Below are 144,179 nucleotides of genomic sequence, written 5' to 3' on the forward strand. Positions count from 1 at the left end.
TCGCCAACCATCTCTCGGATACCAGTGGCACTGCGCAAATCCAAGGCGATAGCGACAATGCTCCGCCCGTGTACTACAGCCACGTCATCACGAAAATACATGCAGATGAGGGCGCCACACTTCCGGTTTCGCCTCAAAATGACAAGGACGGCGACAGCGGGTGGGTTGACAATGAAGTGTACGGATGCCAATCGTTTCCGATAGAGATTGAGGCGAGAAACAAAGATAGAGACGGACAGACAAACGGCCAACCGCCGATTACCATGGAAGGAAAGTCGGAATGGGTGGAAAATATCATCTATGAATAGTATGATTCTAAAGAATAACATCAATCAAAGGCACTAGAATCATTTGCATTCATCCCAAAAGTAGCCTACCAAACATTATCAAAAAGCTTACTTGAATTGAAGATCGTTCTGGTATTAAACACCCCTTGAAATTATTCCGTCTGGCTTGCTGTCATTTAGAAGAAATCAAAGAAAACTAATGTAGGTGATTTCCAACGATCAGTCAATATTTACTGATTATTGAAGATAGAGAGTGCTATAAACGAAATAGTGTTTCGTGATCATGAAGCTTATGCATGCTTTTCGCTGTTTTTTGAAATGTCTAACAGCAGTTGAGCTGAAAGTTCAACAGGTTAGGTTTTGAACATTCTTCTTTGGCGAGTGCATGGTGCTATTATTGGAAGCAAACAAAACGCATGTAAAGTAAAGAGCCCTATGGGAAGGTACACCATTGGCTTTTGCTGTCATTTTCAGAAATGAACTATTTGAGGGGTTAGTATAATAGATTAAATATTGTTTAACTGACATGTTTGCAGTTTTGTGTTCGAAAATGCTTGAAAAACCAAAAACATGTTTAAGTAGTCTGGTTCCCTGACTAGTCCACTAAAGATAAAATGGATCAATTTATAGTTGTCGGAAAATTGTAAGGTAAGGGAACCAGTCTAGCTGGCCTGTACCCGTTCACGAACATGTAACCAACAGCAAACAAAATTTGGACTAAACATTTTTTTGTAAATTTAGAGCAGTATTTGAAAAATGGTTAGGTTTTTCCAACGGTGGTCGACCACCGTTGGAAATGTATACAAAAATACAATTTTCTTGGAAATGACTTGACACCAGATGCTATAATTTTACAGAATGCTTTAGACTGTCATTTACCAACATCCTAGTAAGGTATTTCGTAAAAGCTTGGAAGCTTTATTTTTCGATGTTGCTAATGTTGTATATTCCCTTTAAGCGACTCATTACTTCCACTGAAATTAGTGTTCAAAAGATCCAGGCCTCCGCCCTTAACTAAAAGTTACACCTCGTCAACATGGAAAAATAATTTTCACACCAAAATGTGGGGAATCACTATAGGCCTATTGAATTAGCCGCTTATTGACCTCATGCGCTGCAGGATTCCGATATGGTGTTGCTATTTTAATGTACATTGTATATACAATGAATGCACAAATGGTTTATTTATGCCTATCCCGGCGATGCAAAACCATTGCCCACTGACTTCGCCTTAACGCATTAAGTCTATTTAGTATCGGCGATTGATTTAACTGAATAGCCTGCACTAGTACACTGGTGTATATCCACGCCTGCATGTTTCTAAGAGGACTAACTTTCAGTCAGGACGATTACAACTGTGTATGCAATAGTTGAAGAAAATATAATTTTTCCGATGATTGTGAGTTATGGAAGAGAATGCATGCATATTGTCATCACATTTTTTTCTATATGGCTAGGCCTATGTATCGTGTACAATATTTAGTACAAACATGTACATGTATATAATCATAAAGACATGACATTTTTTCAATGGCCTTGTAGTTTCCGATATCAAACAACCATGAGACTGGAAAGAATAACTTTACATATCTTCCTTTAAAAACAATCGTTTGTTCCGTTACATCAGGATGCACTATATTCTGCAAACTAACGTACACAGTGTCAGATCCCCCTCATGCATACGGCCGTTTCAATGTATTTATTTCCTCGACCTTTATTGTAACCAAATTCAAGAAGGGCTTTTACAGCAGGTTTTACCATTGAAGTGTATATAGTATTTGTGATAACAAAAATTGGCTTTTTCTAAAATACAGTTCATATTTACACAGGCATTTTATGTTGCGAAATGTAAACACTATCTTGTGCCATATACAAACACACACATTCTAGTACATGTACTTGAAAGTGTATGTCAATATTTGCATCCAAATCTTTGTTCCACCGTCCACGGCTTATAGCTTAAGTTCACGGAAGCTAAAAAAAAATGATGTCAAAGCCGAATAAGGGTTTGAAATAGTCGGTGTCTAACGGGGGCTCAGGGACTGAGATTGCGCTAGGCCCTGGCCCCAAGGAAAGAGTGAGGACTGAACACAAACGCATGGCTGTCGGATTGCTGATGTCAATGACATGAGTTAGGCCTATGCAATCGCTCTTTAGTCAATTGAAACGCCATTCACTAAATGATATTTAAACATGTATAATTACTTCGGTTCAGTTGGTAGTGGTATTAGATTGTAGTTACTGCTGTTTCACTGTAGGGTGTAGTTTTGTACAGTGGCGTAGCCAGGGGGGGGGGCCGTGGGGGCGACAGCCCCCCCCCCCCTATGAAACCTTGTCGCCCCCCCCCCAACTGAGATTTTGAGTTTCTAAAAAAATTATCATTGATCTAAATGACGCCCCCCCCCATGAGATGTTCCAGCCCCCCCCCAGCGCCCCCCCCCCCCCCCCCCCCCCCCCCCACTGAAAAAAATCCTGGCTACGCCACTGGTTTTGTATATAGGTATTTTGTGGGAGGTCCCATAAAATGGGAACCAATTATATAGACTGATATCCGAGGTGCCCACTTTTTGTGATTTAATACTTGTACCTAAGGCCAAAAAAAAAAGTCTCCGGTTTCTGGTATGGAGCTTGCCCCAAAAGTGGTGCGGCGACGCGCCTTTTTTTTTTTTTTACCTGTTTTTTTTTTTTGGCTTCAAATGTCGGCTGATGACTGCAAATGGTGCCCGACTAAACTTAGTGCAAATATATGGGAGTCCAGAGAGGCCACATAAAGCTTATTCTCGATTATAACCCCTTCTAAAAACACTTTAAAATTGTGCAGCAGCAGGATTCCAGTCAAACCAGTGAGTTTGGCGGTTTTGAGACATCATCTTGTATCCGGTTCGTTAGTGTGACGTCACCTCCAGCACTTTCTGCACGATTGGAACCGGAAGCTAACGCAGCTCGAGCGTTTGCAGCCAAGGGGCGCTAGTAATCAGGGGTGTGCGCGCGTGTATGACGTTTTTACTAACGAACCGGATTGAAAAAAAAACTTTTTCATTTTGCCGACGCACATGACCGGCTACGGCGACGCGCGCGCATACCAGAAACCGGAGACTTTTTTTTTGGCCTAATGTACTCAGGCATGCAACTGGGAAATCACAAAAAAAGAGGAAATTCAAATTTTTCCCAGACTTTGTACAGTGTTTTTCTATTTTCAATGGCACACATGGGAAGTAAAAAAAGAGGAAATCAGCTGATCCGAGGAAAAGTTGTATGCCTGTGTACTGGGCTTGGCTTTCGACTATAGGCCTACTGGGAAGCGCCAAAGTTCGCTGCGGCGTTTCTCACAGAGCATTCCCTTTTTATTAGTGACGCATTTAGAGCTATACACTATACGTTCGTGTTATATGAGCGTTTAGGCTTGGAAGTGCCCCAGTAATGGCTATACCAGAACCGTCACCGTAATTTCATAATCGAATTGGTGTACATAGAATTATAGTTCCCGGTTGTCATTATTATTTTATGTTATCAAGTATATAGTCAATGACCACAATGCGCATGCGTCAGTTGATATCGGAATGGTTCACGGACTGAACTTCCATTTAAAAAAAATCCTCCATGCTAAGCCATGAATGAGACGAAAAGGCTAAATTTCATTGTATCGATCATCGGGAGTTGATGAAACACAATTTAGGGAACAAAATTCACTTTTGGGTGGAAAAAAGAAAATGTAAACTTCCCTCCAGGAATTGACCCCCAGCATTCAGATCAGCGATGTTCGACACAGACCACGCTGACCGTAGTGGAATATGCTATAAAGGTTGCAGGCCAGTAAATCGGTCCGAAATCGCCTACGCCGGCCAAATCACGATTTGCATGCCCTCAAATTCTTCGCTATTTGAGCATATTGTGGGCCGTGAACTTGACGGTCTGTAAAAAATTTGGGTTTGAAGCCGTGCACAGGACTGTGAACTTGTAGTTCTGTGCAATTTGGATGAAATTGGAGCCCTACAAGCGCTCTATTTTGCAATGGAGTGAGGCGTCGTTTTTCAAAATAGCGATGGGCTTCAGGACCATTTTAAGGGGTGATCATCTTCGGATGGAAATTTCTCCTAAAAGTCATCAGTTAACCCCCGAAAATTGAAAAGAAAATTAAAGATGATGAAATTAGCTTTAATTTGATGCATGTGTGTCTGGAATACCTTGGAGAGTAGCGAGTATTTTTCCTGAATTTTTGAAGTGGGGGCATTCATCATTGGGGTCTATGGCAGTTTATTTACTGGTCTGCAACCTTTAGAACTTATTCGGAATCAGGTGACATATTTAGTTGTTCACGTGATATGTTTTACGCATGCGCATTATGGTTATTGACTGTGCGTACACAGTAACTGCTTCCGGTTGGCACGTGCGTTAATTAATCGGCTACTGTTCATAATGATACATGTACAGGTTTCAATTTCATTTCGTATTGTAAACATCATTAGCAGTATACATGTAATTCCTATGTCATTCATATATATTTTCTAAAAGCTATGATGAATACTAATAATTTCCAAGTACAATGTGCTTTTTTTATACCCGAGTTGAAATAAATTAAAGTAACACACATTTACTCAAAGCATGCACACAGATCTACAAGTAGAACTCGTAGATTGTACTTAGAGCTGATATGGCTGCTATTTCAACGAGGCATTCTTATGACATTGTATTAGTACATGTAAATAAACTAAACATTATTTTCTTTTATTCACAGATTGATAGGACATTCATAGACACAGAGTTGGAATAATAAACGTGCTACCGACCGTGCCACAAAATGAGTGAAACCTGAAGTCCCTCAAAATTTAACACGAGGATGAAATTTTAAAAGGATTCTTGCAAAATTACATTTTTCGTACACAAGTTGCGATGACAAACTCGTATACAATCTCCACAGTCTTTATATCCGCAACGCCCCTAAACCTGTATGCTCATCGCTCAAGGCGCCACACCCACGCCCCGCATTTTCAAAACCCTGATGCGTGCACATGGGGTCTAGCAATTAAACAGACAAGTACAAAATGCACCGGACTGACTTACCCAAAACTTCGTCAGCCCCCCTGCTTGGGTCTCCATTTCAGCGTGTGTTGCACAGACGACTCGTGTTAATGTAGCTGAAACTCATCAAGATCCAAGTTTGCAGGCAAAATGAGATTGGGAATTGAAAATTGCCCATCCGGCGTCCATGAAGCCCAACTGTAGAATCTTTGACTAACTCGCATACATGTACAATGTAGGATTTGAGTTTGTAAAGACGTACATACATTGTAAACGTGTACTGCAAACACACGTAATCAACTGCCTCCGAACACAACTTGCATTAGCTAAGGAAAGTTATGCGATGTACAATGTACACATTTCTATTGTTTGTAAACATTGAGCGCCATTTTGTATGGGTGGGCGCAAGTGCATTTAATTGAATCCGTGGTTGGCAACATATTTTCCCAAAAAAAGAGAAGTCCTCATAATACCCTTTATATTACATAAGAAAATAAAGCATGTTTCAGGAACTATTTTGTAGCGTTTGTTGATAATTTGGTATTTTCAACATTCAAATAATATTTTTGTAATTATTAATAACAATTCTTCATTGTTGCAGTGTTGGCGTTCCATAGTTTGGCAACCCGCGGTTGCCAAAATGAGTGCCAACCACGTGTCGGCAATAGAAATGTCTACACGTATACTCCAATGGCATTTTGTCAGAGTGTCCATCCCCCCCCCCCGACATCAGTTGTGTTGCGTAATACGGACAAATAGCGACTTCATATTAAGTAAATAATAAAAAAAAAATTGTAACGCTTGTATAGCGCTTTCGGCCACGAGGTAGCCGAAATCAGCGCACATTCAGTCCTCTACCCTAGGTATACCCATTCATACTGGGTGGAGAGAGGCAATTGTAGTTAAGTGTCTTGCCCAAAGGCACAGACACCATGTTCCTGGTAGGGTTATAACCCACGCACCATTGTACATTGTACATGTACGTGGGCAGTGGCGTAGCAAGGTCATTTTTATTGGGGGGGGGGGGGTTAACAATTTTTTGAAAAGGGCACTTGCACAGTGGTGAAATGTAGACGTTATTTTCTCGCAAGACTTGGCCCCCGTACAATCCAAAAAGCGGAAGGGGGGAGGGGCTGTTACTATCTGTCGATGGGGGCGCTGTTCGTAACCGACGATTATGTATACACTAAACGGACAATATGCCATGTGGTACGTGCTTTTAATTTCAGGGCGAGACATGCGTGAAATACAAAAAAGGCACCCGGAACTGCTGCTGATGGAACAAAAAAGGGCACAACTTGTTTTTAAAAAGGGCACTTAATTGTTCAGAAAAAGGCACGTCTTAACAAAAAGGGTACTCTGTACAAAATATGGGGGGGGGGGGGGGGGGGGGTAAGCACTGGTGAAAAAGGGCATTTGAATGGGAAAGGGCACTTTAAAAAAAATAAATACATGTACATGTAGCCCCCCTCCCGTCTTCGCCTATGAGCTAATTAGAATTACGTCAAACAATTAAGATAAAGTATGCTTGAAATCTTGTATGGATCCTTTGAAAACGTAATGACTAAACTCTGGATGACGTGAATGCAATGCACTTTGTACACCTTATACAGTCATGTACAGGTATACTAATGTATGATACGGGTACAGAATGAAATGCCTTTTCTCTATTCTTGACCTAACACAGTTTTCAACATATTACAAGTCAGTGCAGGCTTCATTCAACTTTATTCCATATCAATTTGAATTACAAACACTCTTAGTTAAGATATCCTGAAAAACATAAATCCCCAATAAAATACGCAAACAATCCCATAAATCGATTAAATCACACTCTTATTGTTTAAAACCTGTACAGAAAAGAATATCAAGAATTATTTCTTATATGATATTGGTTTAACAACACCATTAACCACAAATTCTAATTTCAGTTTGTGAGAACCCCAATGATTATCAACAATGCGAAATTGCTTGGGTTTGAAAAACAGATACAGTATGTAGGTTTGAAATTATTTTGCATATTGCTCCAAAAAACAATTCACCTTTTCATAAATCTCCAAAATCAAGTTCCCTGCATAAAATCTCAAGTATTGCGGATAAAATCATCACCAGATACATTGTAAATATTGCATGTACATTTGTACATGTACAAACTGTATCTATACTGTAGAAAAAAGTACAATTTACACAGATGTACAATTTCTTCAGTTCTCATGGGATTTCATCATAATTTTCAGTTGAATCATCAAACATTTACAATCAAATTAATGTTACATGTGTACATTTTTGTACATTTAGATGTACATGTACTTGTGTCATCCCGAATATTACTTCAATTTCTATGGAGGCCATGATGCATTGTGGGAATACTTTCCACCCGTGTCAAACCGTGTCCCCCCTCCCCCCCCCCCAAAAAAAAACCCCACCAAATTAAACATGTACTAAATTTAAAAATGGGAAAGAAATAACACAAATTATCTGGACTCAAAGACAACATCTCTCATTGCACGGTCTCGGACCGTAGAAGTCCGGCTGTTGGTGGAGGTTGTCTTGGGTGCTCTCATGACCGGTTTGTTCAGCATCTTCTTCAGTTTGGCCTCAGACTCAATATTCACATCTTCCTCAGCTCTGTCAAAGAAAAGCAAGAAACAACTGTTGGATTTGGTAACTACACTAAGAATTGCATAATCAAATTAAGATTTTGTGTGCAAGGCATTGAATAGTCGGAAACTCCCGGAATTTGGCAACTTCAGTTTTGTCTCCAGTCTCCAGCTAAGCACGGAAAATATTTACTCAGCAAAATTAGGTAACCGGCCAAAATTTCATGTGTTGTGCAATTGCGTGTGGCTGGTACTCAGCTGATTTGTGCTTAGGACTCAAATTTGCTGGCCAGCATTTTCTGCATGGCAGCTCCATAAATTTGGTTCAGCTCAATATAGCTTCTTTTCCTGTTAACTTTGAGAAAATCCAATACCATGTAGCCAAAGCCTAGATTGTTTTATTTGCTCTTGGTTGTAAAAGATTGAGCTAGAGATTTAGCTGAAGCTGGAGTAAAGCCAAGGTTTTTGTAAACCTCAACGAACTAAGTCCTCCCAAACTTGTGCAGTTTGATGTAATACACCTGCCCCTTCAGAGATAAATTTGTTAAGTAATTAATTAGATTGATGTATCTATTCAACGAGCTGCAGAGTTTTAGTTTCCCTTTGTGTGAAGCCCTCGAAACCACCACCTCCCATGAATATTCACCAGTGTGTCCCCTGAAAATTAGAAATGTGAAAGTTGCAGGAATTGATTGATGTAGGCCTACACTGAAAATTAAAAATCAAATATGAACAGAAAAAAACATTAAAGGTGTGTTTCAGTTAGTGACCCAACCCTCATAATTACTATACCATTCACCAATTTAGTTTATGAGACAAAAATGCACTTTATGGTGTTGAGACAATAAGAATATGCACCAAGTTTTTAATGCAATCTTCTCTTCAGCAGAAATGGGTGTCAGTGATTTTATCCCAAATGATCTTTGACCTTGACTACTTTGTCATGATACAGAACTGGCTTAACTTCTTTGCAGTTCCGAGTACATTGTACCCTGCTGTTCCATTCAGTAAAGTCAAAAGTGTCAAAGCAGGTTGAAAACTTGTGTTCCATCCAAAATGCATTGATGTCTCACAAATATCCCTTCTGAAATTTAAAACTGTTTAAATTTCAAGGAATGCTGTAAAAAGAAAGAAAAAATCACTTACTCTTGCGGTTAGGGAGGCGTTAATACAGACCAAACCAACTTTGTGCAGCCACTGCAAACATCAAAATCTCTTTAGAAGTTAAGGTGCGTGAAGTGCAAATTATTGCTTCCATAGGAGTGAAGAAGAAAAGGGTGCATACCAGCATTGAAAGTTTAATGAAAGATGTAATTTTATAAACGAGAGGCAAACTTGGAGAAAGACTTCTTAATTTCATTTAATATTTCTTATGAATTAAAGATTCAATCCAATTTAAGGTAAAGCTACATACAATGACATGTACATGTATATATGTTTGTACATGTTCATGACTTCATTACTTTCAGTAATGAATTAATAATCAATACAATACGCACAAACGGTAAATAAAAAATACAAGTATTGTTAAAAACTATGCTACGTGTACTCTAACTTTTAGGTACAATTACGTTTATCTTTTATATGTAAGAAATATAAATTGTCTTTAATTAATGTTATCTTAGGTATGCAAGAAATAAAAATGTCTGTACTGTTATCTTACGTATGTAAAAAATAAAATTCCTTGCGGTTAAGCAGAGGACAGAAGTGCACAAAATAAAAGATTAAATCAGGTTTTGGCTGTGCTGTAGTTCCTTTGAAAAGATTCTAAATACATTGTGTAGCATTTCCAAACAGTTGATGGAAATGTTAACAGCTGGATATGTTTTACTTTTGTGATATGATAAAAAAAAATTGAGTTTAATGTATTTATAAATTGGTTAGGGAAAAAATAATCAAAGAGTTTGGATGTTTTTTTTTATTGAGTTTTTATGCCCTATCACTGTTTAATCTCCTGTCATTGCCTAATGCATTGCTCGAATATCTGATGTTTCTTTTGATCCGTGTAAATCGGAGGCTTGAAATTGTTTTGATTCATTGAAAGATCGCATTTACTAAAAACAAGTAGTCTACTGTATTAAACAAAGTTATTTACAAAAAACTATTTCAACTATGGCAATCATGCACAATATTATAAATACATGTAATTTGAATACTTTTTTTCATATATTGATAGGCCTATATCATACAATTGTTAAAAATATGCAGCAACTATGATGTTTCACTGTCATACAGGGATTAACATAATATCAAGAAATACAATAAGCAGTTTTATGCAACGCTTGAATAAATTGCAATTATCTGATTAGTATGTCACTGAAGTATTCGTCCCAACGCACAGCGCGGCCACACTGCAAAAATAGAAGCTCCATTCCACAGTAAATAGAACTCCCATTCAGCTCTGATGGCTCTGTTGCTAAACATTTATATTACCGGTTTACAAGTTAACAAATAGATGACAAGGTTTTGTTCAGGTGTTGTATAAAACAAATAATGAGTGTTTCATATTCGTGCAATGGAATGAACACTTTCATTCAGCGACAGATGGAGTGTTCCATTCCACATTCAATCTTTAACCTCATGAAATTATTCTTACCATTGCACTCATAAACAGTCATTATTTGTATAATATTCTGACAAGATTCATATCTTCTCTGCAGATACACACAGGTGCAAACTTTGTACAAATGTACTGTACAAGCGTACATGTGTCTTCTCCTGTCGATGCATCCCACTCAGTCATAAACTTTCCTGAACATCGGCAATTTGGAAATCAAACCATGCAATTCCAAGCCATTTTACTCTCGCAAGGAAAACTGTGCGAAAACACCAGCACCCACAGCAATCTTTCCAAACATTGTAGCAGCTCTGTTTTTATCACAGGCAGTTTGTTGCCGACCGAAGCTGTTAATAAGGTAATTAAATCACACCACCGGCTGCTGGATTTGAAAGGTAGTGCTACCCAACACGACGCTTTGTGTCTTTGGTTAGAATCCAACTGAGGTCCACAGAGCCCAAACCAATCAAGGGAACGCAATTGTTAGGCAGTGCTAGTCCATACCACGCTTTGTGTCTTGGGTTAGAAACCAACTGAGGTCCACAGAGCCCAAACCAATCAAGAGAACGCAATCGTTAGGCAGTGCTACTCCACACCACGCTTTGTGTCTTAGGTTAGAATCCAAGCAAGATCCACAGAAGTCAAACCAACCAAGAGAACACAACCAAGCAGATTTCCAGGATGCAATCGGTAGTTTACTTACGATTTGACATCTTGTCTGTACATGTCCTCTGCACTCTTTGGGATCAAGAACTCGTTGACGCGTTGCACCGTGCCCGTCCTGTCTTTGTAATGCTGGCGGTGCTCCTGGGCAAGCTAGATTGAGAAACAACAAGGTCATTTTATAAGCACACAATTAAGTGTACATGTATGTACATGCACAGTAGGTATATATTAACTGCCAATGCTTTTTTTTTTAAATGAAGCTGGCAACAGCTGAATGAAAGAAGTTACTAAAGAAAAATTAGTTGTAAAGTTGCATCTTCTATCAACGAAAAGCAACATTATTAACCCTAACCTCCCCAACTCCATCAAAATCCATCCCCCCATTTAGGTGGATTTTGGGGGACTTGGTCCTACAGACCTGGTTTGACTAAACATTGATGGAAAATGATGGACTTGGTCCTGGAGGCCTATAAAAGTAAAGCATGCATTAGAAGCAGTGTGACTGATGGATTTTGGCGGACTTGGTCCAGTACCGGGTACTTGGTAAAAAGACAGTAGGGAGTTAGGGTTAGTTATATGTTGAATAAAGTCATACGCATACTTTGTACGTTATATTTTTTCGACATGCATTTTTTGCCAAATCATTAGTAGTAGTCAAGTACATCACAAGTCAATCACAAATATTGGTGAAAACTATTATTTTGATTTTTGATTTCTGGTACTGAAACCAAGGATTCCCCAAGTGCACCATAGGCACTTTACCTCGCAAGCCTGAAGAAACCTGTAGAGAGAAGACAGACAATGAGAAGAACATTCTGGGGAAAACCCACGGAATAAGGAAGGGACTGTAAACCCAATCCTCATATTGGCCCAGGCGGGATTCGAACCCGGGTCACAGCGGTTGAGGGTGAGGAAAGTACCACTATGACAGGAGGGGATGGACCTTTTCAATGGAATGCCTTGTTAGAGGTCTTATGCACAGAATAGCAAGCGACTTGACTTGAGACTGAAGGACTTGTGATGGACTCGCAAGTACGTGACATTTCTGCAGCATGTATTATTATTTTGACCCGTAAACGTGGCTATATACACATTGTGGATACAGTAATTGCCATGCTCCGTTCATATATATGGACTTTCAAAATTTCTTTAGAATGACAGATCCTATGCCACTAGAAGTTCTTGGATAAACTCTTCTGCAAGTACTGAACATATAATGCTCGTCAAATTTCGGGACCGTAAGTGGAAAGTCTCCAATCAGGATTTCGAAAACGTCAAAAGTCCAGAGATTATGAATGGTGCGTGGCTATGTATACAGCCAGGTCTAATATTTATCAGGCTTTACTTTGTCAAATTTGTTGATCTCTTCTTTGCGGTCGTAATTGACATTGGTCAATTCATATTTCGGTGCTGTCCGCCACTGTTCACGTGTCCGGTCCCTAGCATGGATGACTAGGTCGGGATTGTGGGTGTAGACTGTCGGGAATTGGCCGCCTTTGGCGTAGTTACTCTTGCTCTGGTTCAGTGTTTCCGAGCGGTAGTCCTGGAAATACTTGGCGGTAGCATTGCCGTACGTTTCGCCGTAGTCAAACTTTGTGGTTGGACAATGCCCTTTGTACCTGTCATAAAATAAAAACAAAATAAAAAAATGACAATCAATAAATAAAATGAAAATGTTATTTGGGCTTACATGCTGTTAGAAAAATGATCATATCATATGAAAACGACTCAGCCTCATATTCATAAAGAAACGACTAACTTAAATTTAGGCCTAAATTATTTGGAAAAACACGGTGCCAAGTCAGTAAGTGTGAGGGGAAGTCTTAAAATTTTAAAACTGAATTGCGACCTGGTACAGTGGTAGTAAAACTTTGCTGTGAGAAATTAATAAGGACCCCTTTTAAATGGAAATTTATTTTAAGGAGAAATTTGTTGGCCACAGACTACAGTCAAATCGCCACACTTTGTTTTGCAATATTTTGACCAAATTTTTCTGCACTATACAGGGATTTTTTACTTGAAATTTTTACTTACCCTGGCATCATTCGAGGCGGAACATACGTCGCCTGGTGCGTAGTCTGAAGTGTGCCTGCACTTCTCGACATTTTCAGACAGAAATATTGCAGTAATATTTGACAAAAGTGATTTTAAGTGAGTAAAGCGAAGACGTGCTGTCTGTCCGTTCTCTCGCAACCGAATGCGGAAGTGAAGTGTTTATCCATCCTGTGCACATGGTGTTGTTTTCACCGCATCACAAGACAACCCACTATTTATATCAGTCCGCTCTTCGGTGGAGTTTGCATAAAGGCATTAAGATTATAGCTAATTATATTTAAAAAGACTTTCTGATATTATTTTTAAACAGAATATGGTTCTTTAATGACGAAAAACTGACTCAGTTTTGTTTGTTTGGAATTATTTTAATTGCGTATGATTCTGGGTGTAATTAGTCATAGCAACGGCAAGTTGCTAATGAAAACGTTCAACTGCTGACGTTGCGGGCGCTGTTTGATCTATGGCCGATCGTCTGCACTGGGACGAAAATGGCTTCCAAAGGGAAAGGCAAAGCGAAAAATACTAAAAAGGACAAAATTGTTGAAGAATTACCACCAGCACCAGAGGAGAAGAAAGAAGACGAATCAGAGGAGAAGCAAGACGAGGTCGGAACGGAGGAAGGGACAGCAGAGGAGCAAGAACCGCCTAAAGAACCGACACCTCCACCCGAATATGACGAACCAACTCTGGCGGAATTGATCGTTGAAAGGTGTGTGCACGAGACTCTTGGATTCGACTCTACCTCTTGACGTAGGCCCTATACTAGTACTCAGCAGTTGGCAGTATAGCCCGACTGCGTCTGGCCGTACAGTACTATCGCAAGCTCTGTAGTACGGCCAGACGCTGAATGCTTCCAAAAAGACTGAATTTTTGTGGCCGCCGATGTAGCGATTTTGCTACATCTTTCGATCGCAATTATCTTTTCATCCAGGGCACAAATTTCCAAAGTTAAGGTTCGTAGTCGTAGAGCAACTCATACCTTTTTGAAAAAACGTTGTTTGGTCTCAATATTTTCATCCATCTGGCCACAAGACGAATTTCAGTCATCAGATTCCACAAATATCGTCCCCCATGCGATCCCCCATGCGATCCCCCATGCGATTTCAAAATGGCGGCCGCGCTGTAATGTATGCAATATGCAGGCGCGCCCGCGCAAACTCATGAATATGCATAAACAATCTGTGACGTACGACCTTGTGTTTTTGGACGTGCGTGCGGCGGGGCCGTACGTCCAAAAACACGAGGTCATACGTCACAGACTGTTTATGCATATTCATGAGTTTGCGCGGGCGCGCAGGCATATTGCATACATTACAGCGCGGCCGCCATTTTGAAATCGCACGGGGATCGCATGGGGGACGATATTTGTGGAATCTGATGACTGAAATTCGTCTTGTGGCCAGATAGATGAAAATATTGAGACCAAACAACGTTTTTTTCGAAAAGGTATGAGTTGCTCTACGACTACAAACCTTAACTTTGGAAATTTGTGTCCTGGATGAAAAGATAATTGCGATCGAAAGATGTAGCAAAATCGCTACATCGGCGGCCAAAAAAATTCAGTCTTTTTGGAAGCATTCAGCGTCTGGCCGTACTACAGAGCTTGCGATAGTACTGTACGGCCAGACGCAGTCGGGCTATTGGCAGTAGTGATCGTGGGGCATTTATACCGAGCAACCTTTGCTTTTAATTGTAGAAAGGGCTTTTTTTTTTAGTGCGTGTTAGTATGTAAACACCGTCAATCGTGGACCTAGGACAAACGTACTCCTAGAACTATGAGGCTCCGCGTGAGCGGAGCCTCATAGATGTAGAAGCCCGCAAAATTGTCTGCAGCACAAAACACTAATAAAGTACAAAAAACGTCCATCAAAATGCAGACATTTCACATAGAACCGCTGCACAGTTTGCCCCTATTCTCCGTATTTTACCTCTTGACATACTCACGTATCTTGGGCACAACTAACATAGGTGGATTTTGTCGGTTTTTAGGCCAAAATGATGAAAAATATGCCCTTTCCGCACTGAGCCAACCGAACACTTGAAACGTGCACGCATATGATCGAGCGATGATTTTCGGTTCGCTCGGAGCGCGCCGCGGGGGGTACGGTACAAGGCGAAATGATAGTATGTGCATGCGTACAAGTGCATGTACCGTACCCCCCGCGGCGCGCTCCGAGCGAACCGAAAATCATCGCTCGATCATAATGCGTGCACGTTTCAAGTATTCGGTTGGCTCAGTGCGGAAAGGGCATATTTTTCATCATTTTGGCCTAAAAACCGACAGAATCCACCTATGTTAGTTGTGCCCAAGATACGTGAGTATGTCAAGAGGTAAAATACGGAGAATAGGGGCAAACTGTGCAGCGGTTCTGTGTGAAATGTCTGCATTTTGATGGACATTTTTGTACTTTATTAGTGTTTTGTGCTGCAGACAATTTTGCGGGCTTCTACATCTATGAGGCTCCGCTCACGCGGAGCCTCATAGTTCTAGGAGTAGGACAAACGGGTTGGGGCACAAACACCTAGTCCTATCCTAGCTAGGCCTTAAATCAATTAACATCAGAAGGCTTACGTCCACGATCATGACGATTGACCGAACGTCCAGTATTGAAAATTTGTGTACAAAACCAACAAATGAGAGCTGTTGCTAAACAGTCAAGGAATGAGGATTAGGGACAATGGGGGGGGGGGGGGGTCCATGATTGCCGGTGTTTACAAAGATGCTTAAAATTGTTTATGGTGTAAATCGAGGACAAACACGTGCAACATCTTCGATGAATTGAGGACAGGAACCAAATTGAGGACTCGGTTAGAAAACGTGTACAGAACCAATGTCATGAGCTGTTGCAAAGAGTGAGAGTATAAACAAACGAAAAGGGAAGAGGAACAATTGAAAATCCTTGTGTATTAGTTTGTTTCTGCATTCAATAGAGGACGTTGAACAATAGAGGACAATAGGGTCCCCAATTCCCGAAGGTCCCCAATTCCCGATCGTGTACAAATTATGGGAGATCTTCCTATAAAGTTAAAGTACAAACAAAAAAGGGACAATAGGGGCAACTGCAGGCAAATTGGTAGCCCCACTAGTGTGGCTCGGGTATTACAGCGCAGCAATATCCTAGCTAGCCCAGGTTGGACAACGTATTCGTTGCATAACGACTAATGTAGTGCAGTATAAAGGAAGTCCACCTGGGTTGTATTAATTATTTTATTATCATGAACACGGAATGGGTAGCCTACACTAGGCTACAATACAGACAATTACATGATTTTTTTAACTGTCTGTCAAGCCTAGTAATAAAAACAATTTTAACAAAGAAGAGAAAAACCTAGATATTTCACTACATTAGTAAACAAGTTTTGTTTCTTTGTCATAGTTTTGAAGGTGAAAAGGTCCGAGGTTTGTTTGATGGCGAAGGAACAGCTTACTTCAGTGGCGGCCATGTATATCAGGTAGGCCTGCATCCAATCTTAATAATTGTTACCAGGTAAAAAAAAGGTGTACAATTAGGACCCCTTCATCATAAGTTTCTTTTATCACTCCAAACTGACTTCTGCAACCCCAAGCAATCTTCCTTTTCCTTATTTTTCAAGATTTGCATTTTTCAAGTAGATACTTCGTGAATCAAAATAGTTTAATTTGGTGCATTCACTATGCTCGTGCCTTAGCTGGCACTTGCATCATCTTTTTGTGTTGTCATCAGTTGTCATTTTAACCCGTAATTTCCCTCCGAATTGAAAACACTGCCCTCTATCCACGAAATTTCTGTTGCTTTTTAATATCACCAGCTAATTTTTGTGAGCTGTTCTCAGCGCAGTTAACAAAGATTAAAAAACCAATTTTTAAGCAATAACTTGATTGCATTTTTGAAATTTCAGGGGCAGTTTTCGCAGGGTTTGATGCATGGCAAAGGAGTGTACACATGGAGCGATGGCGTTAGATACGAGGTGAGATATGATAGAAAAACACATTAAGAACTCGATAACACAGTGTGAAACTGAGAATTTCTTCCTCATCTTTGTGGTAAAAACTAGAGAAATGTACCTTATGACGTTCATTCTGAGTTTATGTTAATATGGCACTGATGGTGTAAACCAATTACAGTTCCCCACTTTTTGTGACTGTACTACTACTAGTACATTTCATGACCACTTGAACATTTGCATACATTTGCATATAACATTTGCATATAACATTTGTTGTTTATTCATATGCATTCTTCATAGCTCTGAACACGCCCCTTAAAGCGAGTGCATTTTGTGAAAAATGCACTCGCCTTAAGGGGCGTGTTCAGAGCTTTGAAGAATGCATATGCAATGACTGCTCAAGAATGGAAGCCTCCTAGTATTAATGGCTACCAATGATTTCACTGTACTACTACTAGTACATTACATGACCACTTGAACATTTGCATACATTTGCATATAACATTTGCATATAACATTTGCATATAACATCTGCATTTGTTGTTTATTCATAGGGTGATTTCAATATGAATGAAATCACAGGCAAAGGGCTGTACACCTGGCCAGACAAGAGCACTTATGAAGGAGAAGTCTTGAAAGGCCGACGACACGGACAAGGAATGTTTAGGTGCACGTCAACACCGTCGTCGTACACCGGCCAGTGGAACAACGGCAAAAGACATGGAACTGTACGTTTGTTATTGAGGAGGGTTTAGTGTTCGTGTTCATGGGAAATCTTTACCCTAACCCTTCTTAATTTTTTTTCCAAATGGGACATTCTATAAATTTTGTTCTGTTACATCTGACATCTATGATTTGATAATTCTCATGCACTCCTTAATGTAGTCGTCCTACAAGTTTGATTATAAATAGCAAACTACCTACGCAAACAAATAAAAAAAATCCTTTGAATGGCAAATTATAAAGTACCAAGGTAACAGGGACAGGAAAAATGTCACACTTTGGAAGCTGAATTCATAGAATGACTCACAGTCAGTTGGTTTGGAAGGAATTTGCAGAAGTAGGGAAGTTAGGGTCCACTTTAGTTTGCATTCGCTTGGGTTAATATAATCCTATGGGCTCCGTGCATGAACAAGAGAGTCCCGTGGATTGGACACACCGCATGCACACGACTTATTTTATTCCCAATGTGCACTTGAATGTCTCTCTTACTTGAAACTCTCCCTTTCTTACCGTTGAGGGGGTATTTTTGCGCTGAGCCCTTTCAAAATCGTTCAGAATCTACAAAGAGTTTTTTTTTTAGGATTTTGCAGGATTGAGGAAGGTAAATATATACCCACCTTCACTGAACGTAGGGCTTGGTCACCCTGAAAGTATTATGTATTTGACTGGGTTAGGGTTAGAACCAATGGCTTCTTGTTTTTAATGCAGAGGTCTCAAAAACATACTTGAGTCACCTGGCCAATTCAAATCAGTAGGAATGCAATTAATGACTTTTATTGGAAACTTTCATTCCTGAAGCCGAAATTCAATCCAAAGTCTTCAATTTTTTTCAAAATTTTCTGCAGGGTATTATCCGCTACGACCTAGACGGCTTGTCATTCTACGAAGGCGACTGGGTGACCGACATGCGGCAGGGGTACGGCGTCCGGCGGTATCGCAGCGGTAATGTGTACGAGGGCGAATGGATGGCCAATAACCGCCACGGCCAGGGCATCATGAGATGGGTAGACTTGGACCAGTCCTTCAACGGGCAGTGGGTCAACGGTGTGCAGGTAAAAAAGCAGTGTTGTAGTCTAGTTAATCACAAGTCTAGTTTTTGAAAATGCACTGATCAAGTTAAACATGCGCTAGCCTAAAGTGGCTTCCGTGGCTAAAGTGGCTAAAGTGGCGATCGGTATTTGCGTGCACCTGCACTTGTAGAAAATTGATAAATGGGCTTATTAAATTAATATAAAGAACAAGTAGCGGTGGCTGATATTTAAAGGTATAGTCCATCATTTGTAATTTCTGCATTTTGTCTGTTTGAAACAACAAAAGTGCTCAAAATCTAAAGAAGGGTGCTGAAGAACGAACCTGATGAAGTTTCAGCTCAGCCTCAGCTGTATATTCCGAGAGAAACAGCATTCTAGGATCTCGATTTCAAATCAAAAGTTGCTGAATCATGTTTCGAATTGGGCCTGAATTCAGCGTCCGAAACACGTTCTCACTGAGCCGATTGCGATGTCGCGCACCTATCCGACGAATTATAGCAACCGTGCGCGCACGTGTGCGTCGTGCCAAAGCTGCGCCCGCTTTGCGGAATAAGAAAACGAACTACTGACGGAAATTTCCAATGGTGCGTCTTAAGATGCACCGTTGAAAAGGCCTTCTTTCGTTGATTTCTTCAAATTGACAGCTTGCCAGAAAGAATAATTTCACAGGGAGTTACGTCCCCTTACTATCTTTCAACCAAGTATGTTTTTCAACAATAATTGCATCAGTTACTCTTTGGATAGCTGCAAATGATGGACTGTAGCTTTAAAGAAGAAATTTGACTTACTAGTTATCATGCAAGCTCTCAAATCTGTGCAATAATGACTTTCAACAAAAGTGTGGCATTTGACAAACAATAGAACCACACAACATATACAATTTCATCATCTCCTAGAGACTGCTCCCATTTTTAGAATATTTGAATCAAAAATAAAAATGCAATTTGGATATTTGGTTGACGATCGAATATCCAAATATTGAGCATATTCGGCACAGCCCTACTGTTCACATTATTTAGCCACGTCAAAATGATTCTTGGTTACAGAACGGCCACGGAGAGCACACCTGGTACCTGCGCAGGTTGCCCGGTTCCCAGTACCCGCTACGCAACCAGTACATCGGTGACTTCCATCAGGGCTTGAGGCATGGCTACGGGGTCTTCCTGTATGCAAACGGTGCCAAGTTTGAAGGGGAGTGGGTGGAGAACAAGAAATGCGGACGGGTACGTAATGCACAGCCTATACTACTAACAGAACTTGCGGTGGATTACAAGTACATCCCAAGTCTGATCACAAGGATAGGGATGATCAATAACAAAGGAAAGGAAATTAGTTCATGAGTTGAAATTGGCGTCAAAGTCTTACAAAATAATAGTTTCATTGAAGTACCCGCTGCTATATCCGATTCGAACCAGCCAGCTGACCCCAGCAAGCTCGGTGGTCGAGTGGTAAGACGTCTGCACTAGTAAGCAGGAGGTTGTGGGTTTGAGTCCCACCCGATTGATTTTTTTTCCCATCACAATCACTCGGGGGCAACACTGAGTATACATTGTATATAAAAATACGTCGGTGAAGGGCAAAACCAAAATTTTAATTTACTTCACCCCGACGCAAATTCCATCTTATGATGAAGAGTTTGCTTAATACAGAAAATGTTTAATTGGTTTAATAAGGTTACCAGCCAAGCAGTCCATGCAATTGATATAGCTTTTGACTGGTTCTCAACTAATTAATTTTGTTCTGAGCACGTACATTTGCTAAGCACCATTTTGTAGTTTTTTTGAAATTGAGCCAAGAGTGTCGGCCAAAGCTAACCCAGTCAGGTTCATTTCAAATTCGAGATTAGCCTGTCGTTTAAGTCCTTGATTTGTTTTCTTGTTGTCTAGGGGTTGTTTACGTTCAAGAACGGTCGTATTTTCGAGGGAGTTTTCGTGGACGACAGAATGGCAGAGTACCCAGCCTTTAGCATGGACGGCAACAACACGCCTGACATCAGCAACATCAGAACAAGGACACCGGATCCGTCTGGCCCAGGTCATTGAATTATTCAAATTAATCATAATAAATAATAATACCAGAGTCTTATATAGCGCACGTATCTACCAACAATTAGGTACTCAAGGCGCTGGTAATTATGTCTATTTTTAAAAACGGGTAAATGAAGTTTATGAGAAATATGAGACCCATTATGTAGCACCATTATAAGGGTTTACAAGGTACTGCGGCGCATATTGCAGCCACTGCCAGAAACACTGGGGCAAACCCTTTAGCGATAAGTGTTAATGGGTTCTTTAACGTGCATTACACAACGCACGGGATTTACGGCTTTATGTCCCATCCGAAGGACAAAGCAATAATGGTAAAGTGCCTTGCTCTAGAGCACAAGCACCATGTTCCCCGTCAGGATTTGAACCCACGTACCACGGTACACGAGTCGAACACCGTAACAATTGGACCTCAGCAACCCACAAGAGGGTGTTTTCAAAGTCGTGACTTTGTCTTGGCCTCAGCTTTAGAACGGAGGTCATCAGTGCATTATGGCAAAGCGATAGAATTGTACCCTGATCTGATTTCTAGCAACATCTCCTAATGTGACCTACTGGTAGGCCTACACATTATAGACTGTGCGTAATAGACTGCAAACCACATGCACAATCGTACGGTGGGTTGACGTTGGTCGTACCGGGCACAGTGACTCTGCAATAACATTGCACCACATGAATTTTTGAAGTGTTTTATTTTTTCTAGTTTATTTTGGGGTTTTTACAAGATGGCTTAACTGACTCAACCCAAGAATCACAAATGAAAACCAAGACCGACCCGTCTCGACTGAAATGTTGGAAAAATCAACCCGAGCGGGTCGGGTCGGTTGGGGTGGCACAACATTACCCTACGTCAATGGCCTAATATCTGAACCCAAATCCAGAAACAGAGTAAAGCATTCATAAAACCCTACGGTTATGTGATCCCTGGCTACATGGCATATACAGGTTTATGGCCTAGGAATAACGTCACTTCAACAAGGATATTGACAAAATGGGGATCCACCAACATAGGGCTGGACAGCTCAGTTGGTAAAGCCATGAAACAGCGATCCGTTGTGGCAGGTTCAAACCCCACTCCAGTGAATAACACTTTCTTATGTGCTGAAATGCAGGGTTGGGGGATATAACATCCCGCAGTGATGCCAGTCGCAACACTTTAGGCCCTAGCCTAACCCTGGAGTTGGACCACCTACTGAACGACTTCAGTGAGAACGACAGAGAGGAAGAAATCAGACAGGTAATTGGCTAATCAGATCATGTGACCTTATGATCCAAGTGAGACATGACCACTACAGATAAGAACGAGACAAACACAGCTGTTTCGGCTGTTTTTAAATGGCTTTGTGGGAATTGTTTGAGTCGTATCTTTATTACCGTCTTCCCTGCAATGGCCGAATTTCCAGGCAGTCTATGTACATACAAAATTTCAAGTTTTTACATATAAACAAAGTTTCAATTCAATTGGACCTGTAGTTCTGGCGATATAATGCTTGGAATTATGCACCATGATAATGTGACTTCATGTGACGTGCGATGACGTCATCGTGACGTCAGTACATTTTCTCCTATAACACATCCCTATCTATGTGCGTACAAAGTTTTGACTCAATGGGAGGTACAGTTTTGGCGATATAAGGCTTCGAAAAGTGCATGTTTAATGTGAAGTCACATGACACAATGATGTTGGACTTAAATATAGCTCTATACAAATGTCTCAATGCGATTTACAGTTAAATCCGTGTTCACCCAAGCCACAGGATCATTTTTATCCCACTTTTATACCCACTAAATACCCATCGAAAGCTTATTATTGCAGTAAAGTGTCTTGCCTAAGAACACACAGCGCCTTGCTGGTCACTATTGAATTTCAAACTAAAATATATTTTTATGTTGCAGTTTGAGATCAGTGCAGTCTGGTCTCTACCCTCACTAATATATCTGTGTGCAGAGATGCAATTGTAGTAAAGTGTCTTGCCTAAGAACACAAGCATCGTGATGGTCCCTGTTGGATTTCAAGCCAAAATATACTTTTATGCAGCAGTTTATGTTCAGTGCAATCTGTTCACTACCTTCACTATATCTGGATGCAGGGATGCAATTGTAGTAAAACGTCCTGCCTAAGAACACGATGGCCATGATTCCGTATTTTCATGTCATAGGTAATGTTTGTGGTTTTGCGTCACATCACGACCTTCAAGAAAGTCTACAATTTTTACGGCAGTCTTGGTCACGACGCATCTCCTGATAACACATTCATCATGACCAGGCTGCAGTTTTGGCGATTCTTGAAAGACTGTCAGTTCCACTATAACGATCTAACGCTGACAGAGATGGATAGAATTTTAGGTGAGTAAAGCTTCTAAGCTAAATTGGTAACCAAAGTTTCTTGCTTATAAAAACCTTGGCTGATTACATTGCACTGCTATGAGTAAGCATAAAAGCTGTGCTTACTATAGCATAAAATTGTGCTATTACCTTAACCAGTTCACGTCAGATGACGTGTATACACGCAAAGGTTTTGCGATATTGTGGTATTCGGAACAGATAACGGATAAACACGCAACGAGCGAGGCCAGAAATATCTGTCAGCGTCCCGCTTGCACCAAGCGAGGCTGGAAATATCAGGGTGTGCTACCCGCAGATAATGGCCTAACCCGTCTGGCATCGAGGTTCGTGAAAAACAATCCCTCGTCTGAGTCCGGTCAATGTCAAAATAACCCCAGCACGAACTGGTTAAGCACTATTTCGTGGCATGGATGTGCTAACGATTGCGCGCACATGGAGATTTGATTGTTACCTCACTGATTTAAGCACATTTTCTTAGAGGTTAGCATGCCTTTCATTGTGCTTACTGCATACAGTCTCCGTAAAATGGGTGGCGGCTTTGTTAGCAGAAAAAAACATGCTTAGCGGCGCCATGAAATTGAATGTATAGTATCCACTGAGCTGAAAACCTCAACAGGTTTAGTTGTTATGCACCCTACATAAGATTTGGAGCAATTTTGTTGCTTTAACCCTAACCGAACTCAACTCATCAAAGCCCAACAGCAGGTTTTGTTGAAATCTGTTAGGATGGGTACAGTACGCCTAAACTGATGGTCTTTTACATTGGGTTTGGCATACCTCCAGAAACTAAGTCCAACAGTGTGTGTGTACGATTTCCCATGTGGGTGTTGGAATTTGCCAGGATTGGTACAGTTCCTAGTAAAATATGCCAGGGAGTTAGGGTTAAACACTAAAACAAAACAAAATGCACAGAAAGCAAATGATCCTACATACCTTTAAGATGGCCTTGTGTTCTTTTTATTCGTGTAGCTCCCAATAAGACTGCCACAGACATCCACAATCCTCTGGACAAGCTGCTCATGAGAGAGTTCCTGAACAATCTGATCACACTGTCCTACCAGATCTACCAGGAGGAATGCACGTAAGTCAATAAGAAAAAACATAAATATTTTGATTTCACATTTTATTGGATCAGTGTTTTGTAAACAATGTCTAAACAGGGTGAACCAAAAAAATGCAATTCTAACACATTTGCCTTTAAAAAAAGGGATCGGTGGAATTTTTAATGTTTTTGGTATCGGATTTAAGCTGAGAGCTTTTTCTTTCAAATACTGAAAAAAATCAAGAAAATAGCACTTTGGGTCGCGGAGAAAATGCCAATTATGTAAAAGTAGTCATTTTTCATCCTGTTCACAAGTACTTCGAACAGTGAAACATTTTAATGCAAGCCTACTGTGCAATTATCCTTCATTTGTGCAATTTATTTGGTATTTTGACATATTTATGATGCTGAAAGGGTTTCAAATAGGACTTAAAAGGATGAGATACCTGTTCAGGTGGAAAACAAAAGGTATTTCCATCAAATTCATTTGCACTCTGTCATATTATGTGCCGTGTTGTTTGTAAGGATTAGGACATGCACTAATAGGTACAGTGCAAAATCCCTTACTGTGGTAATTCTTCTGTGTACAGGATGAAAAATTACTACTTTTACATAATTGGTATTTCTCAGCAACCCAGAGTGCTATTTCATAATTTTTTTGAATATATGAAAGAAAAAGCTCTCAGCTTTAATCTGATACCAAAACCATGAAAATCCACTGATCCTTTTTTTTTTAAAGGCACATGTTTTAGGGTTGCATTTTTCGGGGGTCACCCTGTACATCTTCAGTTTCAGCTCAGATTTTGTCTCAGTACTGACGGCTCCGTGCTTGAACAGCAGATTTTTTTATCACCTTCAGAAGCTCCAGTGGGGGGAACACACTGTGTGCGCGCACTAGTTCACGTGCGTACAGCGTGAAGGAGGCATAGCTTGTTATATTCTGAGTGTGCACAAAAACGTAGCATCTTTGCACGTGAGTGTCAGACGCCAGCACGGGCGTTAGAATATCTCTCCCAGTGGTCTCCCCCAACTCTCCATTTCTAATACCGTTGAGGGGGGTACTTGTGCAGGTAGCCAATAATTATCTTCTTATTGTCTTTCTAGGAGTGAGAGCGGCACGGTGCTTTCATGGTGTCTGTCCAAAGCCATGACGGACAACATCGTGCCGGCAGCCTGCGACGTGCAGGGGACGTTCCTATACGAACCACGGAGAGCCGTCAATGCGCTGGGATACATGGACAAATGCTGGGAGATCTACTGTTCAGTCTCTTCTCCAAACAAGGTAAAAGTGAGGACATTGAAAAAGAAAGAAACAGATTTTGTAGTCCAAGTCCTCACAAGTCAATCACAACTCTTTGGATTTCAAGTCACAAAACTATTTATTCCAATGAAATGTGAAAAAGATATTACTTTGTCAATTAATAGAGAGTTTCGACAGGTTTAAAATGTGCACCCTTATCATGTATTCGTATCAATTTCGCGTTTGGCCACATCACTGTGTGCATTCTCATACGTGATTCGGAACAGTTCTATGGAAACTACATGTGTAAGCCGCCTGATATGGGAGCAGTACGTATAAATTCTCACTATTTTACACCAAATTTGCGCCAAAATATACGTCTAATAGACCCCTCTCAGTCATAGACAGCCATCTTCATAGGAAAATTGCAACTCTGAATTCAACGCCATCAGGTACGTGTGTGCGCATGTACGCACAGTGTGCAAAATGTTCTTAAAATGCGTGCATGTTGCTCGAAATTTCCTCGAAATATGGCACATCCGATGCGCGTCACGCAAATTTGACTCCCAAAATGCCAATGCACGTGACAATCTGTAGGCAGTGGCATTATTTGAGAATCATCTTTAACTTCCCGTTCTTTGAAGGGTGAATTTTGTGGGATTGTAGCGATTTTTAAAGCATTTTGTGTACTTTGCTGCAAGATGACGAAACTGAATTGTGAATGCCCTATCACGTATATGTATACGTGTGATGCCACAGGATACATGTACGGATACTTAACATCTTTCCCAGATGCCGGAACTCTCTAATATTCATCCCCTTTTGCTTGTGGTTGGACTTGGAATGGACTAACTCTCAGACACAAAGTCGGACAGAATTAATTGAAAATGTAACAGGGGCCTGATTTCTCGTCATTTTGCAAATCATTCTTTCTAAGCACATACCTTACGAGCCAACCCTGAAGATGCGACAGTTCCTGTACATGCTGAAGGACTACCGACTCATCAACGACATCTTGACTCCCAAGAGAATCCTGGAAGTTTTGGCAGCCGACGATCCGGGGGCCTACGATGCTCACGAATGCAACCTGGAGCTGGAGGTAGTAGGGTTTCCTACAGTCATGGAAAAATCACAGATAAACATAGCGCTGCTTTAGCACAAAATTTGCTTAAGCACAAAAAACCTTGCTTAAATTTTGCTCAAGCACAAAAAACTTTGCTTAATATTATCAGGTTACCGGCCAAAACGCCATGCGATGTACATTGCTTGTGACTCGTATTTAGCTGTTGTTTACTTAGCATAACAATCGCATGGAGCTTTGGTCGATAACCTTATATTAAGCAAAGTTTTTGTGTTTAAGCAAATTTTGTGCTTAAGCAGCTATATGAAATTGGAATTCAATGCTGTCATTGAAAGTCATGGAAAATCTTGGAATTTTGATAGTGTACAAGGAGTCATTGATAGTTGATATTCGGGTGGTTTTGGGCAGTACAGGGGGTAACACGCATGGAGGTTTCAGACGCTACAGTGACTAAACGGCTTATATGAGTACTAAATGCTTGGGGTAATTCTGAGAGCTCATGAGAAAAAAATACTCGATTGAAACTCAAACCCAAAACCTCATACTCACTTGTCTCTACCACTCGACTTGGTAGGTTCAGGTATAGTCCGAAAATTTGGGACTCTCAATACTGTGTATGAGAGTCCCAAAACTTAAGGTATTGAAAACATGCTAAACAAGAAAATAGACTGGCACCTTAAACAACCAGTCCAACACAGCTTCAGTACTGCATCAATCAACCATGCCAACAGAATTTAAGAAACATGTGGCATGAAGCGGGAACTAGTCTCAATTTACTATGTACACATTTCTCCATAGTCAAGCCACCAGACTATTGACACTGAATGAAGAGGTCAGTCTTTTCAAATAGTTGGACCATGGTTGGACATGTACCAGTCTAGTATTTAGCCCCATTTTGATATCACTTGACTTCCCTCTCATGTGCAAAATATTGAAGAAAAGTCTCCTTCAAAAATTGAATTGAGTCTGCAAACTTGGTTAGTGAAATACTGAGGACATTTTCTTTGCCCCAGTGGAATATTTGGAGAAATTTGCTGGCTAAACTGTGAGTAAAGTGGGCCTGATTTAGTTTTGCACGTTTCAGAGCACTCCAGAGCCCTGTCTGGTTCAGGTATAACACTGGGTACTTCAATCACTGTCTTGTTTATGTGCATATTAGATGACTTTCTTGGAGTTCTTCGAGGCACTGATAGGCTGTGCCATGATCTACGTGACAGAAGACATTGTGAAGGACCCTTCCACTCCGAGACCTAGTACCGTCATATCCCATACTCATAGTAGCTTCAGTGCGACCACTGCTGCATCAGCTTCAAGGGCTAGCCAGGTAAGGCCAAAAAAAAAAAGTCTCCGGTTTCTGGTATGCGCGCGCGTCGCCGTAGCCATGCGCGTCGGCAAAATGAAAAAGTTTTTTTTTCAATGAAAGATGATGTCTCAAAACCGCCAAACTAACTGGTTTGACTGGAATTCTGCTGCTGCGCAATTTCAACGTGTTTTTAGATGGGGTTATGCTCGAGAATAAGCTTTATGTGGCCTCTCTGGACTCCCATATATTTGCACTAAGTTTAGTCGGGCACCATTTGCAGTCATCAGCCGACATTTGAAGCAAAAAAGTTGGGTAAAAAAAAAAAAAAGCTGCGTCGCCGCACCACTTTTTAGACAAGCTCCATACCAGAAACCGGAGACTTTTTTGGGGGGCCTAAACAGATAGATATTAGTGCACTTCCTGCATATTCATGAGCTACCCATGTAAACATCAGACGTTTTACATAATGCGAAAAGAATGTTGGGAAAGAATGTTGCAACCTGACGCCATTTTTTTTCTTCATATATCATGCATGTCAATTAAGGTCAGTCATTGCAAAAATGATGACAGGACATAAATATGGGATTGAAAAACATTTCCAATTTTGTTAGATTTTCTTCACTCTCCATAGACTTTGTACACAATCGCGGAAGTGGCGTCAGGTTGCAACATTTTCTCCGAATGTTGCAACCTGACGCCACTTCAGTGGTTGTGTACAAAGTTTATGGAGAGTCAAGACAATTTCCTAAGTATTTCCTAACAAAGTTGGAAATGTTTTTCAGTCCCATATTTATGTCTTTTCATCATTTTTGCAATGACTGACCTTCATTGACATGATATATGAAGAAAAAAGTGGCGTCAGGTTGCAACATTCTTTCCCAAAATGCATATTCATGAGCGAGATTTAATATACCCTTGAAGGCTAGCCGTGTAAACAGCAGAAATTGTACTTTATTTTCATGAGCTAGATTTGTACCGTTGAGTGCTAGCTAGGCATGTTAACAGACATTAAAAAGTGTTTGAAATCGGATGACCACAAGTGGATATTTCACTTTTTTGAAGACAATTAATGTTGATAGGCTTCAAGTAAATTAGTTTATTAAGAAAAATTGGATCCTTTATTACTTATCCATGTTACTAATTAATTACTTCTGAATTTTGGTGCAACTATTAGGGCTACGATTTCAGTTAATTAATTAAAGTAATTAATAAAGGAATTTGTTGTAGAAAGCAAATGCAAGGCAAGCAAGCAAGTCATTATGAGAAATGGTCACAGTGAGTGGGTTAGCTTATGGTAAAAGCACCATAATACCGTTCATACTCTGCGCGAAAGTGAAAGCGAACGCGAATTTGTGACGTCGTGGCAAGTATTTGTGCTGCGAATTCGTAAAAGTTGACACATTTCAACTCGGGCGAGTTTCGCAGCGAATGCTTCGTGACGTCAAATTCGCTTCGCATTCGCTTAACTCTACTCCCAACCCAGGGGGATTTGACTGAGTTGTCCTGTAATAACAACTTACTTGCTCATTACATCAAGGCTTTTCCTTGCCACGCCCAGGCAAAACCTGCACAGCCCTCCACAGACAACCTATCCCCAGCACAGCACCCAGCAGACTGAAGCACACATGGCTATTTCAAATTCCAGGCACATGGGGCTAACAATAGCAATTATGCAAATGCAAGCCTGGCCAGACTGATACACACTCAGCTCTGGGGGTGTGAAGGATGAGAGGGGCAGGGCTAAACCAAACATTCAAGGCGGGGAGGAAGGTATTGATGAGGGGCTATTTTCATTACAATATTCTTTTATCTGACAGCCACTTGATGACAGTGAGGAGCAGGGTACCACCGGTCCCGGTTCCCCGCATCACACGGGAGTGACGTCAGAATCCATGTCGCCCGGGCCTAGGGTTGCCTCATCCACCGATGCAACCAATAAGGGATCAGGGTTGGAGCTATCTGCTGCAAAAGTTGAGGTTAATGAAAATACATGAATTATTCATGAATACCTCAGCCAGTTGGACGTTTCTGATTGGTTGGTAGCCTTGCGAGAGTTGTTAAAACTAGTCAGTAATAAGCGTGGCCCCTGAACCAGTACAAATTTCTGCTCTCATCATTAGATAACTTTTCATGAAAGAAATACACCAATGTGGATGGGTTTTTAAACTCAGTAAAACTTGTCATTAATAAACATGGCCCCTGAACCTGGACAACAAAGTTCTATTTTTTTCGTCTTTAATTTATCTTTCATGAAAAAATCGTCAATGTACATGGGTTTTGAAACTCGGGAAATGCAGATTATGATGAATTAATTTATGTCAGATGATTTCAGATATATTTTTAGACTTTACGTCAGTGCTAAAGGACCTTGCCTTTGGTTCTGTCCTCTACTGCCAGCCGGGCCCCTGTTTTTAAACCTCAAATTTATGACTTTAACATCATACTTTTATTGCCCAATTTGACTATTAATTACTAAAATTTTGATGTTCGGAAACAAATCAATTATCAAATCATATCAAAAGTTTTCGCTACTTGTCCTCATGACAGGTTCAAGGTTCTGTAGCGACAGGAAGTCAGCATACAGACGTTGGCCTAGACCCCAGTAACACCAACGTGGACCCGAAGGCATTAAAATCAGGTCAGACATCTCATCCCCTCAAAATGAACTCGAACTGGAGGTTAAAGCTATAGTCCATCATTTGCAGCTATCCGAAAAGTAACTGGCGTAATTATTGTTGAAAAACATACTTGGTTGAAAGATAGTAAGTGGACTAAACTCCCTGTGAAATTATTCTTTCTGACAAGCTGTCATTTTGAAGTAATCAACGACGCACCGTAGGAAAATTTAAATTAGTAGTTCATTTTGTTATTCGGCGAAGCGCGCGCAAGCATTGGCACGACGCACACGCACCCCGGTTGCTATAATTCGGATCAGTGCGCGATATCGCGTCGCGTAGCTGCAATCGGCTCAGCGAGAACGTGTCTCGGACGCTGAATTCAGGCGCAATTCAAAACATGATTCAGCAACTTTTGATTTGAAATTAAGATCCTAGAATGCTGTTTTTCTTGGAATATACAGCTGAAGCTGAGCTGAAACTTCATCAGGTTAGTTGTTCAGTACCCTTCTTCAGATTTTGAGCACTTTTGTTGCTTCAAACGAACAAAATGCACAAATTACAAATGATGGACTATAACTTTAAGATCCAAGTTTGGGAACTCACTCAGAATCTTGTGCGAGTTCGCGTTCGTTCCATTGAGTTGGGGTGATTATGAATTTCACCAATGTATTTTGCAGAATATTTTGGTCCAACTCTCTAGAATTCTTCAGACAGTTTGTGGACTTTTTACTGAAGCTTGCCTTCTGTCATACCTCTCGCAGACAAAGCCCAATAGACCATTATCATGTTGCGGCCATCTTGATTTGTTCCCCATTCAACTCAACGTAACCAAAGCGAGACTGGAAGGAAAAATAGTCTGGTTCCTTTTTTGCACAAAAAACATTATTATTCAGTAATGTTATTGGATGCAGGGAACATGACTGTAATGGTGGCAGCATGACAAAGGTATATGTGATAGATCGAGGTACATACCTCAGATTTGTAGAATTTTTTATAATGTTTCTCTCAATCCTCAGATGCCTTGGGTCTGGCTGCATCGTCCCACAGTGGTCCCGGAGCCCCCTCCATTGGAGGAGAGGAAACACAACAACCACACCTGCTCCAGTCCATGCTGTCCATGGGGGCTGAACAGAACGAAATGCCCGAAGGTAAGTTAGCTTGTATCAGTCAAAAAGTTAGACTTGCTACAATATTGTGTAATGACACACTTTTACAGACTTGTGATTACTTTGTGATTGACTTGTAATGAAGTTTGTGATTGACTTGTGATGACTTGTGATTAATTTGTGATGAACTCTTATGGACACGGATGAACATGTGGTGAATGTCATTCTCTTGTGATGAACTTGTGATGGACATCATGTGGGGTGCTGTGGTCCAATGGTTACGGTGTTCGACTCGATCGTGTGCCGTAGTATTAGGGTTCGAATCCTGTCGGGGATCATGGTCCTTGTGCTCTTGAGCAAGGCAGGTTACAATTATTGCTTGGTCCTTCGGATGGGACGTAAAGCCGTAGGTCCCGTGTGTTGTGTAATGCACGTTAAAGAACCCAGTAACATTTATCGCTAAGAGAAGGGGTTTGCCCCGGTGTTTCTGGCAGTGGCTGCAATATGCGCCGCAGAACCTTGTATACCCTTTATAAAGGTGCTACATAATGGGTCTCACATTTCTCATAAACTTCATTTACCTGTCTTTAAAAATATACACAATTACCAGTGCCTAGAGTGCCTCATTGTTGGTAGATACGTGCGCTATATAAGACTCCGGTGTTATTTTTATTATTATTATGGACATGAGGTGACTTGTTTTGAACTTGTGATGACTTGTGATTGACTTTTGATGACTTTTGTTGACTTGTGATGAACGTGATTACGACGCTGCCCCTAATTAACCAGAGAACTGCCCATTACCTGAAGATGTTGAATACTCTCTCTCGCAGAGGAGCCAGAAGAAGACATGGATGAGGAGACGAGGCAGTTCAACTTCTGGACCCATCAGATTCACATCTTCTTCATTCGCAAACTCTTCCGAGCTCACGAGCACATGAACAAACTCGAGGAGACCAAGAAAATCCTGCAGACGGAGAAAGAGGTAACAAGCAATTCATTCATTCATTCGTAATTATATTTTGTTTGCAAATGGGAAATCGATCAAAGGGAAACCGACCAAGTGCATTGTAATCATTTTTTAAAAAGTTGAACAAAGAAATTGACTGGAGCAGGGTTTGAACCTGCAACCTCCGGATTGCCTTTCCAGTGCTCTACCAACTGAACTACCCCGCCCTATGTTGGCGGTTCCCTATTGTTGCTAGTATCATGACTTTGGGCGTGATCCCTGGCTACATGGCATATATACAGGTTTATGGCTTCTGACTAGCACCCCTTGAACAAAGACATTGACAAAATGGGGAACCGCCAACATAGGGCTGGATAGCTCAGTTGGGAGAACACCGGAATGGCAATCCAGTGGTCGCAGGTTCAAACTCTGCTCGTCTTTTGTATTAGGTAGATATAGTATATTGACTTTTTTAAATTCAAAATTTGTTCTAAAAATGCTATACGTTCTGCTCTTGTTCCCGATGTGCCGCATGCTATTTGAATACCCCACAGAATCTGTTTCATCCCAGAATTGCCTGATCTTTGAATTTGCGACAGAATCGGCTCCTAGAAATTTCTCAGAAACTTAAATCGGCTCATCCAAAGATTTGATTCCTCAAAACAGTGGACTCACGATTCCGATTTTACATTTGGAATCAATACTATGGTTTCTGTGCACAAACATTAGATGGTGCTTTCTTACCCTTTTCGAAAAAGCCTCCGTGGGCAGGACACACTGCGTGCCCGGTTCGCGCGTGTATGGTGCAAAGCTCGCAAATGCACAAACCCGTAGTAGGGTCTTTGCACGAGCTTCAGGTGCCGACGGTGGAGCGTTTGTATGTCCCTTTCAGTGGTTTTCCCCAACTCTCCCTTAATAAACGTTGAAGGGTACTTGTGCACGGAGTCAAATTTCATGGAGCACAGAAATCTGCTAAGCAATATTTTCTGCCCGACTTATCATTTCACCGTCTTTGCGCTTTTCAGGCGGCCACTATAGAAGCCCAGCACCAGCGCGAGAAGAGGATCGCAGCCTATGAAGCTGCTCGTGAGGCCGAACGGCTAGCTGAGGCTAAGGCTAAGGAGCTCGCCGCAGCAGCAGCAGCAGCTGCAGCTGAGTCTAAAGACGTGGATTTGGACAGTGGCAGCTCACAGGAAACCATACCATCACCTACTAAGGGGAGATAAACCTCTACAGGTGCCCAGCGTATAGGTGTCCTTTTTAGAAGGTAGCCATTTCAAAGGTGCCATTTCAAAGGTGTCAATTTAAAGGTGACCATTTCAAAGGTGATTATATATTAAGGTGACCATATAAAAAGGTGCCCATTTTAAAGGTGTCCATTTTTAAAGGTGACCATTTCATAGTTGCCCATTTTAAGGTGACCATTTAAAGGTGACCATTTTAAAGGTGATAATTTTAATGTTGACCAAATTTGTAGTGCCTTGGCCCATGTTATAGTTTTGTCCAGCATTCAACCATAGCAGCAATGCTCTGACAAATTTCGAAGGCACCTTTTAGCAATAAATTAGGCCTGATAAGCACATTTTCAAACTGAAAGTCTTTTTAATCGATGCTAGGTTTAACAAGAAACATACTGGAGTGGGTTATGAACCTACAAACTCCAGAATACCATACCGATGCGCTACCAACTGAGCTCTCCAGCCAGATATATACATGTACATGTATATGATAATGTCTTTGTTAGCTTGTAAGACCCTATTGTAAATATTTAAACAAAACTTATTTTGTTCAGCGAAATAAAAATACAAAGCAGCCGCCTTTTTAAAATATATTTATGTTAAGATAAATGCCTCCATGATAAAAGCCATTTGTCACTATTACACCACATGTTTTGGTGGCATGGTCGCCTCTCACCAAGGTGACCACGGTTCGAATCCTGGCCGCGGATCACATGTGAGTAGAGTTGTGCGTTGGTTCTCTCCTGTGCCACGAGGGTTTTTATCCGGGCCCTCTGGTTTTCCTTCCTCCTGAAAAATCAAACACTTTCGATCTCAGGCTGTGCTCCGTGGTCATATATGGGTCGATGTGGCCGGCAGCCGTAGGCGCCTTTACGTGCCAGCGGCCCGACCACGTTGTAGCCGCGTCCTTCGCAATTCAGCATACCAGCTGCGAGTAAGGATGATTAGCCTCCCAAACTTAAGATCCGTTCTTACACACATTTGTTGACGTCATAGCAAGTATCCCTCTTGTCAATTTGCAAAAGTTGAATACATGTTCATGTTCATCTCAACTGTGATGTAACTTGCTGAACTGGCCTTTTAGGTTGATATGAGTCTTTAAGTTTTTTTATCAAAAATTGTCATGGCTTTGGAGAAAACCACAAACGACAGTGTGGGTCCTGTTAAGAAATATATGTGTATATAAAAATTTGTATTCATAAAAATTTAAGTCACAAAACGTAGTTATGCACTAGATGCAATCCGTCCATTCTTAAAGAACCTTGGTAATTGTACATAGAGATTTCAGTGTTATAAGTAACACATTTTATAAGAGGAAAATAATATAAATACATGTACAAATTTTGGAAATAAAATCCGGTATGCTGTCCATGCTTTGTACTCCCTGCAAAATTGACTTTCAGTATTTGAGAGCATTTGAGAGCATTATCAACATGTTGTGAAGCAATAAAGTTGACAACAAAATACCACAATAATTTGTTTTGTCAATGTTTTTGTTGGTACTGTTTACAACAAAGAATGATTCCAATGTGTTAAAAATGATGCCCTTTCTTTAAAAATTCAGACTTGTGTTTCGAATTTTATACTTTCTGGACCCTAATCAACTAACTTTGGATGATTCAGGGAAAAGTTAAACAGAATTGTCATCACAATTTTTTTTACAATATCTAGTTGAAACTGCGTTTTTTTGTAGATGTCAACCTGTTCCGCATATGTGATGCGATCAAGCTAAATGAGTCGTTTGTCGGGAACTTTCATTTGGAGATTCAGGCCAAAATAGGGCCACTTGATCACATCACATCTCTTGGTGTTTGGACGTCCATAATTTTTGAACTAAAGATGGTATCAGCATGTGGTTTTCATGCCAGTAATGCTGAGATTGTGCTCTTTTCAAATCTGTAAAAAAAGAAGAAGAAGATTTACCAGGGTCAACAAACGACTCATTTAGCTGGATCGCATCCCATACGTTTTGACAAAAAGACTCAAAAGGAAAACTCAAATAAGGAAAAAAGTAGGACTCGGGTTTTATCAGTTCTCTTTCTTCTTTCGCTGATAATTTATTCTTATAAAAGGTTTTATAACTCTTCTACAACCCAGCCAGTGGTGAGATGGCCTCGGTATTCGGTGGGTCCATTCTGGCTTCAAAGACAGAAAACAAAACAAAAATATTAAATAGCTCAAAACTGTACAACCATTCATTCAAAAAACTAAATAATTAAATAATAAAGTCAACAAGCTGCGGCCTAATGCAATACGAGTACAGATGAAAAGCTGGATATGGGAAAACGAACTCAATACAGAAAGGAATGGATTCTGTTATTTAATTGTGTCAAGTCACGATTTACAAGTGAAATGAGGCATTTCTGGGTTTCTATACTCGACTAAACCATTTTGTATGTTCAATTTATTATTATTTTTTTTACAGAATTTACTTAAGAATGTTTATAGCCATTGCAAGAAAGCAGTGTTATAATGGACATGTGAAAATATCAACAGAAACCCCTTTTTCTAGAATAAGTAAAGCATTCTGTAGTCCAGTCCATACAAGTTATTGCTAATCGTCCCAACGGAAGTCACATGACAGGCTATTGGAATGAACCATCACAAAGGCATACTTCAAATTGTTAATGTTTATCCCCCTTGTGACTTATGACGACTTGTGACTGACTTGCAATTGACTTGTGACCTGACCAATAATTACCTCGTGATTGACTTGACTTGCGATTGACTTGCGATTGACTTGTGAATGACTTGTGATTGACTTGTGATTGACTTGCGAATGACTTGTGACTGACTTGCGACTGACTTGCGATAGACTTGTGACCTGACTAGTAATTACCTTGCGATTGACTTGCGACTGACTTGTGATTGACTTGTGATTGATTTGTGATTGACTTGTGATTGACTTGTAACTGACTTGTGACTGACTTGAGACTGATTTGCAACTGACTTGCGATTGACTTGTGACCTGACCAGTAATTACCTTGCGATTGACTTGCAACTGACTTGTGATTGACTTGTGATTGACTTGTGATTGATTTGTGATTGACTTGTGATTGACCTGTAACTGACTTGTGACTGACTTGAGACTGACTTGCCATTGACTTGTGACCTGACCAGTAATTACCTTGTGATTGACTTACGACTGACTTACAATTGACTTGTGACTGACTTGCAACTGACTTGTGATAGACTTGACCACAACTCTGCAGTTATCTTGATGTCTGCTGAAACAAATTCTTATTCTCTACATAATCGTACACCCCAAAAAACTTGTATACTGACGGGATCTCGTTAGATTAGACCAACGAAAGACAGATAATTTGGGAGATAAATTTCTTCATCCAGTGTTACATCTGTACTCATTTTGCGGCAGAAACTTGTTCCAGAAAAAAGGAATAATAATATAACTCAGAGTCTGTGTAACATTAAAACTCTAGTTCTCCAAAAGTTTTAACACAAGTGCACTCCATTACTCACAGAAATTTATTTTAAATAAAACCTCTTTCAGTGAGTTTCATAACTATGTCACGTGCCCGAGCACACGTACTATATAAAGATACAAGTTTCGGAGATTTCAACAATCTCCTTTCTTTTTTTACAATATCACAATTTTTCACACAATCCGAGACAAAGATCCAATGAAAGTTCCTCTGTTGATAACATATATATGAACACAATCCACAACAGGGTTTTTTATCAATTTTTTTTCTCCTTAAAAAAAACAAAACCTTTTACCAAAAAAGAAGATCAAACGTTTCACTGCACAAAAACAACACGTACACCATGTCCGACTACAGAAAAAAATTGCCGAGTTGGTTTCGACAATCAAAAAAACGGAATGGTTGAAAAAAAAAAGGTTCTTTGTACAACTACACAACATATTGGCAAGAACAGAAATCTTCTTAAACATGCGTCAGTACTATTTATACAGTTTTAAGCACAGTTTGGGGTCGTAGGTCAAGCAAACTCTGCGTAACCAAGGTTAAAATACTAAGCATGTTCCATCTTTGTAGCAACATAAAGTCGTTGCAATTGTACACAATCTGGCCCAATGTTTCAATTTCGTGACCCCCAAAAAAAACGGATGGAGAAAGATTTAAGCACTTGTCGTAACCAATTCCTCACAAGTCAATCCGTACGTCGATGACGTCTCAAGTCACAACACCAACTATTCAAATGACATTAACAAAGCTATAGACCGTTCTTTCGTTTGTAAAAATTAAACACCATTTTGTATGGGTTGCAACAAGGGCGTTCATTCAAGCCATAGTTGGCAACAGATTTTGCCTAAAATTGCATATTAACCAGTTCACGCCGGGATTATTTCGACAAGAACGGAACGAGGTGCAGGATTACTTTTCACTCGACCTCAAGCCAGGTGGGTTGAAGCCATCACCCTCGGGCAGCACACTCATATTTCCGGCCTCGCTCGCTGTGAGCGGGTCGCCGACAGATATTTCCGGCCTCGCTACCTGCGTGTTTATCTGTCATCCGTTCCGAATACCGCAAAACTGTTGTGTGTATACACGGCCTCCGGCGCGAACTGGTTAAGACCCTCATCATCTAAGACAGATGCATTTTTGTTAAGGTTTCAGTAGCGTTTGTTGGTTATTTTGTATTTTCAACAATCCAATGATATGTCTGGAAACATCAGTGAGTATTTTTTTGTTTTTGCGACGTTGACCTTCCATAGTGTGCCAACTGCAGGTTGGCAAAGAGTCCCAACCACGGGTGGGCAAAGACAACTCTATTCCTTGTTCGTCCCGTTTTAACCAGAGACAGGTCTTGTAATTTGACTTGTGATGGTCTCGACTACAACACTGCTAACCAGATAAAGGGATACATTTAAAAACTTCCTCTAACTAGCTAAACTAATCCAGATACTATTTAAACCAGGTTGTAAATAATCCAGGAAATAATCTCAATTATTCAGTCCATTATCTTAACTCATGAAATCAGCTTACTGTGCTTCGGAGGGTCTAAAAAAATTAACATGCATTACTTTCTCTTTCACCAAATTGCCAAAAGACAAAAAACAACATGCTCCTTTACAAGCACAGATTTATATATTTTTTTTTTCCTTAGAGATTTGCCACTTAAACAAATTGGAAATGAAACCACCACAGACCAAAATAAATAACGAAATCATTAAAACATGCACTAATGAAATAAACAATCTCTATTATCAGCCATTTTTAAAAATGGTTTTCAGGATTTGGAAATTGGTCACCAGATCTTTCGAACAGAAACCTTCCATTATTTTATGAAACAACAAACTTGCACTTTATTTGTTTTCATTAATTTTGGTTATGCCAGCAGTATGCACGCAATGAGAAAATTTGTGCTTCTGAAAATTTTGGCAAAAGTTATCAAAGCATTCAACATTTGGCAAAAGTTCTAAAAGCATTCAAACATTGCAAATGACATTTCAACATGTCTGTGTTGTTCAAAACTTGTTTTTCAATGGCACAGGTTCGTTATAAAAAAAATGGGGCAGTTGAACACGTGGGATTAATTAACCAATCGCTTGCAGGCTTTTATGATCACGATGATGTGTGCAAATCACAGCACTGCTCTTATGATCATCATTTACATATTTCACAGAGTCAACCAATCAGAACAGTGTTTTTGTGAGGTAGCCGGTGATGTCCACCAATCGTGTGTCTAAGTGAGGACCAGCCTCTTTTTAATTAAAAAACAAAACAAACCCCCCCCCCCCAAAAAAGAAAAAAAAAAGAAAAAAGAAAAGATTAACACCAGTGACTCCAAAACATGGCTTGGTTAAACTTTAACTCTACAATAAATGTAAAATGATGTTGAAATTGGGGGAAAATGACACCTTGATCAATAAATGACAACATATCCCCAAACTTCTTTCCAATTTCCTTTACAGATAATGCAGGGTAAACTACAGATTCCTACATTCTGCCTCACAAACTGACAATATTAAAAAAAAAAAAATATCATTTTCAAGTCTTTTGGTATAACAACTAGTGGGGCCAGATAGGGGAAATATGTGGGGGAATTTGGCACACAGTCAGAGTATGTCTTATAGGAAAGATATTTGGCTATAGGGCCATCGCAGATTTGTCTTTTGAAAAAACATAGGTAGAACAACAAGCCATTTTCAAAATTTTCAAAATGGCTGCCATTGCTGGCCATTCTACCTATATTTTTGCAAAGGACAAATCTGCGATGGCCCTATAGTCAAATATCTTTCTTAAGACATACTCTGACAGTGTGCCAAATGCCATGCTTGTATCATCGTAGGCACACCTATCTGTCGTACTAAAAGCACAAAATGTGAGCTAACGTTTCGTTTTGCATTCGTCCAAAAGAGACACTGTGAAGAGAAATACGGTGAAAATCCCCCAAAATCAAAACGGGATAAATAAAGAGAGTGTCTACAACTGTGCAGTTATGTACAAAGTGGTGTGGGTGAATATGCTGCAAAAAAAAACAAAACAATACATTATATATTATATCTCATATAACTTAAAATCTTTTCAACTAGAACGTAATGATCGAAACAAAATGGACCCCCACAAAATTCTATTATAGAAATCAACAGCTAAAGTGACGGATACGACCTGATCGTGTATAATAACACAAACTAAAAGATTTTAGTGGTGTTTTTCTTAAAATAAATACATGTACTTCATATACTAAGGAGTGAAAGTAGAATAGATCATATGGATATACACAGAAGAACAAAAAATGCAAAATTGTCTTTGGTTTTTGACGCAGTTATAGCAGTAATTAACAAAACATTACCAAGATTTTGATCATTATTAGGTTTTGCCCTTCACCGACATATAAACACTGTATACTCAGTGCGTTACCTCCTGCAGCTCCACAAAATTTGCCCTTGGAAATTGAAAGGTTTCATTTCTAGGGAAGGATAAGAGTTTGATGTTAAACTTCACAATGATATTCAATATAGCATACAGAATTATCAGGAAAAACAAATTACTTTCACTGAAAGTATGATTATGACTTCCCAAAATGCACTCTTGTCTCATATTTAACATTTTTTTTTAGAAGAGAGTAAGATGAGATCTTGGGAAGGCAACTGTTTTGATAGTCGATATTCGAACATGCTTAGATATTTATGTAGATCGTTGAAGATGATGGGTTCAAATCCTGGCTGATGCATTTGGTTGGTGTATGGGTTCGAGCCTGCCTTATGCACTTTGCTGGTGTGTTGGTTCGAATCCTGGCTGATGCATTTGGCTGGTGTGTGGGTTCGAATCCTGGCTGATGCATTTGGCTGGTGTGTAGGATTGAATCTTGGTTGATGCATTTGCCTGGTGTGTGGGTTCGAATCCTGGTCGTTGCATTTGGCTGGTGTGTGGATTCAAATTCTGGCCGATGCATTTGATTGGTGTGTGGGTTCAAATCCCGGCTGATGCATTTGGCTGGTGGGTGGGTTCAACTACTGGCTGATGCATTTGGCTGGTGTGCGGGTTCCAATCCTGGTTGATGCATGTGGCTGGTGTGTGGGTTCAAACCCTGTTTGATGCATTAGGCTGGTATGTGGGTTTGAATCTCGGCTGATGCATTTGACCGGTGTGTAGGTTCCAATCCCGGTTGATGTATTTGGCTGGTGTGTGGGTTCGAATCTGGGCTGATGCATTTGGCTGGTGTGGGTTTGAATCCTGGCTGTTGCATTTGGCTGATCTGCCGATACATGACAATGTTTTTTTTAATGTTTATGAAATCAATTGCCAGGGGTTTAACTCCCTGCATGGCACTGAAATTTGAGCCAATCCAAGATTCATCTGAACTCTTTTGTGAATTGGCACTCAAACCTTAGCGATGGGTGCAGCAACTTGTAGATTATATGATGTTGGTGGTTCGATTCGAACATGGCACTGATTTGAGATCTTTCAGCTTGCACGACAGCACAGTTGAAAATTTTCTTTATAAACTCATTTTGGCAAAATTAACTGATAAGTGGGGTTTTGGACTGACGTTTCTCCTCGCTTCTTGGCGGTGTTGCATTAAAGCTTGGCGATTTCTCCAGATGAGGCATAAATCTCGTCCAAAAAAGACTAGGTTGAAACAGACAAAAACATTTATCCTAGAGCACAGTTTGACACAATGGACATACTCAAAAAGAGACGAAACTCAACAAAAACTCAGCGACTCGGTGAGAAGTCGGTGAACGTCAAATCCTGTACATGAAATCTCACACTTAGAATGACTTAAAAAGAGTAACAGTCCACCAGTTCTGGAACCACAAGAAATTTCGAAAGTTGCACTGGATGATCTACGAAAAAGCGCTGTCACAGTTCACAGCACTTCGGCTTCCAAAGACCAGTGCTTTTTAACAGTTCCACAGGGTTTTAACTCTCCGTTAAGGGAGTCCCACAGTTGCAGTGATTTTTTTTTTCTCATGAGAATCATCAGTGCGTGGATACATCACACGTTTATGTTTTTCCTTAGGAGTCACAGTGTTCTTGTAATGGGCGAGCGGTCATGTTTCTAGCACCATGTACGTTGTCCAGTTTTTGGTTTGTTTTCACGACGGATGGCATTTTGAGGTGTGATATAAAGTCTTCGGATGAAGTCTTTCAGAGGTAGCCAAGATCGAGCGCGTGGTGTAACGCCGCCAGGTCCGAGTGACTGGAAACTCGCCAGAATGGGAAATCCATCTGAAGTAAGGGAAAGAAAAACAGAAAAATTAACATCATTAAATTCAACAAAACATCTAAAAAAAAATTTAAAAATTTTTCTTCATAAATACCCAGTGGGACAGTAAACCTGTTTCTACTGGTCAAGAGCATGTCCCATGTGTGGTCCTAAACTGCCGTTTAAACCCTGCATAGTGTTCAAATGGCAGCATTTAAAACTGGTTACAACCTTCAGCTTGGGCTTTTTTCGGCGACCAGGCCCCTAACCACATGTTTCCAACTGCTCGGTCATATTTTATCGCCTTATTTTGTAACACTGCAATTTATGGTCAAGTCAAATATAAACAATAAAAGGTACTGATGAGTACCATGTAAAGAACGCAGGTCATAAAAAGAAAACTTCAGCCAAAAAAAAGAAAATATTATTTTGAAAAGGAAATGAAAACTTACAGTCAGCAAATGCTTACAAGTGGTCAGAATTTGAAACTTGTTTTGCAAGTAAAATATCCTGGCAAAGAAATCTTGTTTTTATTTTTTAGCTCCCCTGAAAATCCAGATTAATTTTAAGATGTTAACTCACAGATGCTTCAATACATGTGATGCGTTTTGGCAAAATGAGACAGAACTGGACACAGGACATAGTGAAGAAAAATGCAAAGAGCAAATGATAAAGTTTTTTTTTTTTTTGATTTTCAGATTTATTGATATTTGTAATCTTATATGTCTACTACAAATATTGTAAAGAAGAAGTATAAACAATTGTGGAATAAAAGGTTTTTTAAGGGAAAAGCAATTGGCATCTTTCATTTTCACGAATACAAAACTTGAAACTTTAAAGGCCTTTTACTCAGTATTTTACTTTTTTGACATGTCGATAAATGTGAACCTTAAACAGCCATAACTTGTCAATGGAATGTTCGATTGAATTGCAACAAACAGTATTGTAAGGAGAACTTTATTCTCTTTCCTAATACCCGCAAACCCTCATTTCGACCTCTGCCCAGTTCTGTCTCATTTTGCCAGAACGCCTCACATATGTGACAAGCAGGGCATGGGTCACTACAATGTGATGTCATTGGAGTGAATTTTCAAACTTTTTTTTTTTTTTTCAGAATATTTTTTTTTTTTTTTTTTTTAATCAGAATGTGTATTGTGCTTTCACCAACACCGGCCAAAAATAGGAACTTAGTATACAGTTAATCTTCTTTCTCAAGAATGAATACAATTCAGCTGATATCTGAGTATGATGCAGCGTTAAAACTCAAAAATTAAATAACATATTCCTTATCCCCTCATTTTTTAACAACAAAATGTAACATTTTAGGGACAACGTAGCTTTAGGCAGTCACAATGCAATTCCACATTTTGAGCAAAAGGTGTTTTTTCTAAATCAAGTTTGGAATTTTGAAATAAGTTTTAAGACAAAACAGACAGCCGATAGTTCAACCCGATTCGTTCATTTTGAATTGAAATACTATCAAACAAAGACCAGAAATTAAGCAGACAAAGAGTTCAGAAACAGAACAGTCCTTGAAAGCCGCTCCTTCGGTCGTGAAATTGCTCCCATCATTAAGAAAGCTTGGCCGAATTTTAAGTCCCAACACCCCCGTGGCACACCAGACCCTGTGTTTGATGCGAACGTGCCTGTTTCCACCTCCTGGGACCTCCGCGGTGTTCCCTTCCCCTGCCTTGTGGGCCAAGCGGTAGATTGTCTTCAACTTACCCCCAGGTTACTCCACATAACACAACTAGGGACCCCATTCCCGCGAGATTCGCCTTATCTGGGCTGCAGCCCCGCAATTGACTTGGTTTTGTTTTTTTCCAAATTTTCTTTTTAATAACACCAATTTAGTAGGGTTTAAAGTGATAACATTGAGAGAAAAAAGTGACAGACCAGTGCTCAAACGAGGTATTACACTGAATTTCTGACTAAAACAATGGAGTTTTGAGATCCACTGTTTGAAAAATACAATATTGGTGAGATTGCATGTTTATCCAAAATCTACGTTCGTAAATTGTTTCACTACAAAAGTGAATGAGTTCTTTGCCAAGTAGTTTTCTCTTCAAGAGATGGTTTATGTTGAAAATCCGACATCGAAGTTTATCACCAAAGAACAAACTTCTGCTGTGTTTCATAAGTTTATCATAACTTTATATCCAAAGAACAAACTTGTGCCGTGTTTCATCATTCCAGCTATGTCAACTGTACGCAGTTGTACATCACCATTTTACGGCCAACAGTAAAACTAGGTTGTACAAAACTTCTGTAACTTAATGAAGCTAAGCAGTTTCCCCGCGATACTTTATATCACATCCATCATGCATTAGCACTTTAGGAGGAACTTGCCACCGTTCTAAAGTTCCGACAATGTTTTCGTCTCAGCAAATGGATTGCTTCCTATAGTGGCTATAAGTCATTCCCCAGGAATCCAAATCGTTTATTCGGACCATTTCCTTTGCCAACGACTCTTTTGCCTACAGCCAGTCAAAACCCTATCCCTCTGACTTTATTGGTTGGCCAACCCTGTGGTCAAACCTAAATGATTTTTCCCCGCGGCGGCCGAAAAGCAACACCTCCAAGTTTGCTGCCGATTTTTGTCCCCTCTTTTTTTTCTCTTTTTTATCTGGGCATGATACTAATGAGTTGTCGTTCTGTTATAACTGGGCAGTTTGTCACTTGCTTTTGGTTTCTGATGCTGAGCTATTTGTTGCCTAGAGGTTTTTTCAGGAAATCAAGTGATCAATAGGCTAATTCTGACCAGGTAATCGCAACTCTCAAATCCACAGGGAAAAAAGTGTTCAGGACAGAGAGAACTAACACAACAGACTAAAACTTCCAACCAGTGCAAAAGTTCACATCCAAATGGGGTAAAGTGAAGAACTCTTTTAACAACAGATTTGACTGCCTCAATCAAATGGAATTCCATCAAAGTAGTATTATTGTTGAGCCAATGGACCATTATCATTTTGCGGCCATCTTGATTTTGATTTTTTCCCATTCAAATCAATGTAACCAAAGCGAGGCTGGAAGGAAAAATAGTCTGGTTCCTTTTTGCACAAACAAACATTATCATTCAGTACTGTTATTGGATACAGGGAACATGACTGAAATGGTGGCAGCATGATAAAGCTCTATATGCAGCTCACAATAGCGTTCAAGCCAACTTTTAATGAATTGTTCCACAGTGAGGCATTTGTTTGCCAAATTTGTTTTTGAAACGTACATGTAACGTCTCTTTCCTTAAGTTTACTTCGGAATATCTACAAGTGGCAATTTCTAAAACTAGTCTTCAAATTTACAACTTGACAGTGGCCTTCATGGGTGTATCACGATAGAATCATTATGAACAACCTTTTAATCATTTCTTAATATATTAAAGGGAATATACAACATTTGCTGTTGCTGTAATTTTCAGAAATGGAAGGATTTATAGCAAATATTGTTACACTGACTTGTTTGAAGTTTTGTGTTCGTAGATGCTAGTAAAACCAAGAAAAACAATCATTCTGTAGTCTGGTTCTGTGACCCCACTTAAGATGACACAGAGCAATTTATAGGCGTCGGGGAATTGTACAGTCAGGGAACCAGTCTTTCTGGCTTGTACCCATTCACATGTGTGTAATCCATTGCAAACACAATGTGGACTAACTAAATACGATACACTTGGGGCAGTATTTTCCAACGCTGGTCGGCCGACCAGCATTGGAAATTGATACAGAAATACCACTTTTCTTGAAAATGACAGCACACTAGGTGCCTCGACTTTACAGGATGCTTTAGACTGTCATTCACTAACAGTCCAGTAAGGTATTTCATAATAATTTGGTAGTTTTGTTTTTCGACGTTTGCAAATGTATATTCCCTTTAACAAAAAATGTTATCAAGCTCAAAAGCATGCCGCAGACAAAATGGTTCGCCTTGAAACGTAGTGTGGCAATTGTGCATTTTCTAAAATATCAGGCCTGCATTACATATGTTGAAAGTGCGAAAATTGATGTCAACGTTAGTGTCATTGATTCTAAAGAAGAACTTTTTCCTGCTTTCACTCCAGCGAAGAAAAACAAAATTTCCTGCAAACACAAAAACCCTTTGAACGATGTGAGAGACCTCATCACCGGACTAAATTGGAGAAAATTAGCTGTAATAAAAAGTCTATATTCGCACTTTTGGGGCACTTTATCGCCGGCGCGCCCCGGGGCCTGAAAGCCGGGACTTGGTAAATAAAGTTTCGTCAAAAAAGCGGGGCCGGGACCTAACGGAGGGGGAAGATTTAATTAGCAACCTATTGACCCCTGAGTGATGGCAATTACGGTGTGTGACAATCACGTTAACGGCCGCTGCCTGCGCCGTAGCCTTGGGCAACGCCGTAGCCGGGGACAAGATGAAATTTCCTGCCCATAAATATTCCGATTTGGCCAGCCGCTACCGCTTCGGGACGGACAAGCGAAGGGTGTCTCATTAAGCACTGCTAATTGCATTTCATTGGTAACCCTAACATTGGGCTGACGTCGCTGCTTTGAACTGCTTCGGCAATGCTGCTTGATTTGGCGCATTCTGACTGACCTTTTGAATTCAAATATCAGTGCTTGTTTGGTTATACACTGAATTTTCCAGCAACTGAATTTTCCAGCAGTTTCTGCATAACAAGCTTTCTAATGTGATATTAAATGACTAAAAAGGGTTCATGATAATAAAGTAACAAGTAAAGTTCCAAATTTTCAATTATGAGCATCACAGTCCAAGTTTTACACCAATCACTGGAAGTAGCATAAAATAAAAATAAAAGGTTTTTTTGGCAAGACAAAAATAACAAAAACAGAACGTAGTAGTTGCTTTTTCATTCGAACATCTTTGCTTTTTGTAACAATGACAGTTCCTTACAATTCTCAGTATGAGCAATTCCAGCATCATGTAATGTCCATGACAGAGCTTTTAAGAGTTCAGCAAATAAACCTGAAAACGTATCTTTCAAATCTTATACATCCATCATCGAGTAATGGTCAAGGAGATGACAGACTAGGAGTTTTGGATCATTTTTTTAAAATCGTTAATTAGACATCACGGTCAATTGGCTCTGTCAGACACACTACACTTCCTTTTATAATGCTTGAATTGCCCCTATGCAAGATTTGTTCAAACTTTAGGACTCAAAAATAGTTCTGGTGACTTCAGACACATTTTCTTAGGTAGGGACAAAAATTTGAAGAGAGTCGAAATAAAAACTGCAACCGTTACCCACCTGTTTAGCAGCTTGCTCCTCATCTTTGGCATCTCCGATTGCAACGTAAGTGATTTTCCGACCGAAGCGCGCCACGATGCGTTCAAAGCAACTCTCCTTCCCTACCCGTGTGGCACTGTAGACATTCTCAATGTTGAAGACCCCGCCTAGACCGTACAAGAGCACCTTAGCCACGGCCGGTACTAGCTGGGTGGTTGTGACTAACACATTCACACAATTTGATCTGTGAAAAGTAACAATAATGAACATATTAAATGTGGTTTTTATACAGGGTGGTGTAAAAAGAAGGAAACCCACTTTTGACAGGAATTTTAACCTACTTACTTAACTTATTTGATCTGTTTTTTTTTATAATGTAGTGAAGTATAGCTCTTCAACCATCCGTGGTGAACAAATCTTTTAAGAAAAATTGCAAGAATAGTGTCATTATGTTAATTTGAATACAAGTCACCAAAATCACTGTTGTCCACGTGTAAGTCTAGTGAAGTGTTTTTTGTCTTCAAATCAAACTCCGGAGCTCAGTCAAGCGGATGGAATAAAGCCGTCCGTGGAAAAACAGGTTTGGCACATGAAATTTTTAGAGTACCATATCTCAGAGACAAAATATGCATTTGCAATCATTTTTTCGTCACTTATGTTTAAAGATCAATATTTTAATACCATTCAATTAAATTTTTGAAATATGCTCAACAAGTAGGTGAAAATTGTTGATCACAAATATACCCCTGTTTATCGGGCCATGAGACCATTTTTTTCTGCAGCAGCTCGAGATCAGTGCAACCTGGTCTTGAACTTCACAGACACCCGTTTATACTGATGGATGGAGAGAGACAATTGAAGTAAAGTGTCTTGCCCAAGGACACAAACACCATGTTCCCCTTCCATAGGCAATTTCATGTAGCTTTTCAAATATAGAAATTTGCAATGCACAGAAAATACTTGCTAAGAAAATAAAACAGATTAATTGCTAAATGTAATGGGAACTGGCTGTAACTGGTTTGCAGCTAATTCTTACTGAACATTTTCTAAGCAACTTTACAAAGTGGTCCCAAGATGCACCGTAAAACTATCTCCTGGCAATACAAATTCCTCAAATCAGATTGCTTTTTACTCCTAGAATTGAATAATATGTTGAAGTACAGGAACAAGTACATGTACATGTCCACAACGAACAATGCTACGTCTATTAGGAGTGGGTAAGCTCTTTTGTACTTCAATACTTAAATTTACCCACTTCAAATGGTGTCCTCCTATTGTCTGCCATACTTCAAAAAGGCTAATTGATTCTGTACATAAATGTACATGTCAACAACGATCCCAACAAAAGTTTGCAAACCACAAGGACTATCTAAGCACAACTACAGTGAAAGACTGAGATACTTGAAGTGTGAAGATGACCGACAATGATGCGTCGCCATGGTTACCTGGAGTTAATGATGGAGAGAGACTTGAGCGCGATGGTCAGCCACGAGTCCGTCATGGCCTCAATCTCGGCTCGCAGCTGCAACCACTGCTCCCGCTTCTGTGGGCCCAGCAAACCTGCTGGCAAAATGGAGACCAAATCTATAGGTCAAGATAACAGAAAAAAAAGAAAAAGGGCAAGGTCGTGAGCCGTGATGAAAATGTGTCGTGGTGATTGAAACGGTGGGGAGACGAGCATAGAGAGGGTTGGGAGACAGGCGTAGAAAAGGGTGGGGATGGCCACAGAAAAGGGTGGGGGATGGGCACAGAAAAGGGTGGGGATGGGCACAGAAAAGGGTGGGGATGGGCACAGAACAGGGTGGGGATGGGCACAGAACAGGGTGGGGATGGGCACAGAACAGGGTGGGGATGGGCACAGAAAAGGGTGGGGATGGGCACAGAAAAGGGTGGGGGATGGGCACAGAAAAGGGGGGATGGGCACAGAAAAGGGTTGCGATGGGCACGGAAACGGGTGGGGATGGGCACAGAAAAGAGTGGGGATGGGCACAGAAAAGGGTGGGGGATGGGCACAGAACAGGGTGGGGATGGGCACAAAAAAAGTGGGGGATGGGCACAGAAAAGGGTGGGGGATGGGCATAGAAAAGGGTGGGGAGACGGTCATGGATAGGGATGGAGAGGTGGGTACAAAAAGGGTAGGGAAGACTGGCACAGAAAGAGTGGGGGAGGGCAGTATTAAGTCCAGATGGGATGGTGGAAATGGGAACAGTGAGTGTGGGGGAGATGGGCACAGAAAGGGTGGGGGAGATGGGCATAGAAAGGGTGGGGGAGATTGACACAGAAAGGGTGGGGGTGATGGGCACAGAGAGGGACGGTACACCCTTGGGGTAGTGGAGGTAGGAGGGGAAATACGCGTACATACTTTTTTGGAATCATGTGTTTTGTCAGTTAATAACAGGCATATTCAGTCTCATTCTACTCTAAAAGAATATTATTTAACAGGATTGTCTCTTAGACGGCAACTCCAACAATGAATGTAGAACAAATAAAATAATGTATAGTGGTTTGTAGGCCTGTGAGAAATCAAAGTTGATGAATATTTATTCTATGTAAATGAAGTTATGACAAGTCACATATTTGGATAGAAAATCAGCATTTTTTAACGTTGATACAGAACGTCACCTATGGTGATTAAATTTAGTCAAACACTGAAAGTCCAATGTTTTTTTTTGTTTAATCCTTACCGCCAACGTTGTTCTTGTAAGCGCTGTAAATCTCCTTTATTCTGCGATACCGGTAGGCGAGTTTTCGCATCCAGTCGACCCCGCCCCGCACCCCCGTGGCTAGACAGAGATTGGCACTTGTCGCTGCCGCGTGGAACCCGTCTGTCTGAAAGTTGTAATTACTGTCAAAGACACAAAAGAATGGAATATATTAGTTAAGGACATAAGGCTGTTCAAAATCAATAAGGGGGGGGGGGGAGAGCAGTTGACCCCAAAACTTGTGGATATGTTTTCTCTGTTTTCTCAAAATGCGTAGCATCCACTGAGCTGAAACTTCAACAGGTTATTTGTTATGCACCCTACTTAAGAATTTGGGCAATTTTGTTGCTGCAAACATAAAATAATGTAAAAAAAAACAAACCAATGATCCTTCGTGCCTCTCAGTTGCTTAACATATGTAGTTTCATGACTAACACATCAAATATGCAATCTTATTTATCAATACTTTTTTAAAACCAAACCTGAGATAGCTTTCACAAAGTCATAGCCATTTGGGAACACCGTTATTAAACGTGATGGTACATTACTGGCCCCCTTTTACAGCGTTTTGGGTCATAATCTTCAGACCAAACACCCCCCCCCCTAAAAAAAAACTAATAAGAACAGGTGAAAACCCATTTTTATTCAAATTAGGTCGACAATGGTTCGGCTACAGAAACAGGTGGACAAATCCCACCGTATCCTGTCAAAACAAAGCCGGCCGAGTTTGTCTTGTCAATCCACGGAGCAACACGAGACGCTGCGTATTTTTTTTCCTTGGAGGCACCCCCCAAGCAGGTATGAATAATGCATACTTGTAACACGCTGTATCTTGTAACAATCTTTGGGCGGATTGTTGTTTTCAAGACTGTTTTCAAGACAGGGTGGTGCAAAAAGAAGGAAACCACAATTGACAGCAATTTTCACCTACTTGTTGAGCATATTTCAAAAAATTCAATTTAATGCTATTAACATGTTGATCTGTAAATAGAAGTGACAAAAAAACGACTGCAAATGCATATTTTGTCTCTAAGATATATGGTAGTTTAAAAATGTATGTGCCAAATTTCATGTTCCATCCGCTTGACTGAGCTCCGGAGCTTGATTTGAAGACAAAAAAATACTACACCAGACTTACACATGGACAACACTGATTTTGGTGACTATTAGCATAATAACACTATTCTTGTGATTTTTTTAAAGATTTATTTCACCACGTATTGTTGAAGAGCTATACTTCACTACATTAAGAAAGCACATTTAAAGTTAAGTAAGTAGGTTAAAATTCCTGTCAAAAGTGTGTTTCCTTCTTTTTGCACAGCCCTGTATAAAATGCATTTCAGTTCAAGGAAACTACGTTGACAACTACAGTACACTATCTCTACAGCAGTGGCACAAGTTTGCATGGGATATTTCAGTTTTCTAGTTTATAAAAACCAGGCATGCAACTGGTAACTTACAAAAAAAGAGGAAATTCAAATCTGTCCAAGACTTTGTACAGTTTATTTCTATTTTCAATGGCACACATGGGAAGTCAAAAAAGAGGAAATCAGCTGATCCGAGGAAAAGTTGCATGCCTGAAAAACCCTGCACCGGGCACGGTAAAAACAGAGCAGGATTGCTTGTTACACTGTTTGATGGATACAGGTTAATGATTTGCACAAATCTGACAGGATTCTGCCCCGAGGAATCTTGAAGCCAGGTCGGGGAGAAAAACTGAGAGACACATGTCACGGAAAAAGAAAGAAAGAAAGAAAAAAAAGAACTCTTGGCTATTATTGGCTGCCACGAATATGACACAAATATGAAACAGGTTTTGTAGCCCGGAGCGATGGACTGTCAGTGTAGGCGGACTGGTCAATATGCAATGAAAGAAGAAGGAAAATATAAAGAAAGAGGAAAAAAAAAACATTCTCCATGGCACTTCACAAACATTTCTGCTTGGCACAAGATTTGGAGATTGAAATTCAATAGTTATAATAAATATTACAACAGGCATGCAACTGGTAAGTAACAAAAAAGAGGAAATTAAAATCTTTCCAAGACTTTGTACAGTGTTTTTCTATTTTCAATGACACACATGGAAGGTCAAAAAAGAGGAAATCAGCTGATCCAAAGAAAAGTTTCATGCCTGTTACAAGCTGCATATTATCCAGCTGTTTTCTTTTATTTGTTGCTTGGTTCAATTAACAAAAACAGGTTATTCTAATTGTTTGTGTTTTTGGTGGGCACATATATCTATACCTGTGAATGATATAAGTAAGGGTGTGTAGATTTGGAAAGAAACGTAGAAACTGTAAGTTGATTATGTTCATTCAGAAACACACGAGGATACATTTTCAGTTCTCTAATACACAAACTAGAACAAAACTTGGCATTGGTTCAAAAGAAATATCCACCAGATATCCAAAGAAAATAAATGTTATGGACAGTGCACACTGATACTGAAATTTGTATCCTTGTGGAGACATTTCTTTGTTCTCGTGTAGTAAAGTTTTCGAGTTTGAAAGTGTAGTTTCAAAATGCTCTTAATTTTAACCAGAATTCATTTCCTTGGCTGAAAATCGGACTTAATATCCCTTTTCTAAAACTCTTCCATTTGCGACGGATCAACCCACCTTGGAAATTCCTAGTTTTGAGTAAAATCCATATATCATATATCTGTTTTGTGATAACCTTGTGGAGACGTATTCATCTATAGAAATTGCCCTGTGGATACGTATACAATATTTTGTTCCCTGTTGTGTGCATGTCTCCAGAGGGCATGGTGTATCAGATCACTAAGCTTTATCTTTTAAACATTCAGTTTGTATTCTGTTGCGTGAATGAGGGTGCAAATGCTGACTTTTCCTAATAAATTCCATACTGCGAGATTTGAAGAGAAAATCCTGTTAGTTACCCAAAAGCATAGCTCTGAAATCTTGTGATTAATTGTGCTGGGTTGTGTCAAAAGTAAACGTATAGATTCCTTTGTGAATCTTGAATGCAGAGGCTGGATGTACGATAAATGAAAAAACAAAAATCTCGGAGCTCTTAAATCTTTTTTCTTTTTCTTGAAGGTTTCGCAAAGTGTGCAAAGGTGCTAAAGACGAGAAACGTTCCAATGTTTGAGGTCTTCGATAGTGCCAAAAGCTATGGCAGGAGGGTGTTGTAAACTGTTACTGTATGCATAAACTAATCCAGGCCTAACCCTCAGGCAACTTTGGTTGTGTGTCACTCACTGTTCACACACACAAAAAACCAGTACAACTTTTGACATTAATATTGCAACAAGGGGTCTCCGATGTGGATTACCTTTCCTAGCTGTATGGAAAATTTGTTTTCGTAGCCAACAGAGCAGAAAATGGGATCAATTTCTTGGGGAAAAAAATAAACGAGGGGAAGCCATGAAGCGAGAGATGGCTCAGGGGGGTTTGAGGGAAAAGAGGGTCCACGGAGGAGCTTGTAGGAAATGAAACTGATTGGTTTACTGCCAGAGGGTACTGGGAGGTGATTGGTTAATCCTAGGCTGGGGATGACTGGAACTTGACGGCCGGCAGCACAGTTAGGCAGATTTGCTTCTCACTGTTGCCTGCTCATAACAGTTAGGCAGATTTTTTAGGTCCTGTTATTTGTATTAAAAGTTAGGCAGACCATGTTATGCCTTAGGAGCCAACAGTTTTAAGCTCTGACAGGAGCTTCTACAAGTCACTTGGTGGTCGGTCGGTCTGTCTGTCTGTCTGCCTGTCCCCGAAAATTGACCAAAAATATTTGACCAAAAATTGATCAAGTGCCATGCCATGGTCATATAATTACTACGAATGTACTCTTGCTGAAAGTTTTTAGAAGACCGGCTTTGTTTTGATCTATGCGCATACGCATCTTTTTTTGCATATGAAGTGAGAAATTCCCAAACCGGGCCAGAGCTTATTGTGCACTCACGCTTGTTTAACCATAGAACAAGGAGTTTACTTTTTAATCTCAAAGAAAATTTCAAGATCAGTTTTGTTTTTACTTTTGTCAGATATATGATAGAACATAAATTGAAGAAAACAATGCAAGACCTTTTGAGGGAGCTTGAAACCAGATTTTTTTTTTTTGAAGGGGGGAAATTTATCTTCATCTTGTTTTACAGCTTGTTGCCATGGTGATTTCTCATGATGCTTACCTGAGGTCTTGGCCGTTGTCGTCCGATGCCACATCGTCTATGTGAACTTGATCACACTCCTCAAGGAGCAATAACAAGTAAAAACAAAGAGAAAGAAAAATATTGCATTAATTATAAACGAATCATGCGTTTACGGACGCAACAAAGGTGCTAGCAAGGAAAGGCGTAGTTTCGTAAGTAGGCCTTTCAGCCTTCCAAGATTTTCAGTCAGAATCTTTCCATCATAAGTCCACTACAATCAGGTTTCCTACCAGGTTTGAAACTTTCGCCGGATGAATCTTAACCTAAACAGATATTTAAAAAATGCAATCCCTGTCAGAACTACTCTGCGTGAATGGGCTGTTAAAAAATTAAGACCTGTATGTTTTTTGTTTTTTGTTTTTGTATTTTTTTTATGTGGCACCCCCTCTCTAAAAAATACCACAGAGACAATTTTACCTATGATCAGTGATAGACACTAATAAGTTTGAAATTTCGAAAACTTGATCAGTATTGATAAAAATAAGTTTGAAATGTTGAATCTAGGGTGTTTAGCTCCCAATTCAAACATCGACAATATGTATTGATGATTTCTGGAAAGCAAATAGTGTGTTTAGGGTAGAAGTATTTTTTGGGTCCAAAATACTAGTTTTGTCCCTAATTTCTACATGAGAAAATGGAGGTTTTTCTTTTAAGCAGAGCCAGGATATAATGGTTTTCAGGGTCCACTCAGAAATTTGGGTTGCAATAACATCTATCTTTTCTTGTAAGAAAGGTTTAACTGCATGCCCACTTAAAACATAACCTTGGATCACTAAACCTCAAGCAAGCAAACTGGGTAGATTTTTTTCTTATTCAGCAAGAGACTGGGACATGGTCTGTGCCCTGACCCTGAGGCCACCAAATCATTTGTTTTCACAGTAAACAGGTTTAGTCTGGTTGGTTTTCTAAAGAAGCATGTGGTGTGGTCAGTATAGGGGTGAGGGGGTGGTTAGGGGAGTGCACGAGACAGTCTGACTATTGAGGTTGTATTGATAGGCCTACACACAAGGTTGATTGTCTGTCCCTAAGGTAGGCCTACAAAAAGGGGAACATTCTTGGGCCATTTGTAAAAGGTGACAAATTCTTGTGAAGTCAGAGACTGCGAAGTAAGAAACAGGTTGAATCGTTCAAATAAAAAAATGTAAAAAAAATGCACCTGGGAGATATTAAGTTCAAAACCTTAGCACTTCACAGAAAGGAAGTCCCATCAATAGCATTATCACCTCTAAACAAAATTTTCTCTGTTGTTGAGATACAAGAATTAATGTTCAAATTCTGAATCATAGCGATAATTTCAAAATCAAAATTCGAAACAAATTATAGCATCTGCCTAGAAACAAAATATATTCCAGTTTATAATCATAAAAATTACCTGAACGAAAATAAACTGTGAAGCTTTTTGGGTGGAATATATATAAAAAAAAAAAGGTGATCACAGAACACTTCCCAAATAAATTTAAAGATGGCTGCCAACTTTCTATTTTTCTCTGCTGTGCAGCCCCGAATTCCACAAAATTTTGATTTTAACTCTTCCATTCCAACTGCAACGCCGGCGACCAAGATTTTTATCAGTACAGTTTTGCTTGCGAATCAAATTGGCATTGGCTGTGATAACAGAAACACATGACAAGGAAAAGCAACACTAAAGTAGGCAGGTTTTCGTAATGGACTGTATATCCCAAACCAGACATTCTAACAATAGGGGAGGGGGAGGAGGGGGGCAAAGATGCGAAAGAAATGATGGCACACTGGTAATTATCGCCTGCAGGATCAAATACTAATCAATCTATGGACATGCCCGCATTTGCTGGCAAAGGGGCACACTAAGAACATTCCTCTAGTTTCTTTTTTTTCCTTTTTTTGTTGGGGGGGGGGGGTTTAAGAACAGAGCTCAGGAAAATGGCAAGCGAGCATTTTTCTATTAGTGAGCAACCACTACAGCTGCTCCCCTCTGGCAACTCATTTTCAAGATCTCCATAAAATATGATGGCAGACTTGAGGACAGGAAAGGAAAAAAAAAATGGTGAAGGAGAGAGCGAGAGATGGATGGATGGAAAATACTATGAACCAACGCCAGACAAAATATAAAATAATAAGGGCCGTTTGGCGAGTGGGGCCCCAGGCTGTTTTTCTTTCATCTAGAAAATGACACGGAGGGACTAGGAACGGGGAAAAATAGGCTTGGCTTTCTGGCAATGTTGCATGGGGTTTGGGCCGGGGAAAGGATCGGGGCTCGGGCCCCGGACCGAGCGGCAGCACTGGAATATGCTCAAGGGGTTCAACCAAATATAGACAGATTGGGAAAGCCCTGCGGCAAACCGAGCCTCGGACAAAAAATTACTTGGGAAGAGAAGACGAAGCTTGGCTCCTCGACAAAAAAAAGGAAAATAAGAGAGAAGCGAGAATGGGAAAGGAAGGGCTTCTTTTGATGAGTTGGCGTAAACAGCCGGCTCCAAATCTCCAAATTATGAGATGCTTTGCGAAGGGGGAAGAGATGGGGATACAACACCGTAAGGATTCTCCCAGGGATGGAAATTTCATTTCGCTGACAGGGCCTAGACAAGAAAAAAAAGTCGCCTCTGTACCGCGGGGAGCTGGCAGCAATTGCCCTAATTCCTGGCTTGCAGCTATCTAGAAAGGGGGCTGGCGGAAAAGAGGTAAGGAAGAGAGACGAAGAATTCTTCTGACAAATGGATGGGATGGCTGTCCGTCCCCCGAACCCGGGGAGAACGCAGACAGACAATCGTGCGCACGTTACACCGAGGAAAACACATTAAGAAAATGAGATCCACCAACAAACGGGGGCAGATCCTCTCCAGTTGCCCCAGCGTAATGAAATGAGGCTAAAGAGACATTCACCTGACTACGACAGTTGCATGGAGAAACACCATTTCAATTATTCCCCATTGTTATCATCAATATTAAAATCTTTTCACTCATTAACCAACCAAATAATAGGAAATACCAAACTAAGGATTATAACAATTTTTTTTTCAAATCATTATCCACCAATTTTTTTTAATCATGAGCAAAATATCAATTTTTATTTTAATCTTTAAACAAATATTTAAAAAACATATTTTGGCTCAATGAGACATGGCCGGACATGAACATTGTATACAATTGCTACTCACACAAGTTGGGTTTTAAAATATTTCGGTTTTTAAGCTTTCAAATCACTCTGTAAAGATTATGTTTGGAATTTTTGGGGGTAAATCTGAAATCAGAAGTTCAGCCTTATATATGCAAGGAGGGACGGTGACCAAATTCCAATGCAACATAAACAGAAACTAAACAAGACCCTGATAACTCGCTTTCCTCTCTCCTCCCGAAAAACAAAACACTGCTTCTTGTCCCGAGCCCGGGCCTCCGAAAAATAAACCATTTTCCAACACAATGAAATTATCCCGGGGCTAAATAATTCCTTGCCTCTTGCTCTAAACACATTAGGTCTTTGCTAACTAGCCGTAATTCATTCCTGGCCAAAAACTGATTTGACTATGGGATGCCCCCAGGCAGGGACAGATCAATCAAGTATGGGTCTCCCCCAAGTCTAAGACATTTTTTTTCTCTGTCTCCTAGCTCCCGTCCTTGCTAGAAATTAGGAAGAGCGAGCCAGGAATTTCCACAAAAATACCCCTTTTTTCTTGCAAGGGTGTTCATTTCTGGTTCTCTTTTTTTCTTGAGGGTGGCTCTGCCAGTACTGCTATTGGCCGGAGCCTAGCAGTACATGCCTGAGGCACGTAGCTGCACTGTGTGGTACCTGCGCCGAGCCAGAGACACCACGTTTTACTTCTTTTTTTCGCTTCTATCCCAGGCTGTTTCCTCTGCGTGATTTGCGATCAATTCTCGACGCGGCCTGTGGGTTAGGTGAACAATTGATTTTTGGCTTCCGTAAAGATATCTTAGATAGTTGTCCATGCGTGGGGTGGCATACTCTCGCTAAAGCGGCCGCCGTAATTTTTTTTTTCCCCCAGCAACAGGGCATTGACCAACAGTTGGAACCGTTTCCAAATTATGAAATTCACTTCACAAGGAGTTAATAAATAATAAATAAATGTGGTGCTTTTTTATAGCACTTTTTACTAACGTTCTCAAAGTGCTTTACAATAATTTCCCCTGTTCATCAGGCCATGAGACCATTTTTCTAAAGCAGCTCGAGATCAGCTCAATCTGGTCTCTACCCTCGCTCGCACAAGCTCACAGGCACCTATTTAAACTCTTGGGTGGAGATTGGCAATTATAGTAAAGTGTCTTGCCTAAGAACACAAGCACAAAGTGTCAAGACTGTTTTTCTCGACCACGTTTCTTAATAGCATATTCATCTGACTTGACTAAAACCATTGCAATTTTTTTTTATTTATTAGAATGATTGATGGTACATTCGCACTTTCCTCTTTTGCATATTTTGTGGTCTTTCTTGATCCTTCTTGTAAATTTTTTTTGACATGTTGCAAATTTATTTCTCAAGAGTGTGATAGAAAAATCATCAAAACATTTCACAAAATATTATAATGGAATGCTTTTGGAATGAGGGATGCCCAAAGGGTGATCAAATTATTGTCTGAAATAATAAATCAACCAATCTTTTCAATTCGAACACCGAGACAACAGGTCTGCAAACAACCAGGTATCGGTTACGCCGGTCCATATATTTTGATTCCCTGAAGATGCTGAACAAAAAAAGTTTTTTCTGTCCGGCACTAAACAAGAAAATGGCCCGTTTCTTGTATAAGCATTGTGCATCACCTATTTTAGTTTTTTTTTCTCTTTTCCTTTCCTATCTCAAGGGAAGATGGCAATTTGCAATCCCCCGTAACTGAGCGTGGCGGTAGCCCCAACGTGCCAGGGTATCTGCCAAAATGCCGTGGGACAAGCGCCCATCTTACTTTACACACGGCCAAATTGATTTTCTGATTCCGCTTTCGTGAGATTCCCGTCTATCTCTCTGGCTGAAAATGCAGCACTTGTCCCGCACGCGGCTTTTCCGTTCGACTCAATTTTTTGTCCCTTCAAATTTCTCACTGTCCTCTCTCCGCTTGGCAATTCTATTAATTTCATATTCCCCAACTGCGATTGACGGATCTGATGCGATTTTTGGCAGATTATAAATTGATCCTAATTTCTATGTAAATATCGCGCGTATCGCATATCGTTCTTTATGACACCGGCCTATAGGACACAACGTTCTTTTCTTGATAGATGGGTTGCATCTTAACCACCTTAATTTTCAAACGGTTTTCTTTCCGGGATGGATTTCACTCTGTTAAACTGACATCCAGCTTTTGTTTCAGAACGATGGTAGATGCTCTTCTGATACAGACGAAGCCGTGTAAACTCGCAATTTTCTCCATGGATACCATAGCACACACAAAAAAAGGCAAGTCAATTTGACCAGCGTTGTATGTACACTACTTATGGAGGTTGAAATCACATTCAGAAGTCAGACATTTTTGGACCATTTAACATATCTGGCCAAACAAAAACAGATGCGTTCAGTCCAATCTTGAACTCAATTTTCACAAAATTTGACACTTTCAAGAATTGGATGTGCTACTTGTTTATTTTGTCTGAGCACTTTTTGTGTCTCATTGAACCATTACCTCTTACTGCATTCTTCAAAGCTACCGGTAAATTTACAAATTCTCGCTGCTTACCTCTAAATCGTTGAAGAAGAGATGCGTATCGGCAAGGTTGAAGATCATTTCTTCCATCCGAAGACCTAACGATACTGACGCTGGAGCGTCCTGCCAAAACAAAAGGCACAAGAGAAGAAAAAAAACCTGTCAAATTTCATTCAACTTGGAAGTTGAACATACTTGCCACCCCTTGGGACAACTCAATAGGCCTTGTTCTTGAGCAGTGAGGGCGCTTTAACGACTGCATTTTGGGCTATAAATAAATGTGAATCTAAGGTTAGGCGCAAAACTTTACACATTGCCAAAGCTCAAAAATTACATTTTTACTTTTTTTCCCCGTTTTTAATTTAAGTAAATTGATTTATCTGCTGGGATAAATGGGATTTTTCTAGTGTTTGTACCCAGAAAATGGCGTCATTAAAGCACCCTCTCTTGTTTGAAATTATGGTCAATTATCATGGAACGTAGACTTATTGCCGAAACTGTAGATGGCGTTGTGTGGTCTACTCCAAGAAGACAAATGATGCTTCATGTTCAGGTACATGTTCTTGCTGCGGTTCACTCATTCCCTACATTTTTTTTTTGAAAATTCCGTCTTTAACCCCACAGTTGGCTCACCTGCTATGAAGATTAATTTTCTGTGACCCTACCACTTTCAGGAGTGTTCTGATAACACTGATAGTAAATACATGTAATAATAGTAGTCTGTAAGTGGTAGGCAGGTGTGTTTAGTCAGGCAAAAACACCTGGAAAAGCAAGGTAGCACTTAAATTACTAGCAAGAACAAAAGTTTGCATAAACTTTCATAGCTACGGTACAAACTACTTCATCAACTTCTTCACTGCATCTAATGAAGAGTTGTAGCGACGAAAGCTTATGCAAACTTTTTTATTCTTGTTAGTAATTTAGGTGCTACCATACTTTTTTTAACACATTACCACCTGTGCTTCATTGTCTTACATTGCATTTATTTACTGAAAAATCAAGTGAGTGCTCGGGCGGTTTTGGGCGCTACAATGAGTAATACTAGGCAGGGCGGTTTTGGGCGCTACAGTAACTAAAAGGTTAATATTAGTCTAGTGATTACAAGTTTGTATGTCCCTGTGATAAGTACATTTACATGTAAAGTTAAGCATTTCAGGGTCTGGCACTATATCACAGGGTCTGTTTTACGGACCAGTTAGTTTCACAGTTTTGAAAATTATTGAAAGTCTTGGTATTGAAAAGGAGTAAACACAAATGGCATTGAGAGTCAAGTGCTGCCTCTATCTATGAAGTCATAGATTTATCCCCCCCCCCCCCCCCACTTCACACACCACTCAACAGGGACATAAAATCTAACTGTGCTTTTTGGGACTTCATCAGAACATTAGGGCCACAGAAGCTGAACGCTCTCCACTCTTAAAGGGGCTACCGCCGGGCCGGATATTTCATCACTTTGGGTCATTTGGTGCTTTATGGCCAGGCCACAAACCACAAATACACCAATCCACAGCAATACCGATGACAGTTTTACACTCGTCCCTTTCCCAATGACATAATATTGCACTGCAGTGCTGGCTGAAGCACTGAGTTGAAGCATAGAGCGCAGACCTTTTGAAGCATAGAGCTACTGTGTTGCTGGTACTAGGACCACAGAACAGGCCTAATTTCATTACATGCTCATTTGGTTGACATGAAAATATATTCACTGAGCAAAAGCAGTTTTCCAACCAAAATGTCACGCAATATTATACAAATATAGCAAGGTTGGGGGGGGGGGGGGAGGGTTTGATAGTCAATATTAGCTCCCCCGCGGTATTGGAATTTTCTGAGGCAAAGGCCAGGGATCTTCATGTAGTTTGTCAACTTCTTATAAAATACCTCATAGGCCTTATCTCAAAATTTTGAGGAGTAGCACATCAGTTATCTCAGCAAAATGTTGCTATATGCATGCCGCCATCTTTTTATGTAGCTAGGCGGTGTTCGCACGTGTGCACTATCCCTGTGCAATAGTTTCACGATCACAATAGTTCCACGAAAGTGCATTGCCGCATGGGTTACCTGTGCGATAGTCAACTATGGCATGCGTATTTACCCTGCGCGTGAATCTTTGATGCGTGCCTAGCAAACTTTTTTGTGCTTAGCCTGCGTCAGCCGAGAACCAGTCAAAGAGCTGTATGCATTGAATGGCATTTTGGCTGGTAACCAACGTCACATAAAGCAGAAAATACTGCTACAGTTTAGCATTTTGCTTGTCCTTAACAGCTCCACGATGTTTGCTGAGGTCAGACAGAACAGGCAAAAAGTTGATAAAAATCGAGAGAAATGTATGCACATAACCAAAAAGTGATTGAATTAAGTCGTATTTACCTCCGTGAAAGAGTGTGAACCTTTTTTTTAAAACTTGCACAAAAAGAAAAGACATAATAATGAATGAGATAATTATATAATTCTCCTGAAATTGAAGTTTGAGTCGCAAAATAAATCAGAAGCTGTTTTGTTAAATTACACCAAATTGAAACTGATTCACCGTAAAAACAAAGGTTCAGTATGAATCTTTTAAAAAAGGAAAACAAACAGGCTTAAAATTTCTGACTGTAAAAATCATCACAAACAATTCTCAACACAACTCAATTAACCTCAATATTCGGTCCCTGTCATTTTATTTTTCCCCTGACAGTTTCCATCCACTCAAATGTTCAGATTGTTTTTTTTCTCCCAAACTAAGAAACTTGTTAAGAAGGGCTTGCACTCTGCTGTCGCAGCATTTGTAAGTTCCAAGCGCTGAGAATCCTGTTCCAATAACTGGATTACGCACCTCAGACTGCTTTTAACACTTTGCCTAATCCATTTAGGGTTCCAGGCCGGAGCGACTCTGATTCAATTTTGCCCCCTTGTCAGAAATGATGTGAAGTTGGCACAATAACATGCAGATGCGAGTCCTGATGTTTCTTGGCCACGCAATTTTTTTTCTTTCTTGAGTCAGTCGGACTTGATCTGGTTTTCAAGCTTGCACGAAGAGCAGTTAAGAAAAAAAAATGTAAGAAACACATTTGATAGTTTGAACTGATTAGGTTGACACATATTTGAAATGTCAAAACACACGCGGTAGACAGCACCGAATGTAGAAAACGTCATTATTTTGTGAAGGGATATCTTCATGCCAAATACCTGAAATCAGTCTTGCCAAAAAGTTGGATTTGCAGGAAAGGTTGATGACACAGTCTTTTAAAGGGGGCGTAGGCATGTGAAGTTTGCATTTGGAAAAATTTACAAAAATTTTAAACAAACAGCACACAAAATGTGCAAATTTATTTTTTGTTTAATGGGTAGGCTCCAAAGGGTGTTCAAATCATAATAAATTTTGATTTTTGAAGATGTCTGCACTAGTATGCAGGAAGTCGTGGGTTCAAGTCCCACCTAAGTACAGTATTTCTCACAATCGCTCGGGACAACACTGAGTTTACAGTGTTCACAAAAATATGTTGGTGAAGGGCAAAACCCAATATTAAATTTACATCATCCGACGCAAATTCCATTTTATGAATAATGTATTTTGATGTAGACTTGCTTGAAATGGCTAGTACTAAGTAGGAGCCTAAACAATTTCTTCTTTATGAAGGGATTGAAGAACTTTAACCACAAAACTAAAACAAAGACACTAAAAAACATGATTTTATAAGAGCTTTAAGGGTTCCAAAATAATATCCGTTAAAAAAGGGCTATTCTTCTTTAAATCAATACAAGTTACGTAAGGTGGGTTAAGAACTTCGGGAAATTGGAGTTAAAAAAGACAGACTGAAAATGTGGCACCAAAAGGCCTGCACTAAAAAGTAAAAACTAATTTCAGAATTTTACCTAAAGGTTGCAGTTTTGTGTTTCTGACTTCACACAATTTCTCAGTCCATTCAGGATAATAAGGGGGATCAAAGTAACAAAGCCCTAACCACATCAACATTTGTGGAATTTAGGGCCCCAGGGCTGGGTGTCAAGTCAGAAAGCTGTCAGAAGCAAAACTGGGAACAGGCCATGTGATTTCAATTTGGCCCAGCCATACACAGCTTGTCTGGGGAGGGTTTATTCACTAGTAAAGTTTGATGTTGGTGTTTTGAGATCAGTGAGTGAGATCACTAGTGCAAAGTGCTACCCAATCATCCAAAACGAAGGCCACATTTTGCTTGCAGAACATGTTGGCTGGATTAGGCAATTTACGCTTAATTCCTTGCAGGCACTGTTTCTTCTTCTTTTTTCCACCCACTTATTGACAGTTCTACAATCTAATCTCTTAATATAGTGAGGACAACTGTTCCGAAGTTTTTGCTCTCCCATACACATTTCTATAACTGCAGGCCTTTTACAAATGAATATCTGAATCTTAAATTGCTTGAAATAGCTTGGTTGTATCAACAATTGCTTGAGAATATTTGTTCACGGCGGAAAGTTATGAATATATTAAAGCGCATATACAATAAGTCTAGTAGATACTTTTTTTTCAGCAGAATCCTGAAAACTACAAAAGATATTTACATACATCATTTCCCATAGGCTTTAGGAAATGAGAATGTGTTAAGGAAATAGTTTCAACAAATGGAATGATTGTAATTACTGACAAATATTTTCTCAGCTTTGTCAATGATCAGACTCAAAGATAATCACTGACCAGGGAAAGAAATGTGATTGTAATTGGGGTGACTTGGGGCCTCAGATGGGTGTTTTGAGGACCCTGGGGTAACTTCTGGCCCAGCTAGGTACAAGTATGGTACTTATGGGGTTTGTGGTTAGACCCCGTACTGACCTAGGGAGGGCCCCATACTGACCCCTAGCATCTGTCAATCATATTGAACCTGTCAAATGGAACCTGGGTTGATATTTTAAAGATACGCTGCACACACTGAAGTTCTACATGTAGGCAATTCCAGCGTTATGAAAGTAAGTGTAATGTCCAGGACACTGAGAGACAATTAACCATGAACTCTAATGATTGATTCAGAGAAATGATCCAAAAACTCCTAGTCTGTAATCTCCTTTGCCATTACCAGATGATGAATGTATAAGATTTGAAAAATACAATAATAATATTCAGGCTTATTCACAGAGCTTTTAAAACTCTGTCACAGACATTACATAACACTGCAATTGCCTGTGTATAAATATTAAAGGCAAAGGATTATTTGCATTTATCCCTAAACAAACGTACCAAATTATTATCAAAAAGCTTACTTGGATTTAGGATACTGGTACAGGTACTAAACACCCTGTGAAATCATTCCGTCTGGCTTGCAGTCATTTAGAAGAAATCAAGAAATGTAGGTGATTTCCAACGATCAGTCAATTGACCAATTTTTGGAATAAAGAATGATATTGACAAAATCGTGTTTCCTGATCAAAAGGTTGTGCATGGTTTTAACTGTTTCCTTGGAAAGTGTAATGTTCTGAAACCGGTTAGGTTTTGAACATTCTTCTTTGGATTTTGAGTGCTGTTATTATTGGAAATGATTGAAATACATGAACATCAAATGATTCTACATGTCTTAGAATGTTCAAACCAATTGAAAATACTCTTAACTTTATCAAGATGTTGAGCAGGTAAAACATCGACCCATATTGACCTGAAGTCCCCCAATCCTAAAAAAAAATCCCCTGAAGATAAAGATTAATTGGAAAATATCATCTAGACATTTAAAGACAAATCTGTAAAGAAAAAGACATCCTAAATACCACTGTCCCTTTAATAAAAGCGAAATTCACCCACATGATCAACCCTTGAAATGGCCTATTAAAATGTGTCACTTGTCAATTTTTTAATAGGTAAATCTATCAAGGTGGATAGTGTGGCCTAATTAAAACATTTATTTTGGGCCAAAGATAATAATAGTTTTCACACTTCAAACATTTTGACAGCTGCGGGGTGATAGGGAACAGGGAAGGGTTTTGAACTTTTGACTTTCATCAAAACGTTGGTTGGCCTAGATCTGCGAAGGAACATATCTAGTTTCTTTTATTCCCCCTTTTTTTCTGCTTCTTGTCTTTTTTCCCATCTCAGAAACAGGGATTTAAAACTCCTGGATAAGGAATTTATATCATTGAACACCCTAGTTTATTTTGCAATTTTTTTTGTATGAAATAACTTTGGCTACCAAGAGTTTGATTGTGACTGTGTAAAAGTCAGGATTTTTGTCCATTGATTGGAAAACCAAATTTGACCACTGCCAGCATTAGGCCTATATTTTGATATTATTTTTCCCAATTGTAAGGAATGCAACATAGTGGAATTTGTCTGATATCACAGACAAAGTAATGTTCTGATTGGTAAAATATTGTATTCAGAACTAATGGAAAAAAAAAACTGATGTTAACATTTCATAGTCAACTTTTCCATTATAATGAATGTAAAATAATAGAATTTTTGTCTGATTTCATAGTTCAGCGTCTCCCAAAAAGTTGTGCAAGCAGATATCCTTTATTTCTCAAAAAGTACTTCACATGAGTATTTAATCTTATATACCTTGTGTATAATCAGCGAAAATGCCACGGAAATCCCTTCATGCAAACCAGCTAGGTCTAACAGATTGTAAAAGGCTATGGATTTTTCACCCATTCCAATGGGACGTACACAGTGATATCAGTGCATCAGATTGTCATGGGCCTTTTCACTCTGATGTAAATTAAGTTAACTATGTAAATCCCATCCCATTGGAATGAGTGAAACCCATAGCCTTTTTTAATCTGTTAGATCTCTGGTTTGCATTAACGGATTTCCATGACATTTTTACTGAATATACACAAAAGTATAATTAACATGCTCCATCAAGATGAAATACTCATGTTAAGTAGTTTTTGAGAAATTAAAGGATATCTGCCTGGCACAACTTTTTTGGGGACACCCTGTATATGTAGTATTACAATCAGAACTAACACAAAAAGATCGATGATAACATTTCACCTCTGAGCTTTCTAATTAAAATATTGGAATTTCTCATCACCAAACAAGCTGAGGTAAACGCATATGCATCTGGCTTAATTAATCCTTACACAATTTAAAAGCCTAAAATGCCCTTTTGTATCAAACAGCCTTTCACTAATGTGCTCTCCTGGACCCAGAAATGCAGCACAATCGCTGCAAATGGCAACTGTCCTGCGACAAATTTGCCTCCTTGCTGGCTCTAGGTCTCGGAGTAACTCATGCAGAGGCATGAGTTGGCGGTGCGTAGGAATGTTTCAATCAGACAAGCTACGTGCTTGGTCAACCTAATGGCATTCTTGTAGAACTCCTTGTGATGGGAGACTTAAAGGCACACAGGACCATTTGCTTTTTGTGCTTTTGTTTCGTTTGAAGCAACAACATTTCTAAAAATCTTAAGAAGGGCGCATAACAAACAACTATAGTTGAAGTTTCGGCTCAGTGGATACTATATACATTTGAGAAATCAGAGACAACGTACTAGGGATGTGCACGGGAACCGGATACCTGGGTACCTGACCACCTGACAATTGAATTAATTGTCAGGTGGTCAGGTACCCGGGTATTCAACTTTTCTACAAATAATGATTGAAATGAAATGACATTTTGTGAAAAAATCGTTACAAAATCAAATTTTGTGGGACACATTGTAAGAAAATTGGAAATTTTGTTGGAAAATTCAAAAAGTCGGATTTCTGATTAAAATCGGAAAAGTTTCATCTCTGAATTAATGTCAGGAACCGGTTCCTGATCATGAAATCGGGTACCCGTAACCAACTTTGCAAATAACTTAGTAACTTCTCAGTCAATGAAAAAAAAATGTTCTGAATGTCAGTGGGAAAATTTTAAAATGAAAAACAGGATACCTGGGAAACCAAAACCAATTTCACATTTTATGATGCTTGCGAAAGTTGCAGTTTTCACCACATAGCTAAAGAGCTCACTGTATACACCGTATCTAGCCATATTGCCGCATCGATGTGGTAGTATTATGCGGACCTTTATGAACAATCTGAACAGTAACTGCTCATGGCTTAGGTTTCTTTAATGGGTACCCGTATTTTTTCAATAGGGTACCCGGTTCCTGTACTACCCGTAAATGTAGGGGTCTTACAACGAACATGTATGCATAATTTCTTGAGGTTTCGTAACTTGATTCCGTTGTTAACACACATAAAAGCTGTGCGGTGACCGCGAGCACATTTCCTTAAACCACCTTCAATGATTGTTTGCTTCTAAATGATACCATTTCAGGTGGAATAATTTGACAGGGTATTTTGGTCCTACCTTCACTTTGAGCAAGGATTTTCTTGTTAAATCAGTTTCCGGGTAATTGCAAATGTTCCTAAATGTGCCTTTAATGATAGGGGGCCCATGCGTGCAAGCCACACCAAATGTTCCAAACAATTTTTGTTTGTGAAGGAATAACATTTGTGAGGGATTTGGTTTTTGTCAACCACAAAAGAAAGGAAGTTTGCTCTGTCAATACAGATAATTCATTCAGTCATGTTCATACATGTACATGTATATGCTCGCACAAATACAGGTATCTTTGAAACAGATACATGCAACCCTTGCCAAACAAAAAGCTTTTCTTTTGAATAGCAATTAGGTGATTAAGTAATTATTGTGTGTAGCAGCTACTGTTCAACTGCGGCATCGTAAAAATAGAGCTGTTTGAACTTAGAGTTACACAATTGAAAAGTTTAGTAACAACCGACTGCTTTCGGAATTAAACAAAATTAAATTGTTCAGTGAAATATTTGTTCAGTCCTTGGTTCAGTTTTTAAAAACTATAAAAACATCCAACAATTGAAAAGTTAAGTCATACGAAAAAATATTTCACTCTTTTTTGGGGGGCTGTTCGAACTGTTTCCATGTTATATTATGACCCCCTTCAAATGCAGGCAAAGACGGACAATGTTCAAAATGTTCCAAAGATATCAACAACATCGTTAGAGGATATTTAGTTTGGATTCTTTTACTCATTGGGTTTCTAGCCAAATTTGTGCCATCCAATTATCGGAATCAGCTGCCATCTACTCATGAATTCACAAATTCCAATATGACCGATGTAATTTGCCTGTAAATGTCCAAGGGAAACAGTGGTACAGTAGAGTACTTTTATATTGAGTACTGATGTACTACATTAGTGCACATGTTTATTTGCTTATGTACAGCTGTACTGAGCTAATGCACATGTATACACATGTATACATATGTATACAGGTGCGCTTTAAATGCAAATGTGTGAGCCTCCGAAACACCTGCTTCACGGCATCAATCAGAGAACACGGCAATATGAAGGGACAGGGACAAAATGCCGTGATTTATCTGGCCCATAAATGGCCAATATAGGCCACTTGTCTTTCAATTAAGTGTTCTACTTTCTTATTTTTTTCCCCCATCACTGGTCTTTGGCACAGAATTTTCTACACTTGGCAATCGGTGAACTTTACAAGACTCAAACCATTATGCTTGAACCTTTCCACTTCACTTTTGACCCGGTTTACGGGAATTCCCTGGAGCTCTGATTGTGCTGTGGTCTTGTGGGGGAAAGTCTTTTGGGATCCCCCCATACTACTGGCAAGGTCGGTCATGAGTGCAAAGGCTTTTCAAAGTAATGGAAAATGATTACTTCCACTTCAATTAGCAATTATGATATGGAATTGGATGGGATGAACCTTGGAATTGGCTTAACTTTGATGATGCCACTAAAGCAAGTCTTAAAGAAAAACTGAAGTAACTGGGTAGTCTTGGGGGGGACAAATAGAAATTCTCAGACACACAATGGCACTGGGGGAAAGTCCAGGATCCGGGTCTGATACAGAGATTTCATACTAGCATCCAGGTCTGATACAGAGATTTTGTACTAGCAAGAATCCAAGATGGCTTCTACATGGGTACGGCACTCTACACGGGTAAAATCCAACGCTGGTCAGGACCAGGGTTGAGAGGCACTACCCGGGTAGAAATACACAAATCTACACTCGACCCATGTACACACTGTTGTAAGTGTGAACGGTACGACTTTACCCGTGTTCGTTGGGACTCAGTTCCGCTCATGGTGAACCTGTGTTGAATTCAACACGGGTAGGCAAGACAATAGTGTGAAAAGGTCTCAAGACTAGTGTTCAATCATCAAATTTTATTCTTGCCTCTGCTTCAAAATTATAGGGACTGGGAAATTACTGAAACAAAAAAGGAAAGAACGATGAACAAAGGGAGAAAGCAAAACCATGTACTCAATTTGTCCCTGCAATAAAACTCATAAAGTTTGAGTTATGTTATTATTGGGATTCAAATAAGAGAAATTATCAATCTTTGGATCGACGCTGAATAGCACCAGACAGTTGCCGGCACTTCTATGGAACTTTAATGATGGTCATCGACACCAATAAACCGAATGCAACAAAATACCACAAACATTTATTCAAGCTCCCCCAAAATGACACCTTTTCTCTATAAAATATAATATAAAAGTATATATACACTCCCTGCCCACACTAGAACTACAATAAATATTAAACATATGGTCTGCAGTGCAGTAACCAGATGGGGAACGCAACAATAATATAAACACTTTTCCAGACGCCATCTCACACAACTTGATGTGGTCTGGTGTCTGTACTCCATAGCAACTCTTGAGTGAGCATCACATACACAATAGTGGTAGCTATGGGAGGAGAGCCATGCTTATTGGTTGGCCATATTTTCCTTTGACGCTTTTCACAGCTGTGCATGTTCATTCAACATTGTACAATGGCTAAATATCCCCTGGGACGTTGTACAGTCAGTACAGTCCACACCTATTGGTGAAGGGACAACAAAAAAATTCTAATGGGGGCAGTGAAAGATTTGCTCTCCCTCTGGACAAACTGGTAAACATGACTTTCATTACAAATATTTTCAATCATTTGGAAAAATCCATCGAACTAGTTTTTTTTTAACTAAAAGTAAATTCCTTGAAACCCACACTCAAGAATTCTATAACGTTTCAATGAAGAAGTGCAATGCAGTGAACAATTTGTGATTTCTTAATGTTATTAAAAGACTAATTTGTTGGTAAAATTCGAAAAGCAGGGGTAAGGGAATTCAGTCTAAAAGAAAGTCAAAAAGAAAGTTTACCGAAATTGATGATATTTTTATCTTAAAAAGCAATCAAATTTCAAACACCAATGAAGAATATCTGAAAAGAGCTTCTTCTTCCACTCATCTCCAAAAAAAAAGAAAGAATTACTGGACCTCGGGCGATTCACAATGCAGTGTGCCACCAAGAGTGTGCCACCATGAGATGTGGGCACATTTTTCCCATGTTGGGCATAATGAGAACCCCGCCCCCCTTTTTTTCAATATGGCTGCCACGCCCCTAAAAGGGTGTGGTCGCGATGGCTCCACATCTGGAATTGTTTTTCTCACGAATGTCAATGTCTGTGGAAAGTTCCATTTCTCTATGAATGTGGGAACAATATTTCCAGGGTGGGCATAATGAAAACCCCGCCCCCCCTTTATTTCCTTATATGGTTGCCACGCCCCTAAAAGGGTGTGTTCGAGATGGCTCCACATCTGGAATTTGTTTTCTCATGAATGTCAATGTTTGTGGAAAGTTCCATTTCTCTCTGAGTGTGGGAAAAATATTTCCAGGGTGGGCATAATGAAAACCCCGCCCCCTTTTTTTTCCTATATGGTTGCCACGCCCCTAAAAGGGTGTATTCGAGATGGCTCCACATCTGGAATTTTTTTCTCATGAATATAAACGTCTGTGGGACGTTTTATTCGTTCATGAAATATGGGCACAATGTTTTCCAAAGTGGGCATAATATTACCCCCCCCCCTTTTCTTTTAATGGCTGCCACGCCCCTAAAAAGGTATTTTTGTGGTGGCTCCGAATCTGGAAAACACTAATAATCTATATAATTATGTCTTTGTGAAGTTTCCTGCTTTTGTAACAAGTGGGAAAAACCATTTTTACTGCGGGCATGACAAGTCCCGCCCCCTTTTTTTTAAATGGATGCCACGCCCCTAAAAGGGTAAATTTGCGATGGCTCCACATCTAAAACATTTTCTCGCATGAATATAAACATCTGTGCCAAGTTTCACGCTTTTATGCAAAAGTGCACAATTCATCGATATTTTGTCACATATCCGCTGGACTATTAAAGGGAATATACAACATTTGCTTTTGCTGTAATTTTCAGAAATGGATGGATTTGGGGGTTAGTATTTTATAGCAAATATTGTTCGAACACTGACTTGTTCGAAGTTTTGTGTTTGTAGATGCTGGAAAAACCAAGAAAAACAGTCATGTTCTTGTAGTCTGGTTCCCTGACTTCACTTAAATTGAAATGGAGCAATTTATAGACGTCAGGGAATTGTAAGGTCAGGGAACCATTCTAGAAGGTTTGCTCCCCTTCATAGATGTGTAATCAATTGCAAAACAAAATTCAAACTAACTAAATATTGTAAATTTGAAAAAAAAAAACCATTTTGTTTTCAACGCTGGTCGGCTTACCAGCGTTGGAAATTGTTACAAAAATACCACTTTTCTTGAAAATGTCAGCACACCAGGTGCTATGATTTTACAGGATGCTTTAGACTGTCATTCACTAACAGTCCAGTAAGGTATTTCATATGTATTTGGTAGTTTTGTTTTTTGATGTTCGCAAATGTTGGTCTACACAATGGGCCAGATTCAGCCCATACATTGGCATTACATTACAGGGTAAACCTATACGATAGCACTGCCCAACTCACAATCAACAGTCGGTCGGGGAGTCAGCCCGTCAGTCAGTCAGATAGGTACAGAGAGGACTCTAGGTTGGCCCTCTGGGACCAGCAAAAATAATTGCCCGAGGAGTTAAGAGTAATAATAAAACGTAGAACTGTAAGTCGTAGCTTCACAAGTACAGCAACTAACACTTTCCCCTCCGTATCTCCGCAACTCATAAATATGACAAGACTGCCCGACTGCGCGGTGTAGCCGATGAATAATTGATAAATGCTTCGTCATGGAGACTGGGTCACCTCTGATTTGATTTTACAGCCTCGCAAATGATGTATGCATTCCTGAACCTTCTCATTTGTGGTAGGTTATTAAAGGGTTATGCATAACCGAGATTCGTCTATACATGTATGTTTCTTTTGACCTTTGTTTACACTTTCATTGTGATTTGCTAATCTAAATGTGACCTTTGCACCTTTGACCTGAAGTTCAATCATTTGTATCTAGGAAGTCTGCTGGTGAAGGGTATGGGGCACATTTCTTTACCATGTTTAAGCCCGGACTATGAACCATCTTCTGCCTAATGCTAAAGTTCATCAACATATCTGCTGTTATACATTTTAAGTAATTTTATGTCTTTATAAAATGTGCACAATAGAAATGAAACAGTAAATAAATGTACTTGTATGTCCAACCACATACAAGTATATGAAGTCAAAATGCCGACATAGGTCCGACACCTCATACGTCCGAAATTTTGGACTTATGAGGTGTCAGACCTATGAGGCATAAATCCACCTCATAGGTCCGACGCCTCATAAGTCCGACGCCTCATGAGTCCGAAATTTCGGACTTATGAGGCGTCGGACCTATGAGGTATCGGACACCAAAATGCCTAAAAATAAATAATTACGGGCAATTCCAATTCTCTACGTATGTCGGACCACCTGATGTACAAGGTCGTTAAGGTGGTGGTACCTTAGTTTGGTCTGTAATTGTTTTCTACTCATTATATGTCACATATTAGAAATGTGTCACATTCACTTTCCCAACAGCAGCTTGTTAAAGTGTTGGACATTTTTTTAAAATGACACAGTGATTATTAAAAATTTTCATTCATTTCTTAGGATCTATCAGAATACGAGCAAGGCTGGTTCAAGCTTAAAACTTGTCTTGTGGGATGTTGAATACATACATGTAATCCAAGGAGCCAGCAACTTATTAAGTACTGATAATATGAAGTATTGGGGTAGCAAATCATCTTTATCACCCCAAAAAATTTCATGACACCTTTAATGTGTAACCACTGAGGCTACAAGATTCTGACCCTGGAAAATAGAAGTGAAACTAATGAATAATGAAAGTGTAATATTGTCACCATCAGGAGAGTATGTGTCACAGTTTTAAATTGTATAAATAGGTCAGGAAAACTACATGTAGGCCCTATACATTTTCTAAGATGTGTGAGGGAGAAATAATGTTGAATATTTCTTCTATACCATTGCTTTCTTGGTGGAAAAATGAATGTTTTAAGACTGTTGACTATCAAGAGATATTAGAATTCGACAAATCATCAGTATGACCAAAAGGCTTATTCTTCGATTCTATTTGGCAGTGCTGGATTTAGCAACCAATATAACCATTATCATCGCTATTTTTGCGTGGTAAAGTATCTCATTCAAAACAAAGCTAAAAATTGCCTAGCTTGAGAAATTCTGTCAAAATGCATTTGCGTCTCTGCGGACTACACAACAGTTTTCCTTATATGAGAAACTTCCTCTTGTCATCTATAAAACCCCATGAATACTTCCTCCCCCCCCCCTCCAAAAAAAAGGCCACACAAATAGAAAAAATGCTTCATACAAATAGAAAAAAATGCTTCACCCAAATAAAATTTCTAGGACAACCCTCCCGCCAAGCTTTCCAAATCGTTCAAGTCTCGATCTGACCCAGTTCTGGCTAGGAAACAGACAGTCTTGACTTGAGAGACTTCACCACGTGATGGGACCCAAGCTACCAACTGTCCCGAGCCCACACGCTACGACCCTCACGGTACTCTGCGGAGAACCGGTGGGGGAGACATCACCATAACAGTTGCGCTTCGCATGTGACCTACGTTTGCAACCAGTGCAACCCTCCATGTGTCAAGCAAATAAAGCCTGATCATGAAGGTCTCAAACAGTCTGATTCAGCAGTTGTGACCAGCTCCGAAAAGAAAAATTAGTTTGTAGTCAGACCTACTTATCGGTAATATCTTTTTTAAAACATCTTGAACACTAGAAATCTAGCAGTCAAAATGTTGTTTGCCCACAAAAATGTACTTGTGGCGTTGACTACTGAGCAATTTAAAAGGACTATACAACATTTGCTTTTCCTGTAATTTTCAGAAATGGATGGATCTGGGGGGTCGGTATTTTATAGCAAATATTGTTACACTGACTTATTTGAAGTTTTGGGTTCATAGATGCTGGAAAAACAATCATGTTCTTGGAGTCTGGTTCCCTGACCCCACTTAAGATGAAACAGAGCTATTTGTAGATGAAGGTTAGGAAACCAGTCTAGCTGGCTTGTAACCGTTCATACATGTAGGTGTGTAATCGATTGCAAACAAATGGGAGCAGTATTTGGGGGAAAAAAACCCAGTTTTTGCAACGCTGGTCGGCCAAATTTTTACCCCTCCAATAAAAATGACCGTGCTACGCCACTGCGTAATCGGTATACAGCAAAAAATGTACACTCAAAATATATCGAGTAATCTATTGAAACAAAACCAAAACGTCTTATCATATGGGATCCCGTAACATTTATACCTCATTGCAATAATAAAGCTGAATTCAAAGTTTTTATTAAACTTCCTCCAGGCTTACTGATATTTTAACTGCATAGTTTTACTATAAAAGTTTAACCTAACATTGGAAAGACTCTCTCTTTTTAGAAAATTTAATAGTACCACTAGTCTAGATTGACTTTACTTTTTCAATTAACTTCTGTTTAAACATGTAGGCAATGACAGATTTGCTTGCAGATCTTTGAAAGTGTAACATATCTCGGTATTTCTTGTGATGAATTTTATGTTGACAAAAATGAAAAGTGCATTTGGCAAAGTATGAGGATTGGTAAGTTTAAGTCAGAAAAAAATCTGGATTGACTTTACTGTCACAGTTGTTGACATGCATGCCAGTCCAATTGTGCTTGTAGGTTATCACATTCGACACATGTATGTTGTCACTGAGAACTGGGAAGAATGTTATTCATTACAGAGAGTTTCTCATGTTATGTACACTTGATATCATGCCCAACAGGATTTTCCTTTTTTTTTTTTTTTTTACAAAAACTTGATCGCACTTAATTTGCTATCGATATCTAACAACATCCCACACATAGTTCAGATAGAAAAAAGGGAGAAAGCTACTCCATCCAGAGTTGTCAAAAAAAAATGGGTTGTGAAATCCAAGTAAAGTATCCTGCTGTTGGAGTCCGGGACAGAGCTAGAGACGTAAGAGTTGCGGTCTAAAGTTTGTGGGCATCTATTGTGGAGATTCAGGGTGTACTGTTACAAGCCCAAGATATGTTAGGGGATAGAAAAGAGGAAAGCCCCTTCTCCGTTTTCAATGGGACCGGTTTTCGTTTTCACAACACTGACAAGTCAACACCACAAGTGCTTTGACGCTGGCCCATGACATAAGGGCAGTGAACTCTAAAGTCATCTTAAAGAGACAGTTGTATAGAGAGACTGGTTGCCTTTTTTTCGTTTTGTTGATAAACCTAGCCAGAAGCAGCACAGAGTGATAGGGATTTTTACATGTGTTACTGCAATTAGGGAATGAAGGTTTGTTTTAATGTTAAATGTCACCGATCCCTTAACAATTTAACTGATTTTCAGATATTTGTGCTGGACACAGAAAGCCAACCTAGTGTCTTCGTTGTACCGTACCTTAATGACTGACTGACTGACTGACCTGTGGTGTTGTGGAGGGGGGGGGTGGGTTTGCAAAATGGCAGATTGCAACGGGATAGAGAGTTTAAAACTTAAGCAAAATCGGGACGCTGATAGAAGCAAAACCGGGAAGCTGAAAATGGATTGAACGGGTTGAAAATTCAAAATTATCATACTGAAGAGAGGTTCAGCCTAACTGCTTTTGAACATTTCCCACATTGGATAAATTTCAGGACTTTTTTCCCTGACGCAAACCCCGACCTGAACGAAACCTTTCTTATTACTGCACTACTTGGGATAGAATTCACACAGTTACAAGATTGTAATGTCGCCTATTTCAGCCACAGTTGAAAGCTAGAAATTCATTCTACGCTCTGAAAACTTACAAGAAGCATAGTAAAATTGGGTCACGAAACTGTCACAGATTTAGATTCCGGCTTTGAAACTAAATATGTCAGAAGTACGCAACTTAACCACTCCCTTCAAACCGGGAAATGGTTCGCTATCAATTCCATGAAAGATAATACGGAATGGTTTTGATGTTCAATCAAGTCAGAAAACTTGTTTTCAGGAATCAGAAGGGATTTATTTGTCTATTTATTGAGTTCACTAGAAGGTTTTCTGTCCAGGATTTCCCGATATCATTACCCTGGCTTGAAACGGAGAAGTCACAAAAAAGATTGAATTCCAAGCGTTACAAGACTCTCTGTACATGTTTTAATGGTGTTAAAAGAACGGAGACAATGAGCAAATCAGCTGATCCAAGGCAAGGTTGCATGACTGATTACTCATATTAAAAACAGGCTACATTTTACTCGAGAAATAAACAGGCACAGTCAATGTGCAAGCAATAATTGCAGATTTACTTGTTGATCGGGAACACATTGGGAACGAAAATCTGATCAAGTAAAAAACAGAACATTGGCTGTGCACAAAATTACACAAATAATATTGGCTGTGCCACAACAGGTCACTGATTAGTGAGACTATATACAGGCTCATGACTGGTTAGGTTTATTAGGCTTGGGTGATATTTTGGTAATACCGTATAGTAATGACATTTTCTTTACCGAAGCAATACCGAATGCTGTAGTTTAAATCTGGGAATACTGAAAAACTTGGTATGGAATTTCAATACTGCAGCAGTCTCTCTGAAATGTGGTTATAGACGAGTGCAAAAGCCTTTATAAGACAAAAAGAAACAACTTGGTTAGCTCTGCACTATAGGTAATTGTTTCAAGTCCTTGCGGTCACTGTATCTAGATAAGACAAAAACTGTGGCGCTGGACTTACAACCGATACTTTTGGTTATCCACCGACGCCTGTGAAGTTCTGCTGGCACCAACTCTTTGTATTTTTTTTATAGAACCATGTGTCTTATTTTATTTTGGAACATAATAGTCCGCCCAGAAAAGTACCCGGCAATACTGAAAACCGCAGAAGCTTTTGTGACGATATATCACAGACTCTGAAAATCCAGCACTTCACAAGCTGTTTTTTCAAGAATTTGATTAACTGAACTAGATCTTTTGTTGACTTGAGAGCCAGAATTTGCAAACTGTAATCAAGGGATCATACTTTGACTTATCAGAGGCAACTTTTTTTTCAACATTGTGCTGATTTTATTTTAAAATGTAGTCCTATAAAAAAAACCTCTTTTAAGAATTTCAGTCACTGAATCACATCTTACGAGTAATCTTAAGCCAACATTTTGCAAACATATAATATTGGAGATCATGGTTTGACTTAGCACTATCAGTCGCAACATTTTTTTTCCTGATTTGAGTTTACAATACATTTAAAAAAAAACTCTTTTAAGAGTGTAATCTGGGATTATGGTTTAGGTTAACTAGCAGTAACATCTTGCTTATTTGATTTTAAAATGTATTCACAAACTCTAAAGCTTTGAGAATTTGAATCACATCTAGCGCCAGAATTGTTGCCAACGTGAAATTGGTAGTAAGATCATATACACCAACAGTCTGCTGGTTTGACGTTTAAAATGTATGCGCAAACTATTTTAAGAATTGGACTTAAAGGGAATATACATCATTTGCTTTTGCTGTAATTTTCAGAAATGGATGGAATCGGGGGGTTGGAAATATATAGCAAATAAAGTTACAATTATTTTTTGAGGTTTTGGGTTCGAAAATGCTATAAAAACCAAGAAAAACAATAATGTTCATGTAGTCTGGTTCCCTGACTCCATTTAAAAAGAAACAGAGCAGTTTACATATATTGGGGAATTGTAAGGTCAGGGAACCAGTCTAGCTGGCTTGTACCCGTTCATAGGTGTGTAATCGATTGCAAACAAGTGCGATGGTCAACTGGGGTCAGTATTTGAAAAAAAGCCAGTTTTTTTCCAATGCTGATCGGCCGATCAGCGTTGGAAATTCATACTAAAATACCACTTTTCTTGAAAATGACAGTATACCAGAGGCCATGATTTTACAGGATGCTTTAGGCTGTCATTCACTAACAGTCCAGCAAGGTATTTCAAAATGATTTGGTAGTTTTATTTTTTTTATGTTTGCAAATGTTGTATTTTCCCTTTAACGAATCCTATCTTAAATGATTATATGAGAATTTCAAACCAGCATTTTTTCCCACTTTAATCTTGAGGATCATAGTTTGTCTTATCAGCGGCAACATTCTGGAGTGCCATGAGATTCTCAACCTTGGCATACCTTTGTCACAGATAAGACAGCCAGGTCCTGTGTGTGTGTCCCCACTGCGGCTGAGGTCAGGCCCAAACGACCCGGGGACAAAGACAAACATGGTGACAGAGGGAGAGACCGACAAAAAGAAACAACCCCAGGGGTAGGTGAGGGTTGAAGTGTGGAGAGCTGGAGACGTGCTGATTATCATCAATGCAGTGATATGCCCGAGGTGATCGGGCAACCTTGGTGAATTTTTCATCGAGGCCCATTTTTGTTAGATATACAGCTTTGATCTATAAATTTCTTGAATTTAACGGTAACCCCCTTTTGGGTTTCAAGCCCTGTGCTAGCGTAACAGTGCCCTCTTCATCCACATAGGCTTTTTAATAGGTTTTGAAAATCAAATGACAGGTTTTAAAGGATTCCAAGTGCCAAAATATAGGCATTTGTGTGCTTCTAGGATGCGGAACTTAAGAATTTCTCTATCCTGTTTTTGGAAATGCTTAACTTGCCATACAAATTTAGTACATGCATTATGTGAATCTGAAATTAAATTTTAATTAAAGCAAGTCCGACAATCCTGGCATTTTGATCTATGTTTTATCACTTAAAAAACAAACACAAATTTAAATGTATGTTAATTTTTGTGTGAATTCTGGCAAAGAAAAACCCTTCTATACAAAAAAAAAATGCTTTGGATGTTGTAATTTTTTTACTGCTTCATGCACATCCTAAGAAATCTTGCACTGTTACTTTGATGAAGTTAACCAGAAATCAGTCGTTGAATATTTACATTCTGGAGAAAAAAAAAAGCCAGCATGACCGATTTCTTGCCAAGAAAAAAAAAAGTCAGGTGAGGAGGCTTGGCTATCAATCTAATTCCGCTTCCTCTCGGATTGCTGTATGACTTATGTGTGCAGCAGGAAGGCTTGTTTCCAGCATTAGGGTTCATACATCCTAGCGGTCAAACGATATCTAGCGGTCTACCGACTAACTTTTTTTCTGCCAGTCATTAACCCTCGATTACTGTTACTTCAGGAAACGCTAATACTCGCCAAGTGCAGAGATAACTTCCAATAGAAAACAACCAGTCAATATGTTTTTCCTATACTCAGGGAAAAAAGGTCTCATTTGTCAGAAGAAAATTTGCTTAAAGGCAGGATCATTCGCACTTATCCTAAAAGTCACCAAATTATTATCAAAAAAGCTTATTTTGGATTAGAGATTGTACTGGTACTAAACAATCCGTGAAATTATTCTGTCTGGCTTGCTGTTAGTTAGACGAAATCAAGAAATGTAGGTGATTTCCAACGATCAGTCAATTGACTGATTTTTTGGAAAATGAGGAGAGCTATGGAAAATCAATTAAGTGAAAGGGTGTACATTTTACTTTGGCTCTCTCACCTGGACATGCCGAATCTGGGTTAAGCATTGAATAGGCATCGAAGTCTGTGACATCACAGGTGAGAGTGGCCCAAGTAAAATGTACACCCTTTCACTTAATTGATTGTATTTCTGAATCTAGGGACCCAAATGGAACGTGGTAAAAAGGAGTGGATTAAGAAATAGTCAGGCTTTCATGTAATAAATAAATTCATTGAAGAAAAAACATTAAACAGTTTTAATTATTTGTTTTCTAAATGCTGCACTTTTTTGGGTTACACTCTGAATGCCTTTAAAGAGTGAACATAGTTTTGCATGTTACTGTTTCACAACAGTCTATCTGAAAATATGGAAAGAACTGAACAAGCACAATTTTACACTCATTTCAATTGAGGAAAATAAACTTAACAGCGTTTTTTTCGGGGGGGGGGGGGGGGGGGGGGGTTTCAATATATAGTGCCCCTCCTTCAGAAACCGGCCTGAAGGAAACCGGCCTGGCCTCATATATTCATTGTTATGTCATCATAAACATATCTGAACACCTCAACCTAATTTCAATCGCTTATGCCGCCACAAAATAAATATTTCCAAATCTCTCTAAACCTCAACCCAATTTTTAGCATAGTTTTTATAACCTGTGCTGGAAAATTTATTAGAATTTTGAAAACTCAACCTAGTTTTCCCCAAAGAAAAAAAAAAGTCAACGGTAAGCACATCCCTGGATTTTTGGTACATGAATCATGACATCGCAGCGCACATTACCACGATCAAACATGACATGAATGATCACCCTGCATCGCAATTCATGTTCACGACTTAACACCTGTGAACTCAGGCGAGCGGGGCAAGGGTCCAAAGGGTTAATGTAACATGCCCTGCTTTGGAGGGAGAACACTAAAAAAAATGTAGGGTTCCCGGGGAGAAAATACGGTGTGTTTTGGTGGAGAGGGGCCTACTACAGGGTGAGTAAAAAAAAGCGGAACCTAAACCTATAAAAATTATATTTCATATTTAAAAAAATATGGAACACCAAACATAATAATGACTGAAAAAGCCAATTTCATAAGCTACTTTGAGATGAAAAAAATACTGAAATTGCTCAATCCGTTCAAACAATATCACTGTTTAAACACAATTACCCTAAAACCTCTTTCGTCCAAAAATGCGATTTCAAGAATCGTTGTCAATAATTGTCTTCAAACATCACCAGCGATAAAACCTCAGTCCTTTGAAGGCCTGTCTTTAAAAAAAAAAGTGGATTTTATAAATCATATTGTTTGCCTAACCAGGGTTGTTAATAAAGATATTGTGTACTTCAGTTGTTGAAACAAGTATTCTCACTATTCTGTGTCATTTTCTTTGTTGTTCCAAACAGTCAGAATACACAACAAAACTGTTTTTGGGGTGTTTTTTTTGTTGTTGACGAAACAGGTTTTAGGGTCATTGCGTTTAGATAGTGATATTCTTTGAAAGAATTGAGCAATTTCAGTATATTTTTTTCATCTAACAGTAGCTCATGAAATTGGCTTTCCAGTCATTATTATGTTTGGTGCTACATATTTTTTTAAATATGAAACATATCTTTTTGGGTTTGGGTTCTACTTTTTTGGACTCACCCTGTAGAATGGCAAAATGGCAATAGAATGGTAAATACTTCATTGGAATGACGATTATTTCCTACAAATGTAAACTGTGCTGTTTTACTTCAGTTTATGGATTTTGAGTAGCACCCCCTAGAACAAGGATACCGAAAAATGGGGAACTGCCAATGTAGGGTTGGATAGCTCAGTTGGAGAGCACCGGAACGGCAATCTGGACGTTACTGGTTCAAACCCTGCTCTGGTCAATTTCTTTGTTCAAAAATTACTTCAGTTTAGTTAGAATGGTGTGGTAAAGAAGATGATCAGCTTACATGACCACAGGGTATCTTATTGTCACTTTGGTTGACTGTCATCGCTAATTTAAACTTACATGATACATGTAGATGTAAAGGCCAGTTGTTGATTTTTTTCTGTTTTTTTTTTCTCCTATATTTTGTGTATTGGGACTTATGACAATTTGGACAATTCAAAATATGAAAACAAGATTGAATCAACTTACAATTCTAAGTATGACTGCCTTGCATATCTAATATCTCAAAATAAGTCATGTTGTTGAAGAAAGACTTCGTGTCTCACAAAGGCTAGTTATAATTTCATGGTGTAGGTTATACAAAAAAATACCATTCTGGAACTGGGAAACTTTTCAAAATTCATGGAAACCATTTATAGAAGTGTATGATTGTGAAGACCAATACCTTGTATCTATAGATAAAAATAAACCATGATAGTACAACTCGCAGTGTCCGACCACAGCAAACACATTCTATTTTCCACCTGGCCCTCCCCCCCCCCCCCCCTATTTCAGAGCAGGTCTATAGGCCAATCCTTGGGTCCTGATTAGTACATGTGTACTTGGCTTTTCCAAAGACAGCCTCATGAGTAATGGGGACAGGTGGGGTATATGACAGGGAGTGGGATGGGGGGGGGGGGAGGTTGGATATGGGTGAATGATAGGGTATCAATAGGGGCTGGGCAGGCTGCGAATGACAAGTCATTGTTTGTGAATGTTCACTGGGCTTGGAAAATGAAACGTTGGGCAGAAGTGCGGGAAATTGATGCGAATCACTGCGTTATGTTAATCAAGTACAAAACGGTGATAAATTATCGGTGTAAACTTTGGAATGAGGGGGTGAAGGAATGCGTGCAACTCAAATGACATACAAAGGTTTCAGAAGTTGAAGGAGAACAAAATAGGAGGAACATTTTAAAGGAAATGCGGTCTCGTTATAGAAAAAATGGAAAAATGTAGCTGAAAATGTAAGTCCTAGAAAAGATCAATGTTTTTATGTTATGGGTGATTACATACATAGTTTGGTAAGCCAGAGAGTTATGACAATGGGCCCTAAACATGAAGACTGCTTCCCACCAACTTAATTTAGAAATCAACAATATAATGGATGGAACCAGTGTATATAAACCTGTTTTTTCGTCTTCTTCTTCTTTCTTTTTTTTTGGGGGGGGAATAACACTATGTTTAGAATTACTGTAGACAAACTTACCTTTCCGAAACGGGTAGCATACGACCCTGTGAGCAGCGAATGGAACACGATTATCGTTTCATCCAAGTCCCAAACGAACACTCGCTAAGGAAAAAGAAGTAAAAGACAGAAACAAACGAACATCGTAAGTAGGAATTTGTTCAATTTTTTTTTCTGGTAGTGAAACCACGACTATTCGCAGATTGAGGGCGCTATTTAATACAGTGTGTTGGAAATTCTGGGGGGATTGTATACACCATCCCCCTGCCCAAAAAGTGGAGGGGATATATCCCCCATCCCCCCCCCCATTGTGGGCGGAGTTTGTGACCATATCTGGACTGGTCCATTCCTTTATTGATCACCTACCTCTAGTCCATCTTCCGGAGGCGGGGAGGGGTTGTTTCTCCGCCCCCTCCCTGTCCCACGATTCCTTGTGCTGCTTGCTTTGCTACCCTGTCTTCCTCTTCCATTGGCCTCGTCCAACTTGATGGATGAGTCCGTGGTGAAAGAACTTTCAACTGCAGGGGGGACAACAATCAAGAAACAAGAAATTGAACATCTTAAATACAGCAGAAGTATGTTTTTTCCATCTTAGACTTTGTTAGAGAAATTTGAAGCTGAAATATCTGGCCAGTACAGTTTGCTTATCAATCACCTACAGTCAAAGCATAGCTGTATCAAGTTGCATAAACAGTCACAGCCAGTCAATCCTGCTTTATGTAGGCTGAGAGCTCTTAACCGTTGAAAACAGTCACTTGATTGATTTTGACTGAAAGGACAATTTTGCACAGAATGTATGTTTGCATAGGAAACCCCCACCAAAATGTCTTTAAATTTATTGTTCGGGTAAATAAAAACTTTGACACTGCATCAAAGAGGCAAGTGAGAATAAGAATTATGACCCCAAAAAAGTTACTTTCAAATAATATTCTCGCAAACTTTAACTTTGACAGTTGACTATAAACGGAAATACTCGAAATTTCTTACTTTTTTTCGAAACAAGAGTAGAATGTATTTAACAGTGCAAAGTGGAACGATGCCCTGGTCAGGCCAGGCCAAATTGGTAGGAAGCATGACAGGAAAAGTCACAATTGTAACACCTGTATACTATGTACGCTGATGACAAGCTTCACGGATGTCCTAACCACAGGGTTTCACCTCATGTGAACCTTTCTATGCTTCAGAGATGACATTGGGAAAAATGAACAATTTGCGAAATAATCGGCAGAGGGTGTGAGGGTCGCCAAGGGCTTCAGAACAATGTAGGGTCTGTGGTATGTGTTTGTATATGTCTAAAGGCACGCCCTTAAATACCCATTTCTTTTGTTGTACATGTATATAAACCGTACAGATACCTTAACCCTAACTCTCTAGCATGATTTACTAGGAATCAATCATACCCATCCTGGAAAATTCGCAACACCATATGGGAACTGCACAGTCACACATATTTCTGATTTTGTTTCTGGAGGTGAGCCAGCCCAATGAAAAGACTGTCAGTTTAGGGGTACTAGTACCCAACCTGACAGATTCCAACAAAACATGTCGTTGGGGTTTGATGGGTTAAGTTCTGTTAGGGTTAATGGTAAACTTTCACATATTCCAGATTTCAGAGAGGATTTTCAAAAATCCAGAAATCAGGGAAAACTCTTGACAAATCTCAATCTGGCTCAGTATGGAATGTTGCAGGCACTAAACCATAACTCCATACTAACCAGTTAAATATGTTTAACTGTAGGCCAAGTAAAAAATTAAACCGGTTTCTCATCCCCACCCGCTTCCATTTTTCCCGGCCGCTTTCTTTTTAAATTTTTTGTTTTTAACTCATACATTTGCAATATACAGGTATTGTCAATATTTAGCCACTTATTTGTTTCCATTAACAAAACTGTAGCTTTGTTAAAAGGATTATGGCTCCTTTGGGCAAAATTTTGCATGAGCAAAATAGTCGACAAAAATTGAAGAATCCATCCGCCATCTTGAAAAATCTGCCATCTTGGAAAAAAAAAGCCCACCTTTCTCATTTTTTTCAAAAAGGCCAGACGAGAGATTACTTATTTTTTTTTACTCAGCCTAAAATGTCCAGCTTAGTAAGCAAAGATTCATTGATTAACCCTGACCACCCCAACTCCATCAAAATCCATCCCCCCATTTTGGTGGATTTTGGGGGACTTGGTCCAGAAGGCCTGGCGTGACTACATATTGATGGAGTATGATGGACTTGGGCCTAATGGCCTGAAGCAGTGCTAGGGGTATCCAATTGATTTTGCCTAGCTTCCTGTACTGCTATTATGATAAAAGCCATGTGTAGCAAGTCCATGAATGTCAGCCAGTGCGTCAATGGTGGATTTCATTATGTCATGTACATTTTTGTATTGGAAGCACAGAGATTGATGGATTTTGATGGACTTGGTCCAGTTCCTAGTAAAATACGATACGGAGTTAGGGTTAAAGTAAACAGAGTCATGGAATTGGGTCCAGGTATGTAAAAAGCAATTAGAATGAAAATATATTACTAATACCATTCAAATCAGTTCATATGTTACTGAGGAAGTCTTCACAAACAAATTTAATGCTTAAAAAATACATACAATCATATCACAGACTGATGGATCACAGAAACATTTCAAGACGTTGACAAAAGACTTTGCAATTCACGACATGCAGTTTAGGTGTAGCTTTTCAAACAAATTCTGAAAAAATTCAATAATTCGAAGACAAGTAATCATTGGCCTGAATACAGAGAAATACGTGTACATGTTTGTAGTCAACAGCATTGTAACATGTTCAATTCTGAAATAAAGTAGAGAAAATTAATTTCTTTCTCTGAATTAGCAAAAATATCTTTGGGATTCGGGGGCTGACTTGATGGCCATTAAAAAAAAATGTATAAAATACAAATTATTCATCACATTTATTTTTAATTGAGACAGCAAACGTAAAACGCACTGTATAAATACAAAATGCAACAACAGAATCTCCGCCCAAAAACCTCTTTCAGGTGAGATACGGAGAAGGATAAGACTTTAATGAATTTCCAGAAACGTGCTACTGTTTGCAGAAATATCCGGTCATTTTTCAGGGGAGTAATATTTTGATATTTCGGCACAATTTATGACAGGATGAAAAAAAAAAAGAAGTGCTGGCCGCACAATCTGGCTCTTTTCAATTAGGCTGCGGATCCAGAGGTGAGGAATAGTGTCTTTTCTCATCAAGGGGGAGAGAGCGAACGAGCGAGCGGTGGAGAGAGAGAGAGAGGGAGACAACAGAGAAGACGTTTGCCCTACGGCGACACGCGCTCACCCGCATTTTTACCGGGACGGTAAACGAGTCGCGGCTGTAACGTGAAACCGCAGCCATTGCTGCGAGAAAAGAAACGAGATAAAAAAAAGAGGAGTATAGAAGAGGGAGAGACTGAACGACTGAGAGAAAACGAGGGGAAAATATAAAAAGAGGTTTGGGGGAGATTGGGGGGGGGGGGAGAAAAAAGCAGGTTGGCTCCTTTGGCTCTGACCTTTTTATCGTTTCCTTTTGTCTGAAAAATTGCCGAGGACAACGAACCGGGGTGGTAGAGATAGGAGGGGCAAAAAATGATGAAATGAGGTTTTTAGGACATGTGCACGAATGCAAATTTCTTGGCATATTGTGAAGATTAATCACAGAGTGTTCTATTTTTTTCCTTTAAATGACTTACCATTGGTAAAATTGGACGAGTCATTTTCAGTGACATAGTTCGTGGTCTGTCTTCAAATTAATACGAAATAGTCATTTCAATTTTCCAACATCCAAGTTTTGAATCTTTTTTCACAAAATCGTTTTCGATCATTTCTTGAAAAAATGAATACAATGAGATTTCTCCATATTTTATGTCTGCAGAAATTATGGATTAAAATGTATGTCCAATTTCAAATATTTACTTCAATTTGCTCATTACTAATTTTCTGGTGATCAACTCAGAAGTGTGGCTTTCACATTTGCATGCTCACAAATAAAAAGGAAATTTTAACACCGTTCAGAAATTAGAATTTATATTTTAATAAATCTGTGAATGGTACAAAACTGAATAATATACATGTAGATGTAAAGCAACATGACTATGGCATACAAATTATTCAGCTTTGGTTTCATCCATGAAAAAAATTTATGAACGTTTCATGCATTGCCCAATTCACATCCAAGCTTACTTGACGACGTTCAGCATGAAAGCAATGAAACATAAAAAAATATGTGTCCGTTTCCGAGACATCTAACATCAAAAACAACGGAATAGATGATAAGTGGATTATTTCACGACAACAAATGAAAAAAAAAATATGAAAGGTTTTGACTGGCCGACCATAATTACCTTCGTTTGCACTACCGGATGCGTCTTGTGACGCCACTGGGGCTTCCAGAAGAGGTGATTCCACAAATTCTGTAAAATGCCGTCCAATTCGGACATTAGTTTTTGGAACATACACATATTTTTTTGTTTCCCCCTCTCCCAACAAAATCTCATGATTACAAATTCCAAATCACCGCCTTTGTTCACTTTACAGTTTACCTATTCAAGTATTTTCCAATTTATTTTAGTTCGTTTGAACAATTTCATCAAATATTGGGCAATTTTATTGCATGAAAAATTCACAAATTTGAAAAAAAAAAACCAACAGGCAAAATGGGGAGAAAAAAAGCAAGAGAATTCTAACTAAAATGCACAAAGGTCAGAACATGAGTTGAAAAGAAAAAAAAAGCACTGCAATTTATTAGTAACTTAAAGCTTTTTTAAATAAAAAGAAACATTAATCTTGTTAAACTGCATTTATTTGAATCGTGCCATGACAACTTTTCAAAAAATATGTGTATTAAACCAAGTTAAATAATTTTTGATAGAGAATTTTTCGGGAGATGTAATTTCCATTACTATACCTCATACATATTCATGAGCCAGAGCCCAATTCCTACTGGTCCATTCCCCGTCATGTGCCAGCCACTAGTTTTTCTATTTGCCAAGCACGCAGGCGAAGGTTCATGCAAATTGTAAATATGTATGCGCAGTCGACTATTGCATGGGTTACTTTAAGTCTACTACTGTATATATGCATGCGCTTTACTAAGAAATCATGGAATTATCGCACTTGGTTAGTGCGCATGTGTGAACATCGCCCTAGCTACATGAAATGATGGCAGGGCACGCAAAGCGATGTTTTGCTGGGATTACTTATTCATAACTCAGTGAAATTTTGGTGAATATGTATGGGGTATATTCAAACAAATATAACATGGTGTATTTCAGGTAGATGTATGATATTAAGTCCATTTGGTATTGGAAGTTGGCAAAAATGTAATATTCAAATAATGAATGTTTATGAGTGCAACGGTAAGAATAATTTCATTCCATTCCATCTGTCACTGAATGAAATTATTCTTTCCACTGCAGGAATGTGAAACATTCATCATTTGTTTTATACAACACCTGAATAAATCCTCTGATTGGTCAGAGCCACCAATAGTGTGACCGTGCAATGGAACTTCTATATACCATGGAATAGAACTTATATTTTGGCGGTGCGGCCGGGCCGTGGGTTGGGACGAATAATTTGATGACATATGATCAACTACCCACCAGTCAGATGACAGGGATTTATTCAGGCATTGTACAACACAGTATATTTCTGATGGATAGACGATATTATTTTTCCTAGGTAATGGAAGTTGAAAAAAAAAATTTTTTGGAGGTTTTGTTTTGCACCAACCATGGCAACCTTGATGATTGAGTTAAAAAGACATGTCTGTACCAGAAAGCAGGAGGTCGTGGGTTCTGTTCTATCTAGCAAACCTGCTGATTTTTCTTGCAAGTTCAATGGAAGCACAAAGTTTCCTCATTTTTAACGCATGAATAAAGATTATTTCTGTCAAATATCTTCTTATAAAAAATGTAAAAAAAAATTAAGAAAATTTTACAAAACTCCCTATTTCGTGAAGTCTATGTACAGCCTTTCTACAGTGATATTCTTGTACAGAACAAAGGTACATAAAATCATTAGCAGAAAGTTGCATAACAACTAACTTGTGGAAGTTTCAGCTCAGTGGAAACCTACATTTTGAGAAAACTTGAGAAAACGTTTACACAATATTTGGGGTCTCGTAACTGGATTCCGTTACCAACACATGTAAAAAAAAATGTGCCTGCCGGCACATTCTCTTAATAAACCACCTCCAATGGTTGTTTTCCCCGAATGATACCATATCAGGCGGCATAATTTCGCAGGGTATTTTGGTACCAGTCCTATCTTCACGTAAAGCACGGATTTTCTACGTTTCTGGGTAATTAACAAATGTTCCCACGTTCCTTTAATCAAAGAAGACAATTGCATTCGGGCATACTCACTTTCAGACGGTAACGGCGCTAGCTGATATGTCGTTGTCGTCGTGGGAACAGATGAGGACGTTGGACCCAGCGTGCTATTTGACATATACGGACTGCTGTAGCCCGGAGGTGTGTAGTACTGGTTGAAACTGCTCTGACCATACGTCCCATAGGAACCATATTCTCCCTGGTTTAATTTTAAAAAAGTTTTAAAATTACATTTAGAGTGATTAAAATTACAGCGTTCTCTATTCACTCACTTTTTTTCTTTTCAAAACCAATTTATAAAATAAACCCAAAACATAAACATTATTTTAAAAACGTACATGTTTGAGAATTTTAATAGTAATAATAGAACTTATATGGCGCTGGTATCCGACGGGCAAGATGCTCATGGTGCATTCTAGTGCTCGAGTACTCAAGTACTCACGAGTAGTGTTTGCTACTCATTCCACTCATGGATTTTCATCTACTCAAGTATTTGTCCTGGCGCGGGTAGAAGTAGGCACTCGTAAGTAGCATTTTATTTTTAATACTGCTGACTTAAAGGGAATGTACATCATTGGCTGTTGCTGTAATTTTCAGAAATGAACTATTTGAGGGGTTGATATAATAGATCAAATATTGTTACACTGACATTTTTGAAGTTTTGTGTTCGAAAAGGTTGGAAAAACCAAGAAAGAAAAAAAGTTTAAGTAGTCTGGTTCCCTGACTCCACAAAAGATAAAATGGATCAATTTATAGATGATGGAACATTGTAAGGCAAGGGAACCAGTCTAGCTGGCCTGAACCCGTTCATGAACATGTAACCAAGCAAACAAAATTTGGACTGAAAAATGGTAAATTTGGAGCAGCAGTTGAAGAATAGTTAGGTTTTTCCAACGCTGGTCGGCCGACCACCATTGGAAATGTATACAAAAATACCATTTTCTTGAAAATGACTTCACACCAGGTGCCATAATTTTACAGGATGCTTGAGACTGTCATTTACCAACATCCTAGTAAGGTATTTCGTAAAAACTTGGTAGTTTTATTTTTCGATGTTTGCAAATGTTGTATATTCCCTTTAAAAAAAAAGTAACCACTGTGCACTTTGCTTTGCAGACTGGCTCCCGGTCCGTACATTATTGATACTAATTGTGGGGCGGGAACTAGCCTATCCAGCGAGAACGAAACTTATTGTTTGGCAGCCAATAAGTTAAATTTGTAAAGTAATATCTCAAAAACTAAACATCGGCCAATTATTACAGTCGATGTCTCATTCAAAAGTTAATATCTTTTGTATTGCTAGAGATATGGCAATTTAGAAAAGGAATCTATTTTTCGGGATGAAAGTCAAAAATAGCAGGGAGAATGCACCTGAAATATAATAACTCATCTAAATTTTCATCAATCTTGCATATTAATCTGGATTACATCTAGCCTTAGATACTGAAGAAATATCACGAAATCGAGATTTAAATATCAAGAAAAAATCAGAAAAAATTATTTGCTTACCTGTTGTGTACTATTAAAACCCTGGGAGTTGGTTGTGGACGTATTACTACTACATGTGGGATAGGGATAGCTACTACTCCCTGTAAAACTACCGCCTGCAAAAAAATAATAATAAAAAATATAAAGTATTTTTTGAAAGTTGACGTAAACTCTTTGAGTGTCAAAATCGGTTGTTCTGCGGCCACTGTTTTTATAGTCACATCTAACTGACTCTAACCTGTACAACTTATTCTTTTCTTTGCAGGAACCAACTGAGAAAAATGACAAAAGATAATACGAAAAAAAAAGAACCACAAAAAAAACAGTTCTGTTAAACAGTTCTTGTTGGAGGACGTGATAACACATACGCACTGGTTGCTTTTATACACAGGCACAGCTGACGGGTTAAGACGTCAAGATTGCCTTGATTCGCCTCGGCTAATCCCTCATGTATTTTGTACACACATACAAAGTCCGTGAAGTCTGTGGAGTCAGACCGTATGTTGATATTGAATTGGCCGTTGTACAATTTACGCTCCAGTGCACACGCCGGAGTATTGAAACATAAGCAAGAAATATCAAACAAATACTGTTGAAATGACTCTTGCGAATCAGTATTTGTGGCATTTTGGCTGTATATCAGACGTTGGCTGGAAAATGTTGCCTTTTGTAAAAATCTAAATTTTCGGCAAAAATATTCCCAGCGTAAAGTGATTAATAATAGTTTAATAAAAATTGAAGGGGAAAAAAGGCACTCACCTTGCATTTGATAGTAGGGGCTTTGAGCAGCCTGACTAGATGACCCTGTGAACCCTGCTGACCCATACGCGCTTAGATACGACCCCTGACCCTGCATTTGTGTCGGGTCCGCTTTTAATGATTTTGTACCTGTAATTAAACAAAGAGAAGACATATTGACACACCCGACAAGTTGGTGGGAAGGTTAATTTGAAGCCCACTTGGTGATGTCATGACAAGTATTCGAGCTGCAAATCTGTTACTGATGATAACATTTAAACCATAGCAAATTTCGCCACAAATGTTTTGTGTCACGCACGTACATGTTCATTTGAACCTATAGACAATAAATATGATTTCTGGCTTTGGGAAAGGGTTCATTATTTTAACATCGTTGGCATCTGGGTCATGCTATAAATTTAGGATCCAAAGTGTGACATTTTTCCTGCACCTATTATCTCTGAACTCGGAAATTTGTCAATGAAGTGTAATTAAAATGACTTCAAACTGATTTTTACTCTGTTGGGTAGGTTCTTTGCTTCATGTAATCACTCTTGGAAGAAAAATACATCAAGGAGGGCATCCATAATTACAAAATCATAGATGTCAGATGTGACAGGGGCAGGAAACAAGCTCGATCGGATCTCGGAAGCTGCGGGCCAACAAATACGTGTTCACCTTATTTTGACCTCTGACCCCACATCTGTAGGTCAGACGAAGAGGTCACAGCGGACAATTTTTAATGTTTGACAAAGGCCAACATGTTGACAGTGCTACTTTTGTCATTTGAGCTTATTTGAGCTTATTTGAAACTTGACATTATTTTGACCTTGACCCATGATGGCCTTGGACCCCAGTTTGGTCATGGGAAATGTTGGAGCTGGGCTACGGATACTTTTGACAAAGTTCGGTTGAAATCGGTCAAAATATGTAGGAGCAATTGACAATGTGAATGTTTGTTACTAACTAACTAACCTACGGACTAACGGAGAGACATGAGTACTTGTAGAGCTGATATCCGCAGCTAAAAACGTGAACCCCAAAATTATAGAATTAACTCTTTATACCGAAGTAACACTACCTTTTCTAGCCTTCAAAATGCACTAGGTTTTGTGGACCCTCTTTGAGGATTGAGGACTGAACAGGAAATTCCAAGCTTTACAAGACTTTATACAGTGTTTTTCAATTTTTAATGGCATAAGTGTGAAGTAAAAAATTAGGAAATTAACTGCTGGGAGCAAAAGGTGCATGCCTGATTACAAAAGTGTGACAATGCTTTGTTTTAAGTGCCTGCTTTTGACAGGGCCATATGTCACGCAGTATTTATTGTCATTGACAGCTTCATCAGTGTACAGACAATCTCCTTTGTTGTCTTTTTCAGGGTCTTCATTCCCCAGAAGACACCAGCCCATTAAGACAGCCACAAAGGAAGATGAGGCCATCTGTGTGTGGCAATACTTTCAGAATTATGCAATCGCAAACAGACAATCAATATAACTTTATGGTCTTTTAAAAGAGAATGATCATTGATGGTCCTATAAACAGCTGATAAGCCGCGACCGTGTTAAGACAAAGAAAGTGTCTTCCACCTGGTCTATATATAATTACTATCCCATCCTCAACTTAAAAAAAAACTACGATCAAACCCCCCCCCCCCCTTCATCGAAGTGAGGATGAGCAATATGACAAGTAATAAAAATACCTTCAGTTTTAATAACAGCATATTGAGCTTGGCATCGGAGCAATGAAGCTTGAAACGTGGTATATCGTATCGGTTTCACAAGCCAACACTAAAGCCAACTGGCACCTGTCATGTGATACCGGTGGCCAATCAGGCGTGGTCCATTTTTTTTTTTTTTAACAGGCAAAAACCACCTGTTACGTCTTTGGGCTATTAATTGACCTACACTTGTTGAACTGTGTAGAATAAAGGGGGGGGGGGGCTTAAAATGAATTTTAGTGAGCACAAGAAACCCTTTACTTAAAAGTTTATTTTAAAAACGAAGCCATTATTTTATTTTCTGTCAATGAAGAATGTTAAAGATCACTGCAACATTTGACGACAATGCAATCCAAACCCTGGTGCATTACAGCTTTCTGTTTAAAACTACAATACACAACCACAACTGAAGGACAGGATCACATGACGAAGCGAGCGTAGTAAAGTTGATCCCAGAGCACACAAAATTCTACTCAACTGAATCAAGAATGGCGAGCTGGATTTATGGGGTAATCCTATACAATAGCACTGCCCGGTTCTTATGACCAGTCTACAGCCAATCTATGTCACAAGTGAACGTGAGCCAGTGAGTGACAGTTAGGCAAGGGCGTCAATCGATTTCTACAAATTGGGGTAGGGGAGACATAACATACCTTACCAATCAGAACTAATGCGAGCGCGAAGCCCTAACGACGTTTTTAGCAAAACATCATCATTTAAACGTTTGAGTTTGGAGTCATTGAATCAGCTACTCTGAGCTATCGAATCAAATGTATGACACAATTTTTATTCGGGGACGCAAAAAATGGGGGGGGGGAGACAAATGATATGATATTCCCCTCCCCCCACACTTTTCAAAGTGTTGGGGGGGGGGGCACCGATTGATGACCATGCAGTGAGTCAGTCAATAGGTACAAAGAGGCAATTAGGCTTGGCCTGGGACTAGAAAATGTTACAGCAGACAAACAACTTCAAGATATTTCATCTCTGCAGTGTTCAATTCAAAACTCTAACTAACTTCCCAATTTAAGCTAGCCACCGGAACTGAAGCAGCCACATTCCATCATTTTTTTTTCCTCTCTTACATTTGGAATCATTCCTCTCAAGAAGATCTGTCATATTTCTTATTTATCAACAGGTGTTTTGCGGTAAAAAAAATCTGCTCTGGACTGCCCAAGCTTTCCTGTTATTAAAAACTGACAAATGCCGGCCGCAAGCTCATTAATTTCCTGGGCAGAGTGTGAGCGAATCGGTGAGTGATGAACTACCAGCGATTAGTCTGCGAATTGGCGTTGATGATAAAAAAAAAAAGGAACACGAACCGAGCAACTTCCTGTGCGCGCCAATTACAGGAATAATCGTTCAGTACCTCCAAGCTTCTTTTCGCAATCATACAACAGAAAACAACACCCTGAAACTTGCAGTCTTTCATGTGGCCCAGACTTTAAAATCTTTCAAGTTCTTTGAGTTTTCTGGCCTGAATGAGCATTTCCAAAATTAAATGTATGGTAAATGCGTGGTTTGTTAGTCAATTGGTTATAGCTCATTCTATAAATTCAGGGACCAAAGTGTGACATTTTTTCTGTCCCTGTCATCTCTTGAGCTTTTTAATTTGCCATTCAAGCGTCACTAAAAATGACTACAAACTAATGTTTTATTTGTTGGGTAGGTCACATGCTTCACATAATCACTCTAGGTAGGAGGAAGAATATTGAGTGCATAGAATTACAAAGACATAGATGCGAGATGTCAGTAACTGGGACAGGCAAAGTGTGGAATTAGAATTTATAGAATGACTCTCATATATTTATTTGCCCATCTTTCCACAGATGTTCCGATTTTTTTTTTTTAATGGGGGGGGGGGGGGGCATGGGTGGTTGTACAAGATTAATTCTTTGACAAATGTGCCACTTCCAATTACAACGAATTATATACACATAGAGGACATTACGGAAACAAATTTAATAGTTAAATTAGATTTAGTTTAAACTTTTTCAGGAATTGACTAGAAGAAAAAAACTGGAAGAGAAATCTGCTTTTTACGGGAATGATGGTAAAACTTTCAATTATTGAACACGTAAAGGCAACACACTCGAGCAATTTCTGGAAGTGTCGGACCAATTTCAAGAGATTCCAAAGATCCATTCCCAGGTACCCTGGCTTCGGGGACCAATTGATCTCATCACTATCAAGTAAGCAGGGGGAGGAAAAGAAAGGTCAAGCGAGGGAGCCATTTTATTGCTCTTTCATGCCCTGTGGCATTGTAACAGCCAGCTTGCCAGATGGCCAGCATGGAGACTAGGATCAGTTTCCTCTCCATAACATGGTGAAACAAGATTTTTATTGAAGAGTTTTTTCGGGGAAGTGGAAAAATAGGTCTCCTTTTTTAAATTAGATTTGTGCCCGTCTTATAAACTGTTTCTGAGTGCAATTTAAGTTACCCTTGCCCGATAAGACTCGAGATTAAAAACTATGATTCAACAATAAGATAACAGTGAAGCAATTCTTGGTCCAACTAGATGAAGCGTCAAGCTGGCATACGTCACTCCTACTAACAGTGGCCAGTCAAAAACCCAACTCTCTAAGGCTTTTGAACAAATTTTTACAAGCATTTTCATTTTTATGTGAGCTCTGTGAGATACTAGTGACCCAGATTTGGAAAGTATCTGACCCTTAACCTCTGTTTCTGACCTCTATTTTCAAAGGTCAATTGGCAATATGAAATGGGGCACATGGTCAACAATAATCTTATTTTGTTTTACCCTTACTGTCCAAAATTGGATTTTTGTGTAACTGTGACTGGAAAAGTAAGGTCTCGGTATGAAATTTAGGGTGGGGGAGTGGGTCCCACCTAATTATTTTCATATCTGATTCGATACAAGTTATTGAAAGCTGCTTAAAACAGTTATGGGTGATTCCACTGGAAAGTGGACACAGCTGCAAAGTGGAAAATCTATTCAATCTTCAAATTTACAAGCATCACAACCTTAGATGTGGTGTCAGATTAAAGGGAACGACAAGACCTTTTATTTGAATAGTGTGCCATTCAGATGGAATATGGTCAATTGCATTTTATTTTTTTTAGGGATCAACAAAGAGTTTTTTGGGCAAAAAATGAAATATTAAACAAGACTGACCTTAAGGCAAAGTTTGATTATAATTTCACTGAGCTAATTAAAATACAAGGTATGCAAACGCGAAACCGCCATCTGCTGTTAGTGCGCGGAGTCCATACTCAATTGATAGTTTTTTTAAAACGATCTATAAATCAAAATACAATGGAATAATTATCGTTTTGGAAATTTCACACTTACCGTAAGACATTGCTTGGGCTAAACCGTAGGGCGTTTGGCTCGACTGGCCTGCATACGGGTAACTAGAATTCTGTACACCAAATGACGCCTGCTGAGAAGCTTGGAAGTTGCTTCCCTGGGCCGACGGCGTGGGTAAAATGTGAGGGTAGGCTTGGCTGCAAGGAGAAATAACAAATAAATAACCAAATGAATGAATACTTTTGGACTATAAACATGATGAATGTCGGATGTTGATAACGGCTGTGATCAGTCAAGGCATAATGAAGCGTGGTTTGATTGATTTCTCTATTGGTCAACTGTCACGCACCGTTGTAACATATAGTACGTTGCGTTTTTCCGTTAATAAATTGAAACTTCAACAACTTCAAAACCCATTTTCTTTGCTGCCGACTTGGTGTGAACCGGTTTCTCCACTGCTTTCCCAACTTCACTGGCTTCCCGTGCGACAAAGAATTCGATTCAAAATAGCTCTTCGTATTTCTTCACTAGTACACAGCTCTTGCGTACGTTGAAAAACAGTGTCGAGCCCTCTGTACCGGTCGACCTGGCCTTCGTTCCCGCTGCAATACCACGTTGCCATCAGCACCTACATGTACATCTTAAAACACAGCTTCACCGACAAAAGCCTTCACAATTTCCGGTCCTAAACTGTGGAACACTATTCCCTCCCATATCTGATCACTGGACATTGCTTCGTCATTCAAAAAGCAGCTCAAAACACACCTATTCACTACATTATTCTTTGGCATCTTCCCTTTATCATTGGTGGTTGTTGCTGTTGAGCGCCATGATCCACATGGAATGGCGCTATAGAAATCCTGTTAAATAATAATACTAATAATAGTGCCAATCTCTCCAGTCCAACAATGGTCAAACATCATTGCGAAACTTCCAGATCCTGTATCCCCGCCGTACGCTGCACATTGGCCACTGGACACCGGCAATATGACAAACCTCGGCAGGTTTTCCCTACATAGTTGACTAGACTATAAACGAATCCTGGTACGTGCACTGTACACACTCACAAGGCCCTCTTCAATGGAGAAACCACTGTGCCACGCTATTGTACGCAACTGCCCTGTAATGGATTATCTGAACAATAGCTAGCACACTGCTTTCGCCATGGAAGGGGGCCATCATGATAGAAATGAAAGTATACCTGGATTGGGCAATAGTGCAAACCAGCCTCAACAACTCATAAGATAGTATTTCAGTTGTCCCGTGTTGTGATAAATCTGACATAGATCTTATGCATCAAGAGAAATTAAACAACTTATACAACTTCGCCACTGAGCATGGAATGCTCAAAATGTATTTTTTTTTTTACAATTTACAATAATAATAATAATAATAATAATACCAAGCATTTGTATGGCGCTCTACAACGATCACAGCGCCTCACAACAAACAGCTTAAACAATTACTGAAAATTACAAAGAAATCATATACACAAAAAAGAACCACTATTATGTATTGGGAAATAAGTGTGTTTTGAGTAGGCGCTTGAAGATCGCTGTAGACGCAGCTTCCCTGATGTCAACCAGTAGTTGATTCCACAATTTAGGGGCAACAACAGAGAATGAATTTTCACCCGCCTTCTTGTTGGAACGAGGAATACAATACAAAGTTTTCCAACAGGGATGCCTTAAACCCCAAATGCGATTTCACACTAATAGACCATTATCATGTTGCAGCCATTGAATTTTTTTTCCCCCATTCAAATCAATGTAACCAAAGCGAGAATAGAAGGTAAAATAGTCTGGTTCCTTATATGATAAAGGTCTATATTGGCACTTCTTTGCAGAACTTGCCAGACTCAACATTGTTGATTGACGCACTAGGTTCCTTAACTGTTAACTGCAGTAAACTATGCAAATAGTTCTACCTCGAAAGTACACGTTCATGTATGTACCTTGGCAGAAGGCAGTCCAGAAAACTTCTCTCTGCAAGGACGACAACATAAGGGGCACAACAATCCATGATAGTCAGCAAAGCTCAAGTGACAATGAGTAGCGTATATAATATGTATACGGTACATATCCGTAAAACAGCCAATGTATACATATATCAGCGTATCAATTCTTCATGCGATATATACATGTATGTGTGCACATCGCTAGCAATTAGAAAACTGACACAAACACTTTCTGTTGAGACAGAATACAAAACTGGTAATGACAGTAATATGAACAGGTGGCTTTTAATTCAATAATTAAATAAAACAATACACAAATTTATGCGAGTTGGAAACGTGGCATGTTTTACTCAAAACGTTATTCCTAGGTAATCTTGAAGTCAAGTGTTGTTGTCAGCTAGGAAAATGAACTTTAGAAGCCTTTGTTATATGGAAAGGAGAATGTCGTTGTTAAATATCAATGGTGTTTTAATTTCTTGAGTTTGAATTAAATTTGGAACACATGTTCAAATCTTATTTTCGGTTTTGTGTTCCATTGAAGAAACAACTCCTGAAAATTGTTGGGTAGCATGTATACAGTTGCGCCATAATAATAGCCTTCGTGGAAAATCCTTAAAAAGGATTCTAGTGATATACAATATGCAAGTTGCTTTTGTGAAACTGACTGTTGGCGGAAGTTAAGCCATCTACAAAAGTAAGCCTTGTTACCTGGTCTTCTGATCTTCAAAAGCACTGAAATTAGCATGGGTATTGTTGGGTTCCAGACATTACAGGATGAATGACAGTGTTGTTCAGAAATATCAGGCATAAGAATGAATTTCAATGGGGAAAAAAAAGGAAACTTGTGCAAAAACAGGAAAAAAAATGTTAATTCAGGCAAAAAAGTACAAAAACAGGCTAAAAATAACCAAAAACGTAGAGATTTGGGCAACAAAAACCCCCAAGAATTCCTGTTTAAACAGGAAGATTCTCATGCCTGAAGTATGGTTGTCAAATTGTCAAAAAAAAAATTAGTTGGGTCAGTACCACTCCCAAATTATCGAAGAATATTGCAACCTTCCAAAAAGGTCTTTAACACTTCTATACTTGAGCTTATGAGTATTTGTTTAACATGCATTTGTTGAGAAGAAAATATCAAATAAATTAGGGGAACATGGATTGATTTCATAAACTGTAACATCACACGGCGGGCGGAAAAGAAGATACAGTATTTTACAAGGTGAACAACAATCATTTGGATAATTTTGAAACCAAAATCCAGAAACCACCGCCGATAAGGTGTCTAATTGTCAACAACTGTATTGTTTTTATCAGGAATGAGAAATTCAAACGCGGCGAAATAAAAGAGTATCACAGAAAAGTCGGTGGATGTGTAATGTAACTTACCCCTCAGCCCATTCGATACCAGTGCCGTCGTACATGTTTGTGCCAGAATTTCAGACCGTGTTATCTCGCTAAAAAGATACTTAATTATATCAGAACGTCTGTACACTGACAACACTACTTGTGGATTTTTATGCAAGCAGATGCAACCTTGTGATGTGAAACCCTACTGGCAAATATGAGCCCTCCGTTTTCCAATTAACATTCAAAAGCCGGCCGACGAGCGACCAATCGGGCGACACGTTCCTATCTCATCGGTGGTAGAGTTACCGTTATTTAAGCACAATGACTAGCCAATCGAAACACTGCGATGGGATCTGTTACACGCCGACTGACAGAACTGGACAGTAGAAAAACAGAAAAGTCGGCAAAAGTTTGTTTGGAATGATATCACAAAGTCACGCCTAACTGGTTCAGTGATCACTGTATCAAATTCAGTCCAAACCACCTGTGGAAGACTACGTTTTTTTTCTGGTTTTTTTTCTTCACTTTAATAGCTTTTACGGCTTGGAGTCACTAATTAAATTTTTATCGAGTCATCCAAACATGGATATGAATACGAATTGAGCAGAGGACAATCGGACAAAAAGTACTGAAACTCGCCTTCGCATCGGGCAGTGCTCCATCTTTGTCAAGACCATAGATGCCACAAGCAGTTATGTTTTATGATGACTTATCAAATTTTATGATGTTGATGAGTATGGCACAGGAAAACACACAGACCGTGGATGTACATCATGTACACACACCCACCCCCCATAAAATCCGCACATCTTCGGGTTCAGAGCTCACATAAGTTGCCGACAATGACTGAAGACTGCATTCATTGAATTGTTCTGTTTATTTGTACGTTATTGGGGGCTGGATTTAGGAGGTTCTTGCTGAATGTGACTGAGAAGGATGAGGGAGGGAATGACGAGGGAGAAATGGAAAGGGCAAAAGTGACTTATCGTAAATTTTAGCTCATCCAACGATGGAGCAACAAGTGTTTTTAATAATTCTTGGTCCAATTTTCCAGCTTTTCTAAGAATGGAACTCTGTTTATTAACCCTCCTACTGTCTGAACAGCCCCAGACAGTCGAAAAATCATTCCTCTTCCCGAAGCATGACAGGCCTTTTTTTATACACAGGCTAGTCACTAACAGTCAGATCATATTACAAGCAAGCACCGTGACTAGTCAAATTCAGTCAACTGAAGCAGGCAAGTGGTAGGCACAGCTAGCTTATCAATCACCTACAATCAAATCATAGCTGTATCAAGTAACCAAAAACAGTCACCGTCAGTCAATCCTGCTTTATGTTGGCTGGGAGCTCTGAACAGTTAAAAGCAGTCACTTGATCGGTTTTAACTGAAAGGACAACTTTTCACAGAATGTATTTTTGCATAGGAGGGTTAATCATCGTCCTGTGCTTACTGCACATGCACTACCAGAGGAATTCTGTTCAAATTCTAAAAACAAAATTCTGAGTTAATGGATAAACATAATACGTGCACAAGAAACAAATTCATTGCTAACCCCTGAATATTGTTATCCAAAATTAACAGCCTTCCTGACCAGAAAGTTTAGGTATTCCCCCTGCCCCCACCATGGAAATTTCAGGCTATTCACTTGAGCATCATGCATAACGGTGGGATCATACTCAACGCTAAAGAGAATGCAAGTTTCTTATGTCGTGTCAAGTTTTTGCACTGCAAATTCACAAAAGTTGAGCACATTTCAACTCCGGGGAATTTCGCAGCGAATGTTTCATGATGTCAAATTCACTTGGCATTCGCATGAGCCATGAAGTATGATTCCCCTTAATATTCAGGCATGCAATTGGGAATTTAGAAAGAAAGAAAAAGAAAACTCCAAACCACACAAGACTTTGTACAGTATTTTTTAATTTGTAATGGCATTTGTGAGAAGTAAAATACGAGGATTTCAGTGGATCCGAGGAAAAGTTGCATGCCTGAATATTGGTATAAATGAATTAATGAACAGTCTTGTTTACAACTTCAGAGAACGGCGACCTTGTGTCAACAAATGCACTGCATGCACGCCGCCATTGGGCAACATGCGCACCTCTCATCATGCAGCCCTGCAACTTATATGTATGTCTCGGTTTAAGATTTTCAGAGGCAACTAGAATTGGGTCAGTCTGGACTGGGGGCAACTATGACGGAGGGGTGGGCCCCATTTGGGAAAGGCATCAGCCGCGAACCGATGACAGATGCCTGAGCCTAGCACTTGTCGGGAGGAGAAACTTCAAACATTGGGTTCAAAGCTATTAATGAAGTTTTATAGTCTGTGGCCTATGGATATCAGGACATGACTTTGGCACCCATACAAAGACGATCACATGAAATCTCACTCATGGTGTGAGTACATTGCGCTCCACTTGCAAAACACCACCAAAGGAGTGGTGATTTTCTCATACAGGGTGAGTAAAAAACAACGAAACCCAAATTTCGGGACTATTGTTTTAGTGAAGTTTTGCATGTAGCACTTTCAAAATGTATGATATGAAAGCCCAATTCATAAGCTTTTTTTTAGTACAAGAATCATTCAGATCACTCGAGTACTTTTCGGGTTACCGAATTTTAAACACAACCACCGTTTTAAAGTTCTGTCCACGGGGATCACACAAAAGGTGTGCGTTCTTTCAGCAAAACGAAAACAATTCATACACATCCATATGTGATTTGTTTTTCGTTTTGCTGAAAGAACACTTACCTTTTTGGGGCCTCATATAAAACTCAATGCAAAAGACTTCAAAACCAAAAATGTTTCAGGCCATTTTACTGCTTTTTGTGTTTTGTTTTTAACATAATGAATGACACACGAGTTAGCCTTACCTCGGGTAATACTGTGAAGGAAATTCTGACTTGGGCTGCCGAAGATTCATGTCCAACGAACTTTGACCTCCAACCCCTGAATTTGACCCTAAAAGCAAGAGAAAAGTAAAAGCGATGGTCAGGCAAATGCAGTTTCTGAATTTGTCACTATGCAAAAAAAAAAGGAATAACAACAAAAAGACTGATTACTGCTCATGAGTGTTGCAATTAATGGTGACTGAAGAAATTGCTGGTCTATCTTTGTATATTTTTTTCTTCATTTAACGCTTGATAGAGCTGAAGAGAAATACATCAGCTCACATTACAACTTCTTAAAATTCTGTCTAACAATGGCTAGTAATTAGCATGCGAAGAATTGAGTGGGTAAGATTATACGTTAGTGCTCTCGTGACTAGTAAAAAAAAAAATTCGTTTGTGAATTCGGGTTATGTTCTTATTCACCATAGGACTACATGTATGTCACTACATTATTCTACACAATAAACATGAACACTTTATTGGAAAAAGAAAATGAAGAAAAAAAACGTTGTGCAAAAAAACTGTGTCAAGGTCCGCACAAGAACAATTTAACAAATGTATGCATTCGCAGGGAAATGAATGGCGGGGCTTGAAAAATAATTAAGCAAAAACTTAATCTATGCAAGTATTGGAAAGGTACCTTTTTGGGACTTAAAATTACAGAGCTCGTATCAGGAGCTTGCGTTGCAACACCATCACGGTGTCTTTATCAACTGGCATTGTTGAGGCCCTCACATGACCATGACATGTCCATGCTTCGTCACATAACAGGAGGCGGTCGTACACGTATCCTCCATTTGTCTTGATATGGTTCATCTCTGAACAGAGATGGAGGATACGAGATGGCCAAGGTGTATGACCGTCTCCTCGTGTGACCAAGCATGGTCACGCGAGGGCCTCAACAAGGCCAGTGGATAAAGACACCGTGACGGTGTCGCAACTCGCAAGCCCCTGATACGAGCTCTGTAATTCAAGTCCCAAAAAGGTACCTTTCCATCTACTTGATTCAATAATGGGACTGGAAACAAACTTTCATGCTCAGTTAATCTGTGCAGTTTCTGCACTTAACGTAAAACGCCACAAATTAATTGTAAAAACTATAAACACACAAATGGAAAAGGAAATTTGCACACTGGAAGCAGGCAAGAGAAACTACAACCAGTATATGAAAACTGCTGGAATTACGGACGGTGGGATTTTTCTTCGCTACGGTATTCAATAAAGGGAGGAAAAGGGAAAATATGTGGAATTGTGTACATGATTGCTTACAGGATATGGAAATTGGTGAATTGTTCAATGGACTTGTGGTGGGTGGTGGGGGGGGAGGGGGGTTTGGGTGAGCAGATTTGAAACAAAAACTCGAAAAGTTTGTACTGTTATCCTTCTAGAGGTTACATGTACTTCATCCTTGCCCCTTTCACTATAATTGGACAGGACCTCCAATAGGCACCTAAAACGTAGGGTTTACAACATGAGGGATGAATCCTATATGGATAAAGCGCCCTCTATTGAAATATTGAGAAACGCAACAGTCAAAAGTCATTTTGAGGTGGACTATAAACAACTCAGCATTCTGTTTGGAATTTTTTTTTTTTTATCTTTTCCATTCTACAAAAGTAAATCAACAGACAACAGTAAAAAAAAAATTAAGTAGTATAAATGTAAATTAGCACATTCAGCATTTGCCTGTCAGATTATCTTAAGAGAGGGCGCTATAACTTAAGGGTGGGAGGTGATGATAGCAGATCTAGGCAGCCAGACCCGCTCACCTGCGTAACCTTCGGCCTGGGCGTTTACGCCATAGCCACCATCTTGGATCACGGTTGGCGTAGACGGGTCACTATTACTGAGCGGTTCGGACTTGACTACGAAGAGAGACCAGAAACAAGAAGAGATCAAGAAAACGAAAAACAAGAAAGAAAGGAAAAAAGAGACAAGAAAGCGCAACGTAAACATGGAGCCAAGCCTGCCGCCATGAGAAGAAAAAAAGGCTAAGAAGTAGAGAATGTACAAGCAAGCATATATACACTGTACACATGTATGTATTGTACATCAAATTATGCATGTATTCATTTCAATGAATTAAAATGAAGATATAATGGACCAGTGCTCAGAACTTAAATCAACCGGCCTCTTGTGAAACCTCAAATCATTTTGACTTAAACAGGCACAGACTCATTCTGAAGCTAAAGCTGTATTCAAAGCTGAGGACACAGACATGGTTTCACAACCCTAAGACTTGTCCAACTCAGCATGAGAGCATGTTTGTGTTCATCAGCTATGCCCTCTGAACGTACAAAATGATAACGTCATCGAAAACAAAAATTCAATATGGGGGTGCCCTGTATGCCAGTATATTAATCTTACAAGTGTCACTGTTTGGATAGCAGCTTTTAAAATCCTTGGGAAAAAAATAATTAAAAGTGTAATGTTGGAGTTACATTTATATGAACTTACTGCCGAAGTAAAAAAGCCCACCAGCATTTCCGCCCTGACATGATCATTACGTTAATTATGAGTGTCGGCCATTTTTATGTGTGTCGGCCATTTTGGAAAACATAGTGAGCGACTCGGGAAGACCGCTAACGCTCTCCAACGTTGGTGGCAAACAGTCGGTCCAACGTGCACTAACGTTACCAATGCTGGCAAACAAGCATTGTTCGTGTACGCGGAACGCACCCTGATCTGGACCAAGTTACTTAAGTAGATTTTAAGAAAGAAAGACAGCGAAAGAACGAATTTACAGGAAGAGAGAAGCTTACTTGAGGCTGCGGAGTGAACAGAATTCCAACTCTCCGTACTCGTCAACACACTAGTTTCTGCTGTTGTTGCCATAGATACATGGTTACCTAGGTAATGAGGAATAAGACAAAAAAAGATTTAAACAGACCACATTTACAATTTCTAAAGGCGAAATTATGTAACAGCACTTATGTCCAGTTAATATCACTTAAATTGAACAAAGAGAACCCCCAAAAACCCACATTTTTTCCCCTAAGACACGATTCAACTTCAATCAAATGACGCACCCTCAAAACGTTATGATTCTGTATGTACACATATATATCAGATCAGTTCTGTCGTATTCTGTTTTTAATACTTTGCAGATTAAACTTTGTAATGTACGCAGAGCCTTAATGGAAACCAGTTTTAAACTGTTTGGGCATACCCTGGGTAAAGAAATGTAATAAATAAATAAACAAACAAATAAATAAATAAGCAAATAAATAAGTAACATAGTTCAGCAACTTCTTAAATTAAGGGAAAAAAGATAAAAATTTTAAAAAAAATAATAATAATTGGAAAAACAATAGGTACATCAGTTTAAAACAAATCTGTCATGAAAATTACTGGTGCAAATACTTTGCTGAAATAAAAACTACACATGTATATATGTACATGTGTCTAGTCAGTCCAGAAAAAAAAATGAATTATGTTCAGATTCTACCTACACACTTTCAAGGTAAAACAGGCGAATTATGGGATTGCACTGTATTCAAATTAATTAATTCCCGGCGTAAAAATCCCTGGCAAAATTAAATCGTTTGGGCTCTGATTAATAAAACAAAAAAGCCCAGGCAAATACTCCGGCCAGCTAAGGCAGAAAAAAAAGGTCTGGACCCCAAGGGAAATCAGGCAAGACACCCTCTTAATAATATTAACAGTTACAATGAATGGGATTAACAACAGGAGCGAAGCAGAAAAACAAGGGGGGGGGGGAAGAAAAAGGGGGGAAAAAGCCAGCAAAAGGAGTGATTACTTATGAAATTGGGTTTTTTTTCCCCTGATGAGTGGCTGTGCTTTTTTTTATGCCCGAGGTAGGATCAAGATTTTGCGATCGAAGGCAGCAAAGTTTCATAATCATAAAAGAGCAGTTTCTAATGAGCAGGGTTTTTCCGGGCTAAGTGCGGGAAAAAGATTGCTTCGTGTAAGCGGAGGAGTGATTTGAGGTCTGGTATTTTGTGGTATTTCGTCCGGGCTTAAATTAACGTCGCGAGAAGTCCTTTGTGAAAGCATACAGCTACTGTACATTGTAGGTCTGTGGTAAAAAGGAGCCATGTTTAGCAGGCTGACGCACATGCAACAACGTTATTGGAAGTGTGTTTATCACAGGAGTTGTGATTGATGAATATAGCAAACTAGCTGATATATTCTCAGACTTTGTGAAAGTTGTGAAAGAAGATTTTAAATTTACAAAAATGATATATTCTTTATCTTTCAGTATTCAAAAACCTTTGGATTATCTACCTAATTAAGAAAAACATATTGGTGAATAAATAAATTGATGAATTTTTTTTTTTACGCAGGTAGCCGGGTTTTTTTTCAAAAAGAGGAGGATAAGGGCCTTAAGATGGCCGCCATGTATTTAAATTAAAAATGGCCACCAACTTCGGTTCAATATGACCGCAAGCTTTTAATTAGCTATCCTAATAGTAAGTCAAAAAATTCATAGAGTCAAAATATTCATGTTAAACATGTTCTATGTATTTTATTAAAGCGAAATACAAGAAAAAGTTAGGTTTTTGAGGTGAAAAAAAAGAAATAAAAAATTAAAAAACAAAAGGATGGAGCCTCAAAAAAGGATGCGGGCAGGACGATCAACTTTTTTTTGTTTTACTTGGCCTAATATTGATGTATTAATTAATCAGGAAACTGCCACTTTCAATGAATAAATATTCAATGTCAATGCAATTTGTTGGAACAAATCTTGAACCAGCAAAAACTTGAATAAATTATCCAAAAAAGGTATGCAAAATGCAGATTTTTGATTTTCTGTACTTTAATAAAAAATGAATCATAATTTCGTTGGGTGCACGGTAGAAGGGCATATAAGCGCTTTGACGTGAAAATCACTTTCAAAAAAATTGCATTGAAAGGCTTCAGTGTTTCCCACGCGTATTATGAATCTAATATTCTCCCACGCATTTCATAAATCGTATAAAATTTACATTTGTCACACGTCTAATTCATAATTTGTGGAGCAACTTGTGATAATTTCCAAAATAGAGGCAGTTTTCAGGATATGCCAAAGGTTGTGCTGGGAACATTTTGATGATTACACGTTCGCGCATAAGGGCGTACGCTCATACGCCCTTCTGCCAGGCACACAACGATTTTAGTTGGACGACTGCAATAACAAAGGAAAATTACATATTGTTAAGTTATCTCAACTGCTCATTTTCAATAATTACTTTTGTCCAATGAAAAGCCACGTTTCATGATCTCCTCCCCGAGTAACAAAGGGAAGCCACTTACCGTCTGTTCCATTGGTTGTTACAGAGCAGTTGCTGTCTGTGGAGTTGTCATGCTGGGGGGAGTTGCCGTTACCACTGGAGACTTGGCTGTGTGGACTAGCCAACTGCTGAATTTCCATAGACCTGGGAAAGAGGATGGACACAGGGGCTTCGGGTTAGGTCTACGGCTATTTACAACAGTATTCAAATGGTGAAAACATAAGCCATAGTCATAAAATATCTATGTAATTCTGAAATCGGTCATTCTATAAATTTGGAGGCCACCTTTTTCCTGTCCCTGTTACATCTTACATATATGATTTTATAGTTCTGATGCATTCCTGAATGCAGTCGTCCTCCAAGTCCAAGAGTGATTATGAATAGCAAACTACCTACCCAACAAATACAAAATTCCTTTGAGTTTAATGATTTCAGTATCATTCTTATTAATGATACTTGAATGGCTACTAATATACAGCACAAAAGTACCAACTAACAGGGACAAGAAAAATGCCACATTTTGGACCCTAAATTTATAGAATGATGGCGACCCAAATTGCATCAATTCAAGGGAAAGAATATGGATGGACACACTTTTTGCTGGTCTGGCTCTCGTTCTCGGTCTCGCTACCCCGTGGTCTCGGTCTTGGTACCCTGTGGTCTTGATATTTTTGCTGGTCGAGTCAAGACCAGCAATATGCAGTATTTATGGCTCATATTATATCGATTACATTGCGTTTGCTGTTTTCGTTCAGTATCGTTGGTTATCATAACCAACATTATTTTGATTTTCGTTTTCGATGTAGTTATCACTGCAGTGGACAGGCCCATTGTTTTTTTATGTAATTTGATCCTTGCTATATTCTGACGTCAATTAATTTTTTTTTAAATGTCTACACGCAATTAACTTTTTATTTATTAATTTGTTATTATTTTTACATTATTCTCCGTTCTATCCGCGGTTTCGGTCTTGGTCTCGGACCATCTCGGTCTCGGTCTTTCTTTAAGAACTCGGTCTCGGTCTAGATCTCGGAACTCCAGGTCTCGGTCTTGGTCTAAACTCGGACTAACCGGTCTCGACTACAACACTGCTGTAAATGCACACCACTATTAGGGGTTAATGATGCTATAATCAACAAAAAAGACTTGAAAACTCCACCCAAAAAATTATTTAAAAATCCAGAGACTTTCCCAGTTTGTACCTTGATAACAGCATACAAGAGACCGCAATTTTTTTTTTCCTTTTCTGATCATCATATTTCAATTATGCCACATTTGTCTAGTGCATGTAAGGCCAACTCAGGCTCACAACCTCCCACTTAATATCCAACGCATCTTTCAAATTCTTGACCGTGCAATGGGTGACCAAGTTCAACAATATATCATCGCGCCCGAGAGAGAGAAGACTGTATACCGTGTACACGTTGGACATCCATCACCAGGAAGCCCAAGTTTGTTTTCATATTGTGTAAGTGGATGTTGTCAGCGACATGAACTTGTTTTCGCTACACACTTAAAGTATGCCCTTCTCCGGTTACCACCAAAAAAAAAGGAAAAGAAAAAAAGAGAGATCCATATTTTACTGGGTGGTGATGTAATTGAGAGGGAAATTTGTTATTGAATTTTTACAGCGAAGACACATTTTGACAGTCTTCTGTGACAGATGATGGCAGATCTTGTACCACTGAAGGCAAATATGTCACAAATGAAGCGGCCTTTTTTGTGTGACTTAGCACAAGGTAAAACATGCCATTGTTTTAGCTAATTGCTGGGTCTCATGAACATATAGGGATGAGATTATTAACTGAGTGAAAACAGTCTGACAGTTTGATGCAAGGCCTGAAAGACGCATTTCTTTCTATTCTGATGTCTTTCACTCAGATTCAAAAGGTCTGATTTCAAACAAAAGTCTGAACAAATCTCATACCTATTGATTGAGTAAATCTCGGGTAAATCTCTGTAAAGAGCAAGAATTTCAATTTTTACAGAATTTTAATCCGATCCCATCGTTAGTGAAACAAGTGTCTTACAGTAATTATTAAAACATGACAAGCCTAGTAAAGTTGGTCCCACTCCCAGGGAACGCGACTATTCTTTTCAATTGATTCAGAATGGCTATTCACTGGAAGTCTTTTCATGCATCTGGTCTACACTATGGACCAGGTTTAGCCTATTCATTGGTGTTACGGGGTATCCTATACAATAGCACTGCCCGGCTCTCTTCACCAGTCTACAGCCTGTCTAAGTCACAAGTGACAGTCAGTCAGTCAGTCAGGTACAAAGATGACACCAGGCTGGCCCTTTGGGACTAGCAAAAACAGAATTAAATTGATGAAACTTAATTGTTCATTGTATAAATTGCACGGGCAGATCTCTGACTTCACAAGCACTGTGACGAATGGAGCAAATTTATTAGCTAAAGCTCCTTTAACTTGAACAGAAATGAAATGAAACTAAAACAATGATTCATTCGGCCTTGCACTGACAAAACTCTTTCACGAAGTCGGTTTTGTTTTACTGGTAGTTTAGACCACTTTGTTTAGAAATGTGATCCACTGACAGATAATAAGAAGGGAAGTTGCATTGTACTGGTACCTTGTAGATAGGCAAAAACAATGGCTCTTCCATCTAAAAAAAACCCTATAATTAAAAAAAAATAGCACTGTCCTTATCATCATTTCAGCAAAACGAAAAATATACCTCAACAACCCCAAAATTCACTAACTACAACAACTCAAAATTCAGAAACTCCATTTCAGAGAGACAAGAAAATCATTCAACTTATCGTTTGGAATCTTTGTTTCCATTCACAAAGTAAAAGCAAATGTATCCAATAATAGAGAAAATTCAATATTGGTTTTTGCCAGTCACCGACATATTTACATCACCCCAAAGCAAATGTCATCCTATGAATAATCTGGTATCTGCTGCTATGGCTCCGTGCACAAGTACCCCATCAACGGCCAGAAAAGGAGAGTTGGGGGAGACCTAGACTGGTTCCCGGTCAATCCACTGCATGTTTCGAATGATCCAAAGCTATCTAGGGTGGGGATTAGTCTGGGAGACCATCGTAAGTTAAATTTGAACGTATTTGAATGTATTCGCGCGCCTACAATGCCTGACGCTTAGCTTTGTGCACATTCAGGTTAAAAAAGTTGTGTATACTTCTCGCTTGAACCAGTACAGTACACACACGCAGTGTCCTTTCCAAGGGCTCTCAAAAGTGGTAAAAACGCACCCTCTGTTGTTGGCGCACAGAGCCCCCGGCAAGCTCGTAGGTCGAGTGGTTAGACGTCTGCACTAGTAAAGAGGAGGTAGTGGGTTCGAGTCCCATCCCAGTAGTTTGTGAATTGTTTCTCACAAACACTCGGACAACACTGAGTATACAGTGTTCATACAAATATGTCGGTGACGGGCAAAACGGGCATGTAAAATGTTGCAAGTTAACTTTTGGTATGAAACTCCCACATTACAGGGCTGATAGCCAATTGTGGTATAAAGGGATGCAAAGGAAAGTTTTAGCACAGAACAGAAGAATTGAATATCAAAGCAGAGATTCACAGATTAGAGGACAAGAATCACAAGTGAAATGTTTCGCTGAGTATGACCATAGTTTTAAAAATTCTCCGAAAGCAAGATGAAGCTTTGATACTATATACATCACAACTATCAGTACATGTATCACAAAAAGCAAAAAACCTAAGAACGTTGGTATTTCTTTCCTGCTTTTATTTTCAATCAGATATACAGGTGATGGAATCACTTCCTACTTTCGTTTCTTCGATTTGTTAAATGTGCATGCCATCCTCGGGGGAAATGGGGACTTTTTATACAGTCAGTGTTTTGCCGTTATGCTGTGTGTCAATCATATGTTTTGAGGTTTTCTTTGGACGGGGAGTATTTTAATACTGCTGTTATCTGATATTTCATATTCTGTAGATATGTTGTGTAACAATTCCGTACTGTTACACACTAAATCACTGCTTTTACCAGCTACTGGTGTCCAGTGTATCATTCAAGTTAATTGGGTCGCATTGAATTGGAATGGAGGCTGGGGTTGTTGCAAATCATTTTTAAAGCTTTTACGAAGTGCTGGCTCATTTCCTTTAACAAATTGCATTTTTCAATGCGTGACGTTTCTTGAACTTTTTTTGGTAAAAACTCCAAAAATTTGAAGATAAATTTTCTTGAAACGAGGCACTAAAATCCTGTTACCCAACAGCATTTGGTAGTCTTGAAACACACCCAATAAGGAGCAGATTTGTCCAAGAATTTAACTCTTCAAGTTGCGTACAAATTATTTACTCAACAACAGATTTGATCATTATAATACAACAGATTTGATCATTGCCATGTACTTTTCAATGATCAGTATGAATGTAATGTGGGTTTTAAATATACATGTAGGTGGGTCACTCTTTAAATTTAGGGTCCACAGTGTGACATTTTTCATGTCCCTGTTACCTTGATACTTTGTAATTTGCCATTCAAGTATCCTTAGAAATGAACAAACTCTTTTCCTTTGTTGGGCGGGCAGTTTGGTTTAAATTACATTGTCACTCTTCTGGGAAAAAGGCACGAAGGAGTGCATCCAGAATTTACAACATCATATAATGTGAGGCGTTCTGGCAAAATGAGACGGAACTGGGCACAGGCCATAGTGGAGTAAAATGGAAAAAAAATTCCATGGGGTGATTTTTTCTCTGTTTCATTTTCAGATTTATTCATATTTGTAATCTTTGGTATGTTTTCCAAACATATGTTAAAGAAATAGCATAAAATATGTGGAATAAAAGTGTTTTGAAGGAAAACCAATTGGCATCTTTCATTTTCACGAACACAAACCTCGAAACTTTAATGGATTTTTTTCCCAGTATTTTACCTTATGTCGATAAATGCACACTTTAAACAGCCATAACTTGTCAATGTAATGGCTGATTGAAGTGCAACAAACAGTATCGTAAGGAGAATTTTATTCTCTTTCCTTCGTACATGTACCTGCAAACCCTCATTTCGACCTCTGCCCAGTTCTGTCTCAGTTTGCAAGAATGCCTCACATGTCCATTGCAACTGGGACAGGAAAAAAAAGGGGCCCCTAAATTTATAAAATGGCCTAATCCATTTCTGCTCTTCTGTTTTTTTTACCCAAATTTCACTGTACAATTAACATTGCTTTTAACCCTGTACATCCAAAAGGATGTTTTCATCAGACAGTGTTTGTCGAATAACCTTTCCCGATTTCCTGAGTCATTCTCTGAAACATTCATGTTGTCACACACATATCCTTTGATAAACATCCTACGTAAATATAAAAACTTAACTCTTTGATTTGCAAAACAGTTTCTATATATTATTCATTTATTTGGATATCCAACAGCGGAGATCGAGACCACCATTTACATTTTTTTAAGGTCTATCACACTCACAGTTTATTTGATGGCAGTTTCCAATGTCATGAATGTAGGTTGATTTCATTCTGAGGATTTCAGTTTAGTTAAACACATTTCAGCATTTTCATGTTGTGGTGAAATAGTTAATGTGCAAGTCATGCCATGCCTTAATAATGTTATATATATTATGTTTGACTTTCTGCCTACATGAAAAGTACATCCATAGATTTGCTGAATATTTTAATGTACATCATGGAACTAATTCGCGTATAATTTAAGGCAGTGAAATCTTACAAACATTCAAAGGCAATGGGCATGGAGAGTATGTCATAAACATGATAAAGGTGCAATAATGACTATTCATGTTCAAATGTCTTCTATCGAACAACATGAATAACAAGTGATTTGCATTTTTGTGCAGTAAATTTCATTCACACAGTCAGAAAATTCATGTAACATGACATTATCATTAACATCAACCATGACAAATCTGAGGAAAAAAGAAACATTTTTACTGTTTATCAATTGTGTAACAGATGATTCTCTAAGAATGTGATACAGTTTTCAATTTGACAAAACTAGTGAGAGTAAGACAATCAAATAGCATGTATAAACAAGAAACACTCACCAACCCATTCAAGACACTATGATTCTACTCAGCAACAACCACGTCTTGGCAATGATCAACACAGCACCGATGGGGGAAGAAAAAAATCCAAGACTGCCACACATGTACTCCACCAAAAAAAGATCCACCTTGCCGTATCTCAATTGCGAACAGTAACAGTAGCCTTTCCTCCGAGTAACACAACAGGGATATTAACACACTAAATCTCTCTAAATACCCCAAATAGGGCTTAGGATGGCCATAATAATCAGATACGCGCAGAGCTGAAAGAAGAACTCACGTTTCCACCACTCATCAAGCACAATGATTCACTGCCTGTACAGAACCATCATGGGTCTACACACTCACCACTGTACAGTCAGTGATTTCTAGCCTAGTAATAGTAGTCAATACATACACATCCCATGTACTGTATTAACCCCTGGCAAATGGTTTGGGCCAACCCTCCCAATCTTCAGCCGACCAATGGGAACGGCTTGGTGCTGTGTCACCGCATAATCTGCGTGAGTGTGGAGTAGCGGGCCACAGGGCCAAGTTCTGTGGTCACATCTCAATGGATTTCTTTCTCCACACCTACTACCACTGGTACCAGGCACTGAGTAAGAAAAAAAAGATGTGAACACCCCACTGTGCTCACCACACAATACACTGACAAGTGATGGGAGGTACTGGGCCCAGTCGCCCCACGGCCTCAGGCTTGATTCCTGGTGAGAAAATCAAGAGCCTGGACAAAAAAATAAAACCTTGCACATCTCTTTAGCCCATTGTTTCTGTTCCCTGCACAATAAGGCTTTCTTTGTCATGCTGCGGCCTCACAATGCTAGTCAGATAATGCTATCAAACATATGATAAACAAAGGGACAGTACCATGATAAACACTGGTCAGTAAAACCATGAAGCTATAAAAAGGAAACAAACTAATAAGAAGTAGAGAAGTTGTTCTGGCTAATAAACAAAACAAGTACAGGTAATTTGAATGCTTGTGTCGTTCTATCTGTGTGTTTTTTCCTAAAATTTCAATCTTTTTAGTCATTGTTTTTAAATCTTATTTTTAGTGTGTTAGTCTTTGTTGCTGAAGATATGATGACTCTTCAAACCTCTATAATGTTATTGTATGAATTAAATTGGGCTTGACTTTTTGTTTTCATTATGTATTTAGTCATATAGCTTTTAAATGTAATTTGTATTTATTTTTTATTGCAACAATTTGTTTTTAAGGTTTTTAGTTAATTTTTAATCATTGTGAAGCATCTTGGATTTGGCGCTATATAAGATTATTATTTTTTATAATTACTTCTGAAGTAGACAAGAATGAAAACCTGTTAGCTCTTCCTCATTATTCTGACATCCTTTTCAATTTTACTGATGACAACTGTTTAGAGCATCAAATTCAAAAGTTCATTTTTTTTTATTTTGACGTCTAGAAATTGCTCCGTTTCCTCTGAAGTAGGGTCAGGAACTACGAGAACAGCATTTTTTTCCTTGTTTTTTCCCTACATCTATGAACGCAAAACTATAAACAGGTCAGTGTAACAATATTTGCTATAAAACACCAACCCCCAAATCCATCCATTTCTGAAAAATAAGAGCAAAACAAAATGTTTTATTACCTTTAAAAAGCAGGAAAACAATAAAGACATTTTCCAGACAAAACCAAGGCCTTAGAAAGTAGAACAGGCCCACGAATTTACCTGAAACATGTACCAAACCATATACTGTCTCATCCCTTTGTCTTTTGGTTAATTAGGGACAGTCTCAAAACACCTGCACCAACAACTCCCACAGCACTCCATTATTTATTACAGTAATAAATTTATCAAGTGCCAGACATCCCATGATATGGCTGATGAGGAGACTAATGGTAAATTTTATATGCACTGGATGGACTGTTTGTTTAAGTGTGACAGTGTGAATTTTGCTCTATCAAGATGTTTTAAAGGGCTGCGAAATACATATTCAGGATTTATTGCAAATTTGTTTTACATCTCCTTAACATATCCATCACTATGTATTCATTATTTGTTTCGGGGGATACTTTTTTGATTTAAAGGTCCGGATAAACAAATATACAAATTGTTCTTGTGGCTAGGTAGATAATGACAAAAGTAACTACATTTTTTACTGAGCAAGTCGTTTCTGCACTTAGCTGTTCTCAATAAAATTGGCCCAAAGGATCCAATTTCCATTGAGCGCCTATTCTAATGAAAGCAATGGATCTGTGTTTTTCAACAGCTAGAGTTAAGGAATGGGAACATAACATTGCGAATCTACATGAGGTTTAAAATTATTACAGCGATATGAGGTTTAAAATTCCTATAGCGAATGAAGTGCTTTGATAACTCAACAGGATAAACGAGTGAGTGCCTAAGGTGCAGGGTTCGAATCTTCACTTTTTGTTTCTAGTTTCCCAAAATGTATTTTCTTGAATTTTATTCTTTTAAATGAAATCGTACTGTTTAACCCAAACCTCCCTAACTCCACCAAAATCCATCTTCCCATTTTGGTGGATTTGGGGGGACTTGGTCCTGCAGGCCTGGTTTGACTAAATATTGTTGGAGTATGATGGACTTGGAAGCAGTGTGATTGATGGATTTTGGCAGACTTGGTCCAGTACTTGGTAAAAGATAGTAAGGAGTTCGGGTGAAGTAGATGTTATTTTTCTTATTGATCAATGGCTCTGGGGGATATTTTTTGATAAGGGAAGTAAAATCAATTTGGTTGACAATTGATGCATGGGCAACGTTCCGTAAAAAGAGCAATAGAGTTTCTAAGAATAAAAGATAATTTGTTAGGCGAAAACAGTTTTCCACGGCAAGTGACTGATTGTAAACTCGACAATTTGGTGTTTAAGCACATGGGAATATTTTCTGCTTGCAAGCTCCGTGAAATTCAGCCGCAGTTGTTACAGTACATTGGGTTGGTTTGTAAAACAGCACGGCAGGTTTTTTTGCAGTAACTGATAACATTGATTGTGCGTGCCTACCTTGTGGATGACTGTGTGTGGTTTTCGCTGGCTCCGTCACTGTCTGTCCTCGCTCTTTTTACCTGTAAGCCACACCAGGAAAGAAAATGATATGAGTCTTTGCCGTAATTCATGGTTTCAACTGACCGGGCCACGACACTTATCTTCTCCCTGCACCGTTTCTTGTCTTTTCTAATTCTCTAAGCAAATTCCAGAGAATACATTTTTATGGCACTGTGTTTTTTCATTCCCTCTGTTAATCCATTTCCACGAATTCTTTCGGGACAGTCGCAGAAAAAGCCTAAGAGATTGCAAAAGAATGTCACAACTTTGCCGATTATTTCTGTAAACACACCCTTTTCATACAAAAATACATTTGATATCACAATTGTGGTTTATTTTCTGAGAATAAAGGAAATCATGAACACAATATTAGCAATGAATCCAATTTTAGGCAACATGATCCCGTTTTATCAACCTTGAAGAAAGTAACCAACATATAGTTGCACTCTGAGGAATTAATGAATGCCAAAAATGATCCAACACAGCAAATTTTTATCCAACATATTTCCCCCTCAAAAACATGAGGGAAAAACTCTTTTCTGCTGTACACAGATACAAGAAAGTACTTCCAACTTCAGAGAACTGAATTTCTTTAATGATATATGTTTGGGTTTTTTTTCTGACCAAATTTTACCTATTTCCTCTAAGCAAAATGTAACAGCATTTAAGCAGATCTTTGTAATCGTGCGCAGACTCCGGTCGAAATTGAAGTCAGTGAAACGTTGCTTTAAAAACTGGTTCATACAACGATCAGATTTCGCGCAAAAATAAACACAAAAGGCATGTAGGCATAGCCAATCTTTGCCTACACCGAAAAAGCCTGAAAAATAAGAAATAAAAGTGTCTTGTGTATGTTCAGTAAGGATATCTAGTTTGATACATTATCCAGTATCGTCAGCCGAGCATTGCAGCACACTCCAAATTGAGGCAGGTTTCTCGTTGGTTTTTTTTACTAGCAATTTTAAAGGTCTCGTATGGAAACTGTCCAAAACGTGGTAAATGGTGTTTGCCGTTTCCGGCCATGCGTAGCAGTACTCATCACGAGTCTCCCAGTCTCTGAGCTCTTGTGTTTTATATTAATCCACCTTTAACGGCCATTAATGTTGGGGGGGGGGGTGAAATGGACCCCGTTGCCAAACCCCTGACGAGGACCGCTGGATAAATGTCGGGACACGTTCTGGTATTTACGTATTGAGAGTGAGAGTGTGGGGCACTGAGGGGTTTGGCTTGGCGATGCGATGTGTGTTACGTCCCAGTGACAATGCTACATTAGGAGAGTGTTTGTACTGACATTGATTGTTGAAGGGGTGTGTGTTGAGACAAGGGACAGGACTAGTGTGGGGATGGAGTGGGAGCATTGGGAACGGTTGTAGCAGGCTATCAATGATGGGTCACTTGTAGGTAAACTGCTTCAAATTGCAACAAAACAACTATGGGGTAGGTAAAACTTTGAATTTCAGAAATGGAAAACAGAATACTATGAAGCAAGTCATTTTAGGCATACACTGTAACAATGGGCTCCGTGCACAAGTACCCCTTCAACAGCCAGAAAAGGAGAGTTGGGGGAGACCTTGACTGGTTCCCGGTCCATCCACTGCGGACTTCGAATGTATCCATTGGGGCGGGGATTAGTCTGGGAGACCATCGAAAGAGAAATTTGAACGCTGTTTTGATTGCTTTATAGTTAGTTTAGCCCTGAAGATGATCAGTGCATTAAGGTTGAAACGTTGGGTTGTTAACCCACCAGTTCTTCTTACAAACTTTCAACTCAGTCTTTCTATTCCATGTTTCTAGTGCAAACCTCCATTGCTTAACCCTAACTCCCTTTCTTTTACTGAGTACTGGACCAAGTCCGCCAAAATCCATCACTGACCCTGCTTCACATAATGCTTCAGGACCAAAACTGCTGAAATCCACCACAAGACCACCACTACTATAGGTGGATTTTGATGGACTTGGTACTCACGGCTTGCCTACCAAAATCCCCAAAATGGGGGGATGGATTTTGATGGATTAGGGAAGGTTGGGGTCCATCAAATTGTAACGCACACTCTGAATGCATCTGAATAACAGGCAAAACACAAACGATATTTGAAGAGATGATCAATGGATTTTCTACAGAACAGGAAAATGACCTCCTTTATTTATAAAACCCCTGTCACTACTGGATCTGTACCAGTGCCTTTGCAATGTCTGTGTTTCTCTCAATGACAAAACTTGAAATATTCAAACAAACGGCCTCTATACAGCTTAATTAATGAAAACTAATCAAACAAGAGTGTACAAGCATTACATTCACTGTGTGGACTTCCGAACAAAAGATGTCCACATAAACCAGTTTTCAGATACGTTGTGTGGACTTGACCATGTCTACACAAGGTTTCCCCCTCTCTGGAAAACAGGTTTACAAGCATTTTGGGGTTAGGTTTATCCGTCGTAAAATGAAGAGAAACACTCAAGGGATTCATAGTAATAAATTTGGGTTGAAAGCGTTTTCACAGTGTGAGTAAACTGATTTTTTTCACAGGTTTTTCTTAACTACACGAAAACAAAGGAATGTCCACACTAGGTATGCAACGTAAACACGTGTGTTCCGATAACAGTTAGAGACCCATGACTTTAGCACTACCATCTGCACAAGAAAGTTCCGATTCTTATTAAAAAGAACTTCCATTTACACCAAGCACACATCAATTGGCCAATTTCCTCTTTAAACAATTGAAATTCCCATGTGCTGGAAATTTTGGAGCCCCAAAAGGAGTGACTATTTACCCGGAATAAAAAAAAATAATAATATTAAAATAAAAATAAAAATCATCCTGTTCTCGTCAATTGGGCAGACTGACACAACTCTGCCGTAGGCTATGGGAAGGGCGACGGATTGGTGTGTAGGACAATGGCACAAGGCACGACGTGAAAGTACAACAAAGTACGGCGACATTAGATGCACTTTGGTCAGACCAAAGTCGGGACAAAGGAACTAGAAGGAAAAAAAGAAGAATAAAACTGGTTCCCAGCCCAATCACATCAAAAAGGCTTGCTTCACTTAGACATAACTCTGATGGTTAGGTACGCCCATTTTTAACAAGGGCCTTTAATGGGGACCTATGTGACATTTTTTTTCATGGAATACAGACTTTAATAAAATGAACTATTTTACCAGCATGAAACACGCAGCTAAAAAGTTTTATTCACCATTTGCTGACCTGAATTATTCCAATAAATCTTCTGTATTTTTACACAAAGTCGGTGGGAAAATATGAAAAAAGATTCTATTGTATAAAACAAATTAAAACCATTTAAAAAACCTTATTTAAATCACTGCAGTGTACATGGAAGTAAAATGTGAAAAGTTTACGTTAAGAGAAATCCTGTATATTGGGATTTTGGAAATTATGTTGATTGTCACAACATACTGACTGAAACGTTGTCTACGTCGGGTACATTATTTTTTTTTTTTTTTACAAGTGTCAATTAATCTGAGAACAAGCTATCTAGAGAAAGTCACTTTTCATGGTGTATGCAGAAAGTTCTCATGTTATGAATCATAATTTCAGTCCGGCACTGATGATTTTGTCACCCAACGTTTCTCACGATGCCTTTAAACACCTCCACCGGTTACCGACAGACATTTCAGGTATTGTCCCAGCCTGAAACCAGAGGCTGACACAGCTGGCGCCCAACCAAAACTTTCAGTGTTTTCTCATCTTCGGGGGGAGAAAAAGCCAGTCAAGCAAATGGGCCGTAGCCATTGGCTCATTAGCCTCCAAAACAGCGCCACCGTGTGACACACAGCAGGAGGGATGACAAGTTTAGAATAATTACTCACACGCAATTTTTTTTCTTTTCACTTTTCGGTTCCACCCTGTGTCGTTATTTTTTCTTTTCTTTTAGCTCACTTTTTTCTGTCTTCGGTTTTTTTTTTTTTTTTTGACGAGGAATGAGGAGTATCTGTGGCATGTCTCAGGGGTTGATAACCTTGTGGAAAGGTTGGATGAGATCGATGATAACGTGGGATTCTATAAATGTCATAATACGAACAGAGATCTAAATATTTTCCTTATTTTGGCGCGATAAAACCAAAATCCTTTGCACGAGAAGGATTGGCAGTATTGCTCAGCCAAAGAAAATGGTTTCTCATGTTGGTCCTGATAAGTATGAGGGTTTTCTATAAGGTTGTTTAAACCATTAGCTCCTTTACTACATTGTAGTACATTTTATTACATTGTGTTCATTCACTGATGATCCATAAAAACCACAGAGCGCTCAGGCAGGTTTGTGCTACATTGAGTAATAGGCAGGAAGGACTAAAAGTTTAAATTTACAATTTATTTTTAAGTGTTCATCAACGTATACTTTTGCTTCTGTGAATTTTTGGAGTGTTCAATTGAGCAAAAATATAGGAGCAACCGACAGATGTTTTTTTTTCATATTTGTAACGTAAAGAAATTACATATGGAAAACAAGATGCAATAACTGGAAAGTCAAAAAGAAATGTCTTCAAATTCTCCAAAATTAAGCAAAAGAAATATGTGTGAAGTAAGGTAACTTTTAATGATGAAATCGATTATACAATGTACTTGCCTTTTAAAAAGTCAATAACTGTATCAGAATAAGCAAGTACAAACAAAAAACCTACAGCCTTTTCAATTTTATATTTGCATCTTGATTGAAATGCACTGAATTCGTATGGACAATATGTGTCTTGCCATAATACTGGATACATTAACGATCACTCAAGCCAACAACCTTTAATCAGTGGATTTCAATAATGACGAGGCAAAAACTCCCTCCCCTAAAAAACCTCTCCCCGAAGAGCAAACATTACTAAGCCGCCGTAATTGCAAAGACATCCTTTCCAAAATCTGCGATTTGTGATCAGAATATGGAATCTATTTCCCCCCAGGTGTGTTATCAACTTGTCTTGGTCTGTCCGAGGCATGCCGCCGGCCACTGAGGAAATTTGATTTGCTGGAACATTTCCTCCGTTACAAGACTTACAAGCGCGGCCCCAACAAATTTAGTTCTGTGTGACCTGGTTCTTGTCTAACCTAGGGAAACAGCAAGGCGTGGTTTGAATTTCCGACTGTCAGTTCTGCGACTCGTCAAAATATGACAAATATTTGACATTTGTGTGGTGGAGAAGAAAGAAGAAGGAGAAAAAAATGTTTCTGGTTGAGGGCTGAGCCTTGAGTGATAAGTACATTGTCTGCCGTCTCTTCTAATCGGGCATCGCAGATGACTTTTAGAGTGACGAAAATATCCATAACCTGTTCATAGGTCCGATATACGAGTTCGGTTCTCGACTTAAGGAAACACATGCTGCTGAGTCTAGTTTCAAATCTGCAGCTTGGGAATTCAAAATATCCCCTACTGTGTGACTCTTGAGGGGAAAAAATGTTCTCAACGAATCTGTGAACAACTGCGGTTTTAGGAGAGTGGCAAGGGCAAGTTAATAAAAAAGAATTGGCGCAAATGAAACAGTGGCGCATTAGGCTATACTCTAAAAATCGAATAAATCATGCCGGTCAGTGAAATCTTGAATCTGCATTTTACCCTTGTATACACAGACATCTTGATATGACACCATATGTTCATATTGAGGAAAATGCTCTTCATATTTTGTGACACAGTGCTTGTCCACCAAATAACTTTGCCAAAAAAAGCATTGGGATCAAAAAAGAATTCAGATACATCAAAATGAAACTTTCCCCCCCAATATGCAAGCAGTCAAGTAACACTAGTAAAACCATTTTAAAACTTGTGAATTATCTTACAGTAAATTAGAAGTATGACAATCTGATATAGGAAAGATATACACTGTAAAAATGTTTGGTAAAACACCGTGGGGCAGTATTATTTGCCCAACATTGGTATGAAGTTACCGTGTGGTATGGTTGGTAAATTCGGGTAAAAAATTGACCAACTATTGAGAAGAATTTGCCCAAGAGTGTCGGTATATCAGCCAACATTGGGCAAAAAAAATACCCAAACCCATTTGCCCATCTGTTATTTGAGTGATGAGGTCTCAAAACTGTCATTCTCATTATATGTACATCAATATAATGAGACAGATTTGTCCTCTTTTTAAGATAACTATTTGAAGAAGAAAAATGATCATCTCCATTTGATGGATTCATTCAGTTTTCTACCTCCATGGTCAGATGACCACCTCTAAGCCACTTCCTCAAAGAAGTGACCATTTCGTGACTCAACTAATTTGTGTTCCCTTCAGATTTTCATGGAAAATAATATTAACAGGGTTTGCCTGCGAAATATTAGAAGGTACTTCCCAAAAGCTCTTAACGTAACGACGTAATTGAATTAAAAACGGCATCCTTGGTAGTTAATCCTGGAGGAAATTAAACACATATACAGACAAATTTGTACAAGATGACATGAGAAATGCACTTCAAGTAACTGCATCTTTTCAACTACTTGTATTTGAGACTTTAACGAATATCTGACAATTTGGAAGGAAAATATTTCATTTTAAGACAAGATAAGTGGTTCTGAACCACACATACTCACAAAAGAGATTTATTCACATGGTGCTACTGCAAACTTATCTTGTCTTAGTATCTTTCCACCATGCAAACCTTCAAATCTCACATTTCATTTTAGTTTTTACATTGAACAATAAGAAGCACAACCCATATCAGGTTTTATCTGTAAATTTAAATTTAACTTTGCAGCTTTTTAGAGGTCATATTCATGTGTATTTGTCATGTTTACTTGATAGACTTTGTGATCCGCTTAGTCTAAAAATCTGCTTAATTAAAGATGATTAATCAGATGCTAAGCCAGGTTCGCGTTTACTGGTTCGGGCGAGGATAGCGCAAAGTACGCACGGCTGATTTTTTTTCTACATGTGTACAAGGACATAGCGTCTTCGCATGAGCATCAGGCATCGTTGGCAATGCGCCCCAATGTCTCTTCCAGTGGTCTCCCCTAACTCTCCCTTCCTTACCGTTGAGGGGGTAACTTATGCACGGAGCCCATAGACCATATTCACGAGGAAGCCATTTTCGACTGTGTTCCCTGAATCTATTTTATAAATTGTAAACTGTTGAATGGGATGGTGCCAGACTATTCTTACGATTGGAGTGCATGCCAAGCCTGCACTTTCAATTTTTTCTTTTTAAATGTGGCTTAAAACATAAGGGTATGTTTAATCACAAATTTTAATTATTCATAAAAGTACACTCAGGTGTTAATTTGTAATGAACTTTTATTTCATTGTTTTCATTTCTACATGCAAGTTCTAAAAATGAAGAGTTTACCTTGCTTTCAATGTAATATGGCTGACTCATGAATAAACTACATTCAGTTTTACAAACATGACACGAGTGGTCCAGACCAATGTCTCAAAACACACTACACGAAGCCAATGGAGTTTATTACAAAAAATTTAAATTAGTTATAGCCTGGCTTCCCTGTTTTATTCCACTATTCACTGTTAGGGTCATTCTTTGTCACGTGTGTAACATACCCCTTGTTAACTACATCTGACATATTACTTTCACTGATTCATCATGTTAGTACTTTTTACTCCCTACCTCAGCATATAGTTTCTACTTTCACAAATTGTGTCAAAATATTAGGATGGGTTATCAAAGTTTGGTCAACTGAGTTACATCAGACGTACAAATGTTATCCGGCCCATGCCAGAAATTCACGCTTTTATCCAAAGTTCTAAGGACACACACACCCATACTTACTTAGGAGTAAGGCTAGTCTTTTGTGATTTACAGCATGCATAAACAATGGACACCCTCTGTTTTAGCTTTACTAAAATGGTAATAGTTCTGTGGTCACGTGTGTGACATTTTGATTGGTCACGTGTGTGACATTTTGATCGGTCACGTGTGTGACATTTTGTAATTAAAATTAGGCTAATGTATAAACGGAAAAACCAACTTATGAAACGTCTTAAGAAACTTGCATCTTTACTTACTAACAACACATTCGTGAACAACAATCATTTTTATTACATCACATAGAAAACTTCCCCCCCCCCAAACAAAAAAAATAAGTTAGTTTTAATTTATGAAGAATCACCCTTTACCTCCTTACCTGTCAATCTAGTTTCTATGTAGACTGCTTGCATGCTGCACAGTCAATTTGTTTTTACCCTATTTACTGGCATGTTTAACTTGAAAGATGTGCACGTACGCTACTTTTTTTCTGAAAAAAAAAATGCACACGGCAGGAAATTTAACTGGACAGGTGCTTTTTCCGGGGAGGTACGGTTTTCCTGTATTTTCTTCCTTCTCTGATTGAACAAGAAAAAAAGTACGGAACAGGTATTGAGGTAGGTCCCTACACGGCATTAGCTAGAATATTTTCATACATTCCATTTTGTGTTTTTAATATCATTCAAAAACATGAACAGGCCCTTTTTCAATTATGTCGATAAAGTCATCCTGTTTTTGAATTTCCAATAGTTGCTCCCCAAGCTATTTTCAACTTTAAAATAATATTTGTAGGTCTAGTCCATTGCCAGATCCACCTTTAACTTGTTGGCATGTAGCAGTACAAAATGTGTACAAGCAGTAATACAGTGCATGACTTGCAATACCAAAAAAAAGTAGACACAATTTATTGTGTTGCAAACAAAAGCGCAAATACTAAACAAAAGCAAGGCAAGACTGAAACTTATGATGTCACTGTTTCTTTTTACATGTAATCAGTGTGTGTGTCTTGGGACGTGAAGGGAATTACCAGTTTTATTAAGCCAGTTCAGAAACAAAAACCAATGGAATGACAGTAAATTCGGTGGAACGAGTCAGTAATATGATTACATGTGGGTTTGATATTAAACAAATATTAGGAATTGCAGAAAAATCTTTTGTTTTGAAATACTAACTCTCCAAAACAAACTGTGGTTTTGGTTTTCTAAGAGCGGTCTTTTCCAGTGAATTTGAAAGAGGAAACACAAATTCAGAAAACTGGGGCATTACCTTTAGATTTTTGGACGATCAATTCTAGTGTTGGGTGAGTAGTCAATTTTTCGACTTGATAAATCGCAAAGAAATTACTCGCGAGTACTTGAGTACTTGCGATACTCGCACAGTGGTAATTGTTTCACCCCTCGACCGAACTTACATGTAGTTACAGAGACAAACAGTGCTGAATTGGTTTCGATACTTCCACGCAAGCGTTCAGTAACTGACTTCTATTAGGTCAGAAGCCACACATTGTTCAAATTTTGCCGAGATTTTTATAAACGACCTCAATCTATCCATCCAGAAAAAAGTACTTGCTTGATTTCAATAAAACTGGACCATAGAACCCATCTACTTCACTTGAAAGAGTCCTCGGATCTGAATGTTTGGTTTATTAATAACCCTAACCTTCCCAAATTCTCCAAAATCCTCTTTGCAATATGGAGGATTTTGCAGGATTGAGGCTAGGCCTATATGGCCAAAATGTGTGGCTAATTTTGGAGGATGCATTGTGTCAAGGTCTTTGGCCGGACCTTGTGTTGTTTATGCTCAGCCGTGCATAAATTTAGGCCTAGATTATACTTGAAATCCTCTGCACTGCTCCAGGATGTCACTGGCTCTGCCTCAACATATTGACAGTGATTGCTTAGGGATGTTGCAGGATTGAGGCAGTGGTCACCCCTCCAAGGACCACATTCAAGAACTAACAGAGGAGTTTGCAGGATGATTGAGGCTGTTTGCAATTTTTGCATGAAGGCAGTTGGAGGATTTTGCAGAATTGAGGTTAGATCCTAGCAAAAATATGTGGGGAATTAGGGTTAAAGAAAAACAGAAGTGTTCTACTCATTGCATGGGTTATTGCAAATATAAATGTTATGTTTTTAGGTAAAATCAGGAAGGTGCAAAAACCAGAGGAAAAAAAGGGCTAGATTTTCAGCATTATTGATCAACTTTTAGCTGTACCAACCCAGTTTTGCGTCTTTAGCCGCATTCGCATTGGACATAATTCTGTAAAAAGTAACTGCGAGAGATGGTTAGCTTTCCATTGTAGATATTGTGCAGTGCGTCCGCATTCGATTAATTTTGGCCCGCGAAAAGTCATTCATTCCATAAACATTTATAACACAACGTGCTCTGCCAGAATGTTCCGAGGGTGCCTTGCTATTAATGTGCAGAACACAGCAAAAATACGGTAGAATCTCACGTACAGTACATGTATGTAGGCCTACGTTTGTGAATTGCAGAGGTCAATATAACTTAAGTGACCCACAGGAAGTCAAGTAATCATAACGTTCGTTTTACATAGCAGTGGCCATCCGCAAGGGACTTTTCAGTGATGTAAAACTAACAATGTAATTCTTTGGCCACCCAGTCTGGCCCCGTTCATCTTATGCTGCGAACCTGTTAAAAAAATTATAATCAACACAAGTTGACACTTGACAGATTGGGAAGTTTACCAGCTGTCCGCACTGGACTTAATTTGGTTAAGTTGACAATAGTCTCATTAAAAGAATGACTTCAAATAATTGAACTTATTGGGTAGCTAGTTTGCGATTCAAACTCACTCTTGGAGGACGACTGAATTACAAAGGAGTGAATTCCAGAATTATATAAACAAAGATGTCAGACGTAACTGGGACAGAAAAAAAATAAGACCCCAAATTTATAGAATAACCCAGAAGAAATTGAAGTAATGCCTTTCACTGTTGCATCTTAAAGACTTGATCCAAAATAATTTACAACTCTCACCTCCAAATCTTGTCAAAAATCACACCACCTGAATAATTCTATTTATTACGCTACTTATACTTCACTCTAGCTGGTGCTTTTCCAGTTCATTAGCTGCACAGGGCTTTGCCGTTTGCCCATTTCAACTCATCCGTGATTGATCCCATTATTCAACAAGGCATAATGTCCCTCTTGTTCCCCTCAATTCAACAAACGCCCCACAGCTATTGTCCAAATACGATTATTACGCTATTTATGGTTCAAAATCCACCCACCCAGCATTCAATCTTCAACAATAACACACTTTCCAATCCATGCGTGAAGGTTGTTTATGTATCTTTTATTCACTTTCAGCATTTTTTCCCCCGTATTTTAATTAAATGCTACGGTTGTCTGTTCCTAACAATGGGTTCAGATCGCTTCAGTTGTTAGCGAGGAGAAGTCTGGTGTCACGTTTCTATTGTTGCTTTCTTCCTGCATTTACCTATGCATTGTTACCGACAGAATTGTGGATAGGTGACTGCCCGCTTCTGACCACGGAGGTATGGTGATCCATTTTTAAGCCACCAGGGTTCAATCTCTTAGAAATTGCTGTTCAAATTTCTACAAAAAAAACACAAGCTGAAATATCAAGGAAAGCGCCACCCATTAGAAAAAAAATTGTTCATTCTGTATCCATAAAATTTTATTTCTGCTACATCATGTGTGTCGTGAAGTAAATGTTCACAGGCATTTATTAAACAAAATTTCTGTCATTTTGCTATGGACTGTTAATTAACAAAACTGCCAAAGGTTGTTCATTATGCCTGTAAATAAAGAGGATTTCAGAAATTATTAAGTTCATTTTTTTCTTCTTTGAAAACACAATAATTTATCCAAATCTGAATTGTTTAAAAATGTGAATCATGTAAATTCTGTTTTGTTTTACAGCTGAAGCGATCACTCAAAGGATACAGATTTGAAAAATTGACTGAAAAAAGTTACCAGAAAAACTAAACTGTACAAGGAATGAAGTGTTGACAAGTTCTTAAGAATCAATTCAACATTCCCCAATAGTGTCATTCCATAAAAGTGTCATTTAATAGAGTTAATTATCAAAATTACTGTGCTAAGTTAATTTATGAGCTAAGCATACATTGGCCGAGTACCAGTCACAAACACTATACATGCGATGACATTTTGGTTGGTAACCTCATTTCGCTTGGTAAATATTTTCAATGCTTTGCAAATTTCTGTGCTTGGCATCTCCAGAAGAAAATTGGGCCTTGATGTACACATATACTTTGTTTCTAGTTGCTGATACCAGAAGCATGTTTTTCCTACGGCCCAAAAAATTGTGCTTCATTGTTGATCTAGATTCTGCATGTAATAAAAAATAAATAAAAAGCAAGAGGAGCTACAGGCCAAGTTGTCCCAGTTTGATTCTGTCCTGGGTCCGGTCTGACACAGTTTTGTTTTTACAGCGCAATTCTTTCACAACAGCTCCGAGCTAGAAATCAAGAGAGAATGGGGTCACATATTGGCGGCTGGCTGGCTTGCATGGGGCCTAGGGGGGAAGAGAAAACGTCCCGATGCATTTTAGAAATGACTCTCTTATTATTATTAAGAGCTGGGGCACAACATCTAGAGATTAGATTGAGATGTCGGAGAAATGGAGAGGAGGTTATCGCTCTACAAGCAGTAATGAGGGGAGAACAACAAAGCAAATCTCCAAGCAAGCATCTGGGTCATTCTATAAATTTAGGGTCCAAAGTGCGACGTTTTTGCTGTCCCTGTTACCTTGATACTTTGTGAATTTCTCATTCAAGTATTATTATTATTAAGAATGACTTTCAACTATTCTTTATTTGTTGGGTAGGTAGTTTGCTATTCACAGTCAGTCTTGGAGGATGACTGCATTGGGGAATGCACCAGAATTATAAAATCATAGATGTCAAATGTAACATACACAGGAAAAAGTGGACACCAAATTCATACATGTATATATGGAATGACCCATCTAGAATTATTAAATTACCCATATGACTCCAACCTTTGGTGGAGAATACTCAAATACATTTCAAACAAAATGTACAGGACAAAGATTTTTAACTTGGATAAATAATTAACTACAAGAAAACATACTTTCACAATGTTTTGTTTGAAGAAGACACTTCCTTTTCAAAGGTTTGGTTCAGCACATTTTTTTCAATTCGTCTTTTTTTCTTCAGTTATTTGGTTTTTGAAAATTCTTTTGTCCTTTGCCCAAATTTCAATGAAGACTTTTGAGAAACAAGTTTTATAACATTTTATACCAAAAACATTGTCTTTATCCTTTCAATACATCATTACATAATTTTCAAACTACATGATACAAATATGCATAGAGAGAGTAAATTATTTTATCATTTTGCATTTTTCATTCAATTACATTGAATACTGGGGAAATATTTCACACCTTCCAATCAACTTAATTATTTTGATAGAACCTTCAATGAAATGACATTAATTATACATTTAGATGTCATTTAATATGACTCAAAAAGTACAATACAAATCCAGATTAACTCAATGTGTGTTTACATTCACATTCTTGAGACATTCACCAAAACTGTTAATTCACTGACTTTTTTTCCTCATAAATTTATGCAATAGCCCAGAACCATGAACCGATAAATCCAGACGTAAAACCATTTACAAAAATCCCTGAATCACAAAGGGCAGGAAAAGAGAAAAAAAAATTAAAAACCAAAGCAGAAACTACATGAAAGATGAAATAATCCCAGCAGCACAGCGTGTCTCTGTGCTATTACAGGAGTTCATTCATCATGGTCATTGAGGAATTTTAAAAGCTTTTTTCCTACTCCAAACACTCGTCCTTTTCCCTCATATTTTTTTTCCTGTCTGTATTTGGGCATCTATCATTATCTTCACAGGCTGGATATTTAGGTACATTGCGGTACGGAGATGTCGGTAATAGCTTTTGCTGCGGCGTGGGTGAGCGCTTGACTGGTGTAGTAGCATTAATGGACATGGTGCAGGAGGCTCTCTTAGGATTTGCGCATCACTCGCCGGAGAGAGTCAAGCGTAGTCCCATTAAAATACCACTCATCTTCGGCACACAGAGCTGCCACCGTAACAGGGGAATTGTTCTCCGCAATCACCCACACTGCGACCATCTGTGCCGTGAATGCCGCACTCAGTCCGCACTGCTTGCACCAGCGTGCACGCTGTTTAGTCAAACCGCCGTAGCATCTTTTCAGTATTTGCCCGGGACCCCGATTTCGCTGCGCAGTTGCTGACAAGACTAATATTTGTGTTTGCGAAATCAATTGATCAGAGCAGTCAATCCGCAGGTCCAATTTTCATATTGCTTGGCGGGCTACAAAATTAAACATTTTTAGGGGTAGGCATAGGAGTGTGATGCGTCAGTATAGGATTGAAATGAGTGGAACTTCATTGGAAAATGGGCAGCAGAGGTTAAATCCAACAAAATAGAAGTGACATTTAAGGAAATCAAAACAATAAATTGTATTTATATTGCCTACCTGAATTCAACTTGTGAAATTCAGCTTGAAATCAGAATTTAAACTCAATCCATTTCGGTTGAACTGGTAAAATGACATCAGAAAGATACCCAAACCATAGAGCTAGGACCCAAACCTATAACTATGACTCGCTTTCAGTTTCAAGTTTTAAGTTTCTATTTGTGCACAGATTCATGACACAGAAACATTCTTTAGATTTGGTTTCATTAAGGTGATAATATCCTTAAAGAAATGCCTGCAAGGTTTAATTAACATTAAAACATTGTTTGCTATGTTTATCATAAAAAGCAGTACAAATTCATGATGAAAAATGGGGGGAAAAGCTGATCGTTTTTAGTATTAAATAGGAAAAGCTGGTTGAAGCAGTAATGCCCAACATAGTGTAAGATGTAGCTCGCAGGCCCCAATCATTAAGTATAGTTACAGGCAAATCCAATCGAGTTATGAACAATTTTCGCGGCAGTCTGATGAGCGCAAGCCACGAGCGCGGCTGTCTGCATATAGGAGATTTGCGGCCGGGGAGTGTTTCGCTAGGGAGACAGCACCGCCATCCGGGCTTTAAGTGCATAGCCCAGAGCAAGATTTCTCATCACTGCCGCCGCAATCGTGCTGCGGCGCACACTTCGGCGGAGAAGGTTGCATATTATGGGATCAGAGGGGGGAAAAGCGGTCCTCGGGCAAGATGTACGCTCGGCTGTCAATCACTCCGCGTCCGCTGGACGCAAAGGTTTTTTGTCTGCGGTTATTGTCGTGGCACGAGAGGGAAATTGATGATGGTAAACATGGTTGGGCTTACAGTCTGAGTATTAAGATAAGTATCTAGGTGTATCACAATAACCGGACAGGACATGAATACTAAGCATGTGCTGCCTTGCAGAAAAAAAAAACGTGATCTATGAATCAAACATTGATAACAGCGTTCAAATCTCAAGTATTGATGACACAACTGCTTTGCATATGACACACCTGTGGCAATTGCCTTCACTGACTAAAAAATGGCACGTAGATGACATGGTTATCCTTCAATGCTTTGACAAATTCTCCTCGATTACTCAACCGTATAACTTCTAAAAATTAACCAAAATTACAAGCCGAGTGACATTCATTTTTCAACTCTCATTCATATGTGAGGAGGGGAAAAAATAATCAATGTCGCACCGGAGCTTTTTCTTAAGAGAAAACTAAAAAGCAAAACAAAAACCATTTTGCGCAAAATCTGTTGGAAGTAGAAACATGTTGAGCTTAAAATTGCCCCTTCTGGGCAGATACTTTTTTTATGAATGCACGAACTCAACTTCTTGGCAGGCGTACAGTGCACACTGATTCTGTACAGGGTTACACATGCACTGTAAATTCTGTACTCACAGAAAAAATAAGGAAAATTGGTAGATGCCCTTGACAAGAAAAACATTTGACAAGGAAATATGCACTCCCCATCCTTATTTGATGTACATAGTGCAAAGAGGAAAGTTACTTGCAGAAAGGTGCAATGCAGAACACTTTTCCGAACTTAATGCCAAAGTTAACTAAACTCAAAAACCTCTCAACCCAAAATTCAGTTCCCGCAATATTTTTGTTCTCGTATGCCAGGCCCATTTCAATTTACAAGTACTCAAACCGGATTCCCGACAATTTCACATACCCTAAGCCCGGGACGATACGTAATTCCATTTTCAATTTCTCATGATATTAAAGTGCAACTCGTATCTATTTCAGGGTCCGGGTGCCCTCAAATTCGATTAGCCCATAAACACTACTGGATTTTCACTGGCTTTGCTTGTCAAGAACTGCAGTTTATGACAGACTAGTATTTTTTGGCAGGTTTTTTTGTATGTTGGATGAGCACTGGGCTTGAACAAGAAAGTGAAAGTCCCAAGGAAGAAATTCAATTATTTTGGAAGCTCACTTTGGGTATAAACTGGGCCATGGGCTTCAATGCCCTCTTTCAATATATTTAAAAGAGCGACTATAGTTGCAGCTATCTTGGAGAAATGCTTCTCAACATTTTAATATGGGAATAAATGTGTGCTTTGGAGGTTTTAAACACTGTGTTTAAGACCGGTTGGAGTCTGGATGCTGAAAGTTACGCTCGCCGAAGGTAATTATCAGCATCCAGACTCCAACCAGTCTTAAACAGAGTGTTTAATACCGACCAAGCACATATTGATTCCCATTCAGAAATACCTTTTCGGTAAAAAAAATCCACATTTTTTGGTTCATAAGTCAAAACAAGTCAAAAATGATAAATTTTCAACAATTTCGATCAACAAAATACCCCTCTAGCTAAACAGTGGTTAAGGCCCTCTGGTAAACAACTCCTTATAATCTTATGGAGATTGACGCGCGCATAGCGCTTACTGCGTGATGTGGGACACAACGCAGATGTAGTGTGAATTTATAGGACTATGAAATACTGACTCACCTATAGTATTGCACTTGCCTACCTGAGGATTGTGAACGTTCAACCAATAAAACGGTGCTGGCACCGGATTTCGTAGGAATCATAGGAATAGAAAATTTTTAAGGGTAAAATGTAGTAATTGATGGTTTTCGGTTTTTTTCCCTCATTTTTCCAACAACAAAAAAATTAGGGTAGGGGCTGTCAAAATAGGGAAGGTAGGTAACTGGAAGCAGAAACATTTTTTTGTTTGGCTTTAGGAGTTTTTGAAACTTCGGTTTGTCTCCCACTTTACCTCCATGGCTACAGAATCATTTAGAAGTTTCCATGTCCAAACAAATTAAAATACTCTTAATGTTGGCATCATTTATAGCAAATGATGTTCCTGATGCCAAAATTTGACCTATACTGAACCAGAGTCCCCCAAGTAAGGTGCCTAAAACAGAAATCATCTGAAGTCGGGCAGGTAGCCAAGGCTTCGCAAACCCCCTTTGCTGGATGTAATGCCAGCATTCCCATTATGTACAGCGGTCAGCGTTTAGCATCCCATTTTTGCTGATGACTGCGAACTTGAATAAATCATTGATCGAGGGTTTCTGACCAGCTCCGATCTGTCTGCTTCAGCTGCAATTCTCCAGAAGAAGCTCAGGCATACATTTCCTTCAGGTATCCCGGAAAAGTATGCAATCTTTGATTCTCAATAGTTTGAAGTTAAATTCAAATGCTGAAATTTTGACTGTCTGTGACTGTTCAAACAGGAAGGTTAACATGACATGTGTATTACTTGTAGTTTAGATCTTCCATGTCTATTTCCACACAGCTCAATATACCTTATTTATTAGAGGGCAATGGTTTGTTATCACTTGGATAGGGATGAGTAAATCTTTTTAGCAATCACTGTTACTAAATTAAACTAACAAAGAACACACTCTGAGGTACCTGCAGTGCACAAGGTTAATACAATCTGGTTAGTCCATAATCTCAACAATCAATTACTGGCACCTAATCCCCTTTAATCCCTTAATCCACTTGTCACTGTGTTTGCTTATTAAGGTAACTGTTAACAGCTTCCTGCCTGAGCAACTAAATGGAACAATGAAGCATTTGGCTTGGGGATTAGCCCCTCACTGTACATAAACTAACATTATCAATGTAACAAAAACTAACATAGGAAGTCTTAAGATTTTTGTAATAACTCTAGCGAAAGGAGAAAAAAATCAGTTGGGAAAATCAGACTAGTTCCCTATTTTTGGTCATATCAAATCAAACCCATTTATTTTGTTCCACCAAAAGGATAAATCTATGTTAAACTAATGTAATTTTCTCTCTTTTTTTCATCAAAACCCTGAACCATTGCTGTGCCCATGCACGTTGCAGCTAAATTCATGAACCATTGTGTACAACTGCTGCAGTACCCAACGGCAAACTGTACGGCCGTTCTACTAAAGCAGACATCTTCAACAGGGTGAAAAAAACCTCCAAACATAAGAGGTCTCTACAGCACGGACCGGGGCTAGGAGCTAAAAGCCTAGACCCAGAGTGTTCAATTTGATTATGTCCAGGTTCTTGATGGTGCGAAGGAGTGGCGAAAGGTTTAAATGCAGCTAAATTGATAGCATTTGACTCCCAAGGAGAGCACCTGATCTGAAGGGTTGTGAACCCCCCATCACACCCCCCCCCCCCCTCCAAATAAAAAAAAATCATTCAAACTTTTCATAACCTTTTTTTTGGGGGGGGGATTTTATGCAACTGAAGGGTATACAATTAACTTAGAAATTTTGTAGAAGGTGAGCTAGCTGTTACCATAGAGAAAGGACACATTTTCAAATATAATTTTAGACAAATCAGGCTCCAACTTTGTGTAACCATGTGCAATGTGCAGCAAAAGAATTACTTAATTATTGCAAATTTAAAACCGAGTGATAGATTTTGCTTTTCCACATTTTGCCTTTCCCCAATGTAATGCTCAAACCTTCCAACAAAGTGGTTGACCTGAGCTCAATGAAAAGAAAAAGGATTATTGTTTCTCTTTCTCACTTCCACATATAAGAGAAGAAAAAGAATACCGAACAACAATTTAGCCCTCTCAATTTTTTGTGTATAATGATGAATTTCTCACTGCACCAAGACTCAAATTTGGTGGTTATTTTTGCTCTATGATATCATGCTTGAAAAAGCCTGTACAACACAAAACACAATATAAAAAGTAGCCTATTATTTGAGAGAGAAAAACAAAATTGGGGAGAAAAAAATCAACCACATCAGACTACTTTGTAGGAAACACTTTTGTAGGCTATTTTTCGAAGTATAATTCCCAACCGCAATAGTCAAGACACTTTTCTGAGGTCACGGCGGCTCAACTGGGCTTTCCTTTGATGAAGCTAGTTTCATTACAGTCTAGCGAGGCATTTTCCCCGTTTGGATAATAGCACTAAGCAGGTTCAGCACAACAGACCCGTATTCATGGATCCGCGGCCAAAAGAAACACAACACTGCAGCACAAACTCGGCCACAACTGGGGTCTATTCTGTTAAAGGCTGACCTCCACCTTAACATGGCGGCAAACTTTCCCTCAAAAGAAGTGCAAATTTGCACGGTGGGTTTCTGTAGAAGCGACTGGGCACGCTCGGAAAACAGAAAAGCGGGCGGGTTGGACAGAAGAAGGTGTTCCCAACAATCGGAATGAGTGTGGAAATTCTTTGAAATGAACCTTCCCATACAATACAGTTTAACTCACAGCACTGCATACATGTAGTTTTTACAAAACAAGTACAAGCATATAGCTGTACGCTGTACTCCGTACCTTTGGTTGTAACAGTTTATGATCGCAGCCCTTTCTGGAATAGCAAGGGACAACCGTTTGCAGCAATTTCCTCTGTTTACACCCCTGGATGATAAAACCACTCAGCATGTATGCATAACCCAATTCAAATACTCGTAACTCACCGACCACAAAGCAGCCCCAAACTAGAACTCGGTCGGAAAAAACGGGCGGTGCAATATGGCGGTATACCCCTCCGATCCCAATTTCATTTTGGGCTGAGCAAAGTAATAGATCAAAAGAAACAGCGGTACATGTATGGATGTATAAAGCAGGACCCTTAGTCAATCAATCACGTTGGCAAGTACAAGTGCACAAGTTTAATCCATCATACATTTATGTTTCTTTTTTATTCTGGCGTGTAAATGAACAGAGTGGTTTTGACGAGGGATTATAGTGCAATCATGGTTGAGAGATGTGTTTATGTATCCGTCAGCGCTGAATTTACGACACAGTTCTACAAGACATTAGAGATCATGGAAATTTATGTCAGTGGAAGGAGTCTACATAAACCCAAGTCAGTCCTATGCAAGGTAGATTGTGTGCTGGTACAATGTACCAGAACATTATGTACTTGTAGTGCATGAGGGTCGGTGGAATATACTGTGGCATAGGTTGACTACAAAGTTTCCAACTAAACAGCATTCCCAAGCCTTTTTTAACTTAACGTGACATGCTTTCAAATTACACTCAATGAAAGGAACCATGATTTGGGTTTATCTGCAATTTTGCACTGATGAAAATCAAAACAATTCTGGCTTGTCAACAGTAACACTACTCTTGAAATTTTCATCGCTTGTCTTTTGAAAAGCAAAAATATTAATGCTGCAAACATTGCATGCACATCAAGTTCCCAATAAAAGCAAAACATATCCCTACAATAAACACAGTTTAACATAGCCCTACATATAAGTTACACTTTAACATACACTTGTATTATTTCTTAAATTAATTATAACTCTTCAATTAATAGTAATTCATCAATACCTTTGAAATTTGTTTATGTCTTCTAGTAAATTATACACGCATGGGTACAGACCGTAGAGTATGTAACACAGAATACAAATTATTATTTAGGATTTGAAATCTTGATTGCCACATTTACCAGCCAAATGCCAAATGATTTTTGTTGTTGTGGGAATTCATGACATGTGTAACAACTGAAGCTTGTGACAGCTGAATGGGTTAGTGTTTATACTGGTGGAAAGCACCCATGATGAATTTAGTGGGACACTGCGTGCCGTGCCGTGCACTGCGGCTTGCAGCAGCTTGCAGCTTGGTGTCTGTAGGAGCACAGATCCCTGCGGTTGTGTGGCATGATAGATTAATCACTGCCGTTCAAGACCTACTTGCTAGGCGGCTTGTTAACACTCCATCCATCATTGTCAACGTACACATCGCACCAGGACTCCAGTGGAATCACAGAATTCAACTTACACAAATATTGCCCCAGAAATATGGGGGGAAATGTGTTTACCTTGTGAATACAGCAATCTCGGGCGATCGGCGGCGGCGGCGGGCGCAGGGGTGAGACATGTATCATAGTGTGGTTATCCAGTCAAAGATGCGACCTGCGGTTATCGTCACTGTCGAAGGACGCGTTGAAGGACAGCCGAGTCCGGGGAAAAAATGTCCAAGAATCCCAGTTTAATTGAGCAGAAAGAAGTCACATTGTGCTTGGGAGTGTGACAAGCTGTACACGTGACAATCCATAGCACTTATTGATGTGAAGTTTTTTTTCTATTTTTTTTTTTTTTTGGTCTGGCTGTGATTGAAAGTGCCAGGCGGGAGCTAATCGCCTCACAAAGCTTCCATTGGGCGGCGTGACAATTGGTTATTAACACTGGCCACAATGTAGCATTCAGGCGAGACTAGAATGCCTTGCCCGGGCCCGAGTCACTCAGTGTATACACACTACCACAGTGCAGACTGGGGTGCAGTATACATGTATGTCCGTTCAACCTACCTCACACACTACCTATTATGCGGTTAGCCACGCCGATTCCCCACACACACACACACACACCATGCTCCAGATTTTTTTGCTTGGTCTCGCACATGAACCCAAACCTTAACAATAACCCCCACGAAAATTTAATTACCGCAGTCCGAGGCGATGATAAATATTTTGGTCATAGGCGCAAGGGGGGGATGGAACACGACTGAAATCAATAAAGCATTGTCGCACTGGCAGATTCAAACACCAAAGGAAAGAGAAGGGTTGGAGAGATGAAGTAGAGAGTGCCTGTGGGCTGTACATACTAGCATGGCTAGAAAAGGCGTACATAATTACCACCTTGGCCCTTAAGGCGTTTTTTTTTTCTTTTTCTGTTCTGTCAGGCTCCTGTGTTTTTTTTCTCTCTGTGTCTCTTGTCTGTTCCACCTCTGTTTGGGGGCTTGTTGGCTTCCCTCTTGGCCAACACGCCTCCCCAATATGGTCGCCCCAAGCGCCGTTAGTCACAATTCGGCTTGGGCAATTAGCGTCATGCTTGTAGGACGGGCTGAGATGGTGGAGTGGTGTGTGTCGTCGGACAAGAAGAGGAGGAAAAGATGGGGGGGGGGGATTGCTGGAGCTTACTGCGCCAAGTTTGTGCCTCGTCTCCCCTAGGGCAAACCCCCACATACAACATTTATCAGTTTGGGATGATTCAAATGTAGCCGCGAGCCATTCCTTCCGAAGAGGGAAAAAATGCAGAGCTTTCGAGTCCGCTCAATATTTCATTTGCTCAATTTTTCATACCGTCTGTCTGCGGCGCTCATCTCTTGAGGGATATGTCTCGCTCCCAGTTGATCTTCACAGATTTGCATCTCCTCTCGTCTTCACATTTTTTCGTCTTTTTTATCTTGGCATATTGCCGTGGTTACGAATCCCGAATTCAATCCCCCGTCTCGTTTACCCGCATCTGTCTTGTTATTATTTTCTCGATCAGATTGTCGCCGAGCACACTCCCAAAGAATCACCCCTTAATTTGGTTCAATTACTTTCATCCAAGTACTCACAATAAATCACATGTTGCCTGCGAAAAAATTTCGAAAGTTGCAACTTCTTTTCTTGTTAAAGATAACGAGAGAAAAACCTTTGTCACTACGACGTCTTGGATTCTTCCACTCTTTTCTAGAAAAAAATAATCACAAGACTGCAACTTTCTCACATCAGCAGCTGTTTTGAATTCACTGAAAGAAATTCAACTCAATCGATTTGAACCCCAAACTCCAGAATGTCAATGAACTGCTTTACCAACCATTCGACAAATTTTCAATGTGAAATACAACGTCTTCTTCCTATCAGTTAATTGCCTAAAAATGAGCATTCTCCTGACTGCTGCTAAAATACACAGTCTAAACTGGGGCATCAATGAAACACTCTCACAGCCAGTTCTTTCACAACCGACAATTTTTTTTCCAAAATAATTAAATAAATTCTGAAGTTTAATCCACTATACTAAACTTCAAATCACATCGATGTACAAGGTATATTTTGTTATAAGACAAAAAATATTACTTGCAATGTACTCTCAGTCTCAAGTTAAATGACGTATGAAGTTATGAAATACACGTTCATGTGCACAGGCCACCATCATTAACATGTAACGCATGTAGGAGCCCCGTGGATGAAATTTAAACGTAGCTTGAAAATCGTTCCCTCTAAATCCCAAATCATGAATGAGTTAATTTACTTGATAATCTCCCGTCAGTCGCATGCCCCACTCCTCACAGCTTTTACCCTGACCACAAGGTTACTAGCATCAAGATGCTATTAAAGATCTTCAAACTTGATGGGAAGATAGCGAACATTGACTGGGATGCGTTCCCCCGCATCACGTACAGACCCGAGGTGAGCGCCGAGGAGCCAAGAACGACGCACTCTCGCTCCTCCCGAGAAATATTGACGTCTCTCGAGCCGAAGCCTAGATAAACAGTTTGAGGTAGGGCTGAAGAGGGAGCACTGGGCATATAGCCCATCGTCTTGAATACCAGATAAGGACTGGGGGAGTCTGGCGAGTCTCCTCGCGGGGCTATTACGACAAGTGGAGGGGGGAAAGTCTGGGGCGATGTCTTGAGAGAGAGAGAGAGTTGGCCGCCATGTTGGAAAGGCGTCGTGTGATTTGGGGATGCTAAAGGCTGATAAACATACTAGGTCAATGTCTTTCCATAGACGGAAATACAGATGCTCATTAGATATGAACTTGTTATTTATTATAAGGAAATGCTTGAAAAGTCTGATCAATGTATTTAAACAGCTACATATAATAAAGGTTATGCCTATGATCATTTTCAGTAGAGCTATGCACACATTTTTTTGCTGAGTACAAGAACTTGCAAAGCACATAAACTATCTGTTTAGCAGGTTGCTAATCCAAAAGCCCTGACTGTTTCTCAGTCGATTTTTGCTTTACACATAAATTTTCTAAATCTAAGCAATATTTTCCTACTAAGTAGCTCTTACTTCCATGACCAGAAAAAAAAAATTATATAAGTAAAAAATTATGGAGATGTACTGTAGTTCTATGGTTACATGTACTCTGCACTGTAAACGGACTGAACTTTTGCCACCCCATTTGTCCAAATAAATCGGGCCGAGCGGTGTATCATCAAGCAAGCTTTGTTTCCAATAGTCAATCCACGTTTCAATTAAAGACCGCGAAGCCCGGGCTGCACTCTTGCCAGACTTTTAACGGCCACAGAATCTGCCCCAGCCCTTGGGCTGTTACTCGGCGCTTGTTCCAATATTTGGGGATGAATTATTTCGGCAGGAACGGGAGGGCAAACAGTTGCAATGCTCCGGTGAGCAACCGTGATGACCGAAACAGCGTCACTTCACGCCGGTTATTTCTCACATATTTTAATCAAGTATCTGGCACGCCAACAAAATAACACCGCTTTGAAGTTGCATCCAGAAATAGGTGTCTACATATTTGGGTGAAGGACCCGTTTAGATTTTTACAGTAAAAACCGTGCCTTAAACCTTATAATTATTTTGTCCTAACTCCATGTGAAGGCGATGACCATGTCATGAATTTAATGGCCCTATGTTTGTTTCTGTACAATTGCAGCACTGTGTGTTCAACTTTTGCTGATTTGCAGTGCGGGTACTTGCTGTGATGTAGCGAATCTGTGTTCGTATATCATTTCTGCGAGCTGCATATCACTTGATAGATTTTGTTTCAGTGAATTGGGTCATCTACGACATGTGTTGCAAGAAGCGTACGTGGATTGATCATGGCAATAGGTTACCCACCATACTATGCAAAACCCGTGTTTCCTACAACAGAATTATGTGAACAAGATTCACATTCAGCGGCTCTTTGGATTTTGGATAGTGACAAGATGGTGGGTACCAGCGAATTACAAGAAGTGCATACACCTCGTCTCTCGGGACCAACCCCAAACCATTGTTGTCAGAACGACATTGCTGAACAAGGGGAATCTTGGGAGATTTGAATTATGATGACTGACAACAAACGAGGAGTGAATTCGGGCACTTACAAGGCAGGAACTGGGTCGGCAAATGGCCCCGCTTTGTTGATGTTCCGTCTCCTTCAGCCGTCCGACCCGGTCGGAACCGGGGCTCTACCGTGGCACTCTCCGGTGCGAAAATAACCGTGACAATCAAAATATCCTAACAAGAAACACCGGGAACATGCTAAATACCTGGGCCAAGAGAAATAACGGCCTTTTCGGAATTAATATGCAAGATGGACCGGGGTTGTTTATGAAAACTTGGGTGAGCTGTTGGGAGGGGAAACAAATTCAGGAAGCGGAAGGGGTGGGGCTGTCAGCAATAACTGCGAGCAATGTTATCTTAAGTAACCCTCCTGTTTTCTTTGATTGTTTTTTTTTTTTCATCTTTCCCGTTTTTTTCTGCATTGCCTTGAAATTTTCTTGGACAAAAATACAACATGCACAAGACTTGAAGGATTGCATGGTGGAGAATCATCACCGAGTAAAAGAATTTATGATAGCATCATGGACGTGTATGATTCTTAGAAAAAACGGTGAACTCAGCATTTCAGACACTGCATCAAGTTGATTTTTTTAGGGGAATCTATAAATATTAAACACTGTACAGTGTACATGCACATGTACATATGCATGTAATAAAATAAAGCATGGACACATGAACATGGGAGTCAGGTTGGGGCAGTGGTTTCTTTCCTCGCCTTCCACTTCTCTATGGTCCGGGTTCGATTCCTGCCTTGGTCCACAAGTGGATTGGGTTTTCTGTCCCTATACCTGAGTCCGTGGGTTTTCCCTGTAACATTCTTCTGAGGTTTTCCTTCCACCTCTAAAACTGAAATTTCTTCTCGGTGTCTCCTCACTACAGGTTTCTTCAGGCTTGCGAGCTACAGTTCCTACATGTCCTAGGGCTTTTTGGGGAATCCTTGGTTTCATTACCAAAAATGAATACACGTAATATTAATAATAATAACATGCACATAATGTGTAATTGTTCCCCTAAAAAAATATCAGCCATGTCAGCCATCAAAACGATCAGTCTGCAGAATATAATTTTCTGTAAACTGAGATCCAAAAATGTTCCCCGGAAAGATTGGCACTTCCATCTTCAGAGAAAGTCACCAATTACTTAATTTCAATTTCATTTTGATTATTGAACTGGCAATTTTAATTATACTGCTTGTCTGGGACAACTGAGACAAGTGTACATCCTATGTACCTCACGAAACTGCAACTGTGAATCTGGCAAAATTGGATTTGCGTTATACATCGAAGAACATACAAGTAAGACGACAACATAAGGCAGACAACAAGTTTGAAGGGTATCTTTTCAATACTTATACCTTG

At 39.2% G+C, this 144,179-nt stretch overlaps 2 protein-coding genes and 2 pseudogenes across 2 annotated transcripts; 2 read left to right on the forward strand and 2 right to left on the reverse strand.

Moving 5' to 3' along the window:
- The window catches only part of LOC119721430, a 6,938-nt pseudogene extending 6,152 nt beyond the window's left edge, over positions 1 to 786 (forward strand).
- A 6,218-nt stretch (positions 787 to 7,004) lies between these two features.
- LOC119721433 (protein FAM166C A-like) lies at positions 7,005 to 13,346 on the reverse strand. Its single transcript, XM_038191517.1, has 4 exons — positions 13,164 to 13,346; positions 12,475 to 12,748; positions 11,167 to 11,279; positions 7,005 to 7,934 (listed from the first exon to the last, which is right to left on the reverse strand). The coding sequence occupies exons 1-4, from the start codon at positions 13,232 to 13,234 to the stop codon at positions 7,781 to 7,783; spliced, it is 612 nt and encodes a 203-aa protein (XP_038047445.1). The 5' UTR covers positions 13,235 to 13,346; the 3' UTR covers positions 7,005 to 7,780.
- A 276-nt stretch (positions 13,347 to 13,622) lies between these two features.
- LOC119721431 (radial spoke head 10 homolog B-like) lies at positions 13,623 to 34,155 on the forward strand. Its single transcript, XM_038191516.1, has 18 exons — positions 13,623 to 13,893; positions 16,562 to 16,637; positions 17,064 to 17,132; positions 17,666 to 17,839; positions 18,680 to 18,886; positions 19,912 to 20,088; positions 20,752 to 20,899; positions 22,023 to 22,147; positions 23,070 to 23,256; positions 24,226 to 24,337; positions 25,403 to 25,580; positions 26,476 to 26,637; positions 27,779 to 27,943; positions 29,740 to 29,898; positions 30,470 to 30,560; positions 31,557 to 31,688; positions 32,480 to 32,631; positions 33,621 to 34,155. The coding sequence occupies exons 1-18, from the start codon at positions 13,673 to 13,675 to the stop codon at positions 33,819 to 33,821; spliced, it is 2,736 nt and encodes a 911-aa protein (XP_038047444.1). The 5' UTR covers positions 13,623 to 13,672; the 3' UTR covers positions 33,822 to 34,155.
- Positions 34,156 to 40,604: 6,449 nt separating this feature from the next.
- On the reverse strand, positions 40,605 to 115,448 carry LOC119721434 (annotated as a pseudogene).
- Positions 115,449 to 144,179: the final 28,731 nt, after the last annotated feature.

The sequence above is a fragment of the Patiria miniata genome, unplaced genomic scaffold (assembly GCF_015706575.1).
Source record: "Patiria miniata isolate m_02_andy unplaced genomic scaffold, ASM1570657v1 HiC_scaffold_13, whole genome shotgun sequence".
NCBI classification, from domain to species: domain Eukaryota; kingdom Metazoa; phylum Echinodermata; class Asteroidea; order Valvatida; family Asterinidae; genus Patiria; species Patiria miniata.

What these genes read in the sequence shown, in the direction of transcription:
- LOC119721433 (XM_038191517.1), bottom strand. Translation starts at nt 13,234, where the DNA reads ATGTCGAGAAGTGCAGGCACACTTCAGACTACGCACCAGGCGACGTAT. An exon ending in CCGCCTCGAATGATGCCAGG is followed by an intron (nt 12,749 to 13,163) that starts GTAAGTAAAAAT and finishes ATTTTATGACAG; the next exon opens with GTACAAAGGGCATTGTCCAA. An exon ending in TACAGACAAGATGTCAAATC is followed by an intron (nt 7,935 to 11,166) that starts GTAAGTAAACTA and finishes TTTCTTTGACAG; the next exon opens with AGCTGAGGAAGATGTGAATA.
- LOC119721431 (XM_038191516.1), top strand. Translation starts at nt 13,673, where the DNA reads ATGGCTTCCAAAGGGAAAGGCAAAGCGAAAAATACTAAAAAGGACAAA. An exon ending in GTGGCGGCCATGTATATCAG is followed by an intron (nt 16,638 to 17,063) that starts GTAGGCCTGCAT and finishes TTGAAATTTCAG; the next exon opens with GGGCAGTTTTCGCAGGGTTT. An exon ending in TCCTGCAGACGGAGAAAGAG is followed by an intron (nt 32,632 to 33,620) that starts GTAACAAGCAAT and finishes TGCGCTTTTCAG; the next exon opens with GCGGCCACTATAGAAGCCCA.